Source organism: Rosa chinensis, chromosome 7 (genome assembly GCF_002994745.2).
Source record: "Rosa chinensis cultivar Old Blush chromosome 7, RchiOBHm-V2, whole genome shotgun sequence".
In the NCBI taxonomy this organism is placed as follows: Eukaryota; Viridiplantae; Streptophyta; class Magnoliopsida; order Rosales; family Rosaceae; genus Rosa; species Rosa chinensis.
The window spans coordinates 51,358,193-51,474,683 of record NC_037094.1 but is presented as its reverse complement, the minus strand read 5'-3'; the positions used below and the strand labels follow the sequence as shown (position 1 = coordinate 51,474,683).

The window sequence follows — 116,491 nt, the reverse complement described above, 5'->3', positions numbered from 1 at the left end:
ACTCGACTAGTGCTTAGCATTTTTGAGAACCTTGTCCCGAAGGAGAAGATCTTGATGAGGAGGATGAAGACGAAGGTGCTGATGATGAGGATGAATTGGAATCGAGGTTCAAGGGCTATGAAGTAAAGCAAGAGGAATAGAATTACTGAGTCATGTAGTTTGTTGCCTTTTGTTAATTGAACTTTGTTCTGATGAGCTATATCAGCTCATTTAAGTCAGTGTCGTAGATCTATTGTTGTAGATTAAGCTCAATCTTTGGAACATTTAGGTTTAAGAGTCTAGCTAGTCGTATGCTCTCATTTTCCTGTTACCTTTGTTGCTGGAACCAGTTTTCTGGTTATGGATGCAAAAGTGGGTTTACTTAGTTGAATTTGTTGTCTTTCTCTTAATTATCGTTGTACTTTGTGTGTCAGGCATTGCAATTTATTCATTTAAAAGTTGAAATGTTCAATTAGTTTGTTCTGAACTGGACTGTGATCAAATCACTTACGGACTTACCTTTGTTTTTTTGTCAACTTAAGTTCATTCATGTAAACTAAAGGATACAAGAGAGAGGAGTAAGAGAAGACAAAACTAATTAGGAAAAGGGAAACTAGCTAAGGTACAGCTGAAGCTACATTAGGAAACAAAATATGTTGCTAGGAGGGAGGCAATACGGTTGTGAAACCCACGTGGGTTGGCACACCCTTCTATATGTCAAGGCAGCAGTGTGACATATCAGAGATGATAGGAGCTAGAGACCAATAAGAATGATGAGATGAGTATGAAAGGGCGTTGATAAACACAGAGGCTCCCAACTTGTACTAACGCAGCCGTGTTCATCCATTTCAGCAAAATCACGTAGAGATGCGAGTATGTTGCGGATGGTCTGAGAGGCCATGGCGGTGTCTTTGTGGACGACGAATTCAAAGCCCTCAATTCCGATCAGTTTAACAGTGTCTTTTTTCTTCATCTTTGTGGGAAAGAAGATAATTGAAACTCAGTGACTCGATTTTGATTTGCTTTTGCGTAAAGACGTGTTTGTCTCTAATAAAATATGAAATTTTGGTGAAAAAAAGAGAGAGAGATCATAATAAGTAACTAAGCATTAGGAAATATTGTACTTCCTAAATGTTTATAATATTATTTTTGAGGAGACTGTAATGAATAACTTCATTGACTTAAATGTCATTACACTCATAGGCTATAATCTCCACCACAGCCGAGGGAGGTACATAAAAGAAATTCAAAGAGAATGAGCCAAATTTGGCTTCCTGTGCTAAGACATGGGCAACTCTATTCGCACTATGCCGAACATGTGAAACAGAGACAGAAGCAATAGTACTCAATAGCTCCTTAAGATCAAGGAGTAGGAACCCCAACTCCGAACAATCCAAAAAAGAATTTGAAATGGCCGTAACCAAGTCTTGGCAGTCCGTCTCAACTTGTAGAGGCACAAAGCGGTGGTTTAAAGCTAACTCAACTCCGTGTAATAGCTCCAATAATTCCCCATGTCTCGCCGAACCGGTAACTAGTATAGTATGCCAAAATCCACCCAAACACGAACCATTGAAATCACGAAATATCCCACCAATTCCAGTGCAACCCGAGGAGTTATCATAAGCTGCATCCACATTTAATTTCACAAAGCCAACAGGGGGTTTTTTCCAAGACTCAGTACAAATCTGGCCTACCACCCTCTACAAGGTATGTGCAGCCTTGTATTTCTCCCACCAACCCAAGGTCAAAGGGACAACTTCTGTTGCTAGCTTGACATCACCATTCCACACTTTGGCATTCCGGTTTCTCCAAGTTGCCCACATAATCATCAAGAGCATTGCAAAGGTAGCTGGAAATTGGGAATAAGAGGATACCAACCACTCCACAATACTATGTGCAGAAGCTGAGGATGGAATGTGAGCCGTTTGAAGAAAGGAAGCAGCATGGGTACAGTCACATAATGCATGAAGGGGAGATTCAATCTCTTCATCACAGAAGGGGCATTGCGTATCTATATCAATACCTCGTTCGCTTAACCTACTCCATGTCGGAAGAGTGTTTGATGCTGCCCTCCATACACAAATCTTCACCTTTCCTGGGACTGGAGCTTTCCAGAGTTGCTGCCAAAGCAATGCACTAGGGTTTTGTGCATTTGCAGCTTCTCCTAGCACCCTGTCCCTTGCCAAGTGATAAGCAGACTTGACGGTAAAAGGACTCTTCTTATCACCACTCCAAATCCACCGATCCACATGGTTACATGAACTTAGGGGCAATGCTACAATCTTTTGTACAATTGAAGAAGGAAACAATTCAAAGAGTAAAGATTGATTCCACGTACCCAGAGAAGACATGAGATCAGAAACAAGGTGAACTCGTGAATTGTAGAACTGTTGGAGGTTCTCATTCAACAACCAAGGGTCATACCATATATTAGTGGACCTACCATCTCCAATATGACATCTAATTCCAGCCTACAATATATCCCAACCTTGTAGTATGTTGCGCCAGGCATAGGATGGGGTGGTTCCCAACTCTGCTTCCCAGAAGTTGTAATTGGGAAAGTAAATAGCTTTCAGGAGTCTAGAGGTTAAGGAAGTTGGATTCTGAAGTAGTCTCCAACCTTGTTTAGCCAGCATAGCCAAGTTGAAAGCAAATAAATGTTGAAAACCCATACCACCCACAGCCTTAGGTTTACACAGCTCATCCCAAGCACACCAATTTCTTCTCATTGGTAGCACCCCATCAAAATTGGGCACACAATTGGTGGAGCTCTTGAATCAAACTTTGAGGAAGAAGATAGCAATTCATAGTATACAGGGGCATAGCCTGTGCAATTACCTTTATTAACAGCTCACGACCTGCTGCACTAAGGAGCTTGGACCGTCAACCTGTAAGTTTTTTGGACAGACTATCCTTAATATAGGCAAACGTCTCATATCTAGAGCGTCCCACAAGAGTGGGAATGCCTAAGTACTTGTCATGTTTCTCCACCAACTGCACACCAAGAGAATCTGCCATGACCAGCCTACTGTGAGGGAGGACACTGCCACTGAAAACCACATTACTCTTTTGAATGTTGATTTGTTGGCCTGATGCTCATTCATAAATGTTCAAGATGTTCCGGATTAGAGAGCAGTCATGTGGGGAAGCATTAGAATATAACATACTATCATTTGCAAACAAAAGGTGACTGATAGAAGGAGCCCCATCACACACTCGTAATCCCTGCCATTGACCACTGGTAACAGATTGAGAAATAAGGGCAGAGAGACCTTCAGCACAAAGCAGAAAGAGATAGGGAGAGATTGGGTCCCCCTGTCGTAGTCCCCGATGAGGTGTAACAAAGCCTTTAGAGACTCCATTAATCAAAAACGAGTACCTAACTGTGGATAGACAGAACATTATGAGATCCACCCATTGAGTATTGAATCCCAATCTTATCATGATTTTCTTCAGGAAATCCCATTCCAATCTGTTGTAGGCCTTAATGATATCAAGTTTCAAAGCCATAAAACCTTCTTGTCCTCTACGCAACTTGTGCATATAGTGAGCTAACTTCGATGCCACAAGAGTGTTGTTTGAAATCAAACGATCAGGGACAAACGCACTCTACTGTGGTGAAATAATATCTGGGAGAAAGACTTTAAGCCTATTGGCTAACACCTTGGAGGCTATCTTATAAATCACATTGCAGAGGGCTATTGGTCTCAATTGGGACAAATGCTGAACCTCTTTCACTTTTGGGATTAGTACCACATACGTAAAATTCAAATCATGAGGCATCTCTTGATTGGTTAGAAAAGAAATCACTACCCTACTAACCTCTGAGCTCACTAAGTCCCAATACTTCTGGAAGAAGAAAGGAGACATACCATCTGGGCCAGGAGCTTTCGAAGGGTGCATCTGAAAGAGAGCAATCTTAACCTCCTCGACACTATAAGGAGCCAACAAGGACTGGTTCATACTATCCGAGACTCGAGGATTCAAAGACTATAGCACTACATTCTGTGCATCAATATCCGGTTCTTTTACCCCTTTTTACCTTGTTTTAAAGTTCTCATCTATATATATATATATATATATATATATATTGACTCAAAATAACCATCATAATAATAATTAATGAAAAAATGAGAAAAGAAGAAATACATAAATATGAAAAAAATTGTAGAAGTGGGTGACAAGGAAACTTTCACGTTCTTTTGGGTCTTTGACCAATAAGGACAAAGTTCCTTAAAATTTTCCCCACAAGTTGAGGGTCCAAAAAATATTTCCCATAATGATACTGAACTCAAAATTCATTTGAATTACAAATTTACCCCTTCTCAAGGGCAATTGCTGATTTGCCTTGGTATTACCAATCCACTATTCATCCCAAATTATTAATTGCCTCTAGCTTACGCAATGCACCAATGAAAGGCAACGTGTCTGCCAATCCACTATTCACACTTCAAATTTGAATAATTCATTAATTCTAAATAATGTTAAACTTATAATTTAATTAATTAGATAATTAATAATTAAGATGAGGGAATAGGTATTTATAAAATTTAAAAAAAAAAAATTTTAAGATTTCTTTTTACATTCCGGATTATTTTTTAGGGTGAAAATCAAAATTACCATTATCGATCATTTAATCGCAGCCATTGGATCGAAAGATCCAACGGCTATGATTAAATTACACAAAAGTATAGGTTAGAAAAAAGAGAGAGTTGTTGGCAGCAGGCCCACGTGCTTGTGGAGCCCACCACCAAAGGTCGGGCAATTCGGTGACTAAGGATTAGCAAACCAATTGCCTGGGCAAGTGGTCCCTAGTGATTGCCTAGGCAATCTTTTCCCTTTGCATGGCCAAGACTGGCCCTCTTCTCCAATTGGCCACCCAATTGGTCCTTTGGTGTATCTGCTCTAAGGATTAACAAACAAATTGCATGGGCAAGTGGTCTCATGTGGCCCCTAGTGATTGCCTGGGCAATCTTTTCCTGCTGCCAGTGGCGGAACTAGAAGGTTGTATTTGGGGGGGCCGAAAAATTGTGAAATATGTTTAACAAATTTTTAATTTTTTTTTTATTAGAAGACAATTTAATGCAAAACATATTTAACATTTATAAAGAAAGCTTTAATAGTAATTTTTGAGCTACGTACCAATGTATTCTTTCATAGCATCTATTTATGTCTTCTTTTTAGTTTTTCAAAAAATTTATTAATAGGTTATAGATATTGTACCACACAAGTGTTAAAAATTATTATTTTTTATACTTTTTCTACACAATCCAGAGAAGGGGGGGTGGGGAATTCCATGATTCTTGTCTAATTCACTTACCAATTACATGTTCCCACATTTGCAATTCAAAAGTTTGAGGGGGGCCAGGGCCACCTCTGGCCCCTTAATAGTTCCGCCACTGCCTGCTGCATGGCCAAGACTGACCATTTTCTCCAATTGGTCACCCAATTGGTCCTTTTGTGCATCTGCTCTAATGCATCTTAATCTCTCAGACATAAAACTGGGATTAGGATTGCATAAGAGCCTAGATGGATGTTCAACATAGGGTCTTGGATTACCAATGTGAGGATTTGGAAAAAGAAAGAAGGGATTTTAAAATGATTTTGGTAAAAGCTTGAAAAATCGAGAGACCCATTTGAGAGGCGACAAAAAAAAAAAAAAAAAAAAAACTCTTAACTAATTAAAGGGTAAAATGATCTTAAAAAATTAAAGAAGACATGGGACAATAATAGTTAACCATTATATATTTGGAGTCTTCTAGATTTTTTTTCCCTTTTTGCCCCTAAGATCAGTAATCTTAACCTGATCACCACTCTCCAAATTGAACGCATTGATACATGTCCCTGCCTAAATATTCATGGGAAGCTATTACATTTGTTACTGATATTCATGGTATAATTTATGATTGAATTTTTTTTATTGATGGTTGGATGCCAGGGTAATTGTAGCACTATAGCAGCCTATCCGCTTAGACTATTTTCTTAGTAATTTCCCCCCTGTTGCAGTCAAATTCTGCCTGCTTTGTACAACGGATGCTAATTAATTACGGGCATAGCTCATAATTTGTATTAGCAAGCTAAAAGTTGCTGTATATCACTTGGTAAAGGTGCTGCATTGCCATTGCAAAAGTCCGTGTTCAACTACTGCAAACTGTTCTACTTGCCGGTATGCTGTGGTTTTTTGGTTACACGGAATAACCAATAATGTTGAAGTTTAGACCAGGAAAATCAAGCCAAAGCCAATTTAATCACAAAGACGACGTAGGAAACTAAAATTCACAGCTGATCGAGAGAAGCTAGCTTGATTTGGCACTGAGGACAGAGAGTTAACTTTGATTATGAGGAATTTATGGAAGGCAGGCAACAACACAGTTTTGAAAAAATGGCGATCCATGTATTTCCTAAGACAGGAGTATCCTGGTCCGCCAAGGATTCTTCATCTGTACTCGTTTCCATACTCGCATTGTCATCAGATTCCCTTCTGTTGAAAGGTTGGTGCTCTTTCGATGGGACATGGCTCGGTCCTTCCTCCTCCTCTTCCTCATCATCACATTCATAAATAGTAATATTCAGTAGGCCTTGATAGTATGGGATTACATCATACCACATCGGCTTGGGATAGGAACTGATACATCTGTCAGACAACAGACGCAGGCCTATTTTCTCCACCCTGAACTCTTCATATGGAATAACTGCAACAAGATCGACCAAGTCGCCGCCTCCCAATTTGAACTCATCATTTGATAAATGTCCCAGCCAAAGATAGTATTCATGGGAATTTCTTGCAAAGGCAATATCTGTCTCCGCTTTGAAACTAGTACGCTTGGTATGATTGACAACATAAAAGAAGAAGTCATAAAGCCCTTGGCTGGAATCTGCCGAATTAGCAGAATAGACCACGCAAACAGCCAACACTTTAAGATCGCAACCAATCTCTTGAGGCACTCTAAAATGGACTTGGCCACCGTCCTCTGTGATGTACTCAAACCACTTTGGAATTTCATTTCCGCCAACCAAAATGTCACCAGCCCCGATCCATCCCTATACCATGCATATGGACCAAGATTTAGTTTTTGTGATATCCACTTATCATAAATTCTTGCAAATTTTTGTTTCGATTAGGGGTGTGCAAAACACAGTACAAACCGGCCAAACCGGTTAAAACCGACCGGTAAATATGGTTTGGTTAAAATTTTTTAACTTTAAAAATTAAAAGCCGGTTCAATACCGAACCAAACCATTTGTGAATTGGATTGGTTTGGTTTCTCTTTTACTTAAACCGCGGAACCCGAACCGACCAGTATGTTCGAGTTTTTGGTCGCTTTTCGGTCGCATATCCACATCTTTACCGTTAAGTTTTTAGGTACTAGTGTATAGATCATCTATGCAAATTTTCAGCCAAAATGATGATCGTTAAGGCATTGATAACTGTCTTAAAGCTAGCACGGTTCAGGTTGACAGATTCAATCCGTCCATTGGTTTAAGCAAGTTAGATACCTTAACGATCATCAATTTGGCTGAAAATTTACAGAGATGATCTATACACTAGTACCTAAAAACTGAACGGTCGAGATGTGGATATGCGACCGAAAAGTGACCCAAAACTCGAACTTCACACGTTAATTTCAAAGCAGAGCTCCGCACTGGATAAAATCTGTATATATATATATATATATATATATATATAGTCTTTCTATGCTAAAGACCTCCTTAGATCTTAGATTGGATTTCCTTTAATAGACTCACTTTTCGATCGCATATCCACATATTAACCGTTCAGTTTTTATATATGAGTAGATCATTTTTGCAAATTTTCAGCCAAACTGATAATCATTAAAGCATTCAAAACTGTGATTTACAATTATGAACACGAACGGTTCAGGTTAGACAGATTCAGTTTGTTCATTGATTTAATCTAGTTCGATATCTTAACAATCATCAATTTGACTGAAAATTTGCAAAAGTGATCTATACAGTAAGACCTAAAAACTTAACGGTCGAGATGTGGATATGCGATCGAAAATTGAGTCGGAAATCCGAAGATACTTAGCATAGAAAGACTATATATATATATATATATATATATATATATCCATCTAGATCGCTCTGAAATTAAAGTGCGAGGTTAGAGTTTAAGGTCACTTTTCGGTTTCATATCCAGATTTCGACCATTCAATTTTTAGGTACTAATGTATATATCATCTCTGCAAAATTTCAGCCAAATTGATAATTTTAAGATATCTAACTCGCTTAAACCAATGGACGAACTGAATCTGTCCAACCTGAACCATACTAACTTTAAGGCAGTTATCAATGCCTTAACAACCATTAATTTGGTTGAAATTTTACTGAGATGATCTATACATTAGTACCTAAAAACTGAACGGTCGAGATGTGGATATGCAACCAAAGGTGGCCCTAAACTCTAAAAGCGCACTTTAATTTTAGAGCAAGACCTCGCTTTGGATAGGATATATATATATATATATATATATATATATATATATATGCTTGTCCGTCAGAATTCGTGAATGCCATACAAGAGAGAGAGAGAGAGAGAGAGAGAGAGGAACCTCCAGAGTGCTGTCTTTAAGAAGGTAATTTGTGAAATTGTTGTGTGCCATCATCGTCAGTCGCATGGCAACGTTTAATGACTTCTCCAAGCCAGGAAACTCAATGAGTTGGGGAGAATTATTTAGTTTTAACCTCTGCATCTTCATCTCCGAAAAATTTGGCATCCTTCTCAGTGCAGTGCACTCATCTGCGTTCAGGATATGTAAACTAGTTGGTAAACCATTGATCTCTTCAAGTTTTGTACAACCAGCCATGCGAAGACATGTAAGCTGAAGAAGACCACTCAGGCTTGGAAGGCTACCAAAATTGTTGTTGTCCAAATTTAAAGAATGTAACCCTGACAGACTCCCAAGATTCATAGAATCAATTGCATCATTAGTCAAATTGCAATTTGGCAATGATAGATCAGAAAGACTGGAAAGGCGACTGAGGTCCGGAAAGCTATCAAAACTATTACCTCCTAGATCTAAATCTTCTAAAAAAGATAGACTCCCAAGATCCTTAGGAACTTCATGTAAATTGCAGCCTACAAGAGACAGTTCCCTTAAACAATATAAGTTACCTACAGATGGTACTTTTGTTAGGGCTGTCTTATCTGCTTGAAGAGTTGTCAATGATTCCATATTTCCTAAGTTTTTTCCAAACTTTTCAAATCTTGAACAGCCAGAAAGCACCAGAGTTTTAATAGTTTTCAACTTATAGAAACTACCTGGGAGAGCCTTGAGAACTTTGCAGTCTTTCAAGTTTACCAAAACAAGTCTTTTAAGATGTCCAATGGACTTGTGAACTTTGGATAAACTCTTACAGTCTTTAAGTATCAATTTCTCGAGATTTGGGAGTTTTGAAAAGTCTGGTGATTCCAGTAGGTAGTGGGAATGACCGAGATTTAAAATCTTCAAATTCTCGAGCACCTGGTGGACAAATTAATGCGAAATTTAATCAACCTAAAACCTAAATAGAAGATATATCTGTGTGTGTGTGTGTGTGTGTGTGTAGAATGTAGATAGATATATAGAAAATTAGAAAGCAAGCTGGTTGAGCTATATTATACCCCAGTATCCTCCCAAACGTGCGTCAGCTTGCTAAACCGCAGGTCAATAGCAACTAGGTTTGGTTGATAAAATTCCTTTGGTATGACCGATAGAGGGAAGCCATGCCAACAAAGCCATCTTATCTCTTTACAAAAGAACTCGTAGCCTCCAGTAAGATTTGCGTAATTGAGTTGGAGCAATCTCAGATTCTGCATTTCTTTAAATGCTTCTGTAGTGAAACCACTATCTTCAGAGTCTGCCAAATCTAGAATAATTCCTTCAATTCTCTTAGTTCCCTATGAAAGAAAAGACAGCATGTAGGATAAGATTATTTTCCTGTGAAAAAAATGATTTATACAAATGAAGCAGAGCAATGAATTGCAACCCATAACTCTGATCCATAAGGTTTAGACTAAGGATATCTCAAACCATAGATCCAACATAGAGATGAATCAGTTTTGGTGAATGGATTGTACTTGCTGGGTTCTGTTATATGGCAGTTAGGGTTTAGGAGTTTTGTTTTACAGGGGAGTTGATAAAGCCCTTATCCTAGTCCAAAACCACTGTAAACAATTCTAAACCCTTTCTTAATTATAACTCAGCGCCATGCTTGGTACTTATTGAACCAAATTAAATGCAACTGCAGAACATTGTAGTGATCGATATTGTGAATAAAGTGGACTCTAGCTAGCATGCAATTTACTGGATATGCTACTCGTGAGCTAAATACATGCATATTATATAGAATTTGACTGGGAAGTACTACTTACAGTATTGTTTGTCAACACAGATTTCACATCATCAGGATGCCACAATCTGCTACGTTTCCCAAGGTTGTTAGGGGATTTTGCTCGCACAATTTCCCTGCCCATGTCTCGAACCAAGTCATGCATCATCAGCTTTTGTCCTTGATGAGAAGTTATAAGGCACCGTTCATGGAGGACTCGGATCCCAATTTCTGAAGAAAAGCCACAGCCATCCAGCACGTGTGTGACATAGTTCTTGTCCATTCCAATAAAAAAGCAAGATATGTCAAGGAATATATCCTTCTCTGTATCATCACCTAGCCCATCATAGCTTATTTTGAGCTTTTCCTGGATTTCACGAGGGGGTATTCTTTTCAATTTCTCAACTGTACTTTCCCATTCTCCTGTGCTTCTTGTACATAGAAAAGAACCTAAAACTTGGATAGCCAGTGGCAAACCTCCACAATAATCCACTACTTTTCTTGCAAGCTCAAGATATTCTCTATCAGGACCACAATTTCCAAATGCATGCCAACTAAGGAGCTCAAGTGCTTCTTCTTTATTCATTTGTTCAGCATGGTATATGCTATCCACATGGAGTTGCCTAAGAAAATGTTCATCTTTGGTTGTTATAATAATCCTACTCCCTGCACCAAACGAGTCTCGTTTGATAGCTAAGGCTTTTAGCTGGTCTGAATGATCTACATCATCAATTATAACAAGTACCCTTTTGCTTCCAAGTCTTCTTTTTATCTCAATGATCCCTGCAGAGACATTACTAATAGTTATCTTGGTCCCATTCAAGATATCAACAAGAAGTTGTCTTTGCAAATCAACCAGATGTTGGGTTTCCCTCACTTTTTCAAGGAAACTAATCTGACCTCTAAATGTATGATATAATTCGTTATAAATGACTTTGGCAACTGTAGTTTTACCCACTCCAGACATCCCCAAAATTCCAACCATGCGAACATCAGCATCATTTTTTCCAATATTTAAGTGATTTATAATCTTTTCCGCGCGAGAGTTTAATCCAACTTGGTAGTCGGCTATGAACAACTGTGTATTGGTCAGTTGTTTGTTAATCTCAGCATTTATAATTTCCTTGATGAACTTTGCTTCATGCCTGTCCATTGAATTCACAAGCAGAAGTAAGACCGACTGTGCAACTACACAATTAACTTGTCCAATACCATTTGCTCTAGTGACATTATTATCTATTTTTCAAGTTGTATAATCTGATTAATCTCAATAACTCAGTTGTTGATGTAAAAATAATAATAATAAAAAAACTGCACAATTAAATTGAATGATAAAGAGAGATTTTATTTACACATCTCTATATTCAATACACATCTCTAAATTTACCATTCAAAATCAAATTTGAAGAGCTGGTCATTAACAGGACAACTATATTCTCGTGTTCTTACCAGTTCATACGTAGTATTAGTCTGACATAGGCAAAAAATAAATTGATCGAGCATGGCATACAATGGCGAATCAAAAGAAAGGAACATAAAAACATAGTAATCTCATATCAAGGCAAAGCACATCTTGACAACATTTAGATATATGAAAAAGAGTTCTTTCTTTTCAATGGAGGTATGCGTATGAGAAGGTTGAGGAGACTTTAGGTAGTTTGGGTGGTGAATTTAGAAACATGGTAGAATGAAAAATCAGTTGAGTGGTGTATTAAAAAAGAGATGTGTATTAAGTATTTTAGGATGTGTATATAAAATTTCTTAATAATAAAATACTCATTCTACAATTTAAAATACTCATTTTAGGATGTCTGATTAAGGAATGTATATATAGTTAAGATTTATAGAGTAATTAAACTATTAAAATGACTAAGTTTTTTATTTTAAAAATAACAATTTGTTTGCAAATTATATAATTGAAGTTATTTGAGGAACTTTAATGAGGTTTATTGAGTAAATTTAGTATTTGTAAATTTGATAGGAGATGTAAAAAGTATAAGAGGTCAAGTGAGTAAATTTAGAGATTTTAATAGAAAAAACTCAAAGATTAAAGAGATGTTAAAAATCACGAGAAGAAGAAAAAGCGGTAAAAAAATGAGGTCAATAGTTTTTACCCGTCCGCAAGATGATGGCCAGACAAGTTAGCAGCTTCAGTGAGAGCATCTCTCCATCTCTGTACCTTGACTTTATCTTCACGAAAGCGCTCTTCATGTTTTTTAAACGCATCTGCAAAAATACCAGTCTGTCTCCGGACAACTGAAGGATCAACATCATAGAATATCGGCAACACCATTTGCCCCAGTGTTGTTCTACACTCCATGATCTTCACCAACTCCTCAAGACACCAACCGGAATCTGCGTACCTCCGTGAGAAGACGATCACTGAGATCCTTGAGCCTTCAATTGCCTGCACCAGTTCGGCTGTTATATCTTCTCCTCTTCTCAGCTGGTCGTCAATAAACGCATTGATTCCGGCCTCTTTCAACGCCATGTGGAGATGGCCCGTGAAGCCCTTGCGTGTGTCTTCACCTCTGAAGCTCAAGAACACATCGTATGTCCAACGTCTTGACGATGACGATGACGATGGTGAGTACGAATAGCAGGGTACTTTTTGGATTGCGCCGGTAGCCATTGCTAGTAAGTTAAGGACTACTGCAGAAGGAGAGATGCCGGGATCGCTCGGTTTGCCGGCGACCCGCGATCCCGATCGCGCGACCCGAATCGCGGTACAATCGCGAACCAGATCGGTAACTCCAGCGATCCCTTATTTACCCAGCATCAGGTGATTCAGATCTGGTCTTCTTCAAGAATCAAGACTTCGTCAGTCATCATTCAATTAAGTTTACCCACTTCTGCTGCTCCACTGAGATACCCACCTCTGCTGAGATTTATTTCTACTGTTTTAAGTTTATCCCTCTTTTTGGTTTTTTTTTTTTTAAGAAGATAATAACTATTCCAATAAAAAAAACGATAATATCTAAAAGATTTCTAATATCTAATTTTACTTATTTATCTTTTCAAATTAATGTGGTTTCATAATAAATGTATAGGGGTTATTTACGTAAAAAAGTTATGTTTATTAGGAGTATGGTTATCTATTTATTATTTTTTTATAATTATATTTATCATATGTAATTTATTTTCAATAAAATTTTCACTAATATATACGCTAATCATAGAAACTGGCTTACCGCATACATGTACCACGTATCCGTACCGTAACAACCCGCGATCCAGGCAACACTCAAAACTAATACGAGGCTTAGCGCCAAAAGATAATGTTTGTTTTGAGATTCACAAAATATATTGTATATGAATATAGGAATATAATAAATCCAATCAGCTTCTATAATACAGTTTACTATATATTTTTCTATTATTATTCTAGGATCGTTGTCATGCATTATCATATGCAACAAGCACATAGTTTCTCTGCTCAATCTCAAACTAATTATAAAAGTATAAGTTTGAATGGTTCAAATGGTTGACTTTTTCTGAATGTTTGAGCATCAATTACTTGTCCTTGGAGGAGATATGTAATCTTATTTTCAAACTCACAGTTGCAATGTAGAATATTCTGTAAATATTTACTTTCCTTATATGTGTAGATTACGTATTCTGTATAATTGTAGGAGATCTATTTCTATTAAGATTACACTTGTATCTCTATATTAACCTCCTATTTGGAGATGAATAATACATTGAAATATAACAAACACATCGAATTCTTATTTTCTACTTGGTATCAGAGCAGGTTCAATTCTTTTTGAACTTGCACTGTATTCTTTTGAAACCCGAAATCCGAATACCGAAAAACATCACAAACCATTGAAGTGAAACCATTCCCGAATATCTTGAAGTGCGAAACAACTCTTGAAAGTCATCATCATCGCATTGAAACTGCCGCACACTTTTTGGTTGATTCAGCCTAGCTGACAAAGACATCCTGCAGTTTAACTAAAGTCTACCACACCTTTAATTAAGTTTAGCACACCTTGTTTGATTAGACCTGCACAGCTTCAACAATTTGCCAATTTCTGCTGACATGACCTTCTGCTGCCAATTTGACTAAGCCTAGCCGACAAGACCTTCTGCTGCACCCTTGCTTGGTCACGTGTAATTTTCTTTGCTTTTCTGGTCAATGGAAGACGATGCTGCCATCCTTGCACTCGACAACATGCCTCTGATCATCAACCATTATCATACCACTGCTCAAGATAATTCAACGTTTCCAACAGGTGTTGCCTTGAATGAATCTAACTACACCATATGGGCACCTCTTATGAAGATGAGGATTGGAGCACGAGAAAAGGTTGGCTACCTCACTGGAGCCAGAGCTGCACCAGATGAGAACTCCCCTGAATTTGAAGTTTGGGCCACAGACAATGAAAAAGTAAAGAGTTGGCTCATTGATTCCATGGAGCCATCACTCATGAATCGATATATCCGACTCCCAACAGCCAAAGATGTTTGGGAAGCTGTTGAGAAGACCTTTTTTTATGATTCCGATGAAACCAGGATTTTTGAATTAAACAAGAAGTGCTTTGGAGCAAAACAGAATGGCCGGACTCTTCCTACCTACTACAATGAATTGGTGGGAATGTTTCAAGAGATTGATCAGCGTATGGCCTCCCAAAATAACACAGTGGCTGCTGTTGTTCAAGAGACTATTACCATGGCACAAATGCGAGATCATATGTTTCTTAGTGGACTCGATTCAGAGTATGATCAAGTCCGTGGTGAGATTATGCGGAAAGACCCGAAATTCAACTTAGGGCAAAGCTATGCCTATGTTCGAAAGTGCATTCTGATAGCCAAGCAATGGGACACGCCTCTGAGTCCTTTGTCATGGTTGTCCAACGCAAACAGGGTCCTCCCCCAGGCTTCTTAACTCCTCCACCACGCCGCCCTTCGGGTAAAACAAATCCAAATGCAAATACAAAGTGTCCAATCTGTGGAGATTTGGGTCATAGCAAGTAACGGTGCTATGAAGTAATTGGCTACCCTGATTGGTGGGATTTCACCAAGAAACCGCAAAAGAACCTTGGAAAAGTTTCAGTGGCTACTATAGAGGAAGAGCAACCATCTAATGCCTCCGCTAACGTAGCACAGTCATGTATGAAGGGTAACGTATCTATGAATAGTTCTTGGATAATTGATACAGGTGCATCTGACCATATGACTAATTATCTTAGTCTCTTGAAAAAGTTGAAACCCTCCTCTCAAAATATTGTTTCTACTGCTGATGGTAGTCCAACTCCGGTTACCGGAGAAGGCTCTGTTATCCTATCCGATACATCAACCCTTGACTCTATATTGGTTGTCCCTTCATTAGCATATAATCTCCTATCTGTTGGCCAGATTATTCTAGCACTAGCATGTATTCCTCAAATTTGAATGGTGGCAGAGATAAAGAGAAAAACTTGGATTAAATCACATACCTCAATAAGAAGCTTGGTTCTTAGGGCTGAAACTTTCAAAAACGGTGCAAACGCAGAGGAAGAGTTATCAGTCATATATATATATATATATATCAAATTACTAATCAATAATTAAATTCTAACAATTGGGTCTTGATTATGAATATATAACAATACACATACTAATAATTTGATAGCTAATAAGAAACCCAGGTGAGAGAAAGAGTGAGGGAGAAGAAGATGGAGACAGAATTGGTTGTGGTTTTTATATATTTTTTTTGTTATTTAGTTTTCTATAGGGGTAAATTAAGAATTAAATTTTTACAAAAATTAGTGGAGGTTCATTTAGCAAATCTGGAGGTCTGAATAGAACCACCCTTTTTTTTTTTAAACAAAAAATTTTCGTACACATGCAGAGCATGTGATTGTAGACTAGTTTTTATTGTCAACAAAGATTTGAAGTTTTAAATGCCTTCAGTTTAAACTTGAAAATGGGGAGTACGTTGGATGGAACTTCTAATCTCGTCTGGTTCCCAGTCGAGAAAGTTCTCTCTCTCTCTCTCTGTAAGAAGGTTTGCCTTGAAATGTGTAGATCATTAATGTAATTTTTCAACCAAGTTGAAAATCATTAAGACATTTATAATCATGATCTATCAGTTATGAACATGAACGGTTTATATTTGACAGCTTTGGTTCATCCATTAATTTGATCTAGTTCGGTACCTTAACGATTAGCAATTTGGAAGAAAATATCTATTTCTTCTGCAATAACTACTCACCTTTTTTTTTTCAACAAAATTTTTTCGTACACATGCAGAGCATGTGATTGTACAAAAGTTTTTATTGTCAACAGAGATTTGAAGTTTTAAGTGCCTTCAGTTTAAACTTGAATATGGGGAGTACGTTGGATGGAACTTCTAATCTCGTCTGGTTCCCAGTCGAGAAAGCTCTCTCCCTATAAGAAGGTTTCCCTTGAAATGTGTAGATCATTTATGTAATTTTTCAACCAAGTTGAAAATCATTAAGACATTTATAATCATGATCTATCAGTTATGAACATGAACGGTTCATATTTGACAGCTTTGGTTTGTCCATTAATTTGATCTAGTTCGGTACTTTAACGATTAGCAATTTGGAAGAAAGTTTTTAGAAGAGATCTACTCATGCATATATAAACATCTGATGATCGATTTACCGTAATGTAATCGAAAAGTGGGTCTCCCAAACCGTTGATTTGAAAGTCCTCAACTAGTTCTCATTATAGTAGTCCTCATTAAAATGACTCCCTAAAGTTTGGCACCTTAAGTTTTAAAAATATTAGAATGGTACCTAAGGTTCTGACTTAGACCCAACAATAATACCTGAAGTCGTTAGTTCTGTTACGAGTTACGACGTCTGTCAGTTGGCAAATTTTGAAGGGTATTTTTGTCCATTCGTATATTTATCCATTAATTTTTTTTCCTCTAAACATTATCCCTCTTCTCTCCCTCTGTTCTTTTTCATGGGATTTGCTGGAAATGATATTACAGTCAATCAACTGCTGCTATAGCTTACTGTACAGCAGCAAAACAACTCATCACCAAGTTAATATTGTCAGAGAATGAACTGAAGGATGAAGGTGCAATTCTGGTTAGCAAAGCATTGGCAAGGGGTCATGGTCAGTTAATTGAGGTTGATTTGAGTTCTAATTCAATTGGAAGGCCCAGTGCAAGACATTTAGTAGAGGCTGTTGTGAACAAACCTAGTTTCAAGTCGCTGAACATAAATGGTAACTTCATATCTGATGATGTAGTGGATGTTTTTAAGATTTTCCCACATCTGCTTGGGCCTTTGGATGACAGTGACCCCAAAGCATGTCCTAAAAGGCACCCTTTGGATGAGAGTGACCTCAAAGCAGTGTCGGCGCACTTTGGATGAGAATGACCTCAAAGCTAGGCGCTAGGTGCACTTTCACCACCCCGATTATGAGCTAGGTGACCCGAAAAATCTTTCCAAGCTTCAGCGGGTGCCTAGGTAGGCTAGGCGGTTTGGGCATAGCACTGAGGTTGGTTTTTTTTTCGCCCTTTTTCCATCAAAAACTGAAAATTTCAAATCCATAAGCATGTATCGACCGCATCTGTATATGTTCCTCTCGAAGCCCAGAAACACATTCATCATTAGAGAGAGACTTGATTTGAAATCTTTAATTGCACATGAACTATTAGGATAAGGCTCAATTATTATTAATTTTTTTTTGATTAAAACTTAAGGCTCAATTGTTCTGATAAAATTTTACTTTTTTTTTTTAAACCAATAGAAAATGAAGAGATTTCCTCATTCGAGCTGTTGCAAATTTTGAGAAATTTGTTTTGGAAAAACAATAAGTATGATTATGTTTTTCTCTATTTGGATTATTTTGACCATTTTCAATTAATTATTGGATTTTAAATATTTTTATTTATATAATTATATGTTATTAAAATAATTTAAAAAATTAAAAATTAAAAACCGCGTAGTTTCTGTCTAGGCTCCCGTCTAGGCCTCTAGGCGCTAGTTTTCGTGTCACCACCCGACTAGCACCTATAGCATTTTTGAGAACCTTGTCCCAAAGGAGAAGATCTTGATGAGGAGGATGAAGATGAAGGTGCTGATGATGAGGATGAATTGGAATCGAGGTTCAAGGGCTGTGAAGTAAAGCAAGAGGAATAGAATTACTGAGTCATGTAGTTTGCTGCCCTTTGTTAATTGAACTTTGTTTTGATGAGCTATATCAGCTCATTTAAGTCAGTGTCGTAGATCTATTGTTGTAGATTAACGCTCAATCTTTGGAACATTTAGGTTTAAGAGTCTAGCTAGTCGTATGCTCTCATTTTCCTGTAACCTTTGCTACTGGAACCAGTTTTTTGGTTATGGATGCAAAAGTGGGTTTACTTAGTTGAATTTGTTGCATTTCTCTTAATTATTGTTGTACTTTGTATGTCAAGCATTGCAATTTATTCATTTAAAATATGAAATGTTCAATTAGTTTGTTCTGAACTGAACTGTGATCAATCACTTACCTTTGTTTTTTTGTCAACTTAGTTTATTCATGTAAACTAAAGGATACAAGAGAAGAGCAAGAGAAGACAAAACTAATTAGGAAAAGGGAAACTAGCTAAGGTACAGCTGAAGCTACATTAGAAAACAAAATATGTTGCTAGGAGGGAGGCGGTACGGTTGCGAAACTCACATGGGTCGGCACACCCTCCTATATGTCAAGGCAGCAATGTGATCCGCAGCAACATTGGCTTTTTTGCTAGTCCAGGACCCGTTAAGGTTGCTAAAAGAAGCAGTCAAAATTCGGATATCAAAGATGATAGGAGCTAGAGACTAATAAGAATGATGAGATTAGTGTGAAAGGGCGTTGATAAACTCAGAGGCTCCTAACTTGTACTAACATGGCCGTGTTCATCCATTTCAGCAAAATCACGTAGAGATGTGAGCATGTTGTGGATGGTCTGAGAGGCCATGGCGGTGTCTTTGTGGACGACGAATTCAAAGCCCTCAACGCCAATTAGTTTAACAATGTCTTTTTTCTTCATCTTTGTGGGAAAGAAGTGAATTAAAACTCAGTGACTCGATTTTGATTTGCTTCTGCGTAAAGACGTGTTTGACTCTCATAAAATATGAAATTTAGGTGAAAAAAAAGAGAGAGATCATAATAAGTAACTAAGCATTAGGAAATATTGTACTTCCTAAATGTTTATAATGTTATTTTAATCCCTTTTTACCTTGTTTCGAAGTTCTAATTTATCTATCTATTTATACTATAATGTGAAGCGTTTAGACTTCATCAATATATATATTGACCCAAAATACCCTTCATAATAATAATTAATGAAAAAATGAGAAAAGAAGAAATACATAAATATGAACAAAATTGTAGAAGTGGGTGACAAGGAAACTTTCACGTTCTTTTTTGGGTCCTTGACCAATAAGGACAAAGGTCCTTAAAACTTTTCCCACAAGTTGAGGGTCCAAAAAATATTTCCCATAATGACATTAAACTGAAAATTCATTTGAATTACAAGTTTACCCCTACTCAACCCTAAGTGGAAAATGCACCCATGAATTAACCAAGGCAATTGCTGATTTGCCAACTAAATTGGTACTACCAATCCACTATTTATCCCAAATTGGCAATTGCCTCAAGCTTACACAATGCACCAATGAAAGGCAATGCGTATGCCAATCCACTATTCACACTTCAAATTTGAATAATTCATTAATTCAAAATAATGTTAAACTTATAATTTAATTAATTAAATAATTAATAATTAAGGTGTTTTAGGGAATCAGAAATTGAGAGAAGATCGCTGTATATTCTCATTGATAATAGGGGTCTTTTTATATAGAGGATTACAATGCATAGAATCTCAATCATACAAGGAAAGTAATCGTACATTGAATAGGAATCTAGATCCTTCTAATTTAACCCTATTACCACTAGGTCAAGTAACTTACAGTTTGGGCCAAACACAAATTAGGGTTTACTTGAACACTCCCCCTTGTGTTGCCCAAACGCGGTGCTTCTCTCGTTGCCTCATTAAAAACCTTACCGAGTAACAAAAACCCAGTGAGACAAAAATAACCTCGGTCGAAGGGGAAAAAGAGTACAACACACCCTTCACGTTTCGAGGTGAAAATGTAGACATCTCCCCCTGATGTCTGCGCCTCCCCCTGATGACTACGATCATGGGAGTTCAGATAATTTCCGCAAGCCAATGCTTGCCACATGTTTCTTGAACGTGGATTTGGGCAATGACTTAGTAAACAAGTCTGCCACATTGTCCTCAGATCGAACCTGGTTCACTTTGATCTTGAGGAGCTTCTGTTGTTGTTGATTGTAGAAGAATTTGGGCGATATATGCTTGGTGTTGTCTCCTTTGATGTAGCCTTGCTTCATTTGTTCAATGCAAGCAGTATTATCCTCATAAATGCTTGTTGGCTCATTTGTGGTAGACTTTAAACCACAATTGCTTCAAACATGCGTGACTATGGATCGAAGCCATATACATTCACGAACTGCTTCGTGAAGAGCAATAATCTCTGCATGATTCAAAGAGGTAGCGATTAAGGTCTGTTTTGTAGACCTCCAAGATATCGCGGTCTTTCCCATGGTGAAAACATAACCAGTTTGGGAGCGACCTTTGTGTGGGTCAGAGAGGTACCCAGCATCAGCAAAACCTTCCAAAACACTTATATCGTTTTGGGATGGGGAGAGGGAACACAGTCCACCATGTGTGGCGTCCCTGGCATTTGATGGGTCTGAATCCATCTTTTCTCTGTAGAGATAGAATAAGCCCATATCGATCGTACCACTTAGGTATCGAAAGATATCTTTAACACCAGTCCAATGGTGTCGTGTTGGCGCAGAGCTATATCTAGCTAGCAAGTTCACAGCGAATGAGATATCCGGTCTTGTGCATTGTGCTAAGTATAATAATGTGCCTATTGCACTTAGGTAGGGCACTTCTGCCTTTAGCACTTCTTCATCGTCATCTTTTGGACGAAATGGATCCTTCTTTGGATCAAGACTACAGACGACCATTGGGATGCTTGAAGGCTTAATCTTGTCAATGTTGAAACGCCTAAGCATCTTTTGGGTATAAGCTGATTGATGAACCAGGATACCATCTCTACGGTGCTCAAGTTCTAAACCGAGACAAAACCGTGTTTTCCCAAGATCTTTCATCTCAAACTCGGATTTCAAGTGTTTAGCGGTTTCCCTTAACTCTTTAAGGGTCCCAATTATGTTCATGTCATCGACATAAACAGCTACTATTGCAAATCCATAACGTGCCCTTTTTATGAACACACATGGGAATAGTTCATTGTTGACATATCCCTTACCAATCAAGTAGTCACTTAGACGGTTATACCACATCCGTCCGGATTGTTTCAATCCATATAGTGAGCGTTTCAATCTAATTGCAAACGCACTCTGTGGTTTAGAGCCACTTGACTTAGGTAACTAAATTCCATCTGGAATCTTCATGTATATCTCTGTATCTAGATCCCCATATAGATACGCAGCAACCACATCCATAAGCTGCATGTTCAGTTTTTTGGAAACTACCAAACTGACAAGGTAGCAGAACGTTATGACGTCCATTACGGGGGAATAGGTATCCTCATAGTCGATTCCAGGGCATTGTGAGAAGCCTTGCACCACAAGGCGAGCTTTGTACCTTACAATCTCGTTTCTCTCATTACGCTTTCTAACGAATACCCATTTGTGACCAACTGGTTTGGTGTTGGGCGGTATTGGCACAATTGGTCCTAATACCTTTCTTTTCGCTAGAGAATCAAGTTCTGCCTGGATCGCATCTTTCCACTTTGGCCAATCAGCTCTACGTTGGCATTCATCAACGGAGCGTGGTTCGATGTCATCGGTCTCAATAATCTCACTCGCCACTAAATACGCGAATACATCACCAATGATGATGGAGTTTCTTTCCCACGTTCCATGTGCACTAGTGTAATTAATAGAGATCTCTACGTTCTCAGAGATAGGTTCTGACATTGAGGCGTCCCCAATGATGTCTCTTGGACATAACCATAATCTGGAACATTCTCATGGGACGAATTTTGAGTATCGATGATCAAAGGATTTGTTTGCGCCTCATTCGCTCTCTTTCAAGGGTGAGTATCCTTCGAACCAATTAGTCTACCGCACTTCCTTGCGGGACCTGCGACCATAGATGCCACATCATTGCCATGTTGGGCAATGGCGCCATCTCCTGGTGTCACAGGAGTGGCGTGATGTCCAGTATTTCGGACATCGATCCTTGCAGGCACGTTTGCAGCAGGTATGTGTGATCTCGTCACTTTGGCAACATCAGAAAACGCATCAGGCATAGTGTCTGCTACGTTTTGGAGCTCGATTATTTTTCGCACTTCAAGTTCGGACTGTGCGGTACGGGGATCGAGATGAGACATAGTAGAGATAGACCACGACAATTCCTGTCATTCCTATTGAAAATATGTGTTCTTATCTCCCCCTAACGATGGGAAGACTGTCTCATCAAAGTGACAATCCGCAAATCTAGCGGTAAAGAGATCGCATGTCAAGGGTTCAAGATAGCAGACGATAGTTGGAGATTCATAGCCAACATAAATGCCCATTCGTCATTGTGGACCCATCTTAGTACACTGTGGCGGCATAATAGGCACATAAATGTGTAAGTGCTAGATATCAGGCTCGTATCCAGTCACTAGCTGTAACACAGAGTAAGATTGAGTTGCAGTGGGTCGTAGACGAATTAGCGTCGCTGCATGCAATATTGCATATCCCCTAGCAGAAACAGGGAGATTGGTGCGCATAACCAATGTCCGTGTTATCATCTGTAATCGTTTGATAGCAGCTTCTGCGAGACCATTTTGGGTATGAACATGGGGAACTAGATGCTCTACATCAATCCCTAGTGACATGCAATAGTCATCGAACGTTTTCGATGTAAACTCCCCAGCATTATCAAGTCGAATTGACTTAATAGAATGGTCAGGGTAGTGAGCCCGTAGACGAATAATCTGGGCGAGGAGTTTAGCATAAGCAGCATTTCGAGTGGACATCAGCGCGACATGTGACCAGCATGTCGACGCATCAACCAATACCATAAAGTATTTAAAAGGTCCGCATGATGGTTGAATTGGTCCACAGATATCCCCTTGGATTCTCTGTAAGAACGAAATAAGCAAAGATCCTTTGCGTAGGACGGTCTCGGTCCTAATTTCCAGAATGAGCAGGCTTTGCAGAAAGAGCGAGGGGCCTTAGAAGCAACCAATGAGGATTTTGGTTGGGCCTGAGCGTCGGTAGCGCTATTAGAAGCAAAATGTGTGACTACATCTCCCATCATGGCGTTGGAGCCATGGGAATATTGCTGTTTATGGCGTCATGGCCGTTGGGAGGAACAACCATGGCATCATGCTCATGGTTGGCGCCATTGATGGTGTCATCACATGGGACTTGGGAGGCCCTATGGCGCCCCAAGACGGCTGCAGCGGTAGATGCTGCAATTGTTGCGGTCTTGCTAAGTCCAGGAATCAATTTTCAATTCTTGCTTCTTCTCACTCTGAAGAATGGATGTCTGTGTGAAGTCTTTCGTATACGGAGCATCATATCACGACCAGGGTGCCCTAGTCGGTCATGCCAAAGCCAATATGTGTCATAATCCAAGAGATCTTCTCTTATGACATTATTGGATTCAATTGGTCGAATTGTAGTGACATAAAGTCCACTAAATTGACACATAAGCTTCTCTAAGATGCGTTTTCTTTCGCAATCATTAGAGGCAATGCAAATGAATTCTATTCCGTTCTCACTATGCGTTTCCGCATGGAATCCGTTGGCCCTGATATCTTTAAAGCTCAATAAGGTTCGATTTGCCTTAGGAGCGTAGAGAGCTTCAGTGACTTTAATCAAGGTGCCATTGGGCAAAAGGAATTGGGCCATTTCATGTCCTTGAACTAAACCTGATGGCCCAGCCATCGTACTCACAGATGAATATGTAGGCAACATCTCCAAGAATAATTGCCTATGTCGTAGAATGGTGTGCGTAGTCGCATTATCCGCAAGACATTGAAGTTCATCCATTCCCAAAAGAAAAACTCATAATTAAAAAGGAGTCATAAAGAAAAGAACTCAACTTTTATTAATAAACCAAACAGACTTACATCATCGTTTCTTTAACCAAAGAAAATCTAATCCAATAAACTAGCTAATGCAAAACAATGGTAGTCGTCTAACTCCTTTCGGTAATTCCAATGTAAATGTGACCAGGTGAGTAGAGAGATGTCGGTGGAGCAAAGCTCACTTAAGTACACTTATCTCAAAAACCTTCCTAGACATCACATGTACATTGAGTACGCCTACTTTGAAGAAGGACTAATACCATTGGCATCTACTACAAAAATAATATGGCAATTGCCTACATCTCTTGGAAAATAAAAAAACTTAATCAAAATCGCCAGTTTCTGGGTCTTGATCCTTGTAGTCTTCCACCCTTAGATCGAGATCGCCATCTTGATCTTCTTGTTCCATGTAATTTGCCTCCCTTGCTTCACGATACATCTTGTATGAGTTTGCAACGTTCTGGGATGCAGTACACTTCTTTGCACAATGTTCACTTGATCCACATCGAATACAAACATCTTTATGGTCAGACTCCCTTGATCGAGATGCTTTTGGTGCATGATTTGGACGACTATGACTTTTGGTGGCGTCACCACCATAGCCTGAGGCTCTGACTCTCTCTTTCTCTTCACACGTTGACCTCCACGGTTCCGTGCACGCCTCTCTTGGAAATTTCCTTCCTCTTTAGGGCGAGAATATGGACCAGAACATCCAAAATTGTCCCTACTCTTAGGGTTTCGCTCCTTGCGTCCTCCCTTGGGGGCGTGACTATAGTTAGACTCCGGAATAGACTTGGTTCCCACGGGTCTAGAGTTATAGTTTTTCACAAGTATGTTGTCGTGTTTTTAAGCTACGTTCATGGCGCCAATGAGCTCATGAAATCTTGTGATACGTCCTGCTTTCACATCAATCCGATAATTCGTTGAAATCATCAGGGCAGAGACGAGGAAGGTAGAGAGAGCCTTCTCGATCAACATCGTATCAGTTATGGCTTGGCCACAAAACTTCATCCGAGACTTGATACGAAGAGCTTCCGAGTTCTAATTAAGCACAGACTTGAAATCACAAAAGCGGAGGCTATGCCATCGCACTTCTAAATCAGGAAGCAGGGAGTCTCGAATGTTGCCAAATCGCTGCTCAAGTTCTACCCATAGCTTTCTTGGGTCTTCCTCATTGAGGTATTCACTTTGGAGCGTGTCATTCATGTGCCTTGTCATGAGAATGATGGCTTTAGCTTGATTTGCTTCAAAAGCAGTAGCTTGCTCAATGGAGAGCACATCCTGACTAGGCTCTTGGATGGCTTCCAGAAGTCCATCAGCCTTAAGATGTTGGCGCACATCTCGGACCCACCTATGGTATCATGTGCCAGTTGTCTCCAGTGGAACAAAGTTCAACTTGTTCAGGTAACTCATCCTTAAAAACAACACAAGATTAGGGTTAGTTTTGGAGCGAAAAAGGCTACCACGAAAAACTATTAAATTGCTGAGCGTAGTCGCTTCCAAGAAATTATGGATTTTCTGAGCGTAGTCGCTTCCAAGAAAATCCTATTCCAAGAGGGGTTTTGGATTAGATTGAAACAATGATGTTTGTGGTCGATCGTTTTCTTCTCAACAAACTCTAAGTTTGGAGGACTCTACAAGCTCCAAGCTTGGAGTGAGCACGAACCCCCACAGCTTAGCTATTGGTCTCCCCTATGAAGAAGAAAGGAGGGTAGGAGAAGGGATGTTGGAAGTCCCCGAAAAAAAGAAGAGAAAAGTAATAAAAACTTCAAAAAGGGGAATTTTTAAAAAAGTTTACCTTGAAAAATTGCCGGAAATCTTGACCGGAAAAGTTGGCAGGAAAAAGACGCGGAAAAGTGGCCGGAAGTCGCCTGAAAAGTGGCCCCAAAAAGGTTGACCGACGTTGACTGACGTTAACTGGAGGTGCTGACATGGCAATCTGATGCTGACGTGGGCTGCTGACTGGACGCTGACTGGATGTTGATGTCAGTGGGCCTGCTTCTGGTCTTGGTGGATCTGCTTTTGCTTCTGGGCCTAAGGTTGACTTCTGGGCTTGGTTGACTGAAGCAGAGGCAGAGGATGCAGGTCGCCGGCGATTCGGTGGTGCAGTCACTTCAGGAGGCCGGTTCGGGTGGTTCTAGGCCGGTTTCGGTGATGATTTTTCGGCTCCGGTGATTTGGGGTCAGGCTGCAGCTTCTGGTGGAGTATGGCAGCAGTAGGCAGGGAGGAAGGCTTCGAACAGGGCAGAGAGGTTCTCGGTATTTTCGGGGGCCGGTTTGGGTATTTGCTGGCCTGTTCTGGGGGCAGTGTCGCCGGTTCTAAGCTACTGGAAGTGAGAGCTCCAAGGTGGGCGGCGGAGGTTTCTGGGATTTGAAGGCGACGAATATTAGGTTTAAGGGTTAGGGCTTCGTGCTGATAACGTGTTTTAGGGAATCAGAAATTGAGAGAAAATCGCTGTGTATTCTCATTAATAATAGGGGCCTCTTTATATAGAGGATTACAATGCATAGAATCTCAATCATACAAGGAAAGTAATCGTACATTGAATAGGAATCTAGATCCTTCTAATTTAACCCTATTACCACTAAGTCAAGTAACCTAGAGTTTGGGCTAAACACAAAATAGGGTTTACTTGAACAGGTGAAGGAATATGCATTTATAAAATTTTTGAAAAAAATAATTTTAAGATTTTTTTTACCTTCCGGATTATTTTTTAGGGTGAAAATCAAAATTACCATTATCATTTAATCGCAGTCATTGGATCGAAAGATTCAACGGCTACGATTAAATAACGTTACACAAAAAGTACGGGTCAGGAAAAAATAAAAAAAAGAAGAGTTGTTGACAGTAGGCCCATGTGCTTGTGGAGCCCACCACCAAAGGTCGAGCAATTCGGTGACTGAGGATTAGCAAACCAATTGCCTGGGCAAGTGGTCCCCAGTGATTGCCTGGGCAATCTTTTCCCGCTGCATGGCCAAGACTGACCCTCTTCTCCAATTGGTCCTTTGGTGCATCTACTGATTCTACTCTAAGGATTAGCAAACCAATTGCATGGGCAAGTGGTCTCAGGTGGTCCCCAGTGATTGCCTGGCAATCTTTTCCCACTGCATGTCCAAGACTGACCCTCTTCTCCAATTGGTCATTTGGTGCATCTGCTCTAATGCATCTTATCTCTTAGACATAACACTAGAACTAGGATTGCATAAGAGCCTAGATGGATGTTCAACATAAGGTCTTGGATTACCAGTGTGAGGATTTGGGAAAAGAAAGAAGGGATTTTTAAATGATTTTGGTAAAAGCTTGAAAAATCGAGAGACCCATTTGAGAGGCGACCAACTAATTAAAGGGTAAAATGGTCTAAAAAAATTAAAGAAGACATGGGACAATAATTTAATCCTTGTGGGGAAACAATTGAGCTATATTAGACTTATGAGGAAAATTGGTAATAAGGATCAACTTATCGCGGGAAAATTTATGAGGAAAATGATATTTATGAGTAATTTAATTACCTTGTCTTTTCCTTTTACCAATAATATGTGTATAGCACGGGTAAAGGGTTTGAGACAAGTATGTGTATCTATGTATCTATTATTTATTTAGTGATATTATAAAACGAAGCTCTCTGGCTTCACCAAAATATAGATTCCTCAAAATACCCTTTAATCTAGAAAATAAAAACTCACAAAGTAGATTCCTCAAAATACCCTTTAATATAAATAGTTTATTTTAGTACAATAAAAAAAAACCCATAAAAACATTAATACAAAAAAAAAAAAAATTAAAGAAGTGATGGCAAATTAATGGCCTTCACCAATCACACATGCAACGCACAGATATGAAGCTAGCGCTAATCAAAACCATAATAAAATAGTTTGACAAACATTAACTACAATAATAACTCAAGTCTGGAAGGTAGATTGCAAGATACCAAAAGAGCCAAACTTAAAAGAACAATTTTTAGGTTCATCCTAGGATGAATGAGCATATTCACATTCTCTTGCGATTAAGGGCAAAATAACTTTATAATTTTCTAATCCAACCATTCATGTTGTATAATGTAATACAAAAATTAGCTCTATAAAAAATCAATCAAATTAAAAACCTTTTAATTAGGAATTTCTATGAAATATATGGACGGTTCTATGTAAGTGTTGTTAGAACCATCCATTTGTTTGATTCAATTAGATAATTAAATGATTTCTGATTTCATTGATTTTTTACAGAGATGATCTTTAAATGATAATTTAGGATATAAACAGTTGGATTATAAATTTATTAACTAAAAATATGTTAATCGACAACGGGGGTGACTATGCTCATTCACCCTAAGGATAAACCTAAAAATTGTCCAACTTAAAAGAAGATTCAAGTGACATGACACTTCATTGCTCATTCATCTTCTTCATCTCCATCACCACCAACTACCTTTTTAGTAGCAATCTTATGGTTCTTTGATCTCTTTACTCTTCCAAGGCGATCACCTTTGAGGAGACTTGTGATTAAATGAGACTTGTGAGCACTCATCAATGACTAAAAATCTCATACATCAAAACTTTTCTATTAAATCATATACATATTATCAGTTTGTGGTTTAGATTTGCAGACAATTATAAATAATGTTATATGTCCTTTTGTGAATGTAAATTATTTCTACTTTTTTTTTTTTTTAAATACCAGTAGTATGTTCAAACTTTTGTTAAAGTGTCATTATAGATAATTCTCTTAAAGTTTATTCAACCTTTGATCATGCACTCAAATTATTTCCTATCAATTTTATATATTTTTGACAAGTAGAAGAGATTTCATTAATCCCAAAGTTAAAACTAGGGTTAATGCTCATACACCCCAAATCCGGGAATGTATCTCCAGTGTATTATTTTTGTTCCCTCTTACACAACATTTTCTCACTTTCCTTCCTACCTACCCATCTTTTCAAAATCCCTACCATCAATACCCTTTCTCTAGCAATTTTCTTTGACGTCTTGGTTTGTCAGAGTCTGCATCTGCATATGTCTCTTTCATATAGTTTGCTATCTAATTTTGTTTATTTAACAGTTTTAGAAACGTGGTGCGCCTATCAGAGTTTTTATTTGAATATATATATATGAAATTGACAATCATCCTCTAAATTCGAAAGGTAAACAGTACAACTTACTATTCATAATTTCGATTGTAGACAGACTTGAGTTGATTGCTATCTGCAAAATTACTACTAAGGAACTGCAAAAGGAGAGAGAGAAATTGAGAAAATTGAAAACCTATAGAGATAATCTTAGTAGAGATTCTCCCAATTACTGGGATATTATTTATAGACTACAGACTAGAATCTATAGAATAGAAGAGGAGATAGATAATCTCTGGGATGTTCTGGAAGAGGAACAAAAACCTCTTGATTATTTGAGCATTGGTTAGATCCGCACGTAACTGGTATCAGAGCTTGTAAAATAGCTAAAGGAGAACCCCTCCTTAATGGGGACTATGTCCAAATTGTTATTAGAGAAAATAAATTCTCTACTGAAAACTTCTGATGAGAAATATCAGAAGCTGTTACTAGAAGTATCTAGATGTCAGTCGACTCTAGAAAAAATACCTGCTATAATCCACCAATTGGAAAGATTGGAAAACAAACTGGATTATATCAAGGAACTTCCAAAAACGGAAGAAGAAAAGCTGACGAGTGTCAGTAGAAAAATCAAAGAACAGCAAAAAACGCTGGATTCTATACTGAAGGACAAGAAAGTGCCTACAGTAAAAAAGAAGACTAATGGGTTCAAACCATTAGAAAAACCAGACTCAAATCGTGTTCTGAACATGATTTTTCTGGAACAATCTACTAGTCAGACTAGTATCCGGTATGAAAACCCGGAAAAAAGAGAAATGAAGATGTTAAGCATCTTTGGAAAAAAGAAAGGAGTACAACTCCTGAATTCTGAAGAATTTGAATACAATGAAATCGAGCACAAGGTAAAAAACGCCTCAATTCCAAAGCTGGATTTCAAACAGATCTACAGACGGGGAACATTTGACCTGATGGACAACCATCATTTCAAAGTACTTGAATTCACAACCCCCTCAACATCTGGAGAGACAGATCTCTTGATGATCACTCCAGATAAAGTTGCCAGAGCACAAGCAAAAAAGTATCAATTTATGCATATTGGAGCAGTCCAAGTCGGCATAAAGCTTTTGGCAAGAGAAGGCATCAACTGTTCAGTCCTATGCGTCCTGCAAGACAACAGACTGACAGACTTCCAAGCTAGTTTGTTGGGAACTCTAGAAGCATCACTATGCAACCAAGTAGCATATTTCAACTGCTTCCCCAACTTCTCAACCAGCCTGAAGGATGCAGCCCACTATCTCCGACTGAGAGTCAAGACAGATGGCATATCAATGAAAGAAGATATGCAAGAATTGGCGATAGTATACAGAATATACTATAAACTGATGAGCACTACAGTAGAGCCGAAGACACGGATCTCCAACATCCCTGGTCTCACTACTGGATTCCTCACCAGCCAGAAGAACCATTCACAACAGATTCACAAGGTTGCTTGGAATGAAGTAACTTTTCCTATTGAATGGAAATTATCAGGTCCGAAGCTACCAGCAGAAAATGCAAAAGCAAAGATCTACGAGAGTAGAAGAACTGGAGAAATCAGCCTCAACTTCGACAACCACAGAAAAAGTGATGTCGGTCCTGAGAATATCAGGATAAACAGCAGTCTTCTGAGAAGAAGCTACAGCACCAAAGAAGCAGGTGTCAGTGGTACAAAACCCACTATTGAAGTGCCAATATCAGAAGAGGATCTGGAAGTTGATCTAAGCAGACCAGTCCATATGCTCAGAGCTGAGAGGCTCTATGATCTTTATGAAGAAGCTGAGAATTGTGAAAGTCCCGAACGATTAGAAAAACTAATCGAAGAAATGAAAGAATTCAAGATCAGAAAGACGAGAAAAGTCTTTCCTTATCAAGATCTTGAAATGGAAGATGGAGAGAACTCCAGAACTTTCATAAGCAGAGAAAAAGGGAAAGTAAAAATCCCATTACAGAAAGTCCCCACGGGTAAAAAAGGGGAAAGAAATTCCCAAAGATTCGTCCCCGAGGGCAATCTGCCAAGAGTTCCGATCACGAACTACGGCATCTGGTTAAATCTAGACAAGAGTCTAGACAAAAGAAAAACCATTGACCAATGGGTAGATAGCCTGATGATGGCTTCTGCACTTACCCTTGGCAAATTTGAAGCACCAGATTTGCAGGTGTACTATGAAACTACTCTCACTGGAGTGGCAAAAAAGTACTACCTATCTTTCAAAGAAACTATCAGAGGAAGAGACTGGCTTGAAGAGATCAAAAATTCAAAGTCTCCGTATGATTTTGCAGTACCCCTGTACGATCAGTTCTGTGGAGATCTCTCAAATCTGAGTGAGAAAGCCAAAGAAACGGCAAAGTCGAATATCTATGCACTCAAGATCTGCGACATGAGATACTTCGAAGAATACCTGAATGAGTTTCAGGAATAAGAAGAAGGATTGGAAATTCAAGAAGAGTTCCAATTACAAGAAGCAACAGGATGAAGATCCTAAGAATAAATTCTTCAAGGAAAAGAAGAATTCCCATCAGCATAAACAACAACCGAGCAAGAAAGCTTGCAGATGCTGGTTATGCAAAGCTGAAGGTCACTATGCCAATGAATGCCCGGAAAAGGGTAAAAGATCTACTAAAGCTCTCTTCGAGGAATATGAGCAAATAGTAGAAGTAGCAAACATGAAAGGCTACGAAATAGCCTATTCTGATGATGAAGAAGATGACAGGTCAGTCTACTCTGCCTGGTCTGAAGATGAAGATTCATCAGATGAGTCTGAAATAGATTCTGAAGTAGAGTACTTCGAATCCAGACAAATGAATGTTTTGAGAATCAAAAACTGGGAAGAAAGCAAGACAGAATCCTTCATGTCTTCTTATCAGGTGAACCCTGGTACATTCGTTTGTGACTACTGCTTATGTCACGAAAAGAATGGTCTCCCTATGTTTTGTGAAGAGTCTAAGAAGACTTATCACAAAGAATGCTTCATAGCTGAAGCAAGAAGAAAGACCAAGAAAGGTGTTGTCAGCCAACTGGTTGAACAAGAATATGAAGAGTACTTCGCTGAGAAAAAAAGCGAAAGAAGTTGAAACTGAGTACTTCGCTGAGAAAAAAGGGAAAGAAGTTGAAACTCTGTTCCAGGAAACCATGGAACCTTCTTCCTCGAAAAAGGAAGAAATCATCGATGAAGAAAAAATCGATGAAGATATTGAACTGGTTGAAATACCAGAAAATGTAGAACTGGTGAAACCACCAGAAACTGTTCATCTCTTAGAACGACAAGAGACTACTGAAACATGGGATCTACTTGGCCAACCATCTGGCAAGTTTGACTATAAAGTCAAATATGACCCTCCGTCATGGTTCAGTAATCCAGACATCAAAGAGATAATTCCTACAGATTGGGATGATGGTGCAGACAAATCACCCACTCAGGAAGATGTTCCAGAAGAATGTAAACCATTCATTCCAACGAAACAAGCTCAAGAAAATGAGCTTCATCAATCGAAAGTCGTCTTTACTAGTAGATACAGCAACTACATAGAGATTGGACTAAATTTCCCCGATCACAGGAAATATCATCTATATGCCTTTGTAGATAATGGATCGGGATTTACTGTTGCAAAGAGATTTGCAATTCCAGATGAACTCTGGAAAGAAGATAAGAAAAAGTCAGCTACTGGTGTCACATTCGATGGAAGCCATCTCACCATGAAGAAAGTAGCAAAAAATGTTCATATCACCGTCGGTGGAGGAACGTTTATCATCCAGAATGTTTGGCAATCTGAAGGCCAAGGATCTGATTTCTTGTTGGGAAATGACTTTATTCTCCAACAAAGATTCATTCAGGATGAAGAAGCGATCGGCTTCAGGAAAGGAGAACGGGTGTTCTGGGCAGACCGACTCACACAAGCAAAAAGTGTGGTAGGTCCTGGTTTTACTACTCAATATCAGAGATCGCAACAGAATAGTGGTGATCTTACCCCCTACAAACCCAAATTTGAGCCCATACTCCAAATCAAACAACAACAAGAGTTGCTTGTTGAAGAATCTTCAGAAGAAGAAGAAGAAGAAACTGGTGAAGATGAAGAAGCTAGTTTCATCCATGAGCACAACCTCAAGCACTTTCAGAACAAGCTTGAGTCTCAGCAAATTCCCACTCTTGAAAAAATCAAGAAACTACTAGAGCAGAATGTGGATACAAATCCTCAGAAGTTTTGGGAAAAAGACCCAGTGGTCTGTGAACTAAGATTGCATGACATGAATGCCATTTGTCATGTCAAAGCCATTCCTCAGTACAAAGAGGAAGATCAAAAAGAATTCAGAAGTGATATTGAAGATCTCCTGAAGAAGAGATTAATTCAACCTTCCACTAGCCCTCATCATGCTCCAGCTTTCTACGTGAGAAATCATGCAGAGAAACTACGAGGAAAAGCTAGAATGGTTATTGACTACAGAGATGTCAATAAGAAGACTGTCAAAGACGGTTATCAGATTGCTCAGGTCAGGGTACTGATCAACCAGCTCAGAGGAGCTAAAGTCTTTTCGAAATTCGATGCAAAGTCGGGTTTCTGGCAAGTCAAGATGCATCCTGAGAGCATACCTCTCACTGCATTTGGAACACCACAAGGCCATTACGAATGGTTAGTAATGCCTTTTGGTCTCAAGCAAGCTCCCTCAATCTTCCAGAGAAAGATGGACAACATCTTCATGCATGTAGCGGAGTTCTGCGTCGTCTACATAGATGACATCCTGGTCTTCTCCAAAAACAGAGAAGAACACATGAAACACCTCCATGAGGTAGTAAAGCTGATAGTTTAGCATGGAATTATCCTAGGTGAGAAGAAAATCTTCTTTATCCTTGATGAAGTTGATTTCCTAGGGATAAACATCAAGAATGGAGTCATAAAGCTCCAACCCCACATTCTTGAAAAGATCTGGAAATTCCCAGACAGAATTCCTGATGCTAAGAGTCTAGAGAGATTCCTTGGTGTCATAAATTATGGGAGAGATTTCATCCCCAAGATCTCAGGGTTAACAGCAATGTTATCTCCTAAGACAAGTTCCAAAAGAAAATGGAGCTTCACTGAAGATGATGAAAAGATCGTGAAGCAGATAAAAAATCTCTGCAAAAACCTCCCTCCTCTTCAACAACCAGAAGAGAATGATGAAATTATCCTCCAGACAGATGCGAGCGATAATTACTGGTTCGGTGTTGTTCTAGCGAGAGCGCTTGGAACTAACATTGAAAAAATCTGCAAATTTTGTAGTGGCAAATTCAGCCCTGCAGAACTGAATTATCCCACAGGGGAAAAAGAAATTTTAGCTGTCAAGAAAACGATTTTAAATTCTCCAGCATATCTTGGAAAAACCTTTACTGTCAGCACCGATTGTGCCAGAGTAAAGAATTTTAAAAACTTTAAACTTGACAAAACTGCTGATAGAGGAAGATTAGCAAACTGCCAATTATTTCTTAACCAATAACAAGAATTATCTTCCAGACGCATTGACCAGAGAATTGGCAATGTTCAGCCAAAGAGAAGACGACGAAGGTCGTAATCCCAGAAGCAGAAGAGTTGGGAAAGAACAGGAACCTGAAGAGGATCCAAAAGAAACCAAGGAAAAAATCCTTAAAAGGTTTCTGCTAAGCTCAAAAGGTTTAGCCTCAACTGATCAATCTCAGGGTAAAGGATTGGCTAGCCCGTCTCAAACGGCAGACGGTAAAGGCACATCAAGACCGTTGATGGCTTCTGCTTTGCCAAAAAGCAGACCAACTCCTAGTGGAGTTATAAATGTTTTTAATTATGAATTAAGAACTTTTGACACTCCTGTGTTCAGAACTGGCAAAAGACTAGCTTATCACCAGAATGTAATCTTGGATAATCTCTTATTCGCCTTTCAAGAAAGAAGCAGTGGTCTGATGTTTCCAGCCCTCTTTGCATTAGCTGAAGAGCTTTACGCAAATGGTAGGCCACAAGGAGAAGAGCTTCCTACGCAGCAGAGTGCTGTCAGAAAAGAAAAATTTTCCTTCCTTGAAAGTCCAGAGAGTGCTAAGGTCCCTATCATGGCACTAAATGAATCAGATTGGCATGAATTTCATAGTCTGATAGGAAGACATAATCCAGAAAACCTAGTTCCTCCAACACTCTTCATTGTCGCTGGACCATATGTTGGAAGATACCTGGTAAATGTTCAGAGTGAACAACCCCAAGAACACAAGCTTTGGCTTGTTGAAAATGGTTTTGTCCATAATCTGTGGACTAAAACTAACGATGATCTGAAAGGTTTGCCGCCTATTGTAGTCAACACAGTCAAGAACATCAGGAAAAATGACTGTATGCTTCGTCTGAAGTTCAGATCCACTCCTCCAAAATGGATCCAGAAGGCAAACGGTGAGGTTGAATATATTCCTCCATATCATTATGTGAGAATCATTCAAAGAAGATATCTTCAACCAGCCTGTGTAGCATACAATAGCCAACCAAATTCCAGCATCCCTTGGATGAAAGCCATGGCCCTTGACTACATCAAAAAGATCATCTCTGAAGATGTCAACAATACCTTCCTAGCAGCAGGAGAAAAGACAATCATCACTGCTTACGATCATCCTGACGTAGTCAGCAGTGACCTATTCCTATCTCTAACCAGAAAAGAGATAGACTCGACAATGACATGCATGCGCTGGGTGGAAAAGCTTGAAAATGACAACCACCACAAAATGTATGTTGATACAGACGTCGAGGATAATGCAACAACAACTCGCATGGCCCAAGCAGACAACAACTCCTTTGTCTTTGGCCACCAGTCTGAAACGGACGAAAACATGTGAAGCTATAGGTGAAGAATCAGCACCAAAATTGCAACTGTAGACCTTTAGACTTTTCTAAAGCTACTTTTGCTTTTTCCTTTTCAAAAGAGAAAGGACAAGTGAAAAACATTTCACTTTTCACCTTTTGCTTTTCCCTGACCGACCTCCACCAGCAGGAGCACTCAGAAAAGCAGGAGTCACGGAGTTGTGCTGTACATTTTTGTAATTTGAATTCTAGTTTGAGTTCCGCTCCCTATATAAGGAGCTTTAGCTTCTCTTAGAGGGCATTCGAAACTTGAGATAGAAAAATATTCTCTCAAACAAGAAAGCCATAGTAGCAGTGTACTTCCTTTCCTGTCTAGGTGTGAAGTAGTGTGCTTTCAGTACAAGTAAGTAACTGTTCTCATTCTTATGGATAGCTAAACAGCTTTTGCTGTTTACCTAAGAATGAGACTCTGATTGTTTAAAATCTATATGTATATTTGAATAAATAAATTCAGATGGATGTTCACCCACTTCTTTAACTTATAAAGTCAGCATTATGTTCAAGTCTAAATGTCATTATCATACTCATCTTTGTCATTCATAGTTTACTATGCAAAGTTTAACATTCGAATGCATGCATCTCATGGAAATCTTAAAGTTCTAAAACTTTACTGTTTATCCAAAAGAATTAGTTTTAAAAACAGAAAAATTAGGACAAGCAGCAGTGATTCTGCCCTGTGAGTAGCCGCTTAGACAAGATGTCGTTAGGTGAAATGTGGCATGTTGAAGGCTAGTCTTGTTTTTGTTTTGACGTTTTTTTTACTGTTCCTTTTTGTTGAATAGAACTGTAGAGGAACCTAAAGGTCAACATAGGATACAAGAGGCATTTGTTTGTTTAAACCATCCCTGTTAGTCTTTGTTTATCAACAACAGTGTAATACCAAAGTGTTGGGCAGTTGGGAAAAATACCAAGGCTTTTTGGGTATACGGGAAAAGACCCTTAAAACTACACCCTAAAGTTGCTGGCCAAATAGTTAAGGGAATATTAGTACCATCTACTAGTACAATGACGCTTACTTATTCAACGAGCCTACAAGACTATGGTTAGTCTTACAAAAAATTAAAATTAGCCTGGAGTTCTTTTGTTAATGCACACAATTGCAGTGCTTCAGGATCCTCTTTAACCAAGTGTAAAAACACTTCATAGAATGTAGGCTAAAAACTACCCTAATCATTAGACCAAAACCCAATAGACAATCCACTTCTTCCCGGACCAAGAGTTAGGCCCAAAAGTTCCAATCCTAGCCAAAGACAAAGTAAACCCCACCCAGAAAGCCGAAGCATGATACCCATCAGCATTGGCCGACAATCCAACTATGGCGGCCGACGCTTATAGCAGCCCATTTTAATCAGGCTATTTACACGCTTCGAGATCAACCTACATCGCTAATCGCCAATCTCTTCTTCAAAATCAGCCAAACTTGATGTCAATCTGATCAAGTCCATGAGTACCAACTGCCCCTTGCAGAGGCCACTCTAATCAATCGTACAGTTGTCCTCCCACACTAGCGTCGCGGCACCAAGATTAAGATGGACAAAGTTGTCGTTGTGGTTTAACAAACTAAACCCAAGTCGAGGGCAAAAATGGAAACTCATGTAAAAAAAAAATAGAAATACCAAACGGGGTTTGGGTTTCCAATCGAACACTATATATTACTCTCGACATTTTCCATTTCCGCTGACTTCCATTTTGTACAGTGTCAACAGTCGGAAAAAAGAAGCTCCCCCATTTGAATGGCGAAACAAGCCGAGAATTCGAAGCCCCCGTACGTCCGGTCCTCCTCCGCCAAAGTCCACCCCTCCGTCGACCTCGACGCCGACCCCAGCACCTACTCCCTCGAAAAATTCCGCCTCTACGAAACCAGACAGGTAGGTACTCGCTCCCTCCACAATTTCTAGGGCTCCCCAATTCTCCTTCATTTTTTCTCTCACATTGATCGGTTTCAATTGCAGCGGTTTTATTTGATCGGGAGCGATCGGAACAAGAGATTCTACAGAGTGCTGAAGATAGACCGGTCGGAGCCGGATGATTTGAATATAAGCGAAGATCCGGTGGTTTACTCGCCGCAAGAGATCAAGAATCTGCTTCAGCGAATCGCCGAGGGAAATCGAGCCACCGGAGGCCTTACTTTCGTCGCCAAGGTGTTTGGGATCGCTGGTTAGTGTTTTAGACCTCATTTCTGTGCTAAATGTAGTTGTATTTGATGTTTATATGGAATTGTGGGGCTTTTGTAGGATGCATTAAGTTTATGGAATCGTATTACTTGATTTTGGTTACGAAGCGTCGGCAGATTGGAAGTATATGCGGTCATGCAATTTATAGTATAGATGAGAGCCAGCTGATAACTATTCCGCATGTCACGATTCAAACAGATATTGCACATTCTAAGACGGAGCTGCGGTAAGTTCTTCTTTCACACGCATTCGTATAATTTTCAGGCGGTTTTGTTCTGTGAATTTCTAAATGGTAGCATTGATGGTTCATAGGCGCTGTAGTTTCTTTGTTAATTCAATCTATTGTCACATGTTTATCTGATATTTTGACCATGGTATTTAGACTGCTGACGAGTTTCATTATTCAATCTGTCCCACTCTGAACTGCTATTGATTATAGAATAGTCTACTGCATGATATGAGCAAATTTGGTGTTTAGCATTACCGTAGGCCATGAATATTACCATTTGGTGATAAACTTTGGTATAGCGTTTTCCGATGCAACTGTTGTGAACTTGACTTTTGGACTTTGTACAAGAGCTGTTGAGGTTCTTTGAGCGCTGAACCTATTTAGAAGAATAAGGGATAAATTGTCAAGCATCTAGATGGATGTATGATTATGGTGCTTATTGATATATGGTAAGAAAAAGTAGACAAATCTTTCATCAGTGTGAGAAGCAGAGGCCAGCTGATAAGAATCTCTTGCAAATAAAAGGTCACAAATGAAAAGAATAAGATAGTAAATAAAGCTTCAGACTAAAACATATTTTGTAAGAGATGGGTAGTCTTTTTGGCTGAGGGATTCAAAGGTGAGTTCACCCTAAATGGTCCCAACAGTATAAGGTTTTCCTTGAAAATTCACGGGGCTGCCTAAGCTGCTGCACTAAGACAACTAACAATATTACTACATCTTTAATTGCTTACCTACCAGCTAACATCATTGCTACTTCCTCTTGTATAGCTTTTTAATGCTACTTATATTTTTATCCCTCAAACTGCAGGTACAAGAAGCTTTTGTCGAGTGTTGATTTGACCAAAGATTTTTTCTATAGCTATACATATCCTATAATGCAAAGTCTGCAAAAGAATGTGGTATCAATGGGTGAAGAAGGGATGCAGTATGAAAATATATTTGTATGGAATGCCTATCTAACACAAGCGATTCGCTCAAGGTGTAATAATACAATCTGGACAATAGCCTTAGTACATGGGCATTTTAAGCAGGTATAATCTCTCTCTCTCTCTCTCCCTCTCTCTCCTCTTCTCGCTGTCACTTATTCTATGCAGTGTGTGTGGACATGGTTTTGTTCTGTAGTGGCTTGCATCTTTGATTGTAGTTCTGAAGTGAACTTGCTATGCACTGTTGTTGCACCTTTTGATGACTGTGAATAAAATGTTCTTTTGTTCTAAAAATAAAGAATAATGTGTTCAGTACTTCAGTATTGATTATAAGTGTATTGTACCCATGATGGTGCAGACTAGGTTATCAATCTTTGGGAGGGACTTCAGTGTTTCTCTGGTGTCTAGGCGCTCTCGGCATTTTGCAGGGACACGGTATGTTCTTGTTTGAATATTACACTCTTCGTTTCTTTTAATTATTTACAAAGCTGTCCGTTAGGCAACCAAAACTACAAGCGAAGCTTTGTCATCTCTTATACATTCTGTACTGTTTTGAACAGGGTTTATATTTTAATGTTGATTGCATTGCAGTTACTTGAAAAGGGGGGTGAATGATAGGGGAAGGGTTGCAAATGATGTCGAGACAGAGCAGATCATCCTTGATGAAGAAGCTGGTTCATGCAAGGGAAAAATGAGTTCTGTTGTCCAGATGCGTGGCTCAATTCCCCTCTTTTGGTCACAAGAAGCTTCAAGATTTAGTCCTAAACCTGATATAATCTGTAAGAACACTATCGGATCTGTTAACTTGAACTTTAATATACTGGTTTAAGTCGTTCTTTGCTAAATCAATGTTTTGTTAACATGTTTTCTTTTTGGTTCTAGTACAGAGATATGATCCTACATATCAGGCTACCAAATTACATTTTGAAGACCTGGCAAGGAGATATGGCAACCCAATTATTGTGCTTAATTTAATCAAGGTTTATTTTTGAACGCCTTCTTAATAGATGCTGACAAATAAAACATACTGGTGACTATTGATAGAGCATGTGACGGTGCAATTTTTATTTTTGTTATCCTTTTGGGTCCAAAGAAACAACATGGTCCCCTGTGGTTTGGGGTGATATTCAATCTTTTCCTGTGTTTTAAAATGGCTGAATACCTCCCTTAGAGGGTTTGGATGTTAGTCAATCTTGGTCCATTGTACCTCAATTGCTCACTTTTTGTACAAAGTTGAGGGCAGGTATCACTCTTCTATAGCCATCAAGGTGATACTCAAAAGTTATTTGCATTCTCATTATAATAAATATGTGATGTTGCTATGGTTAATTTGGACTTATATCCTAGACCGCAAGGGTGTCATTACTCTTTATCAGAAAAAAAAAAAAAAAACTATTGGTTTTCTTTTAGATTTTTTTTATTTTTTTGATTTTGTATTTTTATATCTTTTGGACTAGTATCTGTCAGTATTAGTCTGCTAGTTTTCCACATGCAACATGGGCTAAATACAGCATTTTCACATCTGTCATGTTAACTAGCAATACTTGTCAGTCGTCACCAAGTGACAGCAATAATATTGTCAATGATGCACTTATAAGGTGGACATGCACAGATATATATATATATATATTTTTTTTCCACTATTGGCTTTCTGGTATCACACCAAATCAAATGCTTCTTCTTTGCTAATGGCGTGCATCTGATGCTGAATATAAATTCAAAAGTTCTTCTGTGCTTTTGATGTACTGCATGTGTGAACTTTTTCACTCTATCTCTCCCCTCTCTGTGTTTCAGGAAGATCTGTTAATTACTGAAAGGTTTTCAGGGTAATATTGGTTTACTAAGCATCATTTGAGTTATATTTTATAACCTGGTTATGATACATATCCTTGCAGACTTGTTTATTGTTAGACATGTTTAGTTAAGCTGCTGTAAAGTGCTGTTTGTCTTAGCCCTTGAATTGTTGTTCTGTTCGATTTAGGGATTGTTCTTCTCTTTTTGTTGTCTTCTGGCTGTGGAATTCTTATCCACCTCTTGTATGTAATAGAACCTCGTTCTCCTAAAAAGTTTGGCTAAGCTATGTTTATTCAATTGCGCAACATGTAATTTTGTATTCTTTTTTCTTGATTCTTTTCATCCATGTATCTCATACAATTCTAAATCAGACTGTTGAAAAGAGGCCTCGAGAAATGATGCTGAGGCGTGAGTTCACACACGCGGTTGGGTATTTGAACCAAATTCTTTCTGAAGAAAACCATCTTAAATTCATCCACTGGGACTTTCACAAGTTTGCAAAAAGGTAACCATGTGAGATTTTTTTTAATTTTAATTTTAATTTTTTTCTGGTGGTGAAGTGGATATCGCAGGCACACCGATGTGTGTGTGTGTGTGTGTGTCTATTTGTGGCTATGTTTTTGTCTCGGGTATAATGTATATGATATTTTGCTCCCACTTTGTTATCTTGAATATCACAAAACTTGTGAAACAATATCTATATTATGTTATATGTTCACATGTGGACGATTGTGTACAGTTTATCTAACTATTTTTTTATCTTTTCTTTTTTCAAAGCAAGTCTGCCAACGTTTTAGCAGTTCTGGGTGCTGTAGCAAGTGAAGCACTCGATTTGACCGGATTTTACTACAGTGGAAAACCTAGCGTTGTTAAACGGAGGCTCAATCAAATAAGTCGAACAAGTACCGGAAGGCATGTAGTTTTTATCTCAGCTTCTCTCTTGGTTTTTGCAAATGTTATTGGAGTGATCATAGATATGCAACACATTTCATTTTGAAAACAAAATAATTTTGGTTTTGTTTAGGATCTGATGATATATAACTAATTGATTATTGAAAGTTAAGAGCTTGTTCTCTTTTCTGGTTTCTGGGTTTTATGTTGTTGCATAGGGGATGCAAAGAATATTCAAATTAATGTATGAAGAAATGCATAGTTTTGAGTTCAAACTTCACCTATTGATTCATTCCTTATTTGCATCCTGCAATTGAGCACTTAGCTCTTTTGATCTTCAAATTAGAGATAGCACCAAAAACTTTAAATCACCAATACAAATTCCTTAAGTTGTACTGTTCTGCTGGTAGAAACAGAAGGACCTTTGAAGATTATTTAGGAGTAGGAGTGGAAGTGCTTTGGGAGAGAGTAAAGATATAAGGCAGCTCTTTGGGCATCCGTTTAAAGTTTTTCAGAGATTACAGTCTTTCTTCCAATTTGCTAGATTGGAAGGCTGTTGTAATCTAGGGCCTTTGGCTATGTAGGGGTTTTGTGTGCTCTCCCAGTTACGTTATACTTTGATTGTTTCTGGAGCCTTTGTTTGCAATTCAGCTCCTAGCTGTTGTGGTCCTCTCGTCCACCTTCCCTGGCTGTATCTTTTCTGGTTTGTTTCAGTAGGTTCTGTTTCTTTTTTAACAAAAGAAGGTTATTGTCCTGTAAATTTTAGGAGTGAAACTGAAAGCATTTTAAGGCACCACGGACCCGGCACCCTACAATTTTTTATTTTATTTATTATTATTATTATTTTTAAATAGCAAAAGATTATTTATTTTGTAATGAGCTGACTAATTTAATTTATACTATAATACCCTGCACTATGACTGTTAATGCTTGAAATCTGCTTTTCCATCTCTTTCAGGGAAGCATCTCTTAGAGATCTGAGAGCCAGTTCTGGGGACCTCCCAAGGTTTGGGAGCAGTAATGAAACTCTAAATTCTGCTGTTACTCGAGATAGAGACACTGATCCTGGTCAACCGAAGAAAAATGCTAATTCTGGTGGTGAACCACCACACTTTCAAAGTGGGGTTTTGCGCACAAACTGCATCGATTGCTTGGATCGTACAAATGTTGCCCAGTATGCTTATGGCCTTGCAGCTTTAGGTCGCCAACTTCATGCAATGGGGTTGACGAACATACCAAAAGTTGATCCTGATAGCACTATTGCTGCAGCTCTCATGGATATGTATCAAAGCATGGGAGATGCTCTTGCCCAGCAATATGGTGGTTCTGCAGCTCACAACACTGTATGTTCTTTCCTACCTGGTTAAAGTTCCTTTTCATGTTATGCTTTTGTTCATGGAGCCCGAATAGCATACGATCATTTTCTCATATTTTCAATTGCGGGACATCTTGAATTAATCTTTCAAATGTCCAAAAAAGGAAAAAAATAAAAATAAAAAGAGAAGGAAAAAGGAAAGCGAAAATCAGCTTTTGGTACTCGGTAGTAGAGATGCTATTAAGTTACCGAATTATTTATTCGATGGGAACTATTTATGCAGACAGAGCCTTTATTTGAGGACCTACTTTGAGGTTTTGAATTGGAGGCTTAATCCTCAGTTGATTGTTAGATATCAATGATTGAAAATTGTTGAGCTATATAACAGCCAATCCATATCTGATTTAGCTACCGGGATGCAGGTACTCAATTAAAGTTCGGAAATTCAGTCTGAATTACATCTCCTCATTGTATCTGTGCATGTGTACCTAGGATCTAAGATTAACGTCTTGACTTGACAACCACATTGTTGGGCATAGCCGCAATAATGTCCCATGATCTGATCCAGAGTCTAGGTTCTTTACGAATTATCATTACATATAAATCAGGAAATTGTATATACTGTTGTCATCAATTATGGTGACCCTGGTCTCGAGCCAATGCCCTTTGGAAAGACAAATATCAAGGACTTCATCCTCTTCCTTCTTTTTGTGGGTTTTGGGTGGGAAATGGGGAAATGATAGAGAGGTTTTGGAAGAGAGTTGGGTGGGAGGAACAGCCTTCTCTTACTTTTTTCCTCGTTCATATAGGCTTTCCCAGTTTCAAAATTATTAGGTTTTTCTTCTATGTGTTGATGAAAACTTTGTTTTTACATTTAAAAAAAAAAATACTGAAAATGATGATGATTTTTAAATAGTTAGATGTGACTACATCATCCTTAGATTGGCAACCCAATAGATCTAATCTACGGTTCAGATGCCATCGAAAAAACAAATCTACAGTTCAGATCATGTGACTACATCTCACTATATAAAGATATATATATGTACCCATATTTCTATATATAAAATACCCATGTCTCCTTGTGTGTGTGTGTACAGAGAGTTGATTTTCCAATTTTTTTTTCATATTTTTCTTCCTAAAACAAATTTGTTTTATATGGTTGATAGGTATTTCCTGAGAGACAGGGAAAGTGGAAAGCCACAACCCAATCAAGAGAGTTTCTAAAGTCTATCAAGCGATACTACAGCAATGCTTACACTGATGGTGAAAAGCAAGATGCAATAAATTTGTACCTGCCCCTCTCTCTTATACTGCAGTTATATATATATATATATATATATATATATATATATATATATTATTTTTAAAAGAAGAATACTATCTCGTTTTCTTTTACCCAGCGGATAATTCTCTCAAATATTTATCTCCACCAATAACTTCACTTCTGCATTAACAAACAGATACCTTTTGAATATATCTGAATTCCTGTGTTGATACCCTCTAGAATTCGTAGAAGTTAACTTATACTATACAATGCTGTATTGCATTCAATATTGATATATCTAGGAATTTTTATGTCATATCATTTTACATTTTTTTTAAGAAGAAACAATATTTTATTCCATATAAATAAAAATACAATCTGAGAGCAAGGGTATTTGATGTAATATATTTTCTTGTTATATTATGTTGTAGTGTATTTTACAGTTTTTACCATGTGGGAGCTTCTAACTTGGACATCCTCTTTCTAAGAATAGTATGAAAGTCCTTATCTCGCCACCTGCAATTTAATGGTCATGATTGTGACTGTCTTTGAGGTCTTCCTCCTAGGTTCATCCTCCCGTAAATTAGCCAAATTGGAAATTGTTTAGCTATTTGATTACCATATTTCCAATCATTGAACTACATTGCATGGTGGTCTTAATAGATGATATCGAACTGTGAAGGCATCATACTATCCAAATGTATTATTAAAGTATTACTTGTGTTGTGTCGTAATCGACAACACTTACTATATTACATGTTGGCATACGATCTGTTGCCTTTCTTATGATCTCTTACTAAAACATTGGTCTTTTTTCTTTTTTGTTGTTTGATCAGATTTTTGGGTTACTTTAAACCACAGGAAGGGAAACCTGCTCTCTGGGAGCTGGATTCTGATTATTATCTTCATGTATCTGGGCTTGATGACCTTCTTCCTGATTTGTGGTAAGAATATCTATGCTTCTCTCTATGATACAACTTTAAATCATTAGCACATGTCCTGTGCCCTCATGCATAGATTCAGAACTTCTACCTTTACAGTTACTTGTTTGAATGAATTTTCAACTTCTTCTGTAGAGTTAATGTTTCAATTTAATCCTCGTTTCTTTACAATAAGATACTTGATTTCAACTTTGCAGTTCACTGGCCAATGAAATGCACTCAGGAGCATTGGGAAACACTCTTGCCCCTATTCCAGCTTGCAAAGAAGACTTTTTGAGGATGAAGCTGACATCCTTTGACAAATTGATTGAAAGAACGTGCAGTTCAATAAAGAATGTAAGACTTTGCAGCGAACCAGACCAGAGACCTGGTGGTGCTACTGCAAATTCTAGTGTGGCACCTGATGCAGCGTAATTCTCTCTCTCTTATTCCCACTAATGAGTATCCTATGTATGATATTTAATTATTCGTATCTGTTTCTTTGTCCTTAATTATAATTTGCATGCTTATCAGCACCGGGTTGCACACACAGGCGCACACTCTTAAACACATGCTGTTTTGGTGGCCAATAAATCGTACTATGATATCTTAGCAATATACTTGATTTTGTTTATTGCATGTAAGATTTTTCTATAATCATTTAATATTGAAAGGACTGAACATATAAATTTATATATGTGCACATCTTATTCTTCCCTGAATCTGCTATAGTTTGACACTTTGACCTTGCTACTGACAATGGACTGTGGAACTTGTAGTGATCGGTTCATTTAGGGGATTTACCTGTGCACTTGGCAACCGATGAATTCTATTGGTTCTGAATCTGGCATTTGTCTTTTTCAGTGAAATACAGTTGAAAAGCCCAAATTGGCTTTTTGGCCAGAGAAAGTATGAAGAAAGTGGATCTGCACCAAAAGTTACTTCACATGAAATCATAAATGGAGGATCCCATAATGACACAGGAGTTGATGGCTATTGTGACCTAAATTGGCTTTCTTCTGGTGGCAATGATAATGAAGAGGATATCTTCCTGAGGTATATTGTCTGAAAATGCTTTTATGTTGGCATAGGAGAAGAACCTCCTTTCTTTTGTCTAGCTCATTAACTTTCTAAGCTTGTAATTTCCATGGCTGAGAACTTAAGCTGCTTGATTTGTTTTTGCGGTGAATTAGTATGCCTTGTGACCCTGCTTTGATGTGACTTGGTTATAATTACCAGCAAAAAGTGGGGGTAAACATCTTAAATATTTGGTTAATTATTTATCGAGGATCTTTGTCATTCTAGTCATGAAACTAACAAATATGTGAATTGGGATATCAAATCCTCTTCATGATTAACTTCTTAGGGTAGTTGTAGATTGATTTTTCGTTCTTCACTTCTTGGATTCTCTGCAGAACCACAGTGGTGATATTTATCCATATGTATAGTTGTATACATATATATATTACATTGGCATCAAATAGTTGAAATATCTGCTGATATGGTTTTGACATCAAATATTTCCAAAAGAACGAGTTGATCATCATTTATCATATTTAATTTTGTTTCTCTAGTCCAAATTTGTTTTTCAATACCCTGTAGAAGTGGAGCTGTTAATATCAATATATTTTATCTTGTTAAAATTGGCCGTGGTGTATCTATGGAGGATGTGGTTGATCGTTTGGTGTCTGCTGAATTTCCAAGGTACCTTTCAATGACATCAGTTGATGAAGCCAACGGGTGGTATGGTGGTACTCTGCTAGGTGATCAAGATGAAAGCAGTGAGATATATAAGCACTATGCTGAGTTATGTCAGGTAATTAATTTTGTCAAATCTGTTTTTCGTTTTTAATATTAGAGTCTGGCATATCAATATCTGCAGAAGTGATGACGTTGCTTTTTTCTGTTCTCCCTTTCTTTCCCGGCAAAAGTAATATCTGCAAACACATTATTATTATTAAGTTATTGTGTGTGTTACCTTTTTCTTTTGTTTTTTTGTTTTAATGTTTGTAGCTTTGTTACTGGTCGTGTATGACATAACATTGACAGAAGTGGGTAGGTGTCTTTCTCAGCTTAAAATTAAGCTGATGTTTAACTAATTTCTCTTCTTATTGTGGTGATTTGATAAAGTAGTTCTGTCCATGTATATAAAATGAACTATGTTAATGGTTTTGAAGTACACCTCTGTTAGACCAGGTGGAAATGCTCATTTTTCTCACTTGGTACATATGTTGCGTGTTTCCATTTCGTTAACAATCTCTATGAAATGTTACATGCAGGGCCCTGCCATTGAGCCATTCCAAAATGATCGGGAGAGAGAGAAGCACTATGCCGATGCTCTTCACATGGGCACAATAAATATTCTAGATGATGCTGCTGTTAAGGCAGAGATGGAAGCAGCTCTCAAGGAGTACGATCAAATTGGAAGTGATCTTGTGAGCATCCCTCCAGCTTGTAAATCATTTGCTGAAGATCCGAGTTGGTTGACGAGATGGATTATTGGGGAAGAGAGGGTGCAAAGGATTTGAAAATTCTCTTTCTGATCTACTGTAAAGATAGATGGACTACAAGAATTGAACTTTCTCACCGAATCATAATTGTATATATTATAGCGTCAAGCATTGTTGAGCTGTAGTATGTAGATATATATGTAAATAAATACAATTGTTCAAATATAGTTTAACCTCTATTGTGCATTTTTATAAGGTGAATGCCACTTGTTAACTTTCCATTATGTCCCAATTCCTGGGCAGTTTTGGTATGAATCAACCAGTATTGTCAATTTGTAATCTAATTGGTCAGAACATCTACATGCCTCATGCAAGGAAGGATCCAGATTTGCCTCACATCATTTCACCTCTATTAAAAAACAAATTTATATTTTGTATGACAGGGTTAACCATTACATATTTGGACTTAGACTACTACAGTACAAATTTCTTTTTCTCCTTGCTGATTTTGGTCCTAAGATCAATAACCATCGAGTTTCTTGCAGCTGTGAAACGGATGCAATGTCAATACGAATTTTATTGATCATGATAATCTAGAACTGTTTCTTTTTTCTTTCTAGGAAAGGAAAATTACAAAGAAATTTAGAACAACCAATTTCTAATCTGTCAACCATCAGAGCAGCAGCAACACTGGGACTATAAAGTTGTTTACCTATATTTTCTGGTTCAATAAATATGACCGGAGTTCAATAGCTTAATCTATTAAGCAGCGGACTTTCAGAAAATAAAGCTTTCAGTCAAACCAACATTTACTTTGTTGCTAAAAGAGTGTGTACAGTTTTTGAAGTGTTATCAACAAATATGATCTCAATGAAAGGTTCGGTGTGAATATGACCTCAATCAAAAGTTTGTATCTCCCACTATTTATACAACAGTCAGAATTCTAAACTGTTTCTCAAATAAGGAGCTCCTTCTTGCCTTGCTTCTCATTACATTTTTCATTTTCCTTTTATCCCTATCTCCCCAAATCAAAGCGTTACTCAATGGAACCTCTTTCTCCAATCTTTCAGACTTTCAGACCTCCTAGTATACAAAAGTACCTTCATCAGCAATAGAAAGTCTGCTGCTAGCACAATCCAGTTTCGCTCATAAAAAGCAGCTGCTAGTACATTCTTGTATCTTTACATTGTGCACAAGAGCTGGCACCTGCGAATAATCAATCAAGAAATTTAAACAGCTTCACCCAGTTTGCAAAAGTGTAGAAATTATTAAAATTCAAGAAACTCAAAGTATTTTCTTTAAGCAATCGTATTTCCATGGGTTCAATTATAGTAACTGATTATGGTTGAACCAAAAGTATTTTTCATGTATTTTCAGCACTGGCCTATTTTTATGTATTCTTTAACTGAAAATATATAAAATTATATTTCTTGACAGTATTAGAGTAACCAAAAGTATCAGACCTACATTTAAAATTTCTAGACAAGCTTCTCTTCTATCTTAGCAGGTATGCATGATAAAAACAATGATTCAAAGAGTTTAATATTTTCTTAGCCTTTGACTGTATTGATCAATGATCAGAATCTAATCAAAACATTAGAGCACATCCATGCAGCAAGTGTGGACTTTCATTCTATAAATACTAAATAGGACATGCATTTTCCAAATAGAAAAAAAAAAAAATTTTTAAGCGGAGAGTTATTATAGAGAATGACAAAGATTTCCAACATATAAAAGCAGTAAATTTTATGGATCTACTAATTAATTTACGTTGAATTTGAATATATCATTTTCACTTTTTGTTTTTTCCGGTCGGATTGTGCTGCTAGTCAGTTTTCCCTAGCTCCCCATTTCCATTATTTAAAACCTTGGCTATAACAATATTGTTGTAATGTACCTATATTCAAATTCATATCCGAGATCAATATGAACTATATCAAGATACTCATAGGCGACAACAATCATTTAAAACAGTATCAAGATATTCAACTAACTAAAATAATTTGTATTATATCTTTGTAGTGTAACTACTTTTCTGAAGTATTTGAAAGCTGCTCTATAGCAAAAGCACAACCGAAAAACGAAGTGATTAGCTCCCCATTTCCATCATTTAAAACCTTGGCTATAACAATATTGTTGTAACGTACCTAATATTCAAATTCATATCCGAGATCAATATGAACTATATCAAGATACTCATTGGCTACAACAATCATTTAAAACAGTATCAAGATATTCAATTCTGAAAAGTTGTACATCCATGTGCAATATAATATAATCACCTTGAATTGATGCTACATTGGCCGAGTGAAATAGATCCGCATGCCTAACTTCAGCAATGACCCTCATTCGACTGATGATCATACCTGTAGCGTGTTAACGTAGTAAGCACTGATTGAAAATCGGCAAAACCTGCAACAATTTTGAAAATCTCTCTTTCATCAGAAAAAGAACAGAGTTTCTACTTACCAATCAGAAGCAAAATTTAAGCAAATGAGCCAAGCCTTTGGGATTATATATTAGAAATCTAGTAATTGATATGAGTCTGTTCTCCAAACTATATGTGCCATTTTTTCTGCCTCTTTATACATTACTGATTCTGCAAGTATGGTTTGCAGAGTTGTGACAATATAATAAACGCTACCCAGATGTACCTAAAACCACTACCCATCTGGTAATCAAAAGGAAGAAACACTACATTTTGCTTCTGTGAATATTATTCTCATCTCTATCCTACAATAAAATACAAACTTCTTTGATAGGGACTAAAACCTGCCCAAATGGTTTTAAAACAAAATGCTCATGCATTGACATAATCCTCCAAAGTTTGAGTTAAATGAACAATGGTACGACCCTCCTGTCAGAGAGTGAAACAGAAATTGAGCATATATGATCAGAAAGGTCCATGTACCAGTTATTCAATTGTTTCCAGACATAAAGAGTACACATAAAATTTTGGTAAGATTCAGCTACTAAGAGTGACAACAGGCACAAATACAGATGGTGGTCCTCTTCATTCTATTAGCCTTATGAACAAATTTGGAGAAGCTTACTATGTTCCAATCATAGGAAAATTGGACTACAACCATATGAAAATCAAAGTATATTTGCAAATATATTTGCAAGAACATCAACTTGTATACTATCAGTATTGTAGCTTACGTTTTGGAGCCAAGGGCCCAGAAAATTGTCCGCAACATTAAGGCTATGATGGTTGTGTATATCAACTTTATGGCAGTATATGGTGGATTGCTCCAATATGACCCATGTTGTTTCCATAAGCAAGCCATGCAGTGTGTTAAAAACGGTTGAGTATTGTGTATGGAAATACAGGTCCTTTGAACCTGGAGGAGGGGTGCTCAGTTATTCAGCATGTGTTCTGTTTCTCCTCAAATAAATGGACATGAATTAGAAAACTTTCATCACCAATTCTTTTTCAAGTCAAAAGGTTTTGTCAAACCTACCTGTATAGCTCTGATTTTTTATAAACACCAGCAAAATCAACACCATAAGCTATTTCTTTCGCCGAACTGGTGACGTCCAACATCCAAGTTGCAGGATTATAACCATCCTTTATGTTACTGACATTTTCAATTCCTTTTATGAAGAAGTACATGGATTAGAGGAAAGCAAAAGAACTGAAACTCAATTTGACAGACTCCTTAAGGCAGATAATAGAAGTCAAATGCCAAAATAGAAACCAATATGCAACTGATTATAAAATTATAGCAAAATAAGCAACTGATTAACTCAAACACCAATCATTCTCAGCAACCACAGTGAGTTTCATGTCTGAACCAATTCATTAATCAATACTAACCAAAACCCAAAATCACAAATCACACAATGAATGAACTATTTTCCATTAGAAATAGAACTACAGTAGCTCACAAATTATCAAAAGGAAGCCAATTTCCATTACCAACATTTAAACCCACATCAAGGCAGATAGAATAAGTACCAAAATCGAAGAAAACAATCACCAAAACCCAATTGACACCTCCAATTGAAAACATCAAATTGGCTCAAAAGCGATCTCTGTATGTGCCAAAAGAGTGATAGAGCCATTCATCTTGGTGGGCTAGCTCAATTTCCAGAGGCTGAGATACCAATGACCATTACCCAAATGAAAAAAAAGTTACCTTCTTGGCTGGTGGAAGTTTCTTGATCCAAGTAATCTGGCTTCCGATCCTCAAGCAATCACATTTCTCTTAAAAGCTCCAGAGCTTACCTCTGTCGCACAACCTGGAATTTCGATCAGAGCGTCCCCAAGTTCTTCCTCTCTCTGTTTCTCCATCACCTTGTGGAAATGAAACCATGGGCAATATTGAAAATTTGAAAGTTACCCAGAATAAACAGTAACGAAGGCAATGGCTTTATTAATAGTGATATAAATGTCACAACCTAGATAACCTCTACCAAAAAACTTCCCATGTTCAAGTACAAACTAATTTTGTTTTTAACTGTATCTGCACCTGATGATTCAGGTTTACTCTAGATCAAACCTCCTCAATCTCTTGGTAGGTCAATCCTCATCCAATGGATCACGTCTTCCTCCTGCCTCATCATCTTCACCATAATCACTAACAGTTCCATTATCAACATCAAATGGGATGCAGCTAGCTCCTGCCTCATCAACACTGTCATCAGTATCATTGTCAACGTTGTCATCAGTATCATCAACAACACTGTCACTGACGTAGACAGATTGATATCTAGGAGTATCATCAACAACACTGTCACTGACGTAGACAGATTGATATCTAGGTTTACCAGCAATAAACCTAAGCAAAGGATTCTGGAGTCCACCAGAGATAAAAGAGAATAATCTCAATTCTATTGATAAAGATGAAAAGATCCATTCTACAGCCTTAAGGTGGCTTATTTATAAGAAAATAAACCCTAGGGCGACTAACAATGAAACCCTAAAGCCCATGGGTAAAAACGAAAACAACCCGAAAATAACTAGGAAAACCAAAACACCTAAAAATAGAAAAATGCAGTTTTGAGGCCCTAAACGACCCCGAAAGCCAGAAAAAGACCACAGATTGTGGCAAAGCCACGAGTTTGATTTCCGGCGCGATTCCCTTTCCGGAAAGGTAAGGTACGTCCCAATCGGACTCCGAAAGCCCGTTTCGCGTCTACTAGTCACTTTTCGTTTTCCTCCTTTAGCACGATCCAACTGTTCTTCAAATTGGGCTGCCATCTGTTTTGCATCAGTCACTAGTATCATCATCAACACTATCATTAGTATCATCAACAACACTGTCACTAGTATCATCGATCATCAACGTTGTCATCAGTATCATCATCACCAAGAAGATCTAATGCCTCCCCGAATGGGATAGATTCTGCTACTTCTCCTGCTGAGCAAGTCAAATCCATATCATTCTTTCTTAGTTCAACTCCCATCTGGTGAACCTTAAAATAATGTCCCAGTACTACTCGAAGGCTTATAGAGTCACCACCTTCCAAATTTAATCCATCCTGCAGCAACATATTGCGTAAAAAAAGATACTTTTTACAGGAATTTGTTGTCCGAAAATGCACTTGGCGGACAAAAAAACCTCTGCGCCTGGTATGATTTACAACCACAAACCCAATCCTAGACTCATCATAGTCAAACTCGCCTAAAGAGCGAGAATAAACAAAGCACACACAAAACGCTATATCCCTTCGAAATGGCATTTCAAATTTGACTGGGCGACCTCCATAACCGACATGAGGAGAACACCACGAAGGAATCTTATTTCCAGGAAAAGAAATGCCGTCACCTGAAATCGGTCTCCATTCCTATGCATGTGGAGCAAGAAGAATCCATGTGAGAGAGAGAGAGAGAGAGAGAGAGTGAGAGAGAGAGAGAGAGAGACCGACCTCTAGGATGGCCTTCTTAAGAGGAAAAGAGATATTGTTAAAGTTGCCCTGGATTGCAATTTCTGCCAAAGCCTGTACCCAGTCAACCAAGCCTGGAAAGTTAATGAGCTTGCGGCAATCCCAAATACCTAGGCTAACCAGTGAGAATTCATCTGAAAATTCTGGTAGCATCTCCAATGAAGTGCAGCCCTCCAGACCTAAGTCGATCAAAGTTGTCGGTAAATCTGTGATTGAACGAAGGTTTTTGCAGTCCCTCAAAAGCAGCACTTCGACCTTGAGGCCACTGAGGTTTTTAAGGCTACGGAAACCATTCCCGTCAAGTTGTAAGGCAAACAAATTTAAGCCCCCAAAATTTACAAAGATTGAATCATCAGTTAAATTGCAGTTGCGAAGATCTAATTCTCTTAACTCATAAAATGATGGTCTATATCTTATAGCAGTCTCATCTGCAAGCGAAGGTCTCGATGAAACCATCTCCAATAAGCTGCCCGCCAAGTTTGTTCCAGAAATATTCAGATTTTTAATATATTTCAGTTTACGAAAACTGTTTGGCAGACACTTGAGCATTTTGCAGTCTTGGAGATCTACCAAAGAAAGTCGTTGAAGATCACCAATAGACTGATGAAGCTCACATAAACTCTTGCAGTCTTTGAGTATCAATTGCTCAAGATTTGGTAGCCTTGAAAAGTCTGGTGATTGCATTAGATCATGTGAATGACTGAGATTGAGAATCTTCAACTTCTCAAGAAAGTACTGTTAGGCAAAAGGAATAAAGCAAAAATCAAATTCAAATAAAAGAGAGAGAATGTATGAAAGTATATATGTTATTTGCTATATATTTTATACCTGAGGGTCATCCCAAACTTGCCTGAGCTTGCTATAGCGTAGGTCTAATACAACTAGGCTCTGTAGATCAAATTCTTTTGGTATGACCACTAGAGGGAAGCCATGCCAGCAAAGCCATCTTAGCTTTTTCTTGGAAAGATTTTTGTAATCTCCTGTTAGATTGGCATAGTCAAGTTGAAGTAATCTCAATCTTTTCATGTTTGTAAATGCCTCTGTACTGAAACTCTTCTGTACTTCAGAATTTACCAAATTTAGAGTACTCAGTCCTTCAATTTTTTCAGTAGCCTGATAAGAATAAAATGCCACATCAGAAATTAGTCTCATTTATACCCATATATATGACTTAATTAATGCCCAATAAGTTAATAACAAAGAATATATAGTTGATTTCTACAAGATCGATGTATTTAATTATATGTGTCCATTAACAAAGAATTTGATTAGGAAATATCTTACTGAGGTTTCTGTCAATACTTCTTCTACATCTTTGGGATACCATAATCTACTGCGCTTTTCAGGCTCATCAAGGAAATTTTCACGGACTATTTCTCTTCCCATGTCCCGAAGGCAATCATGCATCATCAGCTTGTTCTCATCACTAAGACTTACAAGGCACCGATCAAGGAGGACTCTGATTCCTCTTGCTGCAATGAAGTCACAACCATCTAATATTTGTGTGACGTAGTTGAGGTCCATTCCGACAAAGAAACAGGCTATATCAAGGAATATCTCTCTCTCTCTATGACTATAACTGAGTCCATCATAGCTTAATCTGAGCTTTTGCATAATTTTGTCATCGGGAATTCTTTTCAATTTTTCCAATTCGCATTTCCACTCTGTTTCACCTTTACCAAATAGAAAAGAACCTATAACTTCAAGAGCCAGGGGCAAACATCCACAGCAAGTAACTACACTTTCTGAGAGTTCATGATATCCTTTCTTAGGATAACTACCTCCAAAGGCATGCCAACTGAAGAGCTCAAGAGCTTCTACTTTCTGCATTGGCTGAAAACGATATAATGAATCTTTTGTCACTCGCTTTAGCATGTGTGCATCTCTTGTTATTATGATAATTCTACTTCCAGGACCAAACCAATCACAGTTTCCTGCTAATGCATCCAGTTGATTCTCTTCATCAATATCATCTAGTACAATAAGAACTCTTATGCATTGAAGGCTTTGTTTTATAACTTCCTTCCCTCTAGCAACACTGCCTACCTCTGGCTTGGTTGGTTTCAAGGTATCAGCAAGAAGTTGATTCTGCAAACCAACCAGACCATTCTGTTGCTTTGTAGTTTCCCTCACATTTTCAAGGAAACTAACTTTACCTTGAAAGTCATTATAAAATTTGTTATACATGGCCTTGGCAAGTGTTGTTTTGCCTACTCCACCCATCCCCAGTATTCCTATCATGCAGATATCATCTCTTGATTCAACACGTAAAAGATAAGTCAAGTATTTCAAACGAGCATTCAATCCAACCGGATGACGGGCTACAGATAACAAACATGTGCTAGGAAGCTCTCCAATAATATTTTCAACAATCATTTTGATAAACTTTGGTTCATTCCTGAAAACAAAACTCGGGATGAAAATTAATTAGACATCTTCTAGAGCTAAAGAGCTTAAACATGCTGATGGTCTATGTTCGAGCAAGTAAAGTTCAGTAATCAGTAGGAACTTAATGTACGAATTAATGCATGACTGTATGCAATAAAGTTTAACAAAGAAATGAGAAAATAAACGGAACAACAACAAAAGAAAGGATACAGCTGGCACTTGGCACTATATATAAAAAATTATAGTAATTACCCATCAGCAGTGTTTCTAAGATCCCATCCTGATAAATTTGCAGCTTCTGTAAGGGCATCTCTCCAACTCTTTACCTTTGCTGGATCTTTATCTTGATGCTTCTGATCAAATGCCTCTCCAAAAGTACCTGTCTGTTTCCTGACATCCGTAGGATCAACATCGTAGAATATTGGCAAAACCGTTTGCCCCAGTCTTTTTCTGCACCCCATGATCTCCACCAGCTCCTCGAGACACCATCTAGAATCTCCATATCTTCTTGAAAATACGACCACCGAGATCTTAGAGGCTTCAATTGCTTTTATCAATTCCTCTGTTATAACTTCCCCCCTCCTTAGCTCGCTATCATCGATGAAGGCCTTGATTCCGGCCTCTTTCAATCTTTCGTAGAGGTGGCCAGTGAAGTTGTTGCGAGTTTCTATACCTCTAAAGCTCAAGAAGACATCGTGCCTCCAGCGCCCTGAGGATGGCGATGAGAAGGCTTCATGAGTAGTCTTGGCAGCCATTGGTAGAGTATGAAACTGAGCCTAAGCTAAAGCGGACACAAACTCTGAAGGCAGATTGCAACTCCAAATTTTCTTTGAATTTGAGTATGAATTGATTTGGCTACGCATCTGCCCTTTTTATACAATTATACTTTAGAATTGGTTTGGTTCAAACGACAAGGGTAGGTAGGAGCTTCAGGTCCAAGTTGTATCACACCCTACTGAATTCACACCAATAAAACTAGACGCTTTGAACTTAATGAGCACGCTGGGAAAGGTTCAACGCGGTCCACTACCCTGTGGGAGTGTGGAGTAGAATATCAAAGAAGAAGCAGAGGAGATTTAAATAATTTACTAATTTAGTCATCTAATTGGTCACACATGCAAGTCGTTGGTGGGTCTTTTTGCAGACCCTTATTACAAAGAATATATAAGAAAGAAACGAGTTTCCGAGAAAAAAAAAAAGAAAGAATCTTCTCTGTTCTTTCGTATTCAATTTGTTTATTGGATAAAAATAAGGAAAAGTTTCACAAATGGTCACTCAACTATGACTCATTCGACACTTTGGTTACTGAAGTTTCAAATATATCACTTTGGTCACTCAACTATTACATTGTCAATCACTTAAATCACTTTATTAATTTTTTTCATTAAAAAAAATTATAAAAATTAAAAAATACTCTTTGGGTGACTTAAGTGATTGACAGTGTAATAGTTGAGTGACCAAAGTGATATATTTGAAACTTCAGTGACTAAAGTGTCGAATGAGTCATAGTTCAGTGACCAATTGTGAAATTCTCCCTAAACATAAAGTATTGCTAACATATGGCTTTTCATTCCACCATTTCAATTCAACTACCAAAGTTGAAAAGGATAACGGTGAAAGCAAGGGATCAATTAAAAACTGCTTACCCAAAAAAAAAGGGATCAAGTGAAAACTAGACAAAATCATACCATTTACATAAACTCAGAACCAGATTGGTAACAAGACCATTAGATGATTCTTCATCGGAAGAGTTTTTTTCTTTTTTTTTTTGGATACGGAAAAGACTATAAATTAAAGTTAGAAGGCTCTAGAGCAACCACAATTTATATTGTTGAAAACTCTTGAGGCCTCGCTGGGGACCATATTGGTCCAAGTTGAACCTGTTACAAAGTTATGACCTAGATTAGCAATGACAACTGCAACAAAATCAGCTTCCCTTAATATGTGTTTGAAACTAATAGATGTAAAGTACGTTGAAATGGCATGGATGTCTCGGATGATCTTTATCAGTCTACAAGGGGGCTCTCGTGCGCATAAGAGACTATCCCTTAGCACTAAAGCTTCTGCCAGAGGTGCTATGGTGGATCAAGCATTCCTCGTGGCCGCTACAAGGGGGTTGCCATGAGAATTCCACTTTATAGTGGAAGGCTGGTTTTGGATAGATCCTCTCCCTGCTTGCCTATTTGAAGCCCCAATGTTAGCTAGCACAGCAGCTGAGGCTGCTACTACAGAACGTGGATTTGTTTGAGCATTTCTGAAGATTATATCATTTTTCGCTTTCCAAATTTGCCAGCATAAGGTGATTAGCTTTTCAAAGAGTTCGTTATCAAAAGACCCAGAGAGCAGTAAATCATGAAAGATTTTTAAATACCCTTCATTCCATTTTAGAGTAGGAGGAATACCTGCTAGTCTCCAAACATCCTTTGCAAAGTCACTTCTTCCGATGGTTAGTTAAACACTGATGTTAAACTTCAATTCGGACAATTTTTTACTCAAGTTACAGACCCTTTGTTATCAGCATCTCAACAATTCAGAAACCAGCCCATATCTAATGGGGAACAAGTCCTGAAGTTCCATGTAGCAAGTTAACGAAATAAAATTAAGGCAGATTAGATTGGCATATATATTTTCATTTTGAAAATTAACGAGTTGGTCTTCCTGAACCTCTCTCAAGCTTTCATTTATAATACTTCTTTTTCCTCTAGAAATACTCAAGTGAAAAACGACCACAATTTCATGGCACAGAGTTATTATTTGTTTGGTGTCAATCACTGGCGATGAGAAGGCTTCATGAGTTGTCATGGCAGCCACTGGTGGTATGAAACCGATCCTAATCTAAAGCGGACACTACCTCTGAACGTAGATTGCAACCACAAATTTTCTTTGAATTTGGGTGTGAATTGATTTGGTTGCGCATCTGCCCTTTATATACATTAGAATTGGTTTGGTTCAAACGACAAGAGTACGTAGGTATGAGCTTCAGGTCCAAGTTGTATCATACTCCACCGTGTGGGGTACAATAATCAAACAAGAAGCAAACTTCCAAAAACAGGAAGCAGATGAGATTAACCTCTAAATAAATTAGTCCTCTAATTGTTCACACATGCAAGTCGTTGCTGGGTCTTAGTACAAGGATTTAAAAAAAAGAAAGGAGCTAGTTTCGGTGAAAATTCGATTTGTTTATTGATTAAAGATAAACTATTGCTAACTTATGGTTTTTTTCCACCATTTCAATTCAACTACCAAAGTTGAAAAGGGATAACAGTGAAAGCAAGGGATCAAGTAAAAACTAGACAGCAAAATTATACCATTTACACAAACTCAGACCCAGAGTGGTAATCAGACCGTTGGATGATTCTTCCAATGGTTAGTTAAACTTCAATTCGGACAAATTTTTTACTTAAATGACAGGCCTTATATATATTCAGAAACCAGCCCTCATTTAATGGGGAATATGTCCTGAAGTTCCATATGGCAAGTTATAACCAAATATGCAAAATTAAGGCAGATTTTCATTTTGAAGTTGATCTTGCTGAACACCACCACCAAACCCCCCCCACCCCCCAAAAAAAAAAAAAAAAAAAAGTGGTTATTACCAAATTCATTGTTGATGAATATAATACAAACAAAAGTATTCTCAAATTTCTGTAAATTACTTGCTTTATTAGATTATAGAGAGATCATGCTCTTCAATTGCTGTATCCACCGTGAAATTGGCTAAAACCATCAGCCACCAAAAATTCTAACCACTTGTCACGCTTCAAGCAACAACCCAATAACCATAGTATTACTCTCACAACCATAGTATTTCAGGAGTGCTAAAAATGTAACCCAAAGTTACACAATGGAGCTGCCATTTGCTTTCTCCAACACAAACAGCACACTTATTCGCATCTCCAGCAACATGGCTTGAGCAGTGACTGATCTTATCATTCAAAATATCCTGCAGCCAAATGTCCTGTAAACTTAGAAATACAGTATCATTGTAGTTCATTAATAATTTGTTTGACATTGAAGTTGAGCACATGAAAACAAAAATATTAAGCAGAAGGTCCATAGGTGTAGATCCTACACTTATATTTATATGTTTCTAAAATCAAGGAAAGCACAATCAAAGTTAAGCACAAAAATAAGTCTATAACATTTGGGAAAGCTTCAGAAACATCGAATGACTGATGTATAGGACACGAAAAAGAAGAGAATTCCCCAGTCATACCACAAGTACAGGATAACACACCGGGATGCTCCTTTGCAGCTTCAGCTGTTAGGGGTGGAATATCCTGTGAAATAGCAAACAGTCCCATTTATTTTACCAGTTTCTCTTAATCCCTCAAAAGATGATATCTAGAAAAATTTCAATTGTATTTGGACCCATGTAACTTGTTTCAATGTCTTCCCGGGAAGAGGAGAAATGGGCTTACAATGACATGACCGCCCCCATGTTGAACACAAAAAATAAAAGGTTTTTGTCTATTTACCCCATTTTTAGAGATTTTTTTCCCACTTACCCCATTAAGTTTTTTTAATTCTCTCTTACCCAAAACACTCTAAGGAGATCTTCCCTAATACCCTATTAAGATTTTTTTTTTAAATTTTTTTAATACTATTTTACCCTTACCTCTTTGTTACTTAGAGAGAGAGAGAGAGAGAATGGAAGAGAGAGAAACCATGGGAGACTTCGCCGGAATCCGGTCAACTTTTGCCGGATTCCGGTCACTGGCTGCCGGAGTCCGGTCACCGGCTACCACCCACAGGAATTTGTTGAAAATCTCACCAGAAAGTTTTTTTTCACCCAATAGACATCTATTGCCTCCTAATAGAGGGGCAATAGACCCTAATAGACGTCTATTGCCCCCAAATAGACGACTATCAGCCATGTATTGCCCCCCAATAGACATCTATTGCCCCCCAATAAAACTTTCGGTAGCCGAAATATGAATTAATCTTCCTAAAATTAGACAAATAAAACTTTGATTAAAGAAAAAAATGAAAAAATTATATCAATTTTAAAACGTCTATTGCCTCCCAATAGACGTCTATTGCCCCCAAATAGACGTTTTGATTACCGAAATGAGAACTAATTTTTTTAAAATTACACAAATATAACTTTGATTAAAGAAAAAAAAAAGATGACATCAATTCAAAACGTCTATTGACCTCCAATAAACGTCTATTGCCCTCCAATAAACGTCTATTGCCCCCTAATAGCCCGTAATTGCCTCATATAAAACTTTTTTTTTCCTTTTTTCTTTCCTTCTGGGCCTTCTGCCCCATTTTACCAAAAAAAAAAAAAATAGTTCGACCAGTTCCTCCTCCTCCGGCTACCCCACCTTCAGCGATGAGATCCAAGCTACCCATTTTCACACAAACACGGTCATCATGAAATTGCTAGCTATACAAGGAGTTTACACGGAGGTCATGAACCAATTGAAACCGTCAGAATCAAAAACCAAAATTGAATGCCGTAATTGGTCCACCTGTGGAAAACTCTGGCGACGATGGCCTCATGTCGAGTCTGCCGTTCGGGATTGCCGTCAGATTTGACCAACACCGTCCCCAAACTTGCTGGCGAGCTCCGCATCCTCGACAGCGACGACGCCTCTGGTGACTGGTACCAATTCAAACCGGCGCAAAAGATTTGATCGTGATACGCGACGATCGCTTTAGATCCAGGTGACGACGTCTTGATCTCTACCGTCGCGTGCCTATCTTTGGTCTTCTGCGGCAGTCCTCCGTTGCTCCCCGTTGTCCGCCTGCAGAAGAAGGCACCGACAATCAGGCGGGTTTAGGTTCACGTTTTTGATGTGCAGAGAGAGAGAGAGAGAGAGATAGAGCTGGTGTGCCATTTGTAATTTTTTAATTTTTCGGGGGGTAGAATCGTCTTTTGAATCTGTAGTTGGGTTAGTGGGAATAGAATTCTGTTGGTGGTGTAAGTAGGCTAAAATTAACCTATTTTGGCGCTAGTGGTCACAGACCCAAAAATAAATGCATACTGAATTGATGGCTCTCCCAACTTCTATCAGATTTCAGAAATAAAATGATTTCACAAATAGAAGGGCATCAAGATATGCATCATGTACAATGTCAATGCAAATACAATTGCAGTTGACTAACTATGAATGTAATTAAATCCAATAGTGAGAAAGATGTACTATTGGTGATTTACCATATGAGCAGGCTCCTCTATGTAGTGTACCTGCTTCTCTCCCTAAACACAGCCAAACTCATCTGAAATTCAATTAGGGTTATTATCACAAATGGTACCTGAACTTATCCTCTATTTTATCGATGGTACTTGAACTTCAATTTTGATCACAACCAGTACCTGAACTTTTCGATTTCATTTTAAATGGTACCTAAGGCCACATTCGGTCACTATTCCGGCCAAATCTAAGAAAACAAAAAACAAAAAAATAAGTTCAAGGCAAGTCTATTACCAAAAAATCATCACTATATATGATTGCAACCCTCGAAATCATCAAAAATCATCACTATGATGGCCTCCCATGTCGTTTTTAGTCGGAATAGTGATCGGAGGTGACTCTAGGTACCATTTAAAATGAAATTGAAAAGTTCGGGTACTAGTTGTGATCAAAATTAAAGTTCAGGTACCATCGATAAGATTGATGTATAGTTCAGGTACCATTTGTGATAATAACCCTTAATTCAATATCACAAGATTTTCCACACCCCACTAAAAAGTGATATTAACAGTTCAAAAGTAGCCTATAAGGCTATAACATCAATTTTTGATATCTGATATCTTACTTAGCATTAGATTTGATTCCTCATGGCCCGAACCAGGGTCTATGTTGATGACACCGTCCCATGAGGATTTTGTTTAAATCCTCCTTTACCACTTCTCATGCACAACCCTATATTTAAATCTCTACATCTTGAGGGCTCTCCATGCAATTTTGAGTAGCTGAGGACTGCGAACCTAACATTTGTTCCGCTGTCGCTTGTTTCGGAGCTTTTAGTGGTAGATGCTGGGCAGGTGACGACGACCCAATTGACATGTCTGAGGCTGTGAGCTCCGACCCTCGAGTAGTCCAACTAACAGCAGAGGACTGGTTCTGACACCCAAAGATATATAGCAAATGGTAGCTTGTCAGAAGGAAGGCAGGGTTACATACATATAGGTGGGGCAACAGTATTTTGGAAAATAATGGTGGCGCGAACATGAATACATCAATGGAGCAGGCATTTTCTTGTTCCAAAACAAACAGCACACTCATCCACATCTCAGCAACACGACTAAGGTAGTAATTGATCCTGTCATTTACTACATCCAGCAGCCAAAGTCCTCATCAACTTGGACTGAAAGCACAGCCACAGTCCTCATCAACTGGTTTGGCATTGAAGTATGCCACACACAAGGTCCCTTGGGTTATGTCTATATGTTTCTAAACTCCATCAAGCTAAGCACAAATAGAGCTTTATGCAAAGCTTTAGAAACAGCTACAGAACAATGTCTTATGTTTAGGAAAAGAAAAATCAGGAAACTCAGCAGTTGTACCACTAGCGGTGGATGGAGGCCAAGAGGTGCAGTTATTATATAGCACATACAAGGATGCTCCTTTGCAGCTTCAGCTGTTAGGGATGGAATATCCTGTAAAATGGCACACAGCTGATTCATGTAACCATTTTGCCTTAATCTATCTAACCACATTATTGAAAGCAACATTCAACTGCATCCACGTACCATGTCCCAATGTCTTCTAGGTAGAGGAAAAATGGGCTTACAATAATATGATTGGCCCCTTGTTGAACACATCAATTGAATGCATCTTGAATTGATGGTTCTGCCAACTCCTAATTATACAAAATTTGTACAAACTGAAAATTTCACAGACATAAGAACTTCAAGAAATGCATTATGCAAAATGTTTACAAAGGCATGGTGAGTGGCTGACCATCTTTATATCTGTAATAAAAACGTCAAACTGTGAACGATGTGCTCTATTAATTTTACCATATGGTGTACCTGGTTCTCTCCCTAAACATGGGCACAAACCCACCTGAAATTCCATTAGTTCAAAATCATAAGAATTTGAAGACAGTTTTCACAGCAACTTTTTTTTTTTTTTTTTTTGAGAAAATCACAGCAACTATTAATAAGTGGTTTTGAACTATTAATGTAGCCTAATATCAAAACTTGATTGCTTACTTAGCATGAGATTTATTCTTTACACCTCGAATCATGGCATACGATGATGACACCGTCTCTATGCACATGAGGATTATGTCCAAATCCTCCATTCACACTTGTCATGCACATCCCAATATTTAAACCTCTACGTCTCGAGGGCTCTCTGTGTAATTTTGAGTAACTGAGGACTGTGAACCTGGCACTTGTTCTAGTGTTGCTTGTTTGGGAGCTTTAATAAATGCCCGGCTGATGAATAACGACCCAATTGACATGTTTGAGGCTGCGAGCTCCAAACTCGAGTAGTCCAATTAACAGCAGAGTGGTTCCAAGACCTAAAAATGGCAAATGGTCACTTGTCAGATGGAAGGTAGAGTTACATACATATAGGTGGTGCAAAGTACTTTGGATAACAAACAAAAAGAAAAATGCAGCTTCACAACTCCATTAACTGATACACTCCCACCATACCAAACGATTAAACAGATGCTTCCTGGGTATCATTCATTCATTCTTTTCCTAGATATGATTAATAGCTAACTGCAGTGGAATAGCAATCATTGGGAATTTGGGATAACTTCTACTGAAAACTTCCTTGTTCAGGCATAACTCCTGAGTCCTGACTGAAAATTTTTATCCCCTCACCTACTCTCTTTCTTTATGATCATTACAAATGAAAATTCTTACATAGAAGCCCTTGTCAAGCTAATTAAGTTATAATGAAACAAGGCAACACCTGTTACAGAGTCATAAAAGCAAAAATAACCTTGCCACTGATCCACTGAATATAAGATTGGCCTAATCTTATATGAAAAGACTAACAATCACTTTGTCTTCCAATTCAATGAGTAGACATATGTAAAGATATGACAGAGTTCCAGCAGCATTTATGTTCAAACTAGCAATAAAAACAAAGGCAACTGCTTGAATCTGCAAATCATTTCGATTATCGAGCAAGCACCCATTTCCACTATCTATATTAGACCGCATTCGATTAGAGAAGAAATGAATCCATTGAAAGCCAAAACGAAAGCCTCACCCCGAACCCCAAATCAGAACAAACAACAACACAACCAAATTCTTGAGATATTCAAACAAGTGGTAACAAAACAGATGATTCAAGTAAGGCCCGAATCCAACCCAAACAGAAACATTAAAGCTTTGTAAAGACAGGACCTTTTGAGGGCAGAGCAGCTGTCGGATTGTGGGAGAGAGCGACAGAGGCTGGTGGTGGCGGAGGTTGTGACGGCTCACGGCAGTGACTGTCGCTCTGAAAGAGAGTAGAGAGATTTCAAATGCCTGTTGCTTATAAAGGGAGAGGCTTTCGGTCAAATGTAGTTTGGGCAAAAGCTAATTACCCATTAGCAAATTTGTCAATAGTTTTTATATGACACTTGTTAAGTAGAGATATCATTATGTAAAGCTATTCCAAAATGATCGGGAGAGAGAGAGAAGCACTATGCCGATGCTCTTCACGTGGGAACAATAAATATTCTATAGATGATGCTGCTGTTGAGGCAGAGATGGAAGCAGCTCTCAAGGAGTAGGATCAAATTGGAAGTGATGTTGTGAGCATCCCTACAGCTTGTAAAACATTTGCTGAAGATCCGAGTTGGTTGACGAGATGGATTATTGGGGAAGAGAAGGTGCCAAGGATTTGAAATTTCTCCTTCTGATCTCCCTCTCCTGTAAAGATAGATGGACTACAAGAATTGAACTTTCTCAGCGAATCATAATTGTAGATATTATAGCATCAAGCATTGTTGAGCTGTTGTAGTATGTAGATATACATGTAATTAAAATTGTTCAAATATAGTTTAACCTCTATTGTGCATTTTTTTATAAGGTGAATGCCACTTGTTAACTTTCCATTATCTTCCCTTTCCTGGGCAGTTTTGGCTAGTATTGTCAATTTGTAATCTAATTGGTCAGAACATCTACATGCATCATGCAAGGAAGAAATCCAGATTTGCTTCACATCATTTCACCTTTATTAAAAAACAAATTTATATTTTGCATGGCAGGCCAGGTTAACCATTTTATATTTGGACATTTGGAGACTACTACAAATATCTTTTTTCTAAGATCAATAACACTCGAGTTTCCTGCAGCTGTGAAATGGATGCAATATCAACACGAATTTTATCGATCATGATAATCTAGAACCGTTTTCTTTTTTCTTTCTAGGAAAAGAAATTTACAAAGAAATTTAGGACAGCCAATTTCTTATCTGTTAAACATCAGATTAGCAGCAACACTAGGACTATAAGGTAGTTTGTTTACCTATATTTTCTGGTTCAATAAATAACTGTACCATTCTTCTTTGTAGTAGAAACAGTATTTTATTAAGATATTGGTAATCTGGCACAAAATGCTAGTCTTTTTCAAGGCAGAGTTCTTCAGTTTCAAGCACAGGTGTAGAATAGTACGTCCTTTCTTAATTGTAGTGTAGACACTAGACTGTACAATATAACTTTTTTTTTTTTGAGTGGAAGACGTCAGTAGAACCATCACACACACCCATGCAGTGTATTCCAGCATAGCCAGACTAATCACTGCACCGCAGACGCACGAACCATTGAGTGTTTTAACTAACCCATGTCCCTCAAATCTGCTGGCCACGGGATGGATTCGAACTCTAGACCTGAGAGTTCCAGACTAGGCAGCTCGACCAACACACCACACCACGTGGTTTTGTACAATATAACTTAATGTAACCATTAAGTTACCAATGTAACTTAATGGTTACATGCTTAATTCTCAAGTCGGGGCAAACCATCCTTGAGAGAACTGCAGCAGAAAGAAAACGAAAGGCCAGTGGCCAATATCAATGTGGTCTCTCCTTCAACTCATATTTCATCTGTAAACCATTTTTTTGATGAAACAGCAAGAGTCCAAATTGCATTCCCTTTGATAAGTCTGTCCCATGCCAGATTGACCCCTATTATCTTCACACTGAATATTGGTCCAAAATCAACACTGACCTTAACTTCATCACCACCCTCTAAATTGAACACATTGTTTAATATATGTCTCTGCCAACCATGTCCAGCACTTCAAAAGCGACAGAGGAACCAACATCCATATAGATGAACCACTCAGGAATATCATTTCCAGGGAGAAAACACCACCAGATTCACCAAAAGTCTGTCCCTATTTACACGGAACAATTTTTGTAAAAGCAATCCATAACATATCAGGAATAACAGAGAGAAATGGAGAGAGAAGAAACCTGCAGGAGAAACTTTTGAAGACTAGCCGTGATATTGTTGCACCCTTCCATTTCAATCAGTTTCAAGTGCTTTAACTCTTCCAAGCCTGGAATGTTGACGAGTTTGCTGCAATTTGAAAAAGTTAAACAGCTCATATTTGAGATTTCTGATAAATTTGGCATTGTTTCCATATCTGTGCAGTTTCTTGTTCACTAAAATCCTTTTTCAAGACATGTAGAAATAACACAAATATTAGGAGAGTCATAAAACATAAAATGCCATGGATGATGATTCAATGACTATTGACTACTAGTCCACCAATAACATTACCAAAAATGTTAAATATACCTAAAACTCATCAGGTCCTTGGGTTGTCATCGGAGATTCTGGTGGAATACACTGTTGCAAAAAATTTCTTTCAACAACATTCTGATTTGGCTGTTGTGATAGTATCACCTGTCTTTGCAACTCCTTATTCTCAGATTGCAGTTGTTGGATTAGCATTTGTTGCTGCTGGTAGAGTGCCTGCAGCCCCATACATTGTGGCCTTGTGCAGACATTTTCTGGTCCTCCCTGAGATGAGGACGCAATCTGAGTCAGGACAAAATGAGCATGTGATGGAGAAGGTGTGAACCCAATTGGGAAACCAGAAACTCTATTAGGGGACTCGGCATCCACTGGCTCCAAAACAACAGGTTGTTGTCGCAACTCTATAGTCTCATTGCAGCACTGAAGAGAACAAAAGAGATCTTTCAATAACCGAAAAGTTTGATCTTGTTAAATCTTACAAGTATAGACTGAGTCACAAGCTGTAAAAGTACATAATATTTAACAATTGATTGGTAAGGAAATAAATCATTCATTATAAGGTATGTTTTCAAATTTCAAGTATATAAAATATATAATAGTAACTTACATTTATCTCCGGAGAGGCGTTATAGGCACATGATCCATCTTTAACAAGCCGTGCGCATTTCTCTTGGAACCATTCCTTAAAATCAGACCTCATTCTTTTGAGACTTCGGTAGCTTCGGCTAGGTCCTGCCTCATCATCAGAGTAGTCATCGTCAACATAGTTATCCTCATCATGGTCATTCTCAGTGTCACTATTGTCATCTTCATCGTAGTTTTCCTCATCATCTTCCTTCACATAGTCTTCACTGAGATATGGTTGAGACTCCCAGTCTATTGGATAATCAAGCATAATTTTTTCCCATTCTACATTGACCCCTATTTTCTTCACCTCCAAAGGCTCAGGTCCCAAGGTTGCACATGCTACGACTGCGTCACCCCCTTCCAAATTGAGGATATCATTTGACACATGCGCTAGCCAAAGATAATCTTCGTTGGCAGCTAAAGTTACATTGCCATTCAGCCATATGCCAAACTGAGTGCGCTGGGTATTATTTATAACACGAAGATAAAGATTTTCACCAAATTTGGAGTCATTTGATGAAGAATAGACAATGCACACAGTTAGTGCTTTTACACTACCGCCTAAAACTATTGGCACTTGAAATTTGACCTCATCATCGTCAACATCTGTAAGCCAGTTAGGAATGTCATTTCCAGAGAGAAAAAGACCACCATTACCGCTCGTAGTCCATCCCTATAACATATGGAACACAATTTATATAAGCAATTTTACATAATATATACTATGCATATGTTTGGGTGTGTGGGTCAGAGAGAGATGGAGAGAACCTTCAAAATACTCTCCTTAAAAATATCTGTGAGGCTGGTGCACCCTTCCATATGAATCATTTCCATGCAGCTCAATGATTTATCCAAGCCTGGAACCTCAGGGAGCTTGATGGAATGTCTGAGATGCAATTCTCTCATATTCGACATATGTGAAAAATTTGGCATTCTTTCTAATGCAGTGCAGTGGTTTGCTACAAGACGCATCAAACTTCTTGGTAAATCTGGGATTTCTTCAAGGTTCTTGCAATTGTCCAATGTTAGATATCTAAGATTGGTAAGGTGGCTGAGGATAGGTAGCCTATGAAAATTGTTTCCTTGAAGATCCAAAGCTATTAAACAGGATAGACTTCCCAGACCCTGAGGAACTGCATCATCAGTTAGATTGCAGTTCCTAAGAGATAATGACATTAGAGAGGATAAGTCTTCTAATGAAGGAATCAATAGATTACTTGATTCGGATGGTGAACCTTTCAGGCCATCTAGAGATAAATTTCTAAGGTTCTTCAATCCTCCTATGGAGTGGTCAACCTCATGCAAATTCTCACAGTTGTCGAGTTTCAGGTCCTCAAGATTTGGGAGTTTTGAAAAGTCTGGTGATTTTGTTAGGTAACGGGAATGCCTGAGATCTAGAAGTTTCAATTTCTCAAGTACCTGTCAAACAAAAGGAATAACAGAAAAATCAAATTCCAAATAGAAGTGACAAGATTTTAGCTTGTTGATAACTAAAGTAAAAAGTAAGCTATATTATACCTCAGGGTTCTCCCACACTTGCTTGAGCTTGCTATATTGCATGTCGATAGCCACTAGGCTTCGTTGATTAAAGTTGTTTGGTATGCTCATTTCAGGAAATCCATGCCAGCAGAGCCAATTTAACTCTTGGGGAAGAAATTCGTAGCTTCCAGTGAGCTTTACATAGTTGAGTTGGAGCAACCGCAGACTCTGCATATTTCTAAATGCTTCTGTGCTATAACTATTGTCTTCAGAACTTGGCAGATCTAGAACTAGTCCTTCAATTTTCTTAGTTCCCTGTTAAATATTTCACAAAAGGCCCTCAATAAGGTGATTACTTACAGTATAAGGGACCTTCTATTACTATATAAGTAGACATGTGTTGTTGCAGTAATGGTGTAATACTTGCCTACACTTCATTAAATTTCTGCTGGATGTGAATAAGCATGCTTCTCTTTATGAAACGTAAACTTAAATTATTAAAATACTTACAGATTTGAATCCCAACACGCGTTTTACATCTTCGTGATCCCACAATCTACTACGTTTTGCCGGGTTATTGGGGGATGTTGCCCGCACAATTTCTCTGCCCATGTCCCGAACCAAATCATGCATAATCAGGTTGTCTACTTCATCAAAAGATACAAGGTGCCTTTCCTCCAGGACACGAATTCCTGTTTCTGAAGAAATGCCGCAACCATCCAATATTCGTATGACCTCTCCTCTGTGCATTCCAATAAAGAAGCAAGATATATCAAGGAATATATTCTTTAAGTACTCGCCAGTTCCACCATCACCTAGCCCATAGTAGCTTATTTCAAGCTTTTTTTGAATATTGTCATTAGGAGTTCTTTTCAACAGATCCAATGTACTACCCCATTCTCCTGCTGTATATTTCGTGGAGAGAAAAGAACCTAAAACTTCAAGAGCCAGCGGCAAACCCCCACAGTAATCAACAACTTTTCTGGCTAGTTCAGAGAATTCTTCATTAGGACAATGATTTCCAAAGGCATGCAGACGAAAGAGCTCCAGTGCTTCTTCTTCATTCATCTTTCGAGCCTCATATATATTATCTACTTGAAGTCTCCTTAGAACATGTTCATCTCGTGTTGTTATAATAATTCTACTCCCAGGAGCAAATGGGCAAGGTTTTATAGCTAAAGCATCTAGTTGGCTCTCACTATCTACATCATCAACTACAACAAGTACCTTTATACTTCTAAGTCTGTTTTCTACCACACTGATCCCTTCAGCAACACTATCAATTACCTTTATATTGGTCAATTTCAAGATTTGAGAAAGAAGTTGGTTTTGCAAATCAAGCAGTGGTGTTTCCCTCACATTTTCAAGGAAACTTCTTCCATCGAACCTATGATAAATGCTGTTATAAATGGCTCTCGCAACCGTTGTTTTACCCATTCCACCTATGCCACAAATCGCAACTATGCGATGATCAGGTAATCCAACACATAGACAATCACTGATTTCTTTCACACGAGATTCAATTCCAACTTGGTACCTAGCTACATTCAAGCACGTCCCATTGTTCAGTTTTCTAATGATCTCCTGAAGAATTTCCTTGATGAACTTTGCTTCGTGCCTGTCAATTAAATTAAAAACTAAGCAACATAAGATTTTCAGTTAAAAAAAAAAAGATTTATTTTACAGCTACAACATAGAATAAGATCCTCATTTATTTTGACTGTAGATTTCATAGTACAAATGAATCAATTCATTTGGTTCCACTTCCTTACTTAATAATTGATGAATCATTCTTCAGATACCATTACAATTTTGTGCAACTTCTGAAAACATCATAGCACTTAATCTCTCATAGATCGGTGTCATTGATCTATCTACCTACAGGAGCTAGGAAACACTTTGTAAATCTGTAAAATTTCATATTAGAGATTGTAAGCCTGCTTATGTTAACAATATTTAAAACCAATGATTCTAAAGAATTCTATTGTTTGTTATTGGCGCATGGTAAATAGAGGCTTAATAACAAGACATGACACTGGCAATTAAAGTTATGTCAAAAAGGAACCAGAGAATGAATGGTCGGTTGTATGTAAAAACTGGAGGTTAGTAAGAAAATCGGTTAACGTGGTAAAGAAAAGAAAAATAGATTGTCATCTAGGTACAGTAATTACCCATTCGCGGTGTTCTGAAGTTCCAAGCCAGACAAGTTTGCAGCTCTAGTAAGAGTACTTCTCCACCTTTTTACCTTATCTGTATCTGAGACGAAGCGCTCTTCATGTTTCTGAAAGGCTAGTGCAAAAACACCAGTCTGTTTCCTGACAACCGAAGGATCAACATCATAGAATATTGGCAATACCATTTGCTCCAATGTGCTTTTGCACTCCATGATCTTCACGAGCTCATCCAGACACCAAGTAGATTCGGCATAATTACTTGAAAAAACAATCACAGAGATCATGGAGAGTTGGATTGCCTGCACCAGTTCGGCATCTATAACTTCCCCTCTTGTTAGCTGCTCATCAATAAAAACATTAATTCCAGCATTCCTTAATGCCGTGTGGAGGTGGTCTGTGAAGCCCTTGCGTGTGTCTTCACCTCTGAAGCTCAAGAAGACTTCGTACCTCCATTGTTCACTGGAAGAGGATGAGGATGAGGATGATGAAGGGAAGGCTTTTGGGTCTATGTTGACATTAGCCATTGGTACCACTGACTCTATAAAGTGGTTCAAGAAGTGAGAAGCAGATGGCAACAGACCCCTCTTCGGAAAGAAGGCTAATTGCTTGATTTGTGAGAACCATACAAATATGTATACTTTGATGAGTTACATGGAAAGTGCTCGAAACCAGTTTGTAAGTTGTCCAAAGACTTTGTTTTGATAAAAGTGGTTCAATGTCCACAAAGTCTGAATTTCCTAGCTACTTACACTGAGTAACCTGCATCAAACTAGATATATCTAATGTTAGCACCATCTACAACCACATTTTTTAACAAGAATAAAAATGCAAAGGAGAGAAGGCAAAAGCTACAAGGCTACCACAACATAACAAAGCAAAATTCACTGCAATAACAATGGGATAAGGAAAAAGAGAGTATATTCTCACTTCATATATAAGTGTCATTAGACCCGTGTGTGTGTGTGTGATTTTCAAAATAGTTTGCAGTAAATCTATTCAATTAACTTGCAAGCCAGCAGACGACCATTAACAGAAATCGCCAAAGTCTATGCATCTATTTGCTTCAGGTACACAGACATCAACTCTCAAATGGCTCTGTAAAGTGCAAAAGAGGCTAAAAGGCTCAATTGTCAAGTCATAAGAAAAAAAATCATCGAGTGTTTGCATGTTAGCATTGTAGACCATGTCCGATGAATAGAATACAAATATCAGGCCACTCGATATTGGATAGTAAAATCTAGGAGACAATGGATGTCTTCACTTTCACAAGTCTTGTAGTGAGAGTGCAAGTAACACTACTCATCATTGCTTGCCTCCAAAATTGGGTTCCAATGTAAACTTTTGTCTTTATTTTCAAATTTGCTGCAAAGGTGACAAAACAAATAGCAACGATCTAATAACTGTAGCACAAAGTTAACTGAAACAAAACGTGTTATCCAACACAAATACCTAACAAAAGTGGTCTTCAATTGTATAGAACTTCTGAATTCAAAGTCCCCAAGTTTTCAACTCTTGGAGTTGCTTTTCTAGAATGTTATATTACAAATGCTCTGCATAATATTATTTCTCTTAACAAAAAATGCTTTATACCTATCATATCCTTGAAACTTTCAACATGCTCCAGAAAAACTAATTAATGTCTAAGATTTATAAAGGGAGGTGATGCTCAAATTCAAGTTCTATCCATCACAATAATATCAATTAAAGCAGGACGGCCATAAATCACAGAAGAAAGCAAACATATCAGAAATTCCAAACCAGAACCAAACAACACCAACCCCTCTGCCTTGAAAACCTAATAAATGTTACTATAGCATGCAGACTATTTTGATCAAAATCATATAAGCTAACGAATACAAACCTGAAAGTTTTCTTCTGGTAGCCAAAGAGTGAAAATCTGATGAAAATTGAGCAAATCCCGGAACATCTGATGAATGGGAAATCCAGCTAGGAGGAGGCTTTGGGTCACAGCTGCCTCTTAGAAAAAAAAAATGGAATTTGGGTCAACTGGATTAGGTTGATTTTTGAAAAAAAAAAAAAAGCAAAGTTATATGATATTCAGGTGAAGGAGAAACTTAAAACCAAGAAAATTCTAAAATGAGAAGTCAAACTTCTAATAAGGACTGAGACTAACTTAAATGCTTCTGTTTATGTTATTTTCTTTTGTTTGAAAGGTGAGGCAGGTCACCTCATCCTCTTGTTTATTGCAATGGAACATTAGAAAACAAGGGGGTGAAAAAGCCTAGATTCCATGAAAGGAGTACAACACTCGGTGAGAGCTTTTTTGATAACTAAAGGATTGATTCCCCTCTAAACCAAGCGTGCTCCTCAGATTTATGCCCAAAAAACAAAACATACTCCTCAGATATACTAGTTAAATGAGGCGACCCAGATTTGCAAATCAAAAAAGAGCAACTTTTAAGAGATAGGAAATGCATCTCTTGTTACAATTTGAAGCCAACCCCAACATCCGCTCCATCTAGGCCTCATCAAAAAGCCCGCGGATCAAGTGGGCCGATGGAGGCCCGCCGGCCCGCAAGGCTTTTGGTCCGGCCCGGCCCGTTAAAAAACCCGCAAAAGCCCGCCTTGGTGGGCCGATGGAGGCCAGCAAAAACCCGGCCCGGCCCGCCAAAAGCCCTCTAGGCCCGGCCCGTAAAAGCCCGCAAAATATTATATATGTGTGTGTGTGTGTCAGTGTGTGTGTGTGTTTATATATATATATATATGTGTGTGTGTGTGTGTGTGTGTGTGTATTATATATATAGATATATCTATATGTGTGTGTGTGTTTATAAATAAATATATATATATAGACACATATAGATATATATTTGTGTGTGTGTTTATATAGATATATATATATATATAGATATCTATATATATATATCAATATATCATATATGTGTGTGTGTTTATATATATATATAGATATATATATATGTGTGTGTGTGTGTGTGTGTGTGTGTTTATATATATATATATATATAGAGATATATATATATATATATATATGTGTGTGTGTGTGTGTGTGTGTGTTTATATATATATATATATACATATATATATATATATATTAATATATATGTGTGTGTGTGTATAGAGAGAGAGATATATATATATATATATATATATATATATGTGTGTGTGTGTGTGTGTGTGGAAGTTCTTATACTATTATATTTCTATATAAAATATGTGCATATATATATTCTACATATCGGTTGACCAATCCGATCGGATTCGAAAATGTGGTGAAATTGGCTAAATTTTTTACCACACTCATAATCTATTGTAATAAACTCATCCAACGGTCGGTTTTTCCATTTTCTTTGAATTGATAGGGGTTGCTCTTTGGAGTGTATGATATATAAATATAGGTTTATAAGAGTAACTACGTTTGACCTAGTTGATCGAATTCGAAACGAGAACCAAATTGGCTGAATTTTCTACAACCACCATAAAACATTACAATCTCTCAATCGAGCGGTTGGTTTCTCCGAATTCATTTTCTACTTCATGGTTGCTTTAGAATGAACCTAAACAATTTAAATGCGATGTATAAGTCATACAACTATAGGAATAAAATTGGTATAGACCAATGTGTTTGTAATTAAAATTAATTTTTTTTATCTTATATCCACGCACATCCATTGATGGAATATATACAAACGTGATGTGAAAAAATAAGCACGTTTCGCAGTTGTCACGGCATCGGTCAACCAATAAAACATATAAGTGACTACGGTTGACCAATCCGATCGGATTCGAAATTATGGTGAAATTGGCTAAATTTTTTACCACACTCATAATTTATTGTAATAAACTCATCCAACGGTCAGTTTTTCCATTTTCTTTGAATTGATAGGGGTTGCTCTTTGGAGTGTATGATATATAAATATAGATTTATATGAGTAACTACGTTTGATCTAGTTGATCGAATTCGAAACGATAACCAAATTGGCTGGATTTTCTACAACCACCATAAAACATTACAATCTCTCCATCGAGCGGTTGGTTTCTCCGAATTCATTTTCTACTTCATGGTTGCTTTAGAATGAACCTAAACAATTTAAATGCAATGTATGAGTCATACAACTTTAGGAATAAAATTGGTATAGACCAATGTGTTTGTAATTAAATTTTTTTTTTTTTTATCTTACGTCCACGCACATCCATTGATGGAATATATACAAACGTGATGTGAAAAAATAAGCACGTTTCGCGGTTGTCACGGCATCGGTCAACCAATAAAACATATAAGTGACTACGGTTGACCAATCCGATCGGATTCGAAAATATGGTGAAATTGGCTAAATTTTTTACCACACTCATAATTTATTGTAATAAACTCATCCAACGGTCGGTTTTTCCATTTTCTTTGAATAGATAGGGGTTGCTCTTTGGAGTGTATGATATATAAATATAGGTTTATAAGAGTAACTATGTTTGACCTAGTTGATCGAATTCGAAACGTGAACCAAATTGGCTGGATTTTCTACAACCACCATGAAACATTACAATCTCTCCATCAAGCGGTTGGTTTCTCCGAATTCATTTTCCACTTCATGGTTGCTTTAGAATGAACTTAAACAATTTAAATGCAATGTATAAGTCATATAACTTTAGGAATAAAATTAGTATAGTCCAATGTGTTTGTAATTAAAATTAATTTTTTTTTTATCTTATGTCCACGCACATCCATCGATGGAATATATACAAACGTGATGTGAATAAATAAGCACGTTTCGCGGTTGCCACGCCATCGGTCAACCACTAAAACATATAAGTGACTACGGTTGACCAATCCGATCGGATTCAAAAATATGGTGAAATTGGCTAAATTTTTTACCACACTCATAATTTATTGTAATAAACTCATCCAACAGTCGGTTTCTCATTTTCTTTGAATTGCTATATGTAGCTCTTTGGAGTGTATGATGTATAAATATAGATTTATAAAAAATTAGTGTCTTTAAAAATTTATTTATCAACAAATTAGTATCTATATATAAATATAGATTTTTTTTGGTACAATATAGTTATATAGATTGTTATCTTTGGTTGTATTTGATCATTATCCATTGAATTTCCAAAGCTTGATTAAAAAAAAAAATACTTGTGTCTTTAAATATTTATTTATAAATAAAGCTCGCAAGGCCCGGCCCGAAAAAACCCGCAAGGCCCGCTTTATAAGGACGGGCTTGGATCCTTTGATTTTTAATAAAGCCCGGCCCGGTCCGGCCTGCAATTATTTAAAAATATAGCAAGGCCCCGCCCGACCCAAGCCCGCTATGAATGGGCTAGGCCGGGCCGTTGACGACCCCTAGCTCCATCTGATGGTGCGTCTGATTATTATATCATTTTCCAACAAATAAATTTGTTAGTGGATGACCTAAAATAATATCAGTGGTAGTAGTTGACGTTGTGTGACAATTGCGTCTCATTAGTACATGAATTAAAGAAAAAAACAAATGTATTACAGTAACTAAGAGAGGAACCCCAACCTTTTAGCTGTATGCGGGAATATGAATTAGCCATCTCAAGCCTCATTTGTAGTTGGACTGTTTTCTAAACACACTAAATATAAGAAACTAGTAAACTTTGATGGCGCAGACTCATGATTACTTGCGGAAAGGACGTCTTTGGTTTCTGCAAGTATCTTGGTCAACTACTACCCTGAAGTTGATCCAATATGATCCGCAATCAACGCAGTAAAAAAAAACATGCTGAAACTATTCTGCACTGTCTCCTTGTTTTCTTCCAACAATGCTCCTGAGCTCTATATCAGAATAAATAGATCATGCTATTCAGTATTCAATCGTATATCCACCATGACTCTGGCAAAGGCCATCAACCATCAAGAATTCGAACCACTTGCCATGCTCCAAGCAACAACACATCCATAAACACAAGGGCTTGTCCCGACTCTATCTGTCGGGGTTGGATACATGAATCTTGGTACCAAAAGGGCATGGTATTTGCTCACAAAATCACACCCGTGACAATTTTAGAAGTGCTGAAAGGGTTAGCCAAGTTACATAACCTCTTGCCAACTTGCTGTGGAACATGGATACATCAATGGAGCCAGCATTTGCTTGTTCCAAAACAAAGAGCACATTCATCCGCATCTCTAGCTACATGACTAAGACAGTGATTGATCCTGTCATTCACTACATCCTGCAGCCAAAGTCCTCATCAACTTAAGACTAAAAGCACAGCCACAGTTCTTTCAATAATTGGTTTGGCATTGAAGTATATTACGCCCAAGGTCCCTTGGGTTATGTCTATATGTTTTTAAACTCCCATCAAGCTAAGCACCAATAGAACTTTATGCAGTGCTTTAGAAACATCTAGAGAACAATGTCTTATGTTTAGGAAAAGCAAAATACGGAAACTCCCCAGTCGTACCACAGGTCCACAAGTATTCGGTGGAGACCAAGAGGTGCAGTTACAATATAGCACATACTGGGACGCTCCTTTGTAGCTTCAGCTGTTAGGGATGGACTATCCGGTAAAATGGCACACAGCCAATGCATGTAACCATTTTGCCTTAATCTATATAAAGATAGTATTGAAAGCAACATTCAACTGCACCCATGTACCAGGTCCCAATGTCTTCCAGGTAAGAAGAAAAATGGGCTTACAATAACATGATTTCCCCTTGTTGAACACATGAATTAAATACATCTTCAATTGATGGTTCTGCCAACTCTTAATCATACAAAATTTATACAGACTGAGAAATTCACAAACATAAGAACTTTGAAAAATGCATTATGCACAGTTTTAAAAAAGGCATGGCGAGTGACTGACTAACTTTATATGAAGTACCCAGTTCTCTCCCTAAACATGGCCACAAACTCACCTGAAATTCAAAACGTCTAAAGTCATAAGAATTTAAAGGCAGTTGTCACAGCAACTAATATCAAGTGGTTTTGAACTATTAATGTAGCCTACAATATCAATATTTGATTGCTTACTTAGCATAACATTTTATACCTAACAATACGAACCATGGCTTACGATGATGACACCGTCCCCATCCAAAACAGCATGAGGATTATGTCCTAATCCTCCATTCCCACTCCACATGCAAATCCCTATACTTGGATGAGTTAAATCTCTACATATTGAGGGCTCTCCCGGCAATTTTGAGTAGCCGAGGACCATGAACCTAGCACTTGTTCTACTGTTGCTTGTTTGGGAGCTTTAAATGGTAAATGCCGGGCTGATGAATAACGACCCAATTGACATGCTGCGAGCTCCAACCTTGAGCAGTCCATTAACAGCAGAGTGGTACCAAGACCTAAAATGGCAAATGGTTACATATAGTGCAAAGTACTTTGGTAGACAAACAAAAAGAAAAAAATGCAGCTTCACAACTCCATCAAGTGATGCACTCCTACCATACTAAACGATCAAACAGATGCTTCTTGGGTATTCACTTCACTGAGATATGATTAATAGCTAACTGCATGGGAAAATCAATCAGTGGAAATTTGGGATGACTTCAACTGAAACTTCCATATTCAGGCATAACTCCTGAGTCCTGACTGAATAATTATCTGCTCATCTATTAAATTTAACTAGGACCACCCAAAAAAAAAATTTCTCTCTTTCTTTATGATACAGATAAGAATTCTTGCATAGAAACCGTTGTCAAGCTAATTAAGATTTAATGCAAAAAGGAAACACCTATTACAGAGTCATAAAGCAAAAATAACCTTGTCACTGATCCACTGAATATAAGATTGGCCTAATCTTATATGAAGAGACTAACAATCACCTTGCTTTCCAATTCAATCAGATAACATATGTAAAGATATGGCAGAGTTCCAGCAGCATTTTCTATTCAAAATAGCAATAAAAACAAGGGCAATTGCTTGAAACTGCAAAACATTTCGATTATCAAGCAGGCATCGATTTTTATCCACTATCTATATTAGACCATATTCGATCAGAGAAAAAATGAAAAGCCAAAAGGTAGTACCTGTAAAAGTAAAACAAAACCTTACCCTGAACCCCAAATCAGAGCAAACAAAAACCGATAAACTTCTTGAGAAATGTTCAAACAAGTTTCAACAAAACAGAGGATTCCAGCAAGACCCCAATCCAACCCAAACAGAAGCATTAAAGCTTTATAAAGACTGGACCTTTCGATGGCAGAGCATGTTGGACTGGGTCTCGGAGTTTGGGATTTCTAATTGTGAGAGAGAGAGAGAGTAAACTAAAAATAAGAAATTGCAGCTTGATAACCCCAAACTGTGCACTAAAAAATTTACAATCATACAGAACAATCAAGTAGAGGCTTCTTGGATATTCATTCATTCTTTGCATTAGGAGATAAACGGTAGATTACTTCTTTTTTTTCCCTCAAACCAGGATCCTTCCGTCGTTTTGATACTATATCATCCTAAACCACACATTGAAAGAGAGAAACCTATACATTCTAATAGGGTTATACCTAAAATGGTTCAAAAGTATTTGTTGGACCTCAGGTCAACAAGAGAATGTCACAACATAGATGCTTAAATCATAAACTGTGAAGTATCAACTTTTCCTGAAAACTCCCATATTCAAGCATAATCTGGGATTCAAGAGCACATGCCACACTGCTAGATTAGTCTTTTGGATGTGAACATTTATCAGATACATTAGCAAATGATATCTCAGCCACTAATCTTAGCCAGGATATTCAAGTAAGATAATTTATGTAATTTCTATTTAAAAGAAATATTTTCTGCATGTAAACATAGACACAAGAATCATCATCAAACATATATAAGTCTTAGTGAAACAAGCCAAGACCCACATTTTACAGGCTCACAAAAGCAAGTGCAACCATCCAATTGATCAATTCCTCAACTATATGATTTGACATGCCTTGTGCATAAACTAATGTTGTTAACAAATGAAAAGATATGAATAATGACCCAATTGACACGTTTGAGGTGTGCGCTCTGACCTCGAGCAGTCGAATTAATGGCAGTTAAGTGGTACTGAGACCTAAAATGGAAAATGATTGCTTGTCAGAAGGAAAGCAGGGGTCACACAAATATAGATAGTGCACATTTCTTTGGTCCAAAAAAAAAAAAAAATGCATCTTCACAAGTCCATTATTGATGCACTCGCACCATACCAAGTGATCAAAAAGATTCTTCTTGGGTATTCATTCATCGCATATACGCAGATATGATTAATAGATAACTACATGGGATCAGCTATAAGTGGGAACTTGGGATAACTTCTACTGAAAACTTACCACGTTCGGGCATAATGTGGGATTTTGGAGTACATGTCTACTCCTGAGTCCTGACTGGATATATTTTATCGAATCTATCAAAAAGTGATACCTCATCTGCTCACCAGGATCTCCAAACTAAAATACCCTTTTTCTCTATGTTCATTGCAAATAAAATTTCTTATGCAGAAACAAGAATCCCTGTCAAGCTAAATAAACCCTAATGCAACAAGACAACGCCCACCTTTTACAGTGTCATAAAACCAAGAATAACCGTGTCATTTCAATTTCAACAAATATAAGACTGGCCTAATCACCTTGTGTTCAAACTAATTAAACAACATATGTAAAGAAATGACAGTATTTCTACGAATCAAAACAAAGGGAAATTTCTTGAATGTGCAAGACATATCAATTATCGAGCAAACAAAAGCGTGCCCTAAGCCCCAAATAAGAACAAAGAAACTCAAACAAAAATGCAATCTTTCAACAAACAGAAACCAAAACAGAGGATTGTAAACGTTAAGATCGTAGGTCGGAGTCGGAGCAAATCAAAGACAGTACCTTTTGAGGGGTGTTTGGCTGATGGCAGTGGCCGACACTGTCGCTGTGAGATTAGCGAGATTTCGAATGCCTATGGGATTTATAGGGCTCATCACTTGTCTCCTCTGATTTCAAATTCTGGGAAGGAAATCAGCTGTCCTTAAATTCCCTATCCCAACCCTGTCCCACGAATTACAATATGACACGTAATCACTAACTTAACACCCCGCTAACACTGTTAGCTCTAAGAGAGAATCTTGCGTGGGGCAACTCTAAAGCCACATGGTGGGGCGAATCAATCACTGTCCAAGAGGGGAGTGTTTTGGGTATTGCACTTTAGAGAGCAGGAGGCAATTTCGAAAAAGAGAGAAAATTTTCTCTCTTCTGATTGATTGGCCCTAAAGCCACGTGGTGGGCAAACCCCACCTAAGAATTTCTCTCTGAGTAACATCCGGAGAAGAGATTGAGAACAAGGAGGAGACAATTATTAATGACATTTAGATTTAGAATCTACGGTTTAAATGAAAGGCAAGGACAAACAAAGCCCAACAATAGCCGAGGAGAAGATCTAGATCCATTGTTTGGAGAATGAATCCAAGAATCGATGCCTTGGAGAATGAAAGGCTTGTATATATCTATAAGGGAAAAAGATATAAACAGTACCCAACCTATGGCCCACTAGTAACTTCAGTACCCAAATTTTCAAAACTATCACAATAGTACCTGAAGTTCGGACCCCGACCCAACTTTAGTACCTAAAACACTGTTGGCCGTTACGGAGTTAGTCAACTGTCAAATTTTGAAGGGTATTTTCGTCATTTCACTAAATTTCTTCTTCTTCCTCAAGCTCTCTTCATCTTCTTCTTCCTCCTAACTCTGTCATCATCTTCTCCGGACCATTGGCAAAAGAATGAAACCCATAATTGGGGCAAATTAACTTCATTTCTTGGATCTGATCATGCATCACCCATCTTTCTCTCTTTTTTTTCTTTTCTTTGGGCTGGGTCACAATTTTTTTTTTTCCACTCTTTCTCTCTTCTTCCTTTTTTCTTTTCTCTCTTCTTCTTCCTTCCCCTGCTGGTAGATCGAGGGTGGGCAGGCTGTAGGCTTGCTGCGCTGGGTGGGCTGCGCAAGAGCAGGCGCAGGACGCGGGCCCAGGGCTGCTGATGCTGGGGCAATAGCGCGGAGGGAGATGTACGCGCAGAGGGGGGTAGGCTAGGCTGCTGGTCTGGCGGGGGCTTCGCGGCAGAGGGGGGGACGCTGGGCTGGAGAGGAAGAGACGCGGGGCTGCTGGAACCAGCGCTCGGCCTGGTGTGCTCGTCTGGCCAGCTGTGGGTCTTCGCGGCAGGGGTTGCGGCAGGGGGGGGACGCTGGGCTGGAGAGGAGGAGACGCGGGGCTGCTGGAACCAGCGCTAGGCCTGGTGTGCTCGTCTGGCCAGCTGTGGGGCTTCAACCAGCGATTCCACCACCGAGATCGCTCACCGATTTCCCTAAACTCTCTCTCTCTCTCTCTCTCTCTCTCTCTCGTTGAAAATAGAAATTTTTTCCTCCTAATTTCCATTTGAAACATACACACAATATTTCTTTGGGTTGTGATTGAAAAATGGATTTGAGCCTATATTCTTTCCCTAACCTCCCCTAAAGATGCTTGCCGATTAGCCTTGGTCTCCTCTGCGTTTGGATTTGCAGATGGCAACCATGGTGGGAACTGGGAATGGTGGAGGTAAGGGTCGGTTTTACCCCTAAGAAAATGCCACGTGACATGATAGTTAACGCCGTCATGGACGGCGGGTATGAAAGTTGGGTCGGGCAGGATATTTTGGGTACCATTGTGATAGTTTTGAAAACTTGGGTACTGAAGTTACTAGTGGACCATAGGTCGGGTACTGTTTATATCTTTTTCCCTATCTATAATTACCTGAATCACTACCTCCAATTTAAGCCGACACTTATCCACATGAAGAAGCAGCATTGAGCCCAACATTATATTTTTGTTTTGAAACATTGAGCTTTTATTTTCTGAAATTAAAATGATAGTGTTCATATCATATGCATAATAGATAATAGACAAGGAAATGAACAGTATCTATAAAAAGACATATTGGAATTTTTGTTAAAACTTGGGGGCAAAACCGTCATTCCACTGTTACATGAACAGTGATGATCATGGATGAATAGTGCATCCACATTTAGTATATGTAGAATAAGCTAGGCGGAAGTGTGGTATCATAGCGAAAAGTCGAAAATATTGGAGAATAGCAATAGTAGCGGTTGCTATGTACCTTAATTCGAGTAGTGACATAAAAGTTTATAATATTCTATAATAAAAAAGTATATAAGAAATTAAGTTCTCTATATACTTTTCCTATTTACTTTTTATTATATGAACACTATCATATATACTTTTTAAAATTAAGTTCCCTATATACTTTTCAAAATGATAGTGTTCTTAGTGTTCATATCAAAGCCCAACATTTCCTATATACTTTTTATTATAGAATATTATAAACTTTTATAATTAGTGGAGGAAAACCTACTTCGCGATATCCGGAGGAAAACCTAGGGTTGGAAAACAGAGTTTGGTTGCTGTGGCTTGTCCGGCGGCGTTCCCACGTCAATGGCGACTTCTGGCTGAGTCACGACAGGGGTGGAGGATCCTGGTTATGGATCTGATGGGTGTGAGCGGCTGGGATGGTTTCACTCCGAGGTGGAAGGGGATAGGAAGGTGGAAGTCAAAGGGTGGTGGTGGTCAACAGATCCAGGCCTATGGTGGCGGTGTAGATTGCTCCCTCTTTCATGGTTTTCAGTGCTCTTCTTTGTCAATGGTCCAATTTTGGTCCTAGATATGGTCGGAGACTATGTAGATAGTGGAGGTGGAAGGCCACATGGCGGGCTTGGGTGGCTACAATGGGGTGAGATTGTGCGGCTGGGATTAAGGCGGTGGTTTGCTGGTGGTTGGGGTTTGATGTCAAGGAAATTGGAAGCGTGTTGCGGTGGTCGAATTCTCTTTTCTATTAGGTTTTTTGGTTAGGTTTTTTAGGTTTTGGTTTTTGTTTAGGTATAATAAGTCCCTCCTCAATTGAGCGAGGGCTAGGTTGTTTTGGTTTCATTGGTGTGTCGTGGTCTGGTCTTTTGTCGGTGCTTTTTGGTTATCAACGTGATGGTGAATCACCCTTACACGTGGTCTGGCGGTTTTGGATCGCGGTGTCCGAATGGGTGAAAACAGTTCATCGTAAGGTTGGTGGCTGGGTTGTATCGGTACATGTTTGGTGGTTACTCATTGTAGCTCGCGGCTATGAGCGTAAAATTTGGTTAGGGGTTGAGCCTTTTTGGCTCATGGAAGTCACTCATGTTGACGGTCCCATAACTATGCATCTAATGCTATGTAATCTATTTGGCTATTAATGGAATTTTCATCTTCTCAAAAAAAAAAAAAAAAAAAAAAAAGGAACTTTTATGTCACTACTCGAATTAAGGTACATAGCAACCGCTACTATTGCTATTCTCCAATATTTTCGACTTTTCGCTATGATACCACACTTCCTCTTTTTCTTTGATTGTGGAATCATAGTATTGTAGTATTATTTCTCATAATTCTTGCATCCTCAACTGTCAGGACCTCCATCAAATTAATTGGGGTATCCTCGCTTTTTTACTCTAGGGAAAATTCATGTTTAGTATTATGAGGTTCGGTGTTGACATCATATTAGTCACGACACTTTTAATTATCTGATAACCAAGACAAAATTGGCACAGGATCAGCTAGTACAGCTGATCTCCTTCCCACGTTTATGACATGCCTGTCTTCTTTTTGGTACATTGTTAACCTCCATTTCTATTATCATGCATAAAAAACCAAATTATCCCTAATAAGAAGGCCCAACTACAAGATGACAGACTCAAGCCCCAAAATTGGTTTGCTCCGAGAAAACAGGCGACTAAATCAGGGTTTGGAAAAAGCAAAGGAGACTATGCCTCCTGTCCGGCGGCGCCTCCACGTTGATCGTGGCTTTAGGGTTTAGGTTTGGCAGGTGTTGCCGGACGGGTTCCTGGGATCTGGAGGTTCTTGGCTTTGGCCTCTCTTCATCTATCTGGGCTGGGAACATCTCTTCTCTTCTCTCAAGCGGCGACGCAGGTGTGGGTAATTGGCGATAGGCGATCTGTGGCGGCCCGAGTGTGGAGCGGGTGGTTAGTGGCCAGATCATGGCGACGGTATGCCCTGGATTGTATGGCATTGATTGCTTCTCTATGGTGGGTCACTGGACGGAGATTGCAGCGGTGGGTTTGGGCTCCCAAACTGAGGGACACAAACGGGTGGAGATCCTCCACTCTGAGGTGGCAGGACATGGTGATTTCCGATCGGTTTCTTGGACAATAGGTCGGAAGTTTGGCGTGGCTTGCTATATGGTCTGGGTTTCTTCGGCGAGGCGAGCTCGAAGGGAGAGTCTTGACACTCTTTTGGTGGTGGGCTGCCGGCAAAGCACTTAAGGAGAGGGAGGAGGAGTATGATGGTTCCTTTTTGTTTTTGTTGTTTATTAGAGTAATTTTTTTGGTTAGTTCTTTGGTTAGGCTTTTTTTTTCATTAGAATGTCCCTACTCTTGTGAGCTAGGGTTGGGTCAAATTGGGGTGTCATGGATATGGTGTTATTCCTGGGGACGAGTTGGTTTATATTCGGTTTTATCTTATGGTCAATGTGCTGACGAGCGATCCTTACACGTCGTCTGGTATCATTGGGACACGATGTGGAAGAGGACGTTGGTTTTTCAGGCAGTTGTCTATGAGGTGTTATTGAGATTCTCGGGATTCTCTGTAGCCCGAGAGGTTGGGCGATATGGTGGGTTAGGGGTTGGGCCCTTTTGGCTCATGGAAGTCATTCATGATGACGGACCCATAATTGGTTTAGGTTTTAGGGAGGAGAGTGGAGAGGTCTTGTCCTCCGCCAGTCATTCCCGTGTTATGTAATTTTGGTTATTTTAATAAAAACTTCTTCTCCTTAAAAAAAAAAAAAAACTACAAGATGATAAACATTCAAAAAGTCAAGAATTGCAAATAATAACTAGCACATTATAAATGAAATAAATTCATTAGGGCCCATTAATATCAACCAACTTTGTTTTTAATCAAACTCATATCGTGCGTGTATCATTCATCTAAAGTCAGAATGAGTCATTACATATTTTCCCTCTACTGATATGAGATAGATATATCAACCAACATTTTTTTTTTTTTTTTTGAGAATTATATCAACCAACTTTTCATACTTTATATGCTTTATATTCAAACTTAAATAAATAAAATTACCCAAAATAAAAAAACTTAAATGAATAAAAAAGAAAGAGTAGATGAATATGGGAATTGGCTAGTAAAGATTAATAAAGGAATTAACAGAGGTAACTTAAATGAAAGGAAATGTTTCATGAAATGAGCATGTAGGATAGCTACATCCTACATGAAATGGGACAGACTCAGCTAATCTTCTCCCAAGCTTCGGAGTATCACCATTGTAATTGTAATAATATACATAATGATAGTGAGATTCATGATCAGGATAACCGTAGTGATCATAAGATAGACCATAAGCATGAACATAACTCACATCATGATCACCACAATCAATAAGATTACCAAAATCAATAAGATGACCAAAATCATCTTTATTATCAACATCATCATCATCATCGTTATCGCTGTCATCAACATCCTCAAGATCCCATGCAGAGAAAGATGGATGGTTCGAGTTGTAATCCATCGACTTAATATATTTGTCACATACTCGAACTCCTATTTTCTTCACCTGGCCAGAATATTGAATGTCTACATCAATATTGACGGAGTCACCAGCTTCCAAAGTGAATTCCTCGTTTGGCAATTGCACCAGGCAGAGATAATCTTCAGTATCTGTAGTTACTGCTATGCTTTTTGTATGGGCGAAAAATTTACTTTTCTTGGTACGATTTTTAACACAAAGATGAAGACTCAGGGCTTCAAAGTATCTTATACGTGAAGAAAAAACAATGCAAAGAGTCAACCCGTTCAAATTGCAACCAATAATCTGAGGCACTTCAAAATGGACTCGGTCTCCCTTATTGACATATGTGAACCAGTCAGGAATTTCACCTCCAGAGAGATAAATTGCACCAAATCCGGTCCATCCCTATACCATCCGTATATTGTTTGTATAGACAATACGTTAGTATATCATGTGCTTGTATGCCATGTGTGCATATATGTAGGGGTTTTTTTTTTTTCTTATATTAGAAAGGATGAAGAACTTTATAATGTCTTACGAAAAACTTGTTGCAATGCAATAAATTTCAGATTTAGACTTCAAGCCAATATGAAGAATATTCATGGAAAAATAAATATGAAGAAAATTAAGAATAAAAAGTCAGATAAAGAAGTAGAGAGAGACCTGTAGGAAGCTCTCAGTAAGAAGACTGGTAGTGATGCTGTTGATCCCTTGCATTGTCAGTGACATCATGCAGTTTAAAGATTTATCCAAGCCTGGAAAATCATTGAGTTTTGGACAATCATTTAGTTGCAGCTTCATCATATTTGACATTTCGGAAAAGCTTGGGATTCTTTCCAATTCACTGCAATCATCAGCAATCAGCACCTTCAAACTTGTCGGTAGATTAGGGATTGCACGAAGGTTTTTACAATCATTCAATAGTAGACTCTCAAGATTAGAAAGGTCCCTTAGGCATGGAAGCCGCAAAAATCTATTTCCTCCTAGAGCTAATTCTCTTAAAGAAAATAGACTCCCAAGATCCTTTGGAATTGCGTCATCAGCATGGAAAGGCCTCCTAAGCTCGGAAGGGTATGAAAATTATTTCCTCTCAGATGTAAAACTTCTAATGAAGATGGAGTACTCCCAAGATCCTTTGGAAATATAGCATCATCAGTTAATTTGCAGTCTCTAAGATATAATTCTCTTAAATAACAAAATCCCGGTAACAAAGGAGATGATTGCAGAGATAAAGATTCGACGCCACATAGAGCTAATAATTTCAGGTTCTGCAGTCCTTCTATAGATGGTATTGTTCTCATAGCTGTGAAGTCAGCAAGAAGAGTTGTCAGTGATACCATTTTCCTCAAGTCCTCTGCCAGGTTTTCAAATTTTGAACAACCTGAGAGAATAAGAGTTTCAATAGATTTCAACCTGTAGAAACTCCTTGGGAGATACTTAAGCATTTTGCAATCTCGCAAATTTAGCACAAAAAGTGCTTTAAGATCTCCAATGGACTCATGAACCTCGGACAAACACTCACAGTCTTCAAGTATCAACTGTTCCAGGTTTGGGAGTTTTAAAAAGTCTGGTGTTTGTGATATATGATGACAGTGACTGAGATTAAGAATCTTGAACTTCTCAAGAAACTGTTACACAACAAAAACAAAACAAAATTCAAACTCTAAAACGAACAGAGAGAACAAGATGTGTTTCCATAATCGCATAATCAGAAGGATCATCGTAATTAAGAATATGAATTGGTGGAAGCTTATATTCATACCTCGCAATCCTTCCAAGCTTGTGTGAGTTTGCTAAATTGCAGGTCAACAGCAACTAGGTTTGGTTGCATAAACTCCTTTGGTATGCAGTCGAGAGGAAACCCATGCCAGCACAACCATCTTAATTTGTGCATGGGATAGTATTTATAGCAATCACTAAGTTGTGCGTAGTTCAGTTGAAGCAATCTCAGACTCCTCATATTCTTAAATGCTTCAGCACTGAAACTTACCTTGTGATATTTTGACATATTTAATGTGAGTCCTAGAACTTCTTCAGTTCCCTGACAATAAAAGGCATATAGACCAAGTGAGGAAAGGGTTACTTGTATGTCAAAATGATATATACACATGAAGTAGAGTGATAAATGCATGAACCACAGGGGAGGTACACGACCTTATATGGGAAAGGTAATATACTGGACATCCAGAGCATATATCCAATGGTTAGATGTTGGATATGTATAAGATTACTTTATGTTACATCAGTATAGAAAAAAATATGATCAGGAACCACTTACAGATTTGTTTGTCAACACATCTATTACATCTTCATAACGCCAAACTCTACTACGTTTTCCAGGGTGGTTAGTAGATTCTCCGCGTACCATTTCTCTACCCATATCTTGAAGCAAATCATGCATCATCAGCTTGTTTCCGTCATCAACAGTTACAAGACACCGTTGAAGGAGGACTTTGATTTCTATTTCTGCAGAAAAGCCACAACCATCCAATATTTGTATGACATAGTTCTTATCCATTCCAACAAAGAAACAAGCTATGTCAAGGAATATTTCCTTTCCATCCTTATTTAGTCCATCAATGCTAATTTGGAGCTTTTCCCAAACTTGGTCATTACCAAGAATTCTCTCCAATTTCTCCAGTGCACTTTCCCACTCTATATTGCTTCTTCCAAACAGGAAACATCCTAATACTTCAAGAGCTAGTGGCAAACCGCCACAATAAGTGACCACACTTCTTGAGAGTTCTAAATATTCTTCATCAGGACAGCTATTACCAAAAGCATGCCAACTAAAGAGCTCAAGAGCTTCATCTTCATTCATTGCTTCTGTCAAATAGATTGCATCCACTCTCAGTTGCTTTAGCAACTGTTCATCTCTTGTTGTTATTAAGACTATACTTCCTGAACCAAACCATGCATTGTTTATAGGGTTTATAGCCAACGCATTCAGCTGGCTTATTCGATCAATGTCATCAATTATGACAAGTACCCTTAAACCTCTAAGTTTTTTCTTGATCACATTGATCCCTCTATGAACACTATCTACCTTTATCTTGGTTGTTCTCAAGATATCAGAAAGAAGTTGTTCTTGCAGAAGAACCTCACCATTGGTTTGCTTTGTAGTTTCCCTAACATTTGCAAGGAAACTTTTACCTTCAAAGTCGTGGTAAAACTTGTTATATATGGCTTTGGCAACTGTTGTTTTACCCATTCCACCCATCCCCAAAACTCCAACCATACGAACATCATTTGATGCAATACATAAATGATGATTTATATCTTGCACACGAGAATTTATTCCAACTGGGTAGACAGCTATGTTTAAGTATTCACTCGGAAGCTGTCTTGTAATCTCGTCAACAATTTTCCTGACAAACTTTGCTTCATGCCTGGCAAGGGTAATCATAACCAGAAATAAGAAACATTCAACAACAACCAGTCATTTTGACAATAGATCGTTAGAATGAACAATATTTGACAACTATTTGTACATACTAGCAAGTGAAAATAAGCCAAAATCAGGCCAGAGATAGGTTTGTTGGAACGAACAATATATATACATATATACATATATACATATACATGGCCCTTCTAAAACTTTCGACCATTTTAAGGGATAGCTTATTAGATTCACTTTTCGATCACATATTCACATCTCAACAGTTCATTTTTTAGGTCTATATGAGTAGATCCTGCATTATTTTCAGCCAAATTGATAATCATTAAGGCATTCAAAACTGCAATTTACAATTATAAATATGAACGGTTCAAGTTGGACAAACTCGATTCATCCATTGATATAATCTAATTTGATACCTTAACGATCATCAATTTGGATGAAAATTTGCAGAAATGAACTATATAAATTTGGACTTAAAAACTGAATGGTCGAGATGCCGAAATATGATCGAAAAGTGGGTCCCACAAGGTATCCCTTAAAATGGCTAAAAATAAGGATCCCTTAGTGGACGGGCTATATATATATATATGGCTACTATTTCTCTATATGAGCAAGTAATTATTAGCCAAATCAGGCGAGAGGAAAAGTAGTAGCCACATCTGGATATCTTGCATTGGTTCATAGAATTTGGAATAATTAACTGTATCATTGCTTAAAAGAAATAAGTAATTTTACCTTTCCTCAGTGTTTTGAAGAGCCCAGCCAGACAAGTTTGCAGCTTCATTAAGAGCACATCTCCAACTCTGAACCTTATCTTCATATAACATGAAGTCCTCTTCATGTTTCTTGAATGCTCGTGCAAAACTACCAGTCTGTTTCCTGACATCTGAAGCATCAACATGATAGAATATTGGCAAAACCATTTGCCTCGCTATTTTTCTACACTCCATGATCTTCACCAGCTCCTCCAGACACCAAGTGGACTCGGCATAGTTTCTTGAAAAGACAATCACAGAAATACTGGACCCTTGGATGGCCTGCAGCAATTCACCTGTTATATCTTCCCCTCTTCTTAGCTGCTCATCAATAAAAGTGCTGATTCCGGCACCTTGTAATGCCATATAAAGGTGACCTGTGAAATTGTTCCGAGTGTCTTCACCTCTAAAGCTTAAGAACACATCATACATCCATTTTTTTGAGGAGGAAAATGAAGAGAATGCTTCATGGACTGTGCTTCTGGCCATTGGTAGTACGGACTGCAGGCAGGACCAACTCCAAATAGCTGAGTTTGAGAATTGTAAGAAAAATATTGCTAATATGACCACAAACACCAAATGTTTATCAATACGGTGTATTAAATTTATGCCTGCAAGTAGATCACATATAGATGTCGTGTTCTACAGGTAATGTTCATGACCTGTTCAAATTTAAACTCGGGCTATGTTCATAGTCTAAATCTTTCCCTGTTGACGGTTGTACTTGGCTATCATTAACAAATGCAACTAGCTAGTGTTTATACCTTATTAATTTGATGTTTTTATAAAAAGGAAAGTTTGATTTGTCTAAAGACGTTGACTTCAGGAGAATATTGTAACCATCAATTACTTGTTAAGTATCACCTCTGAATCTTGTCTTCAATTGCCTTCACAATTACTGATTTTGTTGAAATTCGTACTCTACCTTTTCATCAGACACGCGTATCATTCTAGGTAGTCAGATGTTCTGGTCACTAATTTGGTTCCTCAAAATGAATCAATTGATATTATCCATTATAAATACTCTTATCTTAAGCAAGTGTGCTTTTCAATACTATAAAACTTTTGAATATACAGTACCTTCAAGTCCAAAAGTTTCTACTTAATCAAGTTTCAACTCTTGGAAATGCTTGAGTACACTGTTACATTACCAAAGATCAAAATATTATTCGTTGTTCTTGAAATTTATACCCCAAAACCTAAATATGCTTTGAACTAATCATATCCTTGAAGTTTTCAACACACTCCAGGAATAATCAATTGATGATGCCTCAACAAGACATCGATGACTTCATCATTGATCAATAAATTATCTATTTTCTTTTCTACACACGCAAGTTTTTGCTCAAGCATATGGATTGATATCACATTACATCCAGCTCTTTCAGATTGTTTGATTAAAGTTTATTAATGGAATGTGCTCAGAACTTTGCTTTTACAACCATGACATGTTTAATTTAAGTTAGATATATTTTCTCCAAAGAGAAAAAATTCCAGGAATCTTACTGAAAAATTCCCCAACCCGGTAAATATTTATGGATGGATATTTCCATTATTATTGAGATAAGTACAACGACAATATCTAGGAACCAAACCATTGAAGATGCATGAATCTATTCAAAGATACAAATGATTTTTTTACCTTTAAAAAAAAAAGATTTTGTATATGAAGAAACAAATGGCAGATATATTTTTCTTCAAGAAAGATGACTTATAGAATAGTTAATTTAGCAACATTTATTAATGGGAGGTGATGTTCATACTGAAGTTTTATCCATGAACGTTTAAACCAGGACAGTCAAAAATCACACAAGAAAGAAACAACAGATTTGCAGTTCCAAACCGTAGAACCAAACAGTAACCCTCTGCTTGATTGGCCAAGAGTCATCAAAACCCAATTGCAAATTTGAAAAAGCTTTATAACAGTCAATCATTCAGAGAAAACTACACATGCAGATCATTTTCATCCAAACCAAGAAAGCTAAAGAACACAAACCTGAAAGTTTTCTCCCAAAACAACTGATGACTTGAAAATCCAGCTAGGTTGATATTTGAGAAATAATGCAAAGATAGATGATGAGCAGGTGGAGGAGAAGCTCAAAACCAGAGTACTTATTCTTCCGACAGTCGATTAAACACTGAGAATTCAAACTTGCAAATTATAATTTACTTGCATAACAAAAGCTTTCTTATCATCGATCATTAATTACAACAATTCAGAAACAAACCCTTACCTACTGGGGAACAAGTCCTGAAGTTCCATGGAGAAAGTTAGCCTAAGGCAATTAGATTGGCGATTATTATATAGAAATGAATGATTCTAGAATGTATAAATTAAGCTCTATATGAATTAGCATGCCAAATGTCTCAAGCTGTAGTTAGATTGTTTTCTCAAATTACTATGTAAGAAATAGTATAATTCAATGGCTAAGTCATGAGGACTTCTTTAGTTTTTGCAAGTATGAAAAAATTACCCTGAAGCTCAATGAAATATGACCAAAATCAATATTGGTAAATAATAATAATAATAATAAAAATGCTGAATGTAAACTGGTTACTTACTTTCTTTCAACAATGCTTTAGAGCTCTGTATTAAGCTTGTCAATTGTGTATCCAAAGTGAAGTCGGTAAAGACCATCAACCATCCAAAATTCTAACTACTTGGCATGCTTCAAGCAACACTGCACTAAGCACAAGGGATTGTCTCAACTATTTGGGTGGCGTAAGCAGTGATTGATCCTGCAACCAAATATCTCATATATAAACTAATAAATAAAGCAGAATTAAGATATACCACCATAGGAAAAATCAAACAGAGGCTTCTTGGATATTCATTCATTCTTTACCCTGACACCAGAATCCTTCCCCACTTTGGTTGTATATATTATCCTAGGCTACATAATGAAGAGAGACCCATTTTTCTAATAAGATGGTTATTTCCTAATACCAGCAAAAGAATTGATTTAAAATTCCTAATTAGGAGCTTAGCTCAACAAGGCAATGTCTGGTTGAACCAAAAACTGTGAAGTGTAAACTTCTCCTGAAAACTTCCCATTAATACCAGCAAAAAGAATTGATTTAAAATTCCTAATTAGCAGCTTAGCTCAACAAGGCAATGTCTGGTTGAACCAAAAACTGTGAAGTGTAAACTTCTCCTGAAAACTTCCCATTAATACCAGCAAAAGAATTGATTTAAAATTCCTAATTAGCAGCTTAGCTCAACAAGGCAATGTCTGGTTGAACCAAAAACTGTGAAGTGTAAACTTCTCCTGAAAACTTCCCATGTTCAAGCATAATCTGATATTCAAGAGCACATACCCCCACTCCTAAATTAATCTATTGAAGAAGATATTTATCTGATCTATTAGACGTCTTAGCCAGGATCTTCGAACAAAATACTTTGTTCTGTTTAACTTTTATTTGAAAGAAATATTCTTTTCATGAATATATAGACACGAGTCATTGTCAAACATATAAGTAATTCAACAAGCCAAGACCCACCTTTTACAGGCTCACAAAAGCACGCACAGACATTCAATTGAAAATATATGACCGAGTTCTAGCGGCATCTTCTATACAAACTAGCAATCAAAATAGGCTACTGCTTGAATATGCAAGTCATTTCAATTGTAACACAAGCAACTACTTCCCAGTTCCCAAACAAAAACCAAAAGGCAATGAAGACGAAAGACTAGGCAAACTCAGGGCAACAAATAAAACCCAAAGCAGATCGACTAGTATTAAAGTAAAACCCTCGGTTGGAAACCAAACCCAACAGATCGAAGTACAAAGACAATACCATTTACTTCAGGTTTTGAGAGATGTGCGCGGAGGAGCGAGCAGAAGATCTTTCAGGGCAGAGGATGTATCGCGTTGGGCCCTCAGAGTGATGTTTCCTAGTCCCAAATATGCTCCCCTCTTCAAATTTTGACATCAATTTTGTGTTGTTGTCAACTTCAGCCTACTAAGAGCATTGAAATATCAGAGCATTGGTGTTAACGTCTGCAATTCGTCTAGTGAAAACCCAACAAAAACTAAAAAACAAAAACAAAAAAGAAATGTTCATCGTGGAACTCATAGCACAGGATCACCACCTCACAGTTTTCAAAATCCCGATTTAACCGCCTTATGTCCGAATTCCCAAACGACACCATAACTGTCACTCGCGCCTTCCTCTATATCTTCAAACCCTGTCAGTCACAGACAAACAATTCACTGAAAACCCTTATTCAGTTTCAGACAGATTCTCAGGCACCAAAGTTGAATTTGCCAACTTTGGTGCTTGGGAACACCATCAATCACTCTGCTTAAATATAACGGAGAGCATGACAGATTCTCCATGGGCTGTTGTGCCTTACCATGACCCTTATGATCATGAAGTCCCCGACGTTGTGAATTTCATTAATGATACTCCTGATCCAACCCTTGACACATTGTTCGACGGTGGAGTAGTTCCTTCTTTCTCTCATCAATATCCAATTCCTCAGTTTGATAATGGAATCCAAGATTTTCCCATGTCCCCAATGTGGGATATGGGCAACAATTATAATGGCGGAGGGAATAATACTATTTCAGCACTAGCGGATCATCCTTCACAGTGTTCCGGACGCGGAGGAGGAGAATCGGGTTTTGATCAGAATTCGGGGTTGGGGTTTGGGAGTAATGTGATGCCACCTCCAGTTTGGGCTCCACCACCAATCCCCTTCAGTTGCTGCGGTTGCCAAGTTCTAAGGGAAATTGTTCACTTCAATCGTAAGTCTTTGTTTCTTGACTAATTATTTGGCTTAAATGTTGACATGCTAGTTACTTGTATTGATTTTACTTCGATTTTGGTTTGGTAGGCAATTATATTATGACACTTGAAATCCATGGAAGACTCGGTGCCATCTGTCATGCAATTCAAGAAACCCGCGCCAATTACTTGTACGATTCCAGTGCTTCTATTGAGCCTCACTATCAGAACTTTGAGTATGTTCGAGGATCAGTGCATTTTATATCAATTGCATGCACTTTAATAATTAGGGTTTATTTTTGAAAGGATAATTAGGGTTTATAAGTCTTCATGGCTTACTCACTTACAAGTTTGTTATATCAATTAATCAACAGCTTTTGCAATAAAAACATCGAGGAAGTGAAGCAGTTTCTGACGCAATACTGCTTAGAGCGAAAGGTAGAAGGCTACATTATGCAGCAAGATCCTCTGCAAGCATTTTATCAGACTCTCTGTGTTGGTATGGATGGTGAGTGGGATGATATTCTTAGTTATCCCGACGAATTCATTCCTGAGGACTTGGACACTACCGACGACTTCATTTCTCCTAATTCAGAAATGGCGGAAGAAATCGATGAGGTGACCGTGAATATGAAAGGGAAGGGTCCTAGGCTTCCCAGGTTTTCCCTTGCAGAACAGGTAGCTTGCATGTTATTTTTTTGTCATTAATTGTGTAGAGCTCCGCATTATGATGTGAAATTGTTTTATGTAACATGATATGTACTTGGGATGGTGCAGAGGGAGAGAGCAGCAAAAATGAAATTAAATGATCTTCGTGCTTACTTCCATCTCACCATTGAAGAGGCTTCTGAGCAATTGGGTTTTTGCCCAACTGTTGTCAAGAGGATCTGCCGCAAATTTGGAGTAAGCAGGTGGCCTGCTAGAAAGGTTTGTCTTCCTAATTCCCTATGTTAATGTTCAGTTAGTAACTCCCTTATCATCATTATAAAAAAGTATAGGCTCGGATTCTTGATTTTTGTGTCTTTGGATCACATTTGCAGATCAAAAGCATTGAGAGGCGAATATCAAGCTTGAGGCCGCTTTTGAATTCATATAGTGATAGCACCAGGGTCCATGTTGCAGCTGAAATTAAAAGGCTTGAAAGAGAAGTAGCCCGACTTGTATCATAATGTGAATCCGCTTATTCCAGTTCTATACTGAAGAAAGTATATATGATGCTATCATATTTTATTTTTTGGCTATTCAATACTTTTTTTTTTCCGGCTATTCAATACAAGATCAGATGCATCCCAAACTTGTCGTCAAGTCTTACGTGATGCATGCATCCATTCCTTAAACACCAACCCTAACACGCCCAAGAACAAGCATGACTTGGATTTGATTCTGGTTGATCCAAAAGTAGCCCCCAAGAAGCATACGGTTGACGATAAGACTCCCTGAATGCTAAATGGTGCCGAGCCGCGTTTATGGTCCGCGACAAGGGTCGGATATACGATTGACGACAAGTGTCAATTGGTGTTAGATAAATCACATCAGATAGACTAACTACATTTTTCTATTGGTCACAAGAAGCTAATGCTAGTCAATAATACATACAAATGCTTGAAATCGTACATGAATTTATTGCTTTTATACCAGCGAATTAACTTAGAGAAGAGTAGTGTTGCATTCAGTAAAAATGTGCATCCGGAATTGAAAGCTTCACTAACAGCTATCTTGGGGGTTACATGTGTTGAAGAACATGGTCGATATTTGGGTTTACCTCTTCATGTGAGGAGATCAAAGACAGCTATATTTGCATACCTTAAGGAGAGATTGACTAAGAAACTTATTAGTTGGCGCACCAAGATTCTTAGTGCTGCTAGTAAGGAGATTTTAATTAAAGCAGTTGCTACTGTTATCCCTTTGTATGTTATGAACTGCTACATGTTACCTAAGTCTCTATGTGATGATATGCATTAACTTTGTGCTCAATTATTTTGGGGTGGTTCTGAGGAGCACCCCAAAATACATTGGCATGCTTAATTATAATCTTTCGATGCTGGCTAAACAAGGTTGGAGGTTACTTCATAAACCTACTTCTCTTATTGCCAGATTGTATAAGCCTCGTTACTATCCAGACTGCTCTTTTTTAGAGGCTAATATGGGAGAGGCTCCCTCTTTTGCATGGAGAAGCATTATGGATGCACGCTCGGTCCTTAGGGCCGGTTTACTTTGGCAGGTTTGGTCGGGTAGGGATATAAATATTTGGAATGATGATTAGATTCCTAATGTTCCTAGCCATAATCTTCATCAGCCTAGCCATTGCAATATTCATTCGGTCTCTGATCTTATTCATTTGGAAAGCAAAACTTGGAAGAGAGAACTTCTTCAAGATTTATTTTCTGAGGAGGTTCAAGCAGCTATATTATGCATTCCTTTGAGTTTTCGTCATACTTGAGATCGTTTAACATGGAAGCTTGATCGAAAGGGTTTCTTTTCGATAAAGTCTGCATAATGGGTTGCTAGAGATTTTGTGATAGGGAGCTCTTTTTCCTCTACCTCTCTTGGGGATCCATTTAGCATGCTATGGAAAACCTTGTGGAAAGCCAAGGTTCCAGGTAAGGTTTCAATTTGCCTTTGGAGAGCTTGTCATAATATACTTTCCACAAGAGATAGTTTGAGCAAAAGGGGATATTCTGGTGAAATGCGTTGCTTACTTTGTCCTCATCGGTATGAAACTGTGAGTCATGTTTTTTGTGGTTGTTCTGTGGCAAGGGAAATCCTCACATCCCCTCCATTTTCTATGCAACTGCCTATTTCTCCTTCTTTTATGTTTGAGGAATGGATGCTTGAACATGCGATTTCTTTGTCTGATGAAAACTTTGCTAAGTTGTTGATGATATTATGGGGTTTGTGGAAAAATAGAAATGAGAAGCTTTGGAATGATTTTGCTATTGCTGCTCCTGCTATTGTCGCCAGTACTATGGCCTGGTTTGAAGAGTATAGCCGCATAAATTAACAAGGCTACTGGAAGTCAGGCTTCTCCTCAAATCAAAGGAAATCAACCTTGGCGCTCACCTATAGCAGGGATGCTAAAATTGAATACGGATGGAGCATTTCTACAGTCAGCAACTCATGGAGGGGTGGGAGGTGTCTTGCGGAATGAAAATGGTGAATTCATTGCTGAATTTGCTTATCATAAAGAGTATGTCACTTCTGCAATGCATGTGGAACTTCTTGCAATTAAACATATGGGCTAGAATTGTTGCAAGCCATGATAGTAACGAATGTTATTGTTCAAAGTGATTGTCTCTTGGCTATAAAGGCTATTTGTGAGGAGGATGAGAATTTCACAACTCTAGGCAATTAACTTAGTGGACGATATCAAGGCTCTTCTTCATCAGTTGCCTTCGATTGGGATACAACATTCTTATCGAACCTCCAATAGAGTAGCCCACAGGTTTGCAAGTTATGGTTTTGATGCTAATACCCATACTGAATGGTTCTCAAATGCTCCAGAGTTTGTTCTGGATGCCCTCATTTACGATTGTCATCGTATGCTTCAATAATAAAAGTTCTTTTATTTTTTTTCCTCAATATATATATATATATATATATATATACACACACATACATACATACATACTATTATTAAGAGAAGAGGTTTTGTTAGCCAAAGCAGAAAAAATGTACCATAATGACCCTGGATTATTAAAAAACTTTAACACTCATAAAACAGATAAGGGTAAAATAGTCAATTTATAAAATAAATAGAAAATAGAAAAAAGAAAAAAAATGTAAAAGTGGGAAGCAGTTAAGTACGTGAAAAAAAAAACCACAAACTTGCACAAAAAACTACCAACTCCTGGAAAAAAAAAAAAAAAAAAAAAAAAAAAAAAAAAAAACTACCCACTCGCTGTTTTTTAAAAAATATTAATTTTCACACATTGGGTCCGTCTAGTGTGTGTGTATATATATATATATATATATATATTAGGGAAAATGATCATTTACTCAATTTTGGGGTTAATTAACCCCACTTACCCAAACATTCTAAGAGATCATTTCCCTAATACCCAATTAAATATTTTTTTATTCCTTTTTATTTATTTTTGGGACAATTTTGCCCTTTTCTTCTTTGTCACTTTAGAGAGATAAGTCATTGGAGACCTTGCCGGATTCGGGATTCCGGTGACTGGCTTTAGAGAGATAAGTCATTGGAGACCTTGGGGATTTGGGATTCCGGCGACCGGTCACCGGAATCCCGAATCCGGCTACCGAACTGGTGACCGGATTCTGGCGTCTGAATTTATTGCCCCTAATAATACCCAGTAATCATATTATTGCCCCCCAATAATCATATTATTGCCTCCCAATACTCTTTTTATTGCCTCCCAATAATTATATTAGTGCCCTCCAATAATCATATTAGTGCCTCCCAATAATCATATTAGTGCCCTCCAATAATCATATTATTGGCCTCAAGTGAATTGCATAAACTCTCAAAACCAAAATGAATACACTACAAACACAATTGATCAATTTATATGTTCAATTGTACGAGTTATTTTTTTATTTTTTTTCCTTCCTCATTCTCGGAGCTCACAGTATACCAAAAAAAAGAAAAAAGGCTCTGGGCACCCACTGGAGTGTGAGGCTGGCTGGTTTTTTTTCCAGTGCTTCCCCAGTGATGATTTAGAGGTCATGACCAGATTGGGCGGCGGAAGATGCAACCGGTTTGTTTGGAGAACTAGCCGGTGATTGGCTTATCTCAGGCCGGGAGACTGGGGTCGGGTCATGTTTGTCTTTCTCGGTTGGAATGAGTGGTTGGGGCGTGGTTGTGTAAGGGGAGCGGAGTCGAATCGAGCTGGGATCGGAGTCGGATCCCTGTTGGGGCTGAGTTGTGGGAATGGGCGTTGGATCGGTGGTTTGGTGACGGCGGCGCTCGGAGGTTCAATTTGGATCTGAATACAGTGTTCCGATCTTGGGGCTGGCTTTGGGTGGGACCCACGACGATTGAGATCGTCTCTGATTGCAGTGGAGATATGATGGAGGAGAGGGCCCGAAGCCAGTGGTAGGGCGCCAGAGCTGCCATGGCAGAGAGAGAGAGAGAACCGTGCAGATCGGAATTGGAGGATGAGAGAGAGAGATATGAGTGTAATTTAAAAATTAAAATGAGGGCAATACTGTCAATAGGTGTTAGATTGGGTAAATGGGGTTAAAAAACTCTTAGTGAAGTAAGTGGGCAGTTTTTAAGCTGAAATTGGATAAGTGGTCACAGCCCCTATATCTTATATATATATATGCCCTCACATAATATAGATATTAATAAATAAATTATTTATATATGAGGATAAGGTAGTCAATTGACTATATCATATTTCAAAAGATTGTAATACCTCCCATGAAAAATGGAGAAACTTCCTCAAAATCAGGAGAGAAACTACTGTAACTTTTTTAAATTTAAAAAAATAAAAACAAAAGTCAATTGACATGTGCAGAGCACATGTTAAGGGGCTAGTATATAGAAAGAGATATATCATTCATCCAAGGCCAAAACGAGACATATTATAATTTCATGTGCTTGTACCCTAAATTAGTTGTTAGGATTGGAAGACCAAATACAATCCACTAGTACAATCAACGTTCATTTATTCAGCAAGCCTACCACTATTATATTTAGTATTTAACGCATAATCAAAATTAAATGAGGTTCTTTTCGCCAATGCACTCAATTTGTGGTGCTTTAGGACCTTTTCAAGTTTATGTAAAACATAGCATAGCATAGCGGGTAAGCAAAAAGATAAAATATAGGGCAAAATACTATTTAGTCCTTGAAGTATGCCTTCGTCCTCGTTTCAGTCCCTGCTTTTCTAATTTAATCTGAAAAGTCCCTGAGATCACAATTTCGTGTCTAATAAGTCCTCGCCTTCTAAATGCTTCGTTAACTGGCTGACGTGGCAGATCAGTAGACGCCAACTCAGCGCCACGTAAGCATGGTGGATGTTAAAATGTCGAAAATAACCCTAGCCTCCCCTTTTAATTTTTTAATTCTTTTTTTTTTTTGTTCTTTGCTGTAATCTCTTCTTCCTCTTGTTCCTTTACCCAAACACGGGCCTCATCATCCTAGCTCTTCTTCTTCCTCTCATTCAATCCAACCTCAAAGCTAAAGAAGACAAACAAAGCCACTCCGTGAGACCAAAACCAAAACCAAGGAGAACCCAGTCTTTGCCTCATGTTTTGGCTTTCATTCTCGAGCAAGTGCGCCACCTCCACGCCACTCACTCGCCGGAGTTCCTCAGCCTCCAATTCACCAACACTGTTGGGCTTCTCAAAGAATCGAGCTCTGGTTCAGATCTCGTGATCAGAGTTTGGCCACAGAGGAAGAGCTTCAATGACCACGACTCCGGTTCGGTTCCATCCCAATGGAAGATGAACCAGACTACAGAATCCAACGGTGATGGTGGGTACGAGGCCGACGGTGATGGCGACGACGCTGCATGCGCTTGCGATTTTGCTGAAGCAGGTTGAGGATTGGGATAGGTAACCCAATCTCAGTTTTTCATATTGATTGTTTTCTGGTAATTTTGGGTTTCAAAGAAAGAATTGGGGTTAATTTGAGGTGGAATTTGGTTTTTGATGAACTTGGAAATACCCAAATGTTGGATATGTTGCTGTGATTGATTATGCAGGTGTAGTTCTTGGAATTTGTTGATATATAATCACAATGAAATTGTTGGTTGAATTCGGTGGTGGTTGTGGTAGTTTTGGTGGTGGTGAAGGTAGGGATATGGGGGATTAGAAATGAGGAGTTGAGAGGCAGTGACTTGGAGAAGTGGGTCTAGGAATGGTTGTGGTGGAGGGTAAGGCCGTAAGGGTGGTCAGATTGGGGGTAGTGACAAATGGAGTAGGAGGTGGTGCAGCAGCAAGTGGTGGTGGTGAGAAGGTGGTTTTGGAGATGGTGACTGTGAAACTGCTCTCGGAGACTTTGTTCCTGTTCAAGTTTTGGTGATACAACAACAGAGGGAATTCAAGTTTGAGTTATTTGAGTAAGAGAGGAGGGAAAGAGGTTGGTTGATTTAGTTTCAGACAAGGGGGCAAGGGGTTGAGGAAAGCGGCGAGGGGTTGAGCTTGGAGAGAGAGCTTGGTGGTGGTTATGGTGGTTTGGGTATGAAGAAGAAGAAGAAGGGTTATTTTGGACAATTTACAGGTTGCATGGCCTGCAAATGCTGAGGTGGTCTGGCTTGGAGTGCTACATCAGCAACATAACAGTCTAACTTGACAGAATTTAGACGGCGAGGACTTATTAGACACGAAATTGTGACCTCAGGGACTTTTCAGATTAAATTAGAAAAGCATTGACTAAAACGAGGACAAATGCATACTTCAGGGACTAAACAGTATTTTGCCCTAAAATATAAAAAGAAAACTAGCTAACCAGTTGCTCATTGTCCTTAGAACTAGGGGAGAAACTTTTGTAGGATTAGTCTCGTTTAGCTTCTACTTTGTGTTTGATGGTGCACTACCAACCTTTCTTGAACGAATGAATCAGACATATCAGATTAGCATAGCACTAAGATCTCGTAAACCACCATTGACGATGGAATATAATTCCACTTTTTGAAGAGGATATTCAGGACTAGTTGAAACTAGACGGGAAAATTCTCACCCAATCTAAGGAGAGCAATTAGAGTGACATTGCCACCAATTTCCTCTTAGCAGGAAACCACCGACACCATCATCGTCAAAATCCACAAGCAGAGACGAAGATCCCATGCAAAAATCAACGACGCCGTTGACCATAAAGGAGAAGAATAACCTAACAAGTAAGTCTTAAGTAGTGCACGAACCAAGTAGGGAACAAGATGAGGGAGAAGACCTATGACTAGGGTTACTATCATCTCTGGGATGAAAAAGAAACGACGGTTAAGAAAAACCCTAACAAACACTTTCTTATAATTTCTTGGTAACTTACGTACATTCTCACCCTCATTCTTCTTCACATAAATTTATTGTTAATCAATAAAATAAGGGTAAAATTCACTTTTGGTACTAATTTAGTCCGTCATTAGTCCATTACCTTCTTTTTTTTATAGATAAAACACATCATGTTGTCATATAGTAATCACCTCCAAAAAATGAAATGTTTCGATGCCAAAGATCCAAGATCCAATTCATCAGCGCCTATGCCTAAACAAATGTGACCAAATTATAAGTCACAGCAGAAGCAACCTAATCTATTAAATTAGTTTAGGGTTGTGGAGGACAACTGTAGGAATCAGAGGAAGAGGCTGCTGAACGGCACCACCAAGAGGAGCATAGATCGGAATAAATGGATCAACATGAAAAGCAACACGAATCTGAAACCCCTCAAGTATCATATTCATGACATGCATCCTCTTCATCTTGAGTGGCAGCATTTATAATAACTTGATTATTCTTCACTCGACGAGGGAGTCCATCGATGACCATCATTTCTCTCATGTTAGAAACTGTGACCACATGGGTGGTCACTAGTTGCTGCTCAAAGAAGACTCCTCTACCTGGTCGCTTCCAATGCCTCATTTAGAGTGTTGATTCGCCTTTTAAATATCTTCGGATCAACTGCTCACGTTTTCTTTGCAAGAATCATTTTTTAGTGAGACAAATTAATCCTACTCTACAAAAATTGAGGATGTCATGCACAAAACAAATCTCAAGTAGTCTATTCTGTATATTGGTTCTGTCAATTTTTTCGCTAATTTGTCTAATAAAGTATTGTTGATGATTTTTCGTAGGGGACTGGAGTTTTTTCTTTATTTGTATGCTCGGTTTATATTAGTATCATGTTTGTAAAGACTTTTAACGTAAGAACGAGAACTCAATACGAGAAAAGTAATTATTAACCAGAACAATAAAACATTGGCCGCTTCCAATGCCTCATAGAGAGTGTTGATTTCGCCTTGGTTTTCTAGATATCTTCGGATCAAGTGTTTACCCATTTTTATGTAAGAGTCATTTTTTAGTGAGACAAACGTACCCTACTCTACAAAAATTGGGAATGTCGTGCACAAAACAAATCTCAAGTAGTTTATTTTCTATGTTGGTTCTGTCAATTTTTTTGCTAATTTCTCTAGCAAAGTACTGTTGATTATTTTTTTCATAAGGGACTGGAGGTTTTTAAAAAATAAAAAATAAATAAAAAAATTTGTATGCTCGCTTTATATTAGTATCAATGTTTGCAAAGAGTTTTAACGTATGAACGAGAATTCAATTGTAACACCCCGAATGTTGTTTCATCTCAAAAAAAAAAAAATTGTAACACCCCGATTTGCACCTCATCAAGTTGAGTACGTTATAGTGCTACGGATTCCTAGAACTCAAGCTAAGATTTTTAACTCAAATCCTAAGAATCTGCTAGGCAAAACAAGGAAATTAAAATACTTTAATAAGTGCATTACAAAAATTTGAGCGCGGAAGCATTTGTTTAAGGGAGGTGAAAACTATAAAGCTAACGGAAAATTCTTTAAAAACAAATACAAGTCCTTTGAAAACAATTATCGAATATTAGTCCGGTTCAAGATCACCATCCGAAAAATTTACAAGAGGGGTACTTTATGAACAATTACAAACTTGATAAACGAATTGTGAGGGAGTAAAGGAAACAAGAAAACCTGTCATGTGGATCTAACTCCGTCGATGACATAATTTGAAATATAATGTAACTAAGCCACACCCAGCGTCATCCAGCTATCCCGTCTTCATACACAGTACCTGCATCCACAAATGGTTGTAGGGGTGAGTTTTCGTCCTCGCTGCTCAATAAGACTCTACCCCAGCTAGGTGTAAAAACAATTAAACAATGGTGTCGGCAAAGTAAGTGAGAAAACAATGCATAAAGATAAAGATGTTCGAAACCACAAACCATAGTTCGTTTATAAAAGTACAGTAGAGCCCAGAAGAATGAAACAGACCTGATGACCGATCGCTATGCCTACTACAACCTTACCACGATTAATATCGTTTACACAGGTAAGGTGTAGCGAGAGTGTCCCCTTACGTTGTATCACCTCAAAGGATGTTAGACACTCTTCAGTCCATACAGCCCCTCCGGAGGTTTAGGGGATCGAAACCCAAGGAAGTCACTATGATCCTCTCACTCTCAGGTCATCAAACAATAGCTCATAGAAAATGAAATAAAAACCAAATTTTTTTTCATGCATCATTAATTTTCCATAAAATCCATACATAAAAATTTCTAACTGAAGCGAGTCTAGAATCCCTTACCTGCAATATCGCAACTTTGACTCCATTCGCTTTTCTAGGCCAACACCACCACCTTTCCCATTTTGGGTAACTGGAGCCCCTAAGTCCAACAACAATAGTATTCTAGTGTTAAAACAAAATTCCATTCAATAACACACTACAAATACTACCAAGTCCATTTAGGCCCCGTTTGGAAACAGAATTTTGATTTGGATTTGAATTTCAAATCCTATGTATTTAAAATCTGCATAATTAAAATATGTGTATTCTAAATTTTGCTGTTTGGATTAAAAAAGATAGATAGAGATTTAAAATTGAAGATTTAGATTTTGTAATATTAGAACCGCATCCATCTCAACCAAATCAACCATCAAAGGCTTCAGAGCAATCTGAAACTTGACTTGGAGGGGATGAAGTCGGCGGCGGAGAGCTCAACCACCATTGCCGGCGTCAATGAGTCGTCGGCGATGCAAAAGAAGATACAGAGGCTGAGCCGAAACGCAGAAAGGCAGAGAAAGAGAGAGAGTAGATCGGGATGGAGTCGGCGGCGATGTTGAATAAGCTACGGAGGCTTGGGGAGAGAGAGAGTAGATCAAAGGATGTGAGAGAAACCTTGGAGAGAGAAAGAGGAGAAAAGAAGAAAGAGAGTGCACGATATGTTCTTTCAAGGAATCCAAGACCTGATGATTTGAAATAACTAGGGTCTCCTAGTTATTTGAAATCATCAAAATTTGCTATCTGAAATCTTCTGGGGTGATTTTGAAGAAATCCAAATACTCACTTAAGAAGACAACCAAACAAGTAGATTTGGATTTGGGGGTTTCAAATCCAAATCCACACTCCCAAATCCCTATATCCAAACGGGCCCTTTAATTATTTTCCTTCAACATGAATTCCTCGCGTTATCGGGTGTCAATGTGTCATCCTTTTTATTTCTTAGGACACCCAAAACTATTTACTCTTTTACACCACTCTTCAGTTTAAGCCAAACTCACACTCAATAACCCGAGTTTTACTTGGTGACAATTTCATATGAAACCAAGTTCTACGTCATCCATTAACACATAATGTATGTATACTTAGAACTTATGTCCAGTATCATAATTAACGACAAACAGAGTGTACTGGAAACTAGCATATACCAGATTAACTAACAATCCATACACTTCCATCTCTTGGTTTCATAGTCTCACTAGCAAATGGTATAGCATCCAAATTTACAGTCATCGTTCTTTTCCTTTTCATTCCACGTTGTTAAGACCAATTAGTCAATACATGATGCAGTTACCCAAAGGATCTATATATCAACATTTGATTCCTAGTCTTTACACATCGAGCAATTTATGCTTTCCACAACTTGTGTTTTGATTTTCAGTCACCAATCACGTATCAATTATCAAGCAGACAACTCACAATCAAACCTTATAATTCTCCACCAGCCCAAATTGCAAGTCAACAAGTCCAAAAGCACACTGTACTTCCAATAACTTGATTACAGCCACCAAGACTGTAACAAATTATGCAATTAATATACTCCCAAACAAATCAACTTCATACTCCAACAATTTCACAGCAATTCTTATCTATTTTCAGATCATTACCTTTGGTGAAAATCATAGTAACCACTCTCATTCTAGAGTTCCACACCCAAGTTTGGTCCAGCTCCACAAAGTCCCTTCTTGTGGCCTTCCACTCATGAACTCGACTCCAAACAAGCTAAAACAGATGGGGTTCACTCCTTTGACGAAGAACACATTAGCTGGGAAAAACCCTTCCTTTGCTCACTCCTCTACAATTTGACCCGGCACATAACAAGCCAATACGTAACATTTCGATTAACAAACTTCCGTTCCAATAATTTCAGGCAGAAGACTTGAAGATAAACACAAAACTGATTTCAATTCTCCATGGAGAAATAGCTCACCTTGTTATTTACTGGAATTCCCAGCAGCGAACGCCAGCGAGCTCTCCAACCAAACCATTCCATGAATTGAATATAACCGAGCTCCAATTCCAGTTCTAGGACGAGAATTGTTATCAGGAATGAACCCAAAAACACAAGAAAGCCGCGTGAACGGTGAACTCCGACGAAGTCCGATGACACCGAAAAACACAAATCATCAATCCGTCAATACCCAACCAAAATCGAAAACTAATTATACGGACATGTAGAGCTCGAAGAGTAGGTCACACTTCATACCTCATGCACGACCAGTGGCGGAGGCAGGGATGTAGATAAACGGGGGCAAAAAAATTTCTTTCCTTTCTGCCTCTTTTCTACCCGGCAGAGCAACTTCAGGTCGGTTTTGAACATGCAAAGTACCAGGACCGGCCTAAACCCGAACCGAGACAATACGGTCCTTGGCAGTAGCAGCAAAGGCTGCAAATAGTACCATTATGCAATCTGCACTAGCAACAAGGCTACATCTGCAACAAGTAATGAAACAAATCAATTTTCTCCACTTGGTCGGCGCTGTTAGAAGCATGGCTGATGTGGAGGAGATCAAGACGCGTTAGGGGAAGAAGGCATTGTGCACTGAGGAGCACAAGGAGAGGAATTGAGGGATGAGGAAGAAGATGAAGAAGAAAGAGAAAAAAAAAATGAAGAAGAATGAGATAAAGAGGTGACCGAGAGTTGAGAAAGATTGATAAAAAAAAATATTAAAAAAAAACAGAGAGAATAAAAATGACAACGGGGAGAAGGTCGATCTCTAGTTTTTGGAGGAGGATTAAAGTTGGGGTTGACTGGCTGAGGAAGAAGAAGAAGAACTGAAGAAGAAGAGAAAGAAGAAGAGAGAAGGAGAGGAATCGTGTTGGGTAAGAGGAATAATGGAATATTTATATTGCCACTAGTACCCCTTTTTTTTTTTGAAAGGTTAGTACCCATATTATTAATATAGTATTTGTTCAAGTGATTTGTGTGTCTGACTCAAACCCTAGGTTACTTGACCTAATGGTAATAGGGTTAAATTAGAAAGATCTAGATATTCCTATTTAATGTATGATTACCTTTCCTTGTATGATTCGGATTCTATGCATTGTAATCCTCTATATAAAGAGACCCCTATTATCAATGAGAATACACATAAATTTTCTCTTAATTCTCGTTTCTCTAAAACACATTATCAGCACGAAGCCCTAACCCTGAAATCCTAAAATCGTAACCTTCAAAACCCTAGCAACTACCGCCTGCGACAACGAGACCTCGCGACCCCGTGACACAGCGGCCCCGCAAAACCGCGACCCCGAGACGCCGCGACCTAGAGACTCTACAACCCCGGGATGCCGCGACCCCGCGACTCCATGACCATGCTGCAATCCTACAAGTCTGCTTGCTTGCACTAGGACTGAAGCTCGTCTCCAATCCTACGACAAGGACCAAATATGTTCTGCAATCTTAAGAGGTATGTTTTACTAAAAGTTCTCGTTTTTTGAATTTTTCCTCTTTTTCTCGAAGACTTGCAAACTCCCATCTTCTAGCCCCCTTTCTTCATTATAGGGGAGGCCTAATTAAGCCGAACTGTGGGGGTTCGTGCTCACTCCAAGCTTGGAGCTTGTTGAGATCTTCAAACTTAGAGTTTGTAGAGAATTTATGATCGACCACTTACGTCATTGTTTTGATCTAATCCAAAACCTATTGGAATTGAATTTCTTGGAAGCAATTACGCTCAGAAATTCCTAATTTCTTGGAAGCGACTACGCTCAGAAATTTTATATGTTTTTGTGATAGCTTTTTCTGCTCCGAAACTAACCTTTTTTCTTGTTCTCTTTCAGGATAAGTAACCTGAACAAATTGGACTTTGCTCCATTGGGAACAACTAGCTTTGGATATCACAGGTGGGTTTGTGATGTCCGCCAGCATCTCAAGGCCGATGGAATCTTGGATACGATTCTCGAGCCTAGCCAAGACGTGCTAACTGTTGAGCAAGCTCAAGCTTTGAAAGCAAATAGAGCAGCCTTAGAGGCAAATAAGGCGAAAGCCATCATCCTAATGACTCGTCATATGGATGATTCGCTCCAGTACAAGTGTATGAATGAAGAAGACCCCAGAAGGCTGTGGGTCTCACTTGAAGAAAGATTTGACAACGTCCGTGACTCCCTGCTTCCTGACCTAGAAGTGAGATGGCATAGCCTTCGCTTCTATGATTTCAAGTCAGTTCTTGACTACAACTCGGAAGCACTTCCCATTAAATCCTTAATGGAATTTTGTGGTAAAGAGATCACAGATGCAATGTTGATTGAGAAGATTCTCTCTACCTTCCCCGTCTCTGCATTGATGGTTACTAAGAACTATCGAATCGATGTTACTGCAGGACGGATCACAAGGTTTCATGAGCTTATTGGAGCTATGAATGTTGCTGAAAAGCATGACAACATCCTTGTGAAGAACTATAATTCGAGATCCATAGAAACAGAGTATATTCCAGAATCCAATTATAGTCGCGCTCCTAAGAGAGGGCGCCAAGTGCGAAACCCTAATCTTAGGGATACTTCTGGATGTTTTGGTCCATATAATCGCTCTACATGGGAAGGTAACCGCCAAAATAGGGGAACACGGAACCGAAGAGGTCAACGTGGAAAGAGAGAGGGAGGCAACGCCTCTGGCCATGTTGGTGGCGCCACCCAATACTAAGAGCCATCTAAATGATGCTTTCAAAGCGCCTCAATCAATAGAGTTTGAGCAAAGAGATGTATGTTCTCAATGTGGAGTATCTGATCATTAGCCACACATTTGTAGACCTCATGAAGAAATTGTCACCACCTACAAAGCATATTGTGAAACAAGAAAAGCTCACTATGTGGAACAAGAAGGTCAAGAAGATGATCTAGAGTGAAGGGTTAAAGACTACAAATCTGGTTGGGATCAATAGATCGCCAATTCTGTTTAAGTCTTTATTTTTCCAAGAGATGTAATAGGCAATTACCATATATTTTTGTAGTAGATGCCAAAGGTTGAGTATTTCTTCAAAGTAGGCTCAACCAAAGTAAGCGTTATGTCTAGGAAGGTTTTGAGATTAGTGGTACTTAAGCAAGCCTTGCTCCACCGACATCTCTCTACTCACCTGGTCACATTTATTTTGGAATTACCGAAAGAAGTTAGACGACTATCATTGTTTTGCATTAGCTAGCATTTTGGATTAGATTTTCTTTGGTCAAAGAGACAATGATGTAACTTCGTTGGTTTATAAATAAAATTTCGAGTTCTTTTCCTTATGATTCCATTTTAATTCTGAGCATATGACTTTATGACTACGATGGCTGAGCCATCACTATTAATTCAAGGACATAGAATAGCCCAAGTTCCCCATGCCAAATGGCACTTTGATTACTGTCACAGAAACTCTCTACTCTCCTAGGAAAAAATTCACCTATTAATAGCGAACGGATTCCATGCGAAAACGCATGTAGAGAACGGAAATGTGTTCCTTTACAATACCTCTAATTAGGGGCGGGCAGAAATCGAACCGGGCCGGAAAATAGGTTGCGGTTACCGAACCAGAAGAAGCAGTGAAGAAAAATGCCGTCAACCGAACCGGACCGGACTGAACCGAACCGGACAGGAATCGGGCCTTTCCTCTGCACCGACGGGAATAAACCGAACCGGCCGAATTTTAATATAACATATTATTTTTTATTAATTTTAATAGGTGTCAAATTTTGATTGGTTCTTAAGAGGTTTCCTGTGAGCTTGACCTCACCTGATCACCATAAATCCTAACCTAATTCGACCCACTCTCTCATTCACTCATTCCCACACTCACCTCGCCGTTTTCGACTTTTCTCTCGACTCTCAGTCTCTCAGTACGCTCTCTTTCTCCCTACATCTAAATCATACACAAAGCAGCAAAATACTCCTCATCTCTCACCCTTTTTCCTCATCTCTCCCTACATCTATTCTCACTCTGTTGTTGTTTTGATTGGGGTTTGGAGGGCTCTCGAATTATTTTGCTGCAGATGGATTCGGTAGTGAAATTTGGCTTTTTGCTTCAATTTTTTTTGGTTTTATGTTTTGATCTATGAAATTAGGACGATAAGAGTTTGATCTGGGATAATGTTTGGCTGCTTCCTGTTGTTGTTTTATTTATATATGAAATTAGGGTTTCAATTTTAGGAGAGATGATGTTGTGTTTGGTATAGTGTTTTGAGTTTTGTGAGAGATGATGTTTGCTGGGTTTTGTGAGTTTGGTTTCGAGCTTGGTCTGAAATTAGGGTTTCAAATTTTGTGAGAGATGATGTTTGCTGTTGTTGTTGTTCACTTGTTCATATTGTTTGATCTGTTGTTGTTGTTTGCTGGAAATTTATGTTGCTGTTTAATCATGTTTCTGTTCTTTTCTCAGTTTATGGAAGGAACGTCACAGACCTCGGATCCTACATCAAATCCAAGTGAGTCATCTCATACCAATGAAGCTGTGCGTCTTCTCATGCCTCCCCCTCATTCTGGAACACCAACTAGTACTCCTACTAGTGACGCTGCAACAAGTCAAGCTGAAGAAATTGTGAAGAGGAAAAACCAGTCAGTAGCTTGGGATCACTTTGTGAAGATGAAGTTCTTGTAATGAAGTATTGAATTAGGTTTTAGGGTTTTTAGACTTCACACCATCTTGTATTGAAAGCTCAGCCTAGTATTTAACTATTTATGGTTGTTTCCAGGTAATTTGGGCCAAATTCTTTTGCTTGAAACTGTTCAGGTTATTGTACAAATAGATTTATGATCTGGAAAAATTGGGCCATAAATAAATTTTTAAAAAAGCCCAACTCAGACCGAACCCGAACTGAATTTTCAGCCCACCGAATATTTCGGCCCGCTCCATTTAGAAACAGTTTTAGGCCCAATTTTTTGCCCAACCGACTAAAACGCGTCGAACTCAGGTCGGGCCCAAAACCGAGCCGGGCCGACCCGAGCCCAGCCCTACCTCTAATGATTGCTAACAAAGGCACATCTTAGAGAAGTTTATGTGTCTCTCTAGTAGACTCTATGTCACTGTTCGAGCTATTAAATCCAATGAAGTTAAGAAGATCTTTTGGATTTAGACACATATTGGCTTTGTCATGACAGGATAGGTCATCCTAGTCATGATATGATGATCCGTCTACTAAAGACTTCACATGGACATCCTTTCTTTCGAGCAAAACGAAGCATGAATCAAAGGTTGATTCCTGGACTAAGTATGACCGCCGCCGCTGCCTAGGGCACCCTTCGCCGTCCACCACCAGCCTAGGGCTGGCATAGTCCCTATCCATAACGCCATGGATGGCATCCATCATGGTGATGGAGCCCCAGGTGATGCTACAATCACCAACTTGCTTCAAATAGCGTTTCAGACGCTCAGGCCCAACGACAATCTTCATTGGTTGCTTCTAAGACCTATCGCTCGATTTACTAAGGAAATGAATATACTCATTCTGTTCTTACATAGAATCCATGGGGATTCTATGGACTAATTCAACCAACTTGCGGACGTTTAAATATCTTATTATGTTAGTTGACATGTAAACACGCTGGTCACGTGCTGTGCTATTGTCCACTTGTAATGCTACTTATGTTACACTCCTAGCACATATTATACAACAACGGGCTCACTCCCCAGATCATCCTATTCCATCAATTGGACTTGACGATGCTAGAGAGTTTACATCAAATATTTTTGATGGTTATTGCATTGGGACTGATGTTGGACATCATATTCCCATTAACACACCCAAATGGTCTCGCGAAAATGACTACGATGGTTGTCTGGACATTGGTAATGTGCACCAATCTCCTTATATCCGCTTGGGGTGATGCAATATCGCATGTAGATATGCTAGTTCGTCTACGACCCACTGCCACTTAATCTACCTCTGCGTTACAACTAGTGACTGGGTACAAGTATTATACTTACGCACATTTGAGTGAGCCATTTATGTGCCAATTGCGCCGCTACAATGCTCTATGTTGGGTCCTTACAGATGAATGAGCAACTACGTTGGATTTGAGATCCCAACAATCGTCTGCCACTTAATGCCCTTGCTAGGCGATCTCCTTACCACTAGATTTGCGGATGTCACTTTGATGAGACAGTTTTCCTGTTGTTAGGGGGAGATAAGAACACGAATGTTCAGCAGAAACGACATGAATTGTCTTGGCATGTCCCCACTATGTCTCATCTCGATCCCTGTTAAAGTGACGAGATCACACATCTGCTGCAAATATGTCTGTAAGGAAGGACGTCCCTACGAGAGGACGTAGCGCCACCCTACACGGAGGTAGGCATGGCGCCAATGCCAAAGAGAGTGGCACTCTGGCATTATAGGTCATGGCCCCAGCTATGATGCGTGGGAGGCCCGTGGGTTCGAAGGATACTTTGGCACATTTTAATCCTTTGATTATCAAGACTCAAAATCCATCTCATGAGAATCTTCCAGATTATGGTCAACGTTAGGGGACACCTCAACGTCAGAACCAATTCTTGAGAATATAGATCTCTATGAAAATTACACTAGTGTACATGAGACGTGGGATAGAAACTCCATCATAATTGATGATGTAGTCGCGCATTTCGTTGCACATGAGTTTGTTGAGTCTGATGATATCGAATCACGCTTCGTTGATGAATGAATGCCAACGTAGAGAAATTTGGCCAAAATGGAAAGATGCGATCCAAGTTAAGTTGGATTCTCTAACGAAGAGGAAGGTTTTTGAGCCAGTGATGCCAACACCTCCTGACATAAAACCTGTTGACTAATGGGTCTTCGTTAGAAAGCATGATGAGAAAAAGATATGGCAATCTCGCCTTATGGCGCAAGGCTTCTCACAAAACGCCCTGGAATCAACTACGATGAGACATATTCTCTCGTAATGGATGTCATTGCACTCCACTACCCTATCAGTTTGGTAGTTTCTGAATAACTGATCATGCAGCTTACAAATGTGGTCACTACGTATCTATATGGGGATCTAGATATGGAATATACATGAAGGTTCATGGTGAACTTCACTTGCCCAAGTCAAGTGGCTCTAGACCACGAAGCGCGTTCACAATAAAAGTTAAAACGCTCGCTAAAAGTGACTACTTGATTGGGAAGGGATATGCCCGCGCGTTTCCATAACAAGTTTTGGATTCTATCGCGGTTCATGTTGGACATGATCTTCATTGAAAGCCCTTAAAAAGTTAAGGAAAACCGCTGAACACATGAAATCCGATTTTGAGATAAAGGATTTTGGGAGAACACGATTATATCTTGGTTTGGAACTTGAGTATCATGACAATAGATGCTTAGGCATTTTGACAAGGTCAAGCCTTCAAGCACCCCTATGATCGTCCGTAGTCTTGATCCTGAAA

General features: G+C 38.4%; 7 protein-coding genes and 2 long non-coding RNA genes across 17 annotated transcripts; 2 read left to right on the top strand and 7 right to left on the bottom strand.

The window, feature by feature from the left end:
• Positions 1 to 4,537: 4,537 nt before the first annotated feature.
• On the bottom strand, positions 4,538 to 13,337 carry LOC112175189 (disease resistance protein RPV1). Of its 2 annotated transcripts, XM_040509852.1 has the most exons (6): positions 12,426 to 13,337; positions 10,355 to 11,456; positions 9,605 to 9,880; positions 9,011 to 9,464; positions 8,553 to 8,890; positions 4,538 to 7,020 (listed from the first exon to the last, which is right to left on the bottom strand). In XM_040509852.1, exons 1-6 carry the CDS (start codon positions 12,941 to 12,943, stop codon positions 6,316 to 6,318), a joined length of 3,393 nt encoding a protein of 1,130 aa, XP_040365786.1. In that variant the 5' UTR covers positions 12,944 to 13,337; the 3' UTR covers positions 4,538 to 6,315. The 2 variants fall into 2 exon arrangements, with proteins under 2 accessions (XP_040365786.1, XP_024168618.1); XM_024312850.2 differs by having other exon boundaries at positions 4,539 to 7,020; positions 8,553 to 9,464; positions 12,426 to 13,336.
• Positions 13,338 to 37,991: 24,654 nt separating this feature from the next.
• LOC112179821 (phosphatidylinositol-3-phosphatase SAC1) lies at positions 37,992 to 48,634 on the top strand. Its single transcript, XM_024318301.2, has 16 exons — positions 37,992 to 38,189; positions 38,274 to 38,478; positions 38,556 to 38,721; positions 39,536 to 39,758; positions 40,012 to 40,088; positions 40,245 to 40,432; positions 40,536 to 40,633; positions 41,819 to 41,952; positions 42,225 to 42,359; positions 43,297 to 43,681; positions 44,823 to 44,944; positions 45,757 to 45,864; positions 46,059 to 46,271; positions 46,705 to 46,896; positions 47,545 to 47,656; positions 48,120 to 48,634. Exons 1-16 carry the CDS (start codon positions 38,055 to 38,057, stop codon positions 48,366 to 48,368), a joined length of 2,742 nt encoding a protein of 913 aa, XP_024174069.1. The 5' UTR covers positions 37,992 to 38,054; the 3' UTR covers positions 48,369 to 48,634.
• Positions 48,635 to 49,065: 431 nt separating this feature from the next.
• On the bottom strand, positions 49,066 to 57,530 carry LOC112179820 (disease resistance protein RUN1-like). 4 transcript variants are annotated; one of them, XM_040510081.1, is made up of 10 exons: positions 56,823 to 57,530; positions 55,467 to 56,580; positions 55,011 to 55,295; positions 54,165 to 54,917; positions 52,766 to 54,083; positions 52,433 to 52,590; positions 51,755 to 51,887; positions 51,453 to 51,678; positions 50,573 to 50,702; positions 49,066 to 49,496 (listed from the first exon to the last, which is right to left on the bottom strand). In XM_040510081.1, exons 1-5 carry the CDS (start codon positions 57,323 to 57,325, stop codon positions 53,568 to 53,570), a joined length of 3,171 nt encoding a protein of 1,056 aa, XP_040366015.1. In that variant the 5' UTR covers positions 57,326 to 57,530; the 3' UTR covers positions 49,066 to 49,496; positions 50,573 to 50,702; positions 51,453 to 51,678; positions 51,755 to 51,887; positions 52,433 to 52,590; positions 52,766 to 53,567. The 4 variants fall into 4 exon arrangements, with proteins under 4 accessions (XP_040366015.1, XP_040366016.1, XP_040366017.1 ...); XM_040510082.1 differs by having other exon boundaries at positions 51,453 to 51,669; XM_040510083.1 differs by having other exon boundaries at positions 51,453 to 51,634.
• A 4,590-nt stretch (positions 57,531 to 62,120) lies between these two features.
• On the bottom strand, positions 62,121 to 66,021 carry LOC121050772. The gene is made up of 4 exons (XR_005803820.1): positions 65,896 to 66,021; positions 64,276 to 65,054; positions 63,339 to 64,182; positions 62,121 to 62,323 (listed from the first exon to the last, which is right to left on the bottom strand). It is a non-coding gene; the product is annotated as an uncharacterized LOC121050772 (long non-coding RNA).
• A 183-nt stretch (positions 66,022 to 66,204) lies between these two features.
• Positions 66,205 to 74,881, bottom strand: LOC112180422 (disease resistance protein RPV1). Of its 4 annotated transcripts, none has more exons than XM_040511888.1 (9): positions 74,382 to 74,881; positions 72,518 to 73,289; positions 70,857 to 71,964; positions 70,386 to 70,661; positions 69,636 to 70,286; positions 68,848 to 69,540; positions 68,280 to 68,660; positions 67,952 to 68,057; positions 66,205 to 66,405 (listed from the first exon to the last, which is right to left on the bottom strand). In XM_040511888.1, exons 2-7 carry the CDS (start codon positions 73,042 to 73,044, stop codon positions 68,280 to 68,282), a joined length of 3,636 nt encoding a protein of 1,211 aa, XP_040367822.1. In that variant the 5' UTR covers positions 73,045 to 73,289; positions 74,382 to 74,881; the 3' UTR covers positions 66,205 to 66,405; positions 67,952 to 68,057. The 4 variants fall into 4 exon arrangements, with proteins under 4 accessions (XP_040367822.1, XP_024174740.1, XP_040367821.1 ...); XM_024318972.2 differs by lacking the exon at positions 66,205 to 66,405 and adding an exon at positions 66,942 to 67,872; XM_040511887.1 differs by lacking the exon at positions 66,205 to 66,405 and adding an exon at positions 67,150 to 67,866.
• A 4,531-nt stretch (positions 74,882 to 79,412) lies between these two features.
• On the bottom strand, positions 79,413 to 82,455 carry LOC112180758. Its single transcript, XR_002928463.2, has 2 exons — positions 82,326 to 82,455; positions 79,413 to 79,826 (listed from the first exon to the last, which is right to left on the bottom strand). It is a non-coding gene; the product is annotated as an uncharacterized LOC112180758 (long non-coding RNA).
• Positions 82,456 to 87,700: 5,245 nt separating this feature from the next.
• Positions 87,701 to 89,204, bottom strand: LOC112178114. The gene is made up of 3 exons (XM_024316318.2): positions 89,178 to 89,204; positions 88,718 to 89,116; positions 87,701 to 88,459 (listed from the first exon to the last, which is right to left on the bottom strand). Exons 1-3 carry the CDS (start codon positions 89,202 to 89,204, stop codon positions 87,701 to 87,703), a joined length of 1,185 nt encoding a protein of 394 aa, XP_024172086.2.
• Positions 89,084 to 96,331, bottom strand: LOC112179803 (disease resistance protein RUN1-like). Its single transcript, XM_024318284.2, has 9 exons — positions 96,304 to 96,331; positions 96,009 to 96,170; positions 94,772 to 94,948; positions 94,206 to 94,347; positions 92,190 to 92,710; positions 90,333 to 91,443; positions 89,817 to 90,095; positions 89,468 to 89,682; positions 89,084 to 89,357 (listed from the first exon to the last, which is right to left on the bottom strand). Exons 5-9 carry the CDS (start codon positions 92,696 to 92,698, stop codon positions 89,225 to 89,227), a joined length of 2,247 nt encoding a protein of 748 aa, XP_024174052.1. The 5' UTR covers positions 92,699 to 92,710; positions 94,206 to 94,347; positions 94,772 to 94,948; positions 96,009 to 96,170; positions 96,304 to 96,331; the 3' UTR covers positions 89,084 to 89,224.
• A 106-nt stretch (positions 96,332 to 96,437) lies between these two features.
• LOC121050346 (protein RKD3) lies at positions 96,438 to 98,178 on the top strand. 2 transcript variants are annotated; one of them, XM_040510012.1, is made up of 5 exons: positions 96,438 to 96,961; positions 97,051 to 97,132; positions 97,316 to 97,619; positions 97,719 to 97,868; positions 97,982 to 98,178. In XM_040510012.1, the coding sequence occupies exons 1-5, from the start codon at positions 96,535 to 96,537 to the stop codon at positions 98,108 to 98,110; spliced, it is 1,092 nt and encodes a 363-aa protein (XP_040365946.1). In that variant the 5' UTR covers positions 96,438 to 96,534; the 3' UTR covers positions 98,111 to 98,178. The 2 variants fall into 2 exon arrangements, with proteins under 2 accessions (XP_040365946.1, XP_040365945.1); XM_040510011.1 differs by having other exon boundaries at positions 97,051 to 97,177.
• Positions 98,179 to 116,491: the final 18,313 nt, after the last annotated feature.

Bases quoted from the DNA above. Each gene is read 5' to 3' on its own strand.
- LOC112180422 (XM_040511888.1), bottom strand. From the start codon at position 73,044: ATGGCTAATGTCAACATAGACCCAAAAGCCTTCCCTTCATCATCCTCA. The intron at 71,965-72,517 runs GTAATTACTGTA...TTTAATTGACAG, and splicing joins CTTCAGAACACCGCGAATGG to GCACGAAGCAAAGTTCATCA. The intron at 68,661-68,847 runs GTAAGTTACTAT...TGTTCTCTTCAG, and splicing joins ACGCCTCTCCGGAGATAAAT to TGCTGCAATGAGACTATAGA.
- LOC112179821 (XM_024318301.2), top strand. From the start codon at position 38,055: ATGGCGAAACAAGCCGAGAATTCGAAGCCCCCGTACGTCCGGTCCTCC. The intron at 44,945-45,756 runs GTACCTGCCCCT...TTGTTTGATCAG, and splicing joins AAGCAAGATGCAATAAATTT to ATTTTTGGGTTACTTTAAAC. The intron at 45,865-46,058 runs GTAAGAATATCT...TCAACTTTGCAG, and splicing joins GACCTTCTTCCTGATTTGTG to TTCACTGGCCAATGAAATGC.
- LOC112179820 (XM_040510081.1), bottom strand. From the start codon at position 57,325: ATGGCTGCCAAGACTACTCATGAAGCCTTCTCATCGCCATCCTCAGGG. The intron at 56,581-56,822 runs GTAATTACTATA...TTTTGTTTTCAG, and splicing joins CTTAGAAACACTGCTGATGG to GAATGAACCAAAGTTTATCA. The intron at 54,918-55,010 runs GTATAAAATATA...TTTGCCTAACAG, and splicing joins AAGTTTGGGATGACCCTCAG to TACTTTCTTGAGAAGTTGAA.
- LOC121050346 (XM_040510011.1), top strand. From the start codon at position 96,535: ATGACAGATTCTCCATGGGCTGTTGTGCCTTACCATGACCCTTATGAT. The intron at 97,620-97,718 runs GTAGCTTGCATG...GGGATGGTGCAG, and splicing joins GGTTTTCCCTTGCAGAACAG to AGGGAGAGAGCAGCAAAAAT. The intron at 97,869-97,981 runs GTTTGTCTTCCT...TCACATTTGCAG, and splicing joins GCAGGTGGCCTGCTAGAAAG to ATCAAAAGCATTGAGAGGCG.
- LOC112178114 (XM_024316318.2), bottom strand. From the start codon at position 89,204: ATGCTATATTTCCAAAGGATCTTGGGA. The intron at 89,117-89,177 runs GTACTCCATCTT...TACCCTTCCGAG, and splicing joins ATTTCCAAAGGATCTTGGGA to CTTAGGAGGCCTTTCCATGC. The intron at 88,460-88,717 runs GTCTCTCTCTAC...CGGATGGTATAG, and splicing joins TTACTGAGAGCTTCCTACAG to GGATGGACCGGATTTGGTGC.
- LOC112179803 (XM_024318284.2), bottom strand. From the start codon at position 92,698: ATGGCCAGAAGCACAGTCCATGAAGCATTCTCTTCATTTTCCTCCTCA. The intron at 91,444-92,189 runs GTAAAATTACTT...TACCCTTGCCAG, and splicing joins CTTCAAAACACTGAGGAAAG to GCATGAAGCAAAGTTTGTCA. The intron at 90,096-90,332 runs GTAAGTGGTTCC...TTTTATTGTCAG, and splicing joins ATGTGTTGACAAACAAATCT to GGAACTGAAGAAGTTCTAGG.
- LOC112175189 (XM_024312850.2), bottom strand. From the start codon at position 12,943: ATGGCTACCGGCGCAATCCAAAAAGTACCCTGCTATTCGTACTCACCA. The intron at 11,457-12,425 runs GTAAAAACTATT...TTCAATGGACAG, and splicing joins GGCCATCATCTTGCGGACGG to GCATGAAGCAAAGTTCATCA. The intron at 9,881-10,354 runs GTAAGTAGTACT...TTTCTTTCATAG, and splicing joins CTGTGTTGACAAACAATACT to GGAACTAAGAGAATTGAAGG.